The 134975-nt window shown below is 61.5% G+C and overlaps 8 protein-coding genes across 9 annotated transcripts; 4 read left to right on the forward strand and 4 right to left on the reverse strand.

Annotated features, from left to right (window-relative positions):
* The first annotated feature begins 23011 nt into the window (after positions 1-23011).
* On the forward strand, positions 23012-32474 carry NOS3 (nitric oxide synthase 3). The gene is made up of 22 exons (XM_054390238.1): positions 23012-23067; positions 23163-23304; positions 23446-23519; positions 23978-24152; positions 24243-24344; positions 24586-24780; positions 24930-25003; positions 25088-25232; positions 25419-25523; positions 25748-25815; positions 25913-26029; positions 26411-26585; positions 26678-26807; positions 27220-27298; positions 27845-28029; positions 28738-28907; positions 29287-29497; positions 30155-30242; positions 30731-30852; positions 31553-31701; positions 32072-32266; positions 32352-32474. Exons 1-22 carry the CDS (start codon positions 23012-23014, stop codon positions 32472-32474), a joined length of 2880 nt encoding a protein of 959 aa, XP_054246213.1.
* Positions 32475-32969: 495 nt separating this feature from the next.
* Positions 32970-38991, reverse strand: LOC128973687 (autophagy-related protein 9A-like). The gene is made up of 12 exons (XM_054390071.1): positions 38948-38991; positions 38251-38412; positions 37831-37972; positions 36711-37459; positions 35920-36073; positions 35673-35852; positions 34911-35156; positions 34631-34836; positions 34208-34298; positions 33752-33842; positions 33471-33607; positions 32970-33306 (listed from the first exon to the last, which is right to left on the reverse strand). Exons 1-11 carry the CDS (start codon positions 38974-38976, stop codon positions 33489-33491), a joined length of 2169 nt encoding a protein of 722 aa, XP_054246046.1. The 5' UTR covers positions 38977-38991; the 3' UTR covers positions 32970-33306; positions 33471-33488.
* A 1372-nt stretch (positions 38992-40363) lies between these two features.
* Positions 40364-47380, forward strand: ABCB8 (ATP binding cassette subfamily B member 8). The gene is made up of 16 exons (XM_054389970.1): positions 40364-40542; positions 42932-43244; positions 43594-43749; positions 43819-43913; positions 44012-44117; positions 44201-44362; positions 44483-44568; positions 44658-44755; positions 44931-45036; positions 45122-45155; positions 45260-45396; positions 45518-45612; positions 45839-45972; positions 46238-46385; positions 46693-46943; positions 47242-47380. Exons 1-16 carry the CDS (start codon positions 40364-40366, stop codon positions 47320-47322), a joined length of 2181 nt encoding a protein of 726 aa, XP_054245945.1. The 3' UTR covers positions 47323-47380.
* Positions 47381-48293: 913 nt separating this feature from the next.
* Positions 48294-56194, forward strand: LOC128973664 (acid-sensing ion channel 1C-like). The gene is made up of 10 exons (XM_054390034.1): positions 48294-48851; positions 51789-51939; positions 52020-52147; positions 53007-53157; positions 53249-53305; positions 53891-54044; positions 54900-54991; positions 55074-55153; positions 55248-55310; positions 56051-56194. Exons 1-10 carry the CDS (start codon positions 48294-48296, stop codon positions 56192-56194), a joined length of 1578 nt encoding a protein of 525 aa, XP_054246009.1.
* A 438-nt stretch (positions 56195-56632) lies between these two features.
* On the reverse strand, positions 56633-60564 carry CDK5 (cyclin dependent kinase 5). Of its 2 annotated transcripts, XM_054390268.1 has the most exons (12): positions 60528-60564; positions 60342-60430; positions 60159-60226; positions 59984-60044; positions 59802-59858; positions 59587-59682; positions 59101-59175; positions 58895-58991; positions 57645-57714; positions 57463-57523; positions 57283-57363; positions 56633-57190 (listed from the first exon to the last, which is right to left on the reverse strand). In XM_054390268.1, exons 1-12 carry the CDS (start codon positions 60562-60564, stop codon positions 57104-57106), a joined length of 879 nt encoding a protein of 292 aa, XP_054246243.1. In that variant the 3' UTR covers positions 56633-57103. The 2 variants fall into 2 exon arrangements, with proteins under 2 accessions (XP_054246243.1, XP_054246244.1); XM_054390269.1 differs by lacking the exon at positions 59587-59682.
* Positions 60565-67688: 7124 nt separating this feature from the next.
* Positions 67689-79497, forward strand: SLC4A2 (solute carrier family 4 member 2). Its single transcript, XM_054390081.1, is given in 22 exon segments — positions 67689-67712; positions 70405-70579; positions 70655-70884; positions 71006-71162; positions 71243-71464; positions 72138-72274; positions 72561-72741; positions 72830-72965; positions 73083-73266; positions 73366-73480; positions 73587-73771; positions 73865-74078; positions 74972-75196; positions 75422-75570; positions 76263-76457; positions 76541-76750; positions 76869-76958; positions 77201-77367; positions 77921-78174; positions 78360-78529; positions 78777-78950; positions 79417-79497. Coding segments are annotated over 22 exon segments (3675 nt in total).
* A 1086-nt stretch (positions 79498-80583) lies between these two features.
* Positions 80584-91270, reverse strand: FASTK (Fas activated serine/threonine kinase). The gene is made up of 10 exons (XM_054389971.1): positions 90703-91270; positions 87739-88209; positions 86900-87048; positions 86284-86500; positions 85964-86123; positions 85014-85105; positions 84109-84566; positions 83921-84048; positions 83488-83602; positions 80584-80682 (listed from the first exon to the last, which is right to left on the reverse strand). Exons 1-10 carry the CDS (start codon positions 91268-91270, stop codon positions 80596-80598), a joined length of 2445 nt encoding a protein of 814 aa, XP_054245946.1. The 3' UTR covers positions 80584-80595.
* A 1281-nt stretch (positions 91271-92551) lies between these two features.
* TMUB1 (transmembrane and ubiquitin like domain containing 1) lies at positions 92552-93676 on the reverse strand. The gene is made up of 2 exons (XM_054390207.1): positions 93264-93676; positions 92552-92920 (listed from the first exon to the last, which is right to left on the reverse strand). Exons 1-2 carry the CDS (start codon positions 93674-93676, stop codon positions 92566-92568), a joined length of 768 nt encoding a protein of 255 aa, XP_054246182.1. The 3' UTR covers positions 92552-92565.
* Between the last annotated feature and the right edge of the window lie 41299 nt (positions 93677-134975).

Raw genomic sequence — 134975 nt, forward strand, 5'->3', positions numbered from 1 at the left:
GCGTCATGGCAGATGGGGGTGTCGTTGGTAGGATGGGGAAATTTGGGGTGGTCTGGGGGTGCCAGGTGGGTCAGGAGATGTTGGGGGTAAAAGGGGTTTATGTGGGCACAGGGAAAAAGGGGGTGGTGCTCTGTGCTGACGAGCTGTGCCCACAGCCTGCTCCTCGAGCCGCTGCAGCACTGCTCTGCCAGAGTGGGCCTTTCGGCGGAGAAAGAGCCTCCACGCCAGCTACCTGCACGAGGGTGTGTGCCCTCAGCGCACGATGTCCCCAGTGTCCCCAGGCTACCTGATGTCCTCTCCCACCCCCGCCCTGCTTTTACCTGGGGACCCCAATGGTGCTACAGAGCCCCAGCTGTGTGGGATGTCACAGCCATAATCCCCATGTTTGGCCACCTCCCTCGAGGGCAAGGTTTGGTGGGGGGGGGTCCTGCATCTAGGAGTCCCCATCCCTGTGCCCCTTGGTGGGTTCAGACTTCCCATGTTGTGGCTCCTGCTGTAGTGGAGGGGCCAGGCCACCATTGGTGAGGCCAGGCCACCATAAAGGAGGCCTGTGGCCTGGGTAGTTGGGGGCTTCTGCTCTTCCTGATGGGCTCGAACCCCCACGGGGGGGATTCTTCTGCCCCCCTCCTGCCCCTCCAGCTCCCTCAGCTAGCTGCGGCAGGCCCTGGCCCCCAGGCCGTTTGGGTCTGGATGGCAGCGGGAGCTCCCATCATCCCCCCCAATGAACAGCAGGTTGGGCTGCGCACCGGGTCCGAGGGTCAACATCTGGTCCCAGAGATACCCCTGAATGGGTTTGCCCTGGGGATTTCCTGAGCTGGGGAACACCCTGCTTGGGATGTGTTCATGTGCACAGCAGTATCCTTCCCCTATTTGTCACTGTCAGCTGCCCGCTGACAAAGGATCTGATCAGGGAGTTGCCCCAGGGCGCTGGGATAGTGGAGAGGATGTTAGAGGTGAGATATGAAAAAAACAAGGTACAACGAGCTGCTGCAGCGCCTTGTGTAGTTAGCAAGGACTGTTACCCTCGCACGGATTTTAGTCCACCTTCTGGTATCTTCGTTCTGTCCTGGCTCTTGTCCAGGGTCCTTCTGCGTGTGGCCCCTCTCGCTGCACTGGCTAATCCACTAAATCTCCCTTGCCCCTGAGGCACTGGTATGCCTTGAGCTCCTGTCACAAAGGGTACGGTGAGCTCCGGGTATTCTGCCGGCACTAGCACTCCATGGGTACGTAAATTTCCATGCCCCGGGTCCATGATGTTGCGGTATCCCCGCTTGCCGTCCGTCCTGCACCCCACATGGCATGGCGCTTGCTGGTGGCCCCATCGTGGGAGCAGGTTCTTCTGGGGCCACCACCCCCACAAGTGCTGGAAATTTTGGGGGCATGGGCTGCGCTACTCACCTGTGCCACCTCAGTGCCTGACACTGGGCATTGGCTCTGCGGAGCTACTGTGGTCATGTGGAATAAGGTTTACTGGGGCTGTTCATGGTGACTGTTGCAGAGCTGGCCAAGGGGTGGATAAGGCTGTGCTTGGAAGCGCTGGGTGTGCCATGGGATCTATGGGGGGTTCCCATGCACTGTAACCAATGAAAGCTCTGTCTTTTGCGGTTATGCTTGGAATGTGCCCAGGCTATGGGGTGAGGTTTTGGAGGTGACAACGTAAACTGCTGTGGGGGGCAAACTTGGGTGCCACTCTCATTGGTGCTTGGTCCCATGCCCTTGTTCCTCCCTTCCCATCCACCCACCCGCTCCCCATACCCTGGCCACGGGTAACCCTCTCCCATTGTCTAACATTGCTTACCCACTGTTTACAGCATGGCATCCCTGGGATTGCTCTCAAGTTAACAATACTTTACTTGATCTGAAGTGCCGAATGCAGGGGAAACCACGGGTACCCCTTACATGGGCTCACCATCCTGCACTGCAGTGCCTTACTCAGCTTGTCTATGAGGCGGGCGCTGCTGGTGGGAGGTAATTGTCTGTCGATCGGATGGCAACCTACTGCTGGCAGAAGTGAGGCCAATGTTTCCTCGTGGTAGGGGTTCTTTTCTGCGCAGAGAGAGGCGGCCCCACATGGTGGCATTGCGGGCAGAGGGCAACAGGGCAATTGGTCACCGGGGCCCCCCCGCCCCCTGTCCCCTCACCCGCAGCTCGATATGATTCCCGCACCTGACATGCCCACGGCAGCCTCCTCTTTGGTCCAGATGTGATCTCTTCTGCACAATTCTCCAGGTGACCAGCCCACATCGTACATGTCCCCCTGCTCTCACTAGCACCCGTTGCACAGCTGCTCCAGGCTGAGTCCCGCTGAACATGCCTCACTATGTCGGGGACAAGCCGGGGGCATTGGGCCTCGATTATGGCTCCTCCATGTGCACCATGGCCCGTGCCCCGAGCCCTCGCACTGCCCCATCAAACAACTGCACCAGCACTCCCTTGCAACTGGTCCTGTCTCTGTACATAATCCCTTACCTTCCAGATCCTAGCACCCTATCACCTGGCCCCATACCCATACAGGTCCAACCCATTCTCACTCCCCATACCATCTCTGTCTTTGGTCCCCTTCCCCGCTGTGTCCCCATCCTCTCTCTGCCCACATTCTCATCCTTCTTCACTCTCCTTCTCTTTTTACCCACCCCACCCGTCCTGTTCCGTTCCTATCTTGTTCCCCATTCCCATTCCGGGGTCCCATATCCACCTTGTGGTTCCCCAGGTTGTCGCTGAGAAGCAGTGAAACTGACTGTAGGCCCTTCACCCTGTGCATCCTCCTGCTCCTCAATAGATGTGGTCCATGTGCGCGCGCACCCCAGATCAACCTACAGCCTCCCCGGGCACTGCATCCCAGCCTACCACACCTGCACCATGTTCCACCTGGACCATTCCCCAGGCCCCTCTCCCCCAACTCTTCCACTTTCCGGCTGGCACCTTGACCATTCTCCCATGACCAGACTCCAAAACCCCCATCCGACTATCCCCATGCCCTCCATATGACAACATGCCTCACTTCCATGGTCCACTTTCTCCCCACTACCACCCCCTCCTATTCTCCCATCCACATGCCCCACATCCCCATGTTCCATTCTCTAGTGGTCCCATGTACTCTGTCCACCCAAACCCCCATCTTAAAATCCTTTCCCAAGGTTGCTATTTCCCTTCACTGTTTCCCCTCTGCCCAATGTCACTTTTGGCTCAGCCCTCCACTGGATGATGGGTTCCCATCCACTTACTTCTCTGTCTCTCATCTTCCTTTCACCTGGCTCCATCCCTGTCTGCTGCCACCATATCCCAAATGTTGTGTCCTGTCCTTCTGTCGCTCCTCTCCCCCCTGTATAACCGTATAACCCTGACCCCCCTCAAATCCCATTTCCTCTGTCCCACTTCTGTCCCCTAGCGCCATGTGCCCCCCCTCTGCCCCTGTCCCTGACCTATATCCTCTTTTCCCTGCTCCGTTTCCACCCATTCCCTTCCCCTTGACTCCATCATGTCCACTCCTTCTGCCCCAAGCCCTGTGCCACCCCATGTCCCTCGCTGAGGCCACCCTTGCCCATGTGCCCAATTCCGTCCCGAACTGGTGCTACCGGGGCTGCCAGAAGCCCCGGAATGGCGACACCCGGTTCCAGTCACCCACCTGTTCTGGTCTTTCGCGCGCTGGCAGCCAAAAAGACCATAAACACCGGGTCACCGGGGGTATTCAGCACCGGCGGGAACCGCGACCGGGTCAGGGCACGGTTGGCAGGACACGGCATCGGACATACCAGATGCAGGGGACCGGCACCATGACATCCGAACGGCAAGGGACAAGATCAATTCACCATTGCCGGTCACCGGGACCGCAGTCACCGACAGCGCATCCCCCAGATCCATGACCGGCACTAAGGAAGGGACACACGGGATCCTCACGAACCAGGCCTAGGCGTGGGGCCCTGGGGACAGGGGTGGACCCCGTATTCCTCCCGGTAATGATCAGACAGTGTACAGGTGTGACCCAAGAGAGGTGGTGCACGGAACTGTTGGGGATGAACCCCGCGGCAGGCTGGTGTGCATCCGTTACTATGCTGTTGGAATCATGACGGGGGGAGCACTATCCGAGGGGGGTCTGGCAGGTCCTTGAAGTATGGTGGTCTCGTACCCTCGATTAGGAGACACGGTGGGACCCTATGTACCGTGTCCAGCCAGTATTCAACGCAACTGTAAATCTTTCCCACAGGCCCGTCTGCAGGGGAGCGGGGCACTGGCCATATGACCTCACCATCAGTAACCCACCCTGTCGTCAGCATTTCCCCCCAGGTTGGATCAGGGGTATTCCATAGACCGCGGGAACAGGGACCCTGAAGATATGGGTGGGACCCTGCCAGGATACTGGTTGCCAAGTGGGGCCCACTCCCTTGTTATTTTCATTGCTAGTGGCAGGGTGCCTGGCATGGCATTGGATGTCTGGGAGAGGGACACTGGAGGCCCTGGGTCATTAAGTGGACCTGTGACCTTTAGATCACCCTGGTTCACTTGTGATATTTGTTAGGGATGGATCCTAGATTATCTATGGACAGCCTGTGATCACCAGGGACCCCAAAGGGCCCTGATAGGTATTCAACTGGAAACCTGGGAGGACACGCTGGTCTTGGGGGTTTTTTGGGAAACCCTGGAGATTTCCATAAATCGTGGAGAGTAACACTGGATTTCATGGTTCATCTTAAAGATCTATGGACCTGATGATTTGCATTGGGGTCCCTGAGAAGCTCTTGGATACTGTGATTCAATGGACCCGATCTATGTTCGTCCCGCCCATAAAACTGTGCCAGGTTTCCTGTCAACGCCACTCACTACGCTGGTGCTAGGGGACGTCTACACATAAAGGAATGACGGGGCAAGCTGGGCACTGAGCGGGAGCGGATGTGTTCCGCTGGACTGAGGGTAAGCATGGTGAGAAAGGCAGATATGGGGGGCTCGGCACTGAGGGGGGAACTCCTCCAGTCTCCTCCACTGCCGGGGTGGGAAAGGTTACCTATTCCACTCCTCCATACATCGGAGCATTCCATTATGAACCTTCTGGGCACCAAACTTGGACAGGCACCCTCGTGGTCCCAGGCACATGTACCCTGGCCCCCAAGTCCCAGTGAACACCACTCCCCATTTATACCATAGCTTCTCCAGGAAGGCCCTAAATCCCAAGTTCCCCCTTGATCCCATATCCATGCAGGTAGTAACCATATTCCAGCTCCCACTTCCCGGTAACCATGCCAGGAGTTACCAGCATCTCTAATCTGTCCAGGAGGTGTTCACACCCATTAGCCCTCATCCAAGTATCCCTGTATCACCTGTATCCAACCAGAATCAACTACACAGTCAGGCCACAACCCACCCTGCCCTCTACCCGTTCTATGTCCTTTTTACCTTCCCAGTCTCTCCATTTTGCTGGCCGCTTGGCTGTGGCTCTGCTGCCTTGGGGCAAGAGCTGCGGGAACTGGCTCGGGGTGCTGCCACATCCTGATTTAAGTTGAGGGGACTGGCCAGCTGCAGGGGGTCCAGGCTGCTCTTGGCTGCCCTGGGGGGAGTCCGCCTCTGTGGTGAGGGGGCAGAGGCACGGCCCTGGGCCTTTGTGCACCTTCCTCCTTCTTCCACCTTCCCCATCCGTCCCTAATTCCAGGCCCTTCCCCTTTCCCGTCCCCTTCCCCCTCCCCTTGCCCCTTCCCCTTTTTCCCTCACCATTACTATCCCTGTCTTTCCCTTCCAGTCCCTCTCCAACTCCATTCCTTTACCGTTTCCTTTTCCTTTTCCTTTTCCTTTTTCCTTTTACCCGTTTCCGTTTTCCTGTTTCCTTGTACCTTGTTTCCCCTTTTCCTTTCCTTTTCCTTTGCCTTTTCCCTTTTCCTTTTCCCCATGTTCCCCTTTCTGATTCTCTTTTTCCCTTCCCCATCCCCTTCCCCCTGCTCCATCCCAGTCAACTCCGCCCCCCATCTCCTTCGCCTGGATTCCCTTTCCCCCTTCGTCACCTTCCACGTATCCCCCTTCCCGCATTCCCGTGCACCTTTACCTACACGTCCGTCCTTCCCTCCCTTACCCTTCCCGTCCCTAACCCTTCCCTGCCCGTCCCCTTCCCTGTCCCATTCCCGTTCCCTTCCCTTCCCTTCCCTTACCTGCCCCTTGGACCCTTACCCCGGACCCCGTCCCCTCCCGTGCCCTCTTCCTCCCACCACGCCGGTAACGGAGTCCCGTTGAGAGCTGAGGCCAAAACGGGCTGATCGGACGGGGTCCCTGCACCCTCCGCAGGCAAGTTACACCCCACTAGCTCGGGGTTGTTCGCCGGGAACACTCCGCGGTGGTTCCCTCGGGTGCGGTACCGCAACTTACCGGCCGCCCCTGCGTTGTCCCGAGCCGCAACCCAGGCAATTGGGGGTTCTGAGCGGGCTGGGGGAGGGGCACGACGACGAGGCGGAGAGTCAGCGGCGGGGTACCGGCGGTGAGGACGGGGGCTCAGGGGTTTGAGGGGCCGGTCTCGGGAGGTGGCGTCAGGATGGGGGTGCGCCCGCGATTGGACTGGGAGCTCTCGGGGGTCTGGGTATTGGTCCCGCGGAGGGTGCTGGGGGACGTGTCCTCGGGGTTCCCCAGGAACAGGAGGTCCGGGGAATGGGGGTGGAAAAGTTCAGTGGGTGGGGGGGTCGCCGAGTGGTGCTCAAGGGGTAACGGAAGCTGGGAAGCCCCTGGAATGGGGAATATGTCTCGGAGGTCTAGGGGGGCTCTCTGAGCGAGGAAGGTAAGGGTCCCCTTAGTGGCTGGGAGCATGGAGGGGTCCAAGGGGGGGTGGCTAGTCCCGGAGGCGGAGGGCTCTCCTGAGATGAGGGGAAGAGTGGGGGTCCCGGGGTATTCACCAGAGGTTATGGAGGGGTCCACAGGAGTGGGATGGCCCCACAGGTGGCGGGGGAGTCTTGAGGTTATGGCGGTGCCAGGGGGCGAGGATGGCGTCCAGGATTGGGCGGTCTCTGGTGTGGGGAGGTCCCGGGGACCAGGTGGAGGTTCAACCCTGGACCGGGGCTCCTGGAGATTCTCCAGGAAACGCAGTTGGTGCAGGGGAAACACAACGGTCGCATGTGTGCAGCTTGGGACAGGCCTGGGGAGGAGAATGGGGGAGGCCATGGGGGGGCCGAGGGAGTCATGGGGGGTGTTCATAGATGGGGATTGGGGGAGGTGGAATGTAGAGAGCTGGAAAGAGATGGAGATGTGACCAGGTGGTGCACTGAGGAAATCGACAGAGGCGGGTCATGGGGTGATCCTGGGGGGGGACTGCAAGGGATGTAGTGGGGCAGCGGCAGGGATGAGGAAGAGTGACACGGTATTGGGGGGCGAGCCAGACGGGGATCATGTGGAGGCGATGGAAAGGGTCATTGGGGGTTGTTGGGGATGTAGAGGGTGGGGGGTGTCCCTCGCGGGGCGGGGGAATAGGTGTGGGTGGGTGGTGTCCCAGGGAGGCATGGGGCAATACAGAGGGGTGGGGATCTACCCGGGTTGAGGGTCGAGCTGGGGAAAGTTGCCCAGAGGGGTGGGGATTGAGTCCTTACCGGATAGGGTGTCAGGTGCCCTGGGGCCCTGTAGGCACCAGCTGATGTTCTGGTGCTTTCCCAGTCCGATGGGGTGTGGGCAAAGAGCTCCTCGGCTCCCCCTGCAGCATCCCCACGCAGAAGGGCCCTCGCTGGCAGGCCGCTGGGGGAATACAGCGGGACGGGAGGGCGGGGAATGGGATGGTGCCTGCGGCTTCAGAGGGGAGTGCCTGGGGGTGTACGGGCATGCCCGTGAGCCCCCCCATACCTGGAAGGTACCTGGCAGTGCCCAGAGTGCGGGAAGGAGACTCCTCCTGGGCACAGAGGTCATCACCCTCCCCCCCAATCGGGCAGCAGCCGCTCTCCACACCCAGACTCTCCAGCCGAGCGTGTCCCCCCACGGCCGCGGGCGGAAGGCACATGAAGTATGGGGGTATGCCCGAACGCACCAGCTCCCGAACACTGCGGAACCTGAGGGTCGGAGGGGGCTCTGTCAAGGACCCCTCCCGGCACCCGCTGACCCGACACCGAAAGCAGGAGCACCCCCACAGCAGCCCCGTGATCCCGAGCTGAGAGCAGAGGACGCACCTGCCCAAAACACCCCTATGACCCGGGCTGAGGGCACAGGACCCCCCACACACAGCACGGCTTAACCCAGGGAGGGCACACAGGGGGTGTGGATCAGGAGTGAGGGGCTGAGACTTGAAGCTTTCAGGAGTCCTCTACATGGGGTGCAAGGCGCTTCTTTCACCCCCCACCCACCACCCCCAGGGCTCTAGCTATTGCCGTGCTCACCCATGTGCCCGGGACAGACGTGAGGGAGACCATGGGAGTGGCTGTGGCCACAGGGGTGGCCAATTGTGTAGGTGGGCGCTGGCTAGGTACCGCAGGCACCGCTCCCAGTGCTCCAGCTCAATGTCAGTGTATTGCAGACCAGCTGCCAGCCGGGATTCTTCTTCCAAGAAAGCCCACGAGCTGGTCAGACTGGGAGCACGCTGGTTGAACCTAAGCTTATAGCTCCTGGGAGGGGCAAGGACATGGGGTGAAGCATGGTGCTGGGCAGGCTTGGGAACTCCCCCTGCCGAGATGGGCACCCCTGGACCCGCCCGCGCGGCAGCACAAAGGTGGCTTCAGCCTGGGACGTTGCTGGTTGTAGGGAGAGGGTCATCTCCATCCGAGGCGACTTGGAGAAACACTGTGGGGGACAGCATGGCACATCGCCATCCCCATCCTCATCTCGCATCCACCATCTGCATTCCCATTCCCCATCCCCAATCTCCTATCTTCCGATCTCCATCTCCATCCTGCATCTAGTTTTGCATTTCTTCATCCTTTCATCCCGTCACTCAGTCCCATCTTCATCTCCCAGATCCTCACGATCCTCAACATCATTCCATCGATCTTTATGCCCACCTCCATTTCCCAGTCTCCCGATCAGCTTTCCCCACTCCTGCTCGACACACCGCACAACTCAGGGGAAATCCCCATTGCCATAAAGTGCTGGTCACCACCAGCACCAAGGTCTTCATGCGCCAGGGATAACCAGCTCGTACTCATCCATCTGCAGGGGAGCAACCGACAGAGGGGGTTGAGATTATGGGGAGGAGGCTTTAAACTGGCACTTCTGCCCCCCAGCAGGCTGTGTGCCAACCCAACACCAACTCAACATCCACATCCCAAACCTACTAGAAGGGTGGGACATACAGAGAGGGCTAGGGCTGCAAACAGTGTCTCCCACCCAACACAACCCCCCCATACCATTTTCGTCCTGTACCACCTTGGGAGTTCAAAGCGACGTTGGGATAGAAGGGACAAGTGTTCCAGGCATAGCTCGGGGATTTGTTCCGGTCTCAGTGGCATAGAGGATAGATGGCCTTGAACCCGCCGGGCCCATCATGTGTCCCAGCAGCTTGGCTGAAGTATCTTCACTGCACTGGAGGGAGATGGAGTAGAACATAATGTGTGGTGTACTCTCCATGGTCCCCACCATGGGTATGAGAGCTTCCACCCAAGGGTGGGCACCTACTTGTGCCCACTTCCTAGAAGGTTCTTTTCGGCCTGGTGATGGGTGGTGCCCTTGGAGGACATTAAATGGGAACCCCCTTCCAGGCATCAGGCTATGTGATGGCCCCCCCCGCAGGGAGTGCGCGTTGTGGGGTGGTGGACCAAAGTCCACACCATATCAACACCAACCCAACATACAAACCCCACACCAACCCAATATCAAGCCCAACACCAATTTCAAACATTCGGCCTAACACCAACCCAAGGACCAAACCCACCTGGGTAGCGGAAGGTGGGGGGAAGGGAGCAGTTGTAGTGGACCCAGCTCCAGGTGGGAAAGTACAGGGGTGAGGCTGCCCCGAGTAGGGGGGGCACGATCCCGAGACCCAGTCTAGCTCGGGCCCACCCTCCCCCGTGTCCGGACAGCTCATTTCTCCATTGTGGCGTTTATGAAGGACTCGGTGGCTGCATGGTGAATCCCCACAATTTGTCACGTTGGCCAGCTGTGGGAACAACTAGGCTTGAGAGGTAGACTTGTGGGTGCCCATGATAGCGTTGGTGGGGACTCAATGATAAGTGTTGGGGTCCGCCATAGTGGTGTTGGGAGTCACGTTATGGTTGGTGGGTCAAGGGTGCCATGGGTAGTTGTTCCCCATGGCAGGTGTGGGGTGCTCCATGGAAGGTAGCATGGTCACGTGTGGTGAGTGTGTGTTGAGGTTCCCCTGTGCAGTGGTGATGGTGCCACCTGTCATGGAGCCGCTTGTCCACCTTCGCGGGTCCCCACCTGGAAGCTGTGGTGAGCACAGCCACGTTCATCACTCCATCGGATGCCTTGTCCTTCCGAGTGATAGCGCTCGTTCCTGTGTCCAGCCCCATGTTGCTTCAGTCCACCCTCCTGCCGTGCAGTTGGAATGGGGTCTCAGTGCAGGGCCCAGGGTACAAGGAGGTTGCCCGGGAGGGAGAGTCAGAGACCCCCCACTTGGATGCTGACCGGCAGGCAGGGTGTTAGGGTGAAACGGTCCGAACAGAGGATTACCTGGTGCCAATCTCAGTGCCCATTGTAACCGCCACTTGAAGGGGGCGGCTGGAACTGGGCAGCCCCCCAATCTCCCAGGGGGGGGGGGGCAGCATGTGTGGACACAGCGGGCAGGCGCCGTAACCAGCGGAGCCCCAGCTCCTCAACCATGGCAGGCTAGGGGCAGGAACCACAGGGGACTCACACAGCCTCACAGTAATCCACACCACCCAAGAGCAACCCAACCTAACCAACCATAACTCAACACCCCAACCTAAAACCCCACACCAACCCAAAGCAAACCCAACATTCACCAACCCAACACTACCGATCACTAACCAAACCTAACTAGTATTCAACCCAAACCGAAAACAACCCTCACCGAAACCAAACCAACCCATCATCACCATCCCGGCATCAACACAACACCACCGCAAAACAAACCCCAAACCTCTTCCCAGCATTCCCTACACCAACTCAGCATCAGCTCACATCGAACTCAACATCAACACTATAATCTAAAACGGTTCGACATAGAGTGGCTCAACTGTTCCTCGCCCTCACTCATCTTGGTGATAGAGGCACTCAAGTGTCCCCCCCCATTTTTTTTCTCCCACTTCACGTGTGTGCTGGAGGTCACCTCGAGACTAGTTTCCGGGGGCAGTGGGAAGTATCTTCGGAGGTTCATCAGTACCACTGGCAGCAGCATGGGGAGACATCAAAGTCGAACCCCACCTGGGTCCATACCCATTCTGATTGCAGAGCGTATAGTAGGTGGAATAACACCATGATTTGTGATTAGGGTGGTCTTGGGTGCAGGCCGTAGGGTTGGAGGTGCCACACCCTCCAGTGTTGGTCCACATGGCTGGGTCCCCTTGTAATGGAGCCATCAGGTTGCCGGTACCCCTCAGCATGTCTTTTGCTGCTAGTTTCCAGATTGCGGAAATCACCCTACCCCGTGCCCGTGGGTTGGAAGATGGTGAGTGCTAGACCAGGGTGGTCAATATAAGGGGTTTGTCACCTCCCCTCCCCCACCACCCATGGGGTTTAAAATTAAGTGTTGGAGTACCTGCCCTCTGTGGGATCTCACCGAATGTGTATTTTTGATTGCCCCAGCGTGGTGCCTGTTATTGGATTTGGAGCACAAAATCTGACCATTTTTGCTGCGCAGCGTTGGCAAGTCCCGGGTCATCGAACACCTTGTGTAGAAGGTGGTTATGGGGGCAAGGGTGTCCATGTGGTGTGGTACATGAGTGGCTGTGTGGCCAGAGATGGGTGCTTGGGGGTGTATGTGTGGAGCAGAATTGGGCTGAGATCATGATCAGGTGCTGTGAGGTTCTGAGTGTGGGGCAGGCCAGGGGCTAACTGGCAGGCTTTTGGCGTAGTGGGTTGGCACATGTAGTGCAGGAACCAGCCTGTAGGTTTTCTGTGGGGCTTGCCACTGCCATCCCTCTCCTCCTGGAATATGTGCCTTCATTGCAACTTGCGTGGTCCGTGAGCCAAACATGGGGTCAGAGCTGTTGTCTTTGTGAGCTTGTGGTCAGTGGGGCAGCCTGTGAGGCGGAGCCTATTTTGCTCAGTGGGTTGTGGAGCTGTGGGCAGTGTGGGTCACCAAGGGAACCAAGGGGAAGGTCGCCACTCACCCTGCAGCTTTGTTCCTCTGTGCGTCCCACGCAGTACGGTGCAGCATTGCGCCGCTGCTTGTACTCAAAACACCAGCTCATGACTCCACATCTGTACTTGCCGTGGCAGGCAATCTGCTTCAACCTCCCCACCTCTGAACTGATCTTGGGGATTTTCTCCCTGTTGGTTCCCCCTGTCTCATAACGCCTCAGAAGAGCACCCCAAGAGCTCCTGGCTTGTGGGGTTTCCCGACGAGGGCTAGGCCAGTGGGGTGTTGCCTGGGTAGAGGCCATGAGGGTGAACGAGCTAAGGCTGGAAGGTTGTTTGTTGTGTGCATAGCGGGGATGTGTGGTTCCATGGGCCTGGCTGGGATCTGCAGGGCAGGGCTGTGGATTGGGAGCAGGGTTTGGGAATGTGTTGTTCCCCATGCATTGGTCCCAGATCTCTGGTATGCCCCAAAAAATGGGTTTGGGGGTGCTGCCTGGGACTGCTTGGTGCCGGTGGTGCAGTGCGGCCAGAGTCGGTGCCCGTTGGAGCAAACATGGCTGGGAGCCGTGGGAAGGGGTTTTAGGGGTCAGTAGATGCCCATGGGTGCAGTGGAGCAGGCGTGTAGCCGTGGCAGGTGTTTTTTGTGTGCAGTAGATTGCCATGGGGCATTGGATTCAGGCTGGGAGCCGTGGGGCAGGGTTAGGGTGCAGTGGGGCAGGCCCCCCCTCGTTCGACCGCCGCAGGACCCTGATAATGGTGGGACGAAGTTCCGTAGCCAGCGCCAATGAGCTCGCGGGGTCTCCAAACGCTCTGGTTTCGCTAAACTCCGTGACCGGGCTCCAGTCTGTGCCCGCGGCAGCACTAAGGACCCAGGCTTCGGGCGGCCGATAGCTCGGCTACTTGCCCTGGTGGGCACCGGGGATCACGTGTTCTGGCCACCCCCTCTGCCCCACAGCCTCCCCAGAATACTGTGTGTGCCCCCAGCTCTTGGCCTCTGATATGGCCCGCCAGTTCACAGTGTCTCTCAAACCTTCCTCCCATACCCGTCAACCATCCCAATACCCGCAACCGGCCTGCAACTACCCTATCTAGCAATGCACCTGCCAACTTGTGTCCCCCCGCGTTACACTCCCCTCACCCATACCCATGCACGTCCGAAATCCCTCAGCCCCAGTACCCCACAAATCATACACTACCTATCCAGATTCCATTGCCCACTCCAACCCGCTGTTGTGCCCCAACTGCATCAACCTTCACACATGGTACCGTATGCCGATGCTCCCAGTCTCCCAGTTTCTTCAGTCCGATCGAAGCGTGGGATCTTCCGCTTGGGTCCAGGGCTCCGGACCTGGGTAAGGTCCCCGCTCGGCACTGAGCCCCACCCTGTCACCGTGCGGTTTGGTGGGGTGGTCCCAGCCTTCATACGCCTGAATCCCCCATCGCACCCTGACACCCGGGACCGCTGCAGTCACCCACGGGATGGGTTCTGGACGGGGATGGCACGGTGGGGGGCACTGGTGCTGATGGAATCATGCGGGAAGGTGGGGGGTGTGACACAGAATGGGCGGGGATCATCCTGAATCAAAGCTCTCGCTCGCTACGTGTATGTATGGGTTGGGGGTGGCAGAAGTGGATGGGGTGCTGGGGCTGGGGGGTGGTTGGGGGCTGGCGCTGGGGGTGCATGGGCCTTGCTGTCGGTCGAACAATGGCTCATTGTCATGGCTGGCTCCGGCCTCCGTGAGGGTGGACCGACCTCAGATCCGATCCTGTCCACTGCGCTGCCCCCCCCCCCTCCACTGCACGAACCAACAACCACCGCACTAGATCCCATGCCCCCTACCCACTTACCGGAGCACTCCTAGGAATTTGCCCAGTAACATCCTCACTATTGCCCAACATGTCCCGATGCCTGTTGGGGTGGATAGTGGGACACTGCTGTGCAAGCCCTGGAGATATGCCTGGCATGCAAGGGACACCATTTGGGTGTTAGTCCAGTGGCACCATGGAAGAGCTCCCTGCCATAGGGATGCCCACGCCCGGCACAATGTCCCTTCCCATGGGACTCGACTCTGATGGAGACATTGTCTCCAAGCTCTGGCCATGCCAGATATTTCCTCCAAATCCATTTGTTGCCAGGCAAGTGCCTTCTAATTGTCCCCATTTGGGGCTCAGAGTCTGGCTTCCCTGTTGTGCCATGGGCACAATGGGTGCAGATGCCAAATCCATACCCAACCAAATGTCGACCACGAGACACACCTCGGTGCTTCATGGCTCGGGGTGTAGTGGTTGGTGTCCTCATCGTGCATGGCATTGATGCGGTGAGCAAGCCCATTCCGGCAGGAACGGGCAGTGCCCGGCAGCACGTGCCGGCTGGTTGACCATTCGCGTCGACCTGATAACTGGGTTCCGGAGAGCTGTTTCCTCCAGCCACGGCTAGGAAGTGGTGACCTCGGCCACCTGCCCTCCACCGACGGGGACTTTGGGCAGCTTCTGCTGCACTTCAGCCACAACCAGCACATAGATGGGCCCTGTTGCTATGCTGCCATGCCGTGAGGAAACCATACTGGGTCCACTGAAGATGTCGAGGAAGGTTGCCAAGGGCTTTGGCATCATGATGCTCACCCTGTGCTGGCAAATTTCTGCTAAGAGAATGGACTCTTGATGGTTCTCGGGTCTACAAGGCTGAACTGACATGGTCATGGGGACCCTCGTGGGCACGGGCCTGGCACTAGGCCATTGGCTCTGGCAATTACCAAGGACCCCCACCGTTGTACCCCCAAGGGGTTCAAGTTTAGAGTCAAACCCTGTGATAACATACAACTGGCACAGCCTGGGTTGCTGTTTTGGGCCTTGGACACCCGGGGTGGCCAATGGGTTGCCCCCACCTATGCTGGACAGTGATGAAGAGGGCGGTTCTTGGGGTCAGGCATCCCTCCCTGCCACACCCAAGCCTTGTGCGGTCCCCATGTCGCCTCTGGGCAGCTTGTCCACTCCGGTGTGTCCAGTCTGTGACAGGAGTTTTGAATGCCACGTGATGTCCCTAGCCCCACTCCACAACCGCCCCCCCCCTGCGCCCATCAAACTGAATGTGCCAGACACCACCGCGTAGGGCACCTCGGGTCCGGAGACTGCACACATAACCCTCGTGGGATTAATCCGGGGGGTATGGATGTGATACCGCGGGGGCGGCACCCCAGCTATGTGAGCGTCGTATGGGGGTTCCCACGGTGCCTCCGAGCCGAAGGTCCCCCAGGGAGGATGAGTGTCCGACCAGGCCTGCTATGGGGATCCATGTTCGGGGACCCAGGGAGTCCCGGGGCCCCGGCTCCCCCCCGCAGACGACGGAAACCGCGCCCTCGGGGCCGGCCCCGGCGGTTCCTTCCTTAGGGGTTATAGGGCGGGGAGCACCGAGGGCGGGGCCCGAGTGGGGACCGGGACGGGGCACGCCTGAGACTCTTGAAGACACCGAGGGTTCGTCTGTGCAGCGCCACTACCCTCCACGCGAGGGGTAATCCTGCTGCACCTGGTCTGGTGTCCTCGTCCCCGCAGGGGCCGGGATGCCCCTTCCCCGTGTTCCTCCTCCCCATTGAGCTGGGTTTAGCGGCCCAGGGTCTCGGTTAATGCCCGTTCGTACGGGTTGCTTGTGCTCCACCCAAAAACCGCCACGGTACTGGTTCGTTTCGTACACTTCCAGCTCGCCCGTTCGGCTGGGCTGATCCTGACCTGACCTGGCTGAACTGGTTTCCTAAGTGTGCTTGGGCTGAATCTGGACGGAAAACTGGATGAACTGGGCCGGCTCTTTAGGTCCATCCGAACAGCGGGGTCCTGCGCCAGATTCGAGCACCTGGAGACAGAGCCGGAGGGTCTGGGGACTGACTGGGTATTGGATTGATTGTTTGGATGGGATTGGATGGGATTGGATTGGATTTGGATTGGATTGGAATTGGAATTATACTGGACTGGGACAGTACTTGACTGGGACTGGAACTGGTCAGATTAACTGGTTCTGGTACGTGAATTTGACTTGGAAACTAGCACAGGAAGACCTGAACAGGGTTAGTTGAAGCATGATATAAACTGGATTGGACTAGGACTTGGACTGGGACTGGGACTGGACTTGTGGAGACTGTGAGTAATTTATAATGAACTGGACTGGACAGAAACATAAACGATATTCATCTGAATGGACTATGAACTGAACTATGGACAGAAGAGACTGGACTGAGACTGAAATTGAATTGAGGATGTTGACTGGTTATTGGAACCATGCTGGGATTAGAGTCGGACTGAGGACTGGGATGAAAGTGTCTAAACAGTCCCCTTGACTGCATAGTACTGGCCTGGGAGTGAGACTGGACCTGAGTGTGTCGGAGATTGTCTTGGACCAGTTCACTTAAACATGACTTGGGTCTTGAACTAAGACGGAACTGACACTGGACTGAGCAAAGCCTGGACCCAGCCACTATACTCCGCACATAAACTGGTGTGTATCACTCGGGGTGCAACGCAATGACGTTATTGCTGGGGGCGGTGGCTACTGAGGTGCCCCATGAAATCAGATGCTGGGCCGTGGCGGGGTGCACACTAGCCGGGGCATTCCCCCAAACGCGCCCCCGCCGTGCGTGGCGCCCCGCCCCCCACCCCGCATTCCCCGAGGCCATTGGCTTCGCAGGCTGCCCCGCCCCCCGCCCCGGCTGTCTACACGCAGCGGCCCGCCGCTCGTACGTGGTGACCGAGCCGGGCCGGCTGGCAGAACACGGATCCATCCCCTCCGAGCCGTAGCAGAGCCGAAGTCCGACTCCCTCCGTTCCCGCCGGTGCTGGAAGCTGAGCCCCGACGGGGCCTGAGCCCCCCTTCCAGCTTGAGCTGAATCCAGTGCCGAGCCCCTCTCGAGCTGGAGCCGAGCCGAGCCGAGGCCGACCCCGTTCGGCCGTGCCCGGGGCCGGCCGAAACAGGGCAAACACACCCGCACTCCGCTGGGATGTGAAGATATGTGGCCGCCGGGCAGGCCGGCAGGGCGGGGGCTGCCATCACCCTGGGTCCGCTCCCTGCCTAATATGGCGCGTTGGCTGCGCGGACAACGCACACCGCGTTGAGCCGGAGGTTTTCACCGCAACAGGTACTCGTCACTGTTGACCCAAACACCGCACCCCAGCACCGTTCTGGGCTCAGGGGCACGCCAAGCCTACTGCGGGGCGGGATGCGGGGCGGGCACGCAAGGGTTAAGGCTGGGCCCTTCCCCGCCCGCTGCCCGCCCGGTGGCCGCAGGTGCTTGGCCCGGCCGCTGCCCAGTACGGTGCGGGTGCGGTTTGGGTACCAGTGCGAGTACCTGTGCCGGTGTACCCCCCCCGGCTCTACCCGCCCGGTGTCCGCCGCAGCATCGGCCTTATTTAGGCACGGAGCGGCCCAGGGAGATGCAGCCCCCGCCCTGCCCGGCCCGGCCCGGCCCGGCCCAGCTCGGCACAGCCCAGCGGAGTGCGGCTGAGTTTGGCCCGGTTCGGCCCGGCCCGGCCCGGCCCGACGGGGCTCGGCTCGGCTCGGCTCGGCTCAGCGCGGAGGGGCTCGGAGGGATTCAGCTCAGCTCGGAGGGGCTCGGCCCGGCGGGGCTCAGCTCAGCCCGGCGGGACTCGGAGGGAGTCGACTCGGCTCGGCTCGGCTCGGAGGGGCTGGACTCGGCTCGGCCCAGCCCGGCCCGGCTCGGCTCGACTCGACAGGCGGCGGCCGCTGCGTGTTGACAGCCGGGGCCGGGGGGCGGGGCCAGCCCTGCCGCAGCCAATGGCCGCGGGGCGGGGGGGGGGGCGGGCGCCACGCCCGGCCCGGGGGCGCCGATTGGGGGAAGGCCCCGGTGGCCCCGCCCCGCGCCCCGCCCCTGATATCATGGGCCCCACCCCTCAGCTAGCCCCCCGCCCCCGGCAGTACCGTCACCCCAGTGCACCCCGGTGTTACTCTCAGTGTAGGTGCGGGTGCTAGGCCTGGGTCCAGCTTTGATCCTGATCCAGTGTCAGTTCAGTCTTAGTTCTAGCCCCAGTCCCTGTTAAGACCCTGGTCCCAGTCCAATCCCAGACCACCTCCAGTCCAGTCTCTCTCCCAGGCCAGTTTCTATGCCAGTCAAGACTGTTTAGTCTCTGTCCCAGTCCCAGTCCCAGCCCAGTCTCTATCCCAGCTTTGGTTCAATACCAGTCCAAATCCAATCCCAATTTCAGTTCCAGTCCAGTCTCTCTGTCCCAGTTCAGTCCTAGTCCACTTCCAGATGAATCTCAGTTTAGTTTCTGTCCCAGTCCAGTCTCAGTCTCAGTCTCAGTCCCAGTCCCAGTCCCAGTCCCAGTCCCAGTCCCAATCCAGTTTCTATCCCTGCCTCAACTCAACCCTGTTCCAGTCTCTTTCCCAGTGCTAGTTCAGTCCAAATTCAGTCCCAGTCCAGTGTCTCTGTCCCAGTTCCAGTCCCAGTCCAGTACCTGTCCCAGTCCAGTCTTATTCCCAATCCCAATCCAATCCAATCCAATCCAATCCAATCCAATCCCAGTCCAGTCCCAGTCCCCTCCGGGCTCTGTCCCAGGTGCTGAAACTGGCGCCGGACCCGCTGTGGGATGGACCTACTGAGCCCGGCCCAGTTCATCCCAGTTCCGTCCAGTTCAGCCCAGCACAGCTAGGCCAACCCAGTTCAGCCCAGGTCAGGTCAGGTCAGCCCAGCCGAACCGGGCCGAGCTGGACCGGACCGAAACGAACCAGACCGTGCCGGTGTGAGCCAAGCCAACCCGTACGGAACCGGGCTGAACCGAGCCCTGGGGCCCAGCGCTAAACCCCAGCTCCATGGGGTGGAGGAACCACGGGGAGGGGGCAATCCAGGCCCCTGCCGGGGACCGAGACCCAGCCCCAGGTGCAGCTGGATTCCCACGCGCTGGGGGTCGTGGCGCTGCAGCCGCCCCCTCGGTGCCTCTCAAGAGTCTCTGGCGTGCCCCGTCCGGTCCCCCACTCGGCCCCGCCCCCTCCGGTGCCTCCCCGGCCCCGCTTCCCCCTCAGGAAGGAACCGCCGGGGCCGGCCCCGGGCGCGGTTTCCCGTCGGCTGCGGGGGGGAGCACGGGCCGGGATCCCCCCGGGGTCCCCGCCCCTGGATCCCCAGAGCAGGGCCTGGGGGACCCTCACCCACCTCCCCTGGGACACCCTTCCCGGCTCGGAGGCACCGTGGGACCCCTTCCAGCGCCTCCAGTAGCTCGGGTGCCGCCCCCGCGTCTCACCTCCTACCCCCCCGGATTCCTCCCAAGAGGGTCTCTGGGTGCAGTCCCCGACCCCGAGGTGCCCAAGCGGGGGGTCCCTGGCACCTCAGTTGCAGGGCTGGGGGGGGGACGGTCTGAGGAGAGGGAGCCCTGGGACCTCCATGTGGCATTCAACTCCCTGGCACAGACATGGGACACCCCCGGAGGGGCACAAGTGCCCCAGAGCGCCCCTGGGGTCCCGCACCTAGCTTGGGGGTGGCAGGGGAGGGAGGCAGACCCCAACGCACCGCCCCTCTTCATCCCCCTGCTCCAGCCTGGTGGGGGCATCCCATGGGCCACCCCGGGGGTCCTGTGGCCATACCAGCACCCCATGGCTGTGCCAGTGCCCTATGGCTATCCCAGGGGTGCTAGGACCCCCTTGGGGGTCCCACTACCGAGCTGGGGGTCCTGTGGTCATGCCAGTGCCCTATGGCTGTGCCAGGCCCCGTGCCCCCTCGAGGGTCCCATGACCATGTCAGGTCCTGCCTGTAGCACCCCGCAGAACCATCAAGAGTCCATTCTCCTTGCAGACATGTGCCAGGCACAGGGTGAGCCTCATGATGCCAAAGCCCCTTGGCAACCTCCTGACATCTTCAGTGGCCCAGTATGGTTGGCATCACGGCATGGCAGCAGTGCCACAGGGCCCATCGTTGTGCCTGGTGTGGCTGTGCCGCAGAAGCTGCCATTGTCCCCGTCGGGTGGAGGCGGTGGCCGAGGTCACCACTTCCCTGCCGTGGCTGGAGGAAACAGCCTCTCCCGGAACCAGCAGCTCAGTGTCGACGCGATGGGCAACCTGCCGGCCGTGCTGCCGGGCACTGCCCGTTCCTGCGGTCTGGGCCTCTGCTCCCGCCATCTTGGCACTGCCACCGATGAGGCCACCATCACCACCACCCCCAGTGCCACTGAGCACCGCAGGTGGGTCTGTGGGGACAATGGGGTGGGATGGATGTGGCATCTGCACCCATTGTGCCATGGCACACCAGGGCTGCCAGACTCTGTGCCCCATTGGGGACCTTCTGCTTGGCACCTCCTGCCTGGCACCACTGGGATTTGAGGAATATCCTGGCATGGCCAGAGCCTCTGGAGACATGTCTCCATCAGAGATGTGTCCCACTGGGACAGGACATGGTGCGGCCGTGGGCACCCTTTGGCAGTGGAGCTCCATGCCCATAGTGCCCCCTGGCATCACACTGGTGTCCCCTGCCCTGCAGCATATCCCAGGCGTTGCCACAGCAGTGTCCCTATCCACCCAACAGCCACGGGACATGTTGGGCCATAGTGAGGTGTTCTGGGCCATACTAGGGTGTGCCCGGCTATGTGGGGAGGGGGCATGGGATCTGTGGGTGGCTAGGGTCGTGCAGGGCGTGGGGGGGGGGGGCAGCGCAGGGACCAGGATCGGACCTGAGGTCGGTCCCCCCCACCCGGTGGCCCGGAGCCCGCTGTGACTCATGGCCATTGTTCGACAGCCAGCAACGCCCCATGCCCCCCCAGCGCAGCCCCCCACCCCCCCCCAGCCCAGCACCCCCATCCTCTGCCACCCCCACCCCAGCCCCATCGAGCCGAGCCGAGAGCTTGGTTTCAGGGATGTCCCCGCCCATTCCTGTGTCCCCCCCCCCCCCCTCCCGCACTGATCCCATCGCCCCAGTGCCCCCTGTGCCCTCCCCGTCAGATCCCAGCCCCCGTGGGGTGCTGCAGGGTCCCGGTGTCAGGGTGCGATGGGGGGATTCCAGGCGTATGACAGGCTGGGGACCCACCCCTCCAAACCGCGGTGCCAGGGTGGGGCTCAGTGCCGTGCACCTTCCCCCCAGCTCGGTGCCCTGTCACCCTGCGGAGCCCCCCCGCTTCGCTCGGCTGAAGAACTGGGAGACTGGGAGCATCGGCTACGACACCCTGTGTGCCCAGGGGCTGCAGGTGGGCACAGCGGGTTGGGGGGGCACTGGAATTGGTGGGGGTGTAGGACTGAGGGGTACCTGGGGCTGAGGGATTCGGAGGCAGGGGTATGGGGAGGGGGAGTGTAACCGGGGGGACACAAGGTTGGAGGGCATGAAGTTTGGGGTGCAGAGATGGCGGGTATAGGACTGGGGGGCACGGGACTGGGAGGCACTGGATTGGGAGACACTGGACTGGGGGGCCACTAGCCAGAGGCCACAGAGCTGGGGGCACACAGTTCTGGGGAGGCTGTGGGGCCAAGGCGGGGTGGCAGCTCCCCGGTGATCCCCGGTGCCCCCCAGGAAGTGCCGTGCTCTGGCCGCCGCTGCCTGGGCTCCTTAGTGCTGCCGCGGGCACTGCCGGCGCCGGTCCCGGAGGGCGAACGGGACGCCGCCGAGCTCCTGGCGCTGGCTCGGAACTTCGTCACCCAGTACTACGGGTCCCTGCGGCGGTGAGCGCTGGGGGGCTGCCCCACTGCACCCTAACCCTGCCCCACGGCTCCCAGCCCTGCTCCACTGCACCCCATGGCACTCTACTGCACCCTAACCCTGCCCCACGGCTCCCAGCCCTGCTCCACTGCACCCCATGGCACTCTACTGCACCCTAACCCTGCCCCACGGCTCCCAGCCCTGCTCCACTGCACCCCATGGCACTCTACTGCACCCTAACCCTGCCCCACGGCTCCCAGCCATGCTCCACGGCACCCCGACTGCCGCACAGCACCCACGGCCCCAGCTGTACCCCCAGGCAGCATCCCAAACCCATTTTGGGGCATCCCAGAGCCTGGACCTGCCATGGGGCACCCCACATCCCCAACCCTGCTCCACATCCACAGCCCTGCCCTGCAGCATCCCAGCCATGCCCCATGGCACCACACATCCCCAGCTCTGACCCACAACAACCTTCCAGCCTCAGCTGTGCCCCTCATGGCTCTACCCCAGCACACCCACTGCCCCTAGCCCTGCTCAGGGCACCCCACAGCCAGGAGCTCTTGGGGTGCTCTCTCTGGGGGTCTCTGAGTCTGGGGTCCCACAGGGAGAACTCCCCAGCACACGTCCAGAGGCTGCGGGAGGTTGAAGCCTCGATTGCTGCCACCGGCACGTACCAGCTGCTGGAGCCTGAGCTGGTGTTTGGTGCCAAGCAGGCCTGGCGCAATGCTGCCCGCTGCGTGGGACGCATCCAGTGGAACAAGCTGCAGGTGAGGGGCGACCTTCCCCATGGCTGCCCCATGGTGACCCACACTGCCCCTCAGCTCACCCACAACCCCTGAGCCAATGGCTCTGCCTCACAGCTGCCCCACACTGACCCACAGCCCTCACAAGCCAACAGCTCTGCCCCATGGTTGCTCCACGGCCAGCAAGTTGCCCTGAGGCACATATTCCATGGAGGAGAGGGATGGCAGTGGCAGCCCCACAGACACCCCTCAGCCTTGTTCCTGCCCTACATGGACACCCCGCAGCCCCATGCCTGCCCCGTAGCCCCATGCCTGCCCCACACAGACACCTCACAGACCTGTTCCTGACTCTCAGCCCCATTCCTGCTCCACACATACACCCCCAGCCCCATCTCTGCCCCACAGCCACCTCCCTGTCCCACACACAGACACCCTTGCCCATCCCCCACATACCCCTCAGGTGTTCGATGCCCGGGACTGTGCCAACGCAGCGCAGATGTTCAGCTTCTTGTGCTCCCACATCCAATACGCCACCAACCGCGGCAACATTCGGTGAGATCCCACTGAGGGCAGGACTCCCACACTTCCTTTTAACCCCATGGGTGGTGGGGGAGGGGCAGGTGACACCCCCTTAATGCCCACCCCAGGTCTGCCATCACCATCTTCCCACCACGGGCACCGGGTCGGGGTGATTTCCGCATCTGGAACTCGCAGCTAATCCGTTATGCTGGGTACCGGCAACCTGATGGCTCCATACAAGGGGACCCAGCCAATGTGGACATCACTGAGGTGGGGACACCCCCAAACCCTACGCCTGCACCCCCAGACCCTCACCATCCTGACGTTATTCCACCTACCCTATAGCTCTGCATCCAGCATGGTTGGACCCCAGGTGGGGGTCGCTTTGATGTCCTCCCACTGCTGCTGCAGGGTCCTGATGAACCTCCCGAGCTCTTCCCACTGCCCCCTGAACTAGTCCTCGAGGTGCCCCTCCAGCACCCAACGTGAGTGGGGAAAAAAATGGGGGGGACACATGAGTGCCTCTCCTCACCCAAGATGAGTGAGGGGAGGAACCAGTTGCAGCCCCCTCCTCATGTCCGAACCCCGTGTAGATTTTGGGTTGATGTTGAGTTGATGTTGAGCTGATGCTGGATTGGTGTTGGGTCATGCTGGGTTGGTGTGGGGTTTGTTTTGGGTTGGTGTTGGGTTGATGCTGGGTTGGTGATGTTGGGTTGGTTTGGGTTGGTGTGGGGTTTGTTTTAGGTTGGGTTGATACTAGGTTAGGTTTAGGTTAGTGTTGGGTTGATGTTGGGTTGGTGATGTTGGGTTGATTTGGGTTGGTGTGGGGTTTGTTTTAGGTTGGGCTGATGCTGAGTTAGGGTTGGGTTAGTGTTGGGTTGCTCTTGGGTTGCTGTGGATTACTGTGAGGCAGTGTGAGTCCCTGTGGGTTCCTGCCCCACAGCCTGCCATGGTTTGAGGAGCTGGGGCTCCGCTGGTACGCGCTGCCCGCTGTGTCCAACATGCTGCTGGAGATTGGGGGGCTGCAGTTCCCAGCCGCCCCCTTCAATGGCTGGTACATGGGCACTGAGATTGGCACCAGGAACCTCTGCGACCGTCACCGCTACAACCTGCTGCCGGTCAGCACCAAGTGGGGGGTCCTGACTCTCCCTCCCTGGGCACCTCCTTGTACCCTGGGACCTGCCTGAGACCCCATCAACTGCCTGCAGGAGGTGGCTGAGCACATGGGGCTGGACACAGGAACGAGCTCATCACTCTGGAAGGACAAGGCAGCCGTGGAGGTGAACGTGGCTGTGCTCCACAGCTTCCAGGTGGGACCCCAATACCTTCATGACATGGGCACCTCAACACTGCCAGGGGAACCTCAACACCACCACAGTGACCATGATACCTCCATGGAGACCCCAACACTGCCATGGGAACACTACCATGGGCACCTTGACACCACCATAGTGACCCCAACACCACTATGGGGACCCCAACACTATCATGAGACCCCAACGCTATCATGGGACCCACCAAGTCTACCTCTCAAGCCTATTGTCCCCACAGCTGGCCAAAGTGACAATTGTGGATCACCATGCAGCCACCGAGTCCTTCATAAAGCACATGGAGAATGAGCTGCGGACACGGGGAGGGTGCCCAGCTGACTGGGTCTGGATCGTGCCCCCCCTCTCGGGCAGCCTCACCCCTGTCTTCCACCAGGAGATGGTCAACTACCAGCTCTACCCCACCTTCCGCTACCAGGTGGGTTTGGTCCTTGGGTTGGTGTTAGGCCGATGTTGGATTGGTGTTGGGTTGATATTGGGTTGGTGTGGGGTTGATGTTGGGTTGGTGTTAGATTGGTGTGGACTTTGGTCCACCACCCCACAACTGACTCCCTGCCATCACCATAGCCTGATGCCTGGAAGGTCTATGTCTCCAAGGGCACCACCATCACCAGGCGAAAGACCTTCAAGGAAGTGGCCAAGTAGGTGCCCACCCTTGGGTGAAGCTCTCATACCATGGTGGGGACCATGGAGACCCCACATTATGTTCTCTCCATCTCCTCCAGTGCAGTGAAGATCTCAGCCAAGCTGATGGGACACATGATGGCCCGGCGGGTCAAGGCCACTATCCTCTATGCCACTGAGACCGGCAAATCCCAGAGCTATGCCTGGAACCTTTGTCAGCTCTTCCAACGTGCCTTTGACCCCAAGGTGGACAGGAGAAAATGGATGGGGGGGTTGTGTTGGTGGGAGACACTGATTGCAGCCCCCTCCTTATGTCCCAACCTTCTGTAGGTGTTGGACTGGTGTTGAGTTGGTGTTGGGTTGGCCAAAAGGCCCTGCTGGGGGGCAGAAGTGCCAGTTAAAGCCTCCTCCCCATATCTCAACCCCTTGTAGGTGCTCTGCATGGATGAGTACGACGTGGTATCCCTGGAGCATGAGACCTTGGTGCTGGTGGTGACCAGCACTTTTGGCAATGGGGATCCCCCTGAGTGTGCGGAGGTGAGAGGAGGGGGAAAGATGATGGAGATGGGATGGAGGTGGGATAAAGATGATGGAATGAGGGTAGTGAGGATGGAGATGAAGATGGGACTGAGGACGGGGATGGAGATGAAATGAAAATGATGAGGATGGAGATGGAGATGGAGATATGGAGATGGGGATGGGAATGCAGATGGGGATGGAGATGAGGATGGGATGGAGATGTGCCATGCTGTCCCCCACAGAGTTTCTCCAAGGCACTGATGGAGATGACCTCTCCCTACACCAGCACGTCCCAGGCTGAGCCACCTTTGTGAGCAGCGCGGGCGGGTCCAGGGGTGCCCATCTGGGCAGGGGGAGTTCCAAGCCTGCCCTCACCATGCCTTCACCCCATGTCTTGCCCCTCCCAGGAGCTATAAGCTAAGGTTCAACAGCGTCTCCCAGTCTGACCAGCTCGTGGCTTCTTGGAAGAAGAAGCGGCGGCAGCTGAGCAACACTGACAGTGCTGGAGCCCTGGGAGCGCTGCGGTACCACCAGAGCCACCAACACTATGGCCACCCCTGTGGCCACAGCCACTCCCATGGTCTCCCTCACTCTGTCCCAGGGCCATGGGGAGCTGGCAAGAGCTGCCCTGGGGGTGGGGGTGGGGGGGAAAGCAGCCCTGACTCCCCTTGTAAGGACTCTGAAAGCTTCAAGTCACAGCCCCCACCCTGATCCACACCCCCTGGGTGCCCTCCCTGGGTTAAGCAGTGCTGTGGTGGGGGGGTCCTTGCCCTCAGCCCGGGTCAGGGGGTGTTGGGAGGGGGTCCTGCTCTCAGCTCGGGTCACGGGGTGCTGGGGGGGTGGTCCTGCTTTCGGGTCGGGTCAGCGGGTGCCGGGAGGGGTCCTTGACAGCCTCCCTCCCACAGGTTCGCAGTGTTCGGGCTGGGGTCGCGGGCATACCCCCACTTCTGTGCCTTCGCCCGGGCCGTGGACACTCGGCTGGAGGAGCTGGGTGGGGAGCGGCTGCTGCCCATGGGGGAGGGTGATGAGCTCTGTGCCCAGGAGGAGACCTTCCGCACCTGGGCACGCCACGTCTTCCAGGTATGGGGGGGATCACGGGCATGCCCGACACCCCCTGGCACCCCTCTGAAGCCCAGCACCCTCCCCTTCCCTCCCTCCCGCTGTATCCCCAGGCTGCCTGCGAGACCTTCTGCGTGGGGGATGCTGCAGGGGGAGCCGAGGAGCTCTTTGCCCCACCCCAAGACTGGAAGCACCAGAAGCATCAGCTGGTGCCACAGCCCCAGGCCACTGACACCCTATCCGGTAAGGACTAATCCCCACCACTGGCAACTTCCCCAGAGACCCTCAACCCGGGGAGATCCCCACCCCTCTGTATTGCCCCATGCCTCCCTGGGACACACACACCCACACCATGTCCCCCCCGCGAGGGACACCCACCCCTCACATCCCCACAACCCCCAATGACCCTTCCACTCCCTCCATGATCCCCTCTTGGCACGCCCCCCAAATACCGTGTCACTCTCTCATCCCTGCCCTGCCCCACTACATCCCTTGCAGTCCCCCCAGGATCACCCCAAGACCCCTCTGTGATATCCTCAGGACCCACTGTCACATCTCCATCTCTTTCCAGCTCCTACATTCCCCACCCCCATCCCCTCTATGACCCCCCCATGACTCCCTCAGCCCCCCCATGGCCTCCCCCATCCCTCCCCAGGCCTGTCCCAGCTGCACAAGCGCCGTGTGTTCCCCTGCACACTGCTTTCCGTGGAGAATCTGCAGAGCCCCGAGTCCAGGTGAGACCTCCACTGTCCCGGGACCTCCCCACACCAGAGACCGCCCAATCCTGGGACGCCACCGCCCCTGGCACCCCATATCCTCAAGACTCCCCCGCACCTGTGACCATCCACTCCTGGGACCCCTCCATACCTCTGGGAATCCCCGGGACCCCCACTTTCCCTCATCTCAGGAGCTCCCTCGCCTCGGGACTAGCCACCCCTTGGACCCTCCAAGCTCCCAGCACTAAGGGGACCCCTCCTAGCTCAGAGAGCCCCCCTAGACCTCCGAGACATTTCCCCATTCCTGGGGCTTCCCAGCTCCGATACCCCTGAGCACCTCCGGGACCCCCCACCCCTGAACTTTCTCCCCCATCCCCGGACCTCCATGTTCCTGGGAACCCCGAGACACTCCCCAGCCGCGGGACAATACCCAGACCCCCGAGACTCCCTCCATTCGTGGGGCACCCCCATCCTGCGCACTCCCGAGACCCGCCTCACCCCTGAGCCCCCGTCCTCACCGCCGGTACCCCGCCGCTGACTCCGCCTCGTCGTGCCCCTCCCCAGCCGCTCGACATTGCTGGTGCGGCTGGACACGCAGGGGCGGCCGGAGTTGCGGTACCAGCCCGGGGACCACCTCGGGGTGTTCCCGGCGAACAACCCCGAGCTAGTGGGGGAACTGCTGCGGAGGGTGCAGGGACCTCCCGGCCCCGAGCAGCCCGTGTTGGCCCTCAGCGCCCAACGGGACTCCGGTACCGGCGGTGGGGGGAGGAAGAGGGGCACCGGGAGGAGACAGGGGCCAAGGGGAAGGGGCCAAGGGGAAGGGGCCAAGGGGAAGGGAAGAAAGGAAGGGAAGGGAAGGAAGGGAAGGGAAGGGAAGGGAAGGGAAGGGAAGGGAAGGGAAGGGAAGGGAAGGAAGGGAAGGGAAGGGAAGGGAAGGGAAGGGAAGGGAGGGAAGGGAAGGGAAGGGAAGGGAAGGGAAGGAAGGGAAGGGAAGGGAAGGGAAGGGAAGGGAAGGGAAGGGAAGGGGACAGGGAGAAGGGGACAGGGAGAAGGGGACAGGGAGAAGGGGACAGGGAGAAGGGGCAGGGACTGGGGCTGGAGCAGGGGGAAGGGGCTGGGGAAAGGGAAAAAAGAGAATCAGAAAAGGGGAATGGGGAAAAGGAAAAGGAAAAGGAAAAGGAAAAGGAAAAGGAAAAGGAAAAGGAAAAGGAAAAGGAAAAGGAAAAGGAAAAGGAAAAGGAAAAGGAAAAGGAAAAGGAAAAGGCTGGAGTTGGGGAAGGGACCAGGAAAGGGGAAAGACGGGGGAAGAGAATGGAGAAGGGAAAAAGGGAAGGGGCCAAGGGGAAGAGGGAAAAGGGGAAGGGAAAGGGGAAGGCGCTGGATTTAGGGAACGGCCTGGGGAAGGGGAAAGAGGAAGGGGAAAAGCAAGGGCCTGAGCCTCTGCCCCCTCCCCACAGACGCAGACTCCCCTGGGCAGCCACAGAGCCGCCTGCCCCCCTGCAGCTTGGCCCAGGCCCTCACCTTCTTCCTGGACGTGGCAGCACCCCCGAGCCCCCAGTTCCTGCAGCTCTTGGCCACACTGGCAGCTGAGCCTCAGCAGCGGCAGCAACTGGAGAGACTGGGACAGGTACAAGGACATAGAACGGGAGAGGGGCTGGGGGGGTTGTGGCACTGGAATGCTGTGTGCCTGCTGGTTGGGATACTGGGATACTGGGATACTGGGATGCTGGGATACTGGGCTGCTGAACTCCTCCCTGGCACAGATACTGAGATGCTGGTATCCTCCCTGGCCAGGATACAGGGATGCTGGGGTGCTGGAATACTGGTCTCCTCCCTGCCATGGATACTGGGTTCCTGGGACACTGGGATGTTGGCCCCCTTCCTGGAAGAGATACTGGGATACTGGGGTGCTGGGACACTGGGACATTGGGGCCCTGGGACACTGGGGCACTGGGACACCGGGGTGCTGTGCCCCTTGGTGGCCCTGCCCAGCAGGTCTCTCGTAGGATGCGCGGTTGTATGAGGAGTGGAAGTGGTTCCGCTGCCCCACGCTGCTGGAGGTGCTGGAGGAGTTCCCATCAGTGCAGCTGCCCCCAGTGCTGCTTCTCACCCAGCTACCGCTGCTCCAGCCCCGGTACTACTCCATCAGCTCCGCGCCGGGCCCCAGCCCTGGCCAGATCCATCTTACTGTGGCCGTAGTCACCTACCGCAGCGAGAGTGAGTGGGGACAGGAACAGGGCCACCAGGGTCATGGGCAGGGTGTCTCCAGAGCATCCCAGGGTTCCCAGGGAATCTCCAGGTTCCCTAGAGCGTCTCCAGGGTCCCCAAGGCCATCTCCAGGTCCCCAGTGCATCTTTAGTGCATCTCCTGGATTCCCCAGGGTTATCTCCAGAGTTCCCTGGAACATCTCCAGGGTTCCCCAGAATCATCTCCATGTCCCCAGCGCGTCTCCAAGGTGTCCCCAGAGGATCTCCAACTCCCTCAGGGCCATCTCTGGGGTCCCCCAGGGCATCTCCAGGCTGTCCCCATAGTATCTCTAGGGTCTTCACAATGTCTCCAGTGTCCCCCAGGGTGTCTCTAGGTCCCCAGGGCCATCTCTAAGGACCCCAGGGCCCCTCCAGTGTCCCTCTCCAGCCCCATCATGCCATGCCCAGCCAATGCCACTGCACATGTAAAGCTCCTCAGGGACGTGGGCCCCCTCCTTGGCACCAGTCATCCCTCGCCCAGGTCCCCCACATATCTTCCCAGGGCCCCTGTCCTCAGCCGTTCCTAGGGATTACGATCCCCAACCCCTGGGGGGAACTGCCTGTAGAATGGGGGGGTACTGCTGGGGGAGTCTCCTGCCGCAGTGCCCCCCCGCCCCCCTCCCTGCAGACGGGCAGGGGCCTCTGCATTTCGGCGTCTGTTCTACCTGGCTGGCACGGCTACAGCCCGGGGACACCGTGCCCGCCTTCATCCGAGGGTAAGAGACACCCAGACCTTCCCCAGCACCTGCCTGAACCCCCTCGACTGTGCCTCCCCAGTCCCTGATTCCCACCGCCCCTAGTCTCGGTGCCCAGCACCCTGCCCACGCCGGGGTTCATCCCATCCTGTTCCGTGCACCCACCTCTCATGGGTCCCCACCTGTCCCACTGTCCTGATAATTCCGGTGTCCACCCCTGTCCCAGGGCACCCCCTCCGCCAGCCCTGGTGCGCTGCTGATCCCGTGTGTCCCCCTGTCCTAGTGCCCGGTTCATCGCTGATCCTGGTGACCTGGTGTCCGGTGCCTCGCCGGTCCCGGTGACCCGGCACCTGGTGCCTTCTTGGTCCCGTGTCCCTGCCCGTTCCGGTGTCCTGGTGCCCGTGTCCCTGCCCATCCTGGTGTCCCGATGCTCGTGTCCCTTCCCATCCCTGTGCCCTGACGGTCGCGGGTCCCCGCCGGTGCTGATGACCCGGTGTCGGTGCCTGTAGGGCTCCGTCTTTCCGGCTGCCAGCCGCGCCCGAAGCCCCCTGCATCCTGGTGGGACCTGGCACCGGTGTCGCCCCATTCCGGAGCTTCTGGCAGCACCGGCTGCACCAGCTGCGGGACGGAAGTGGGCACAGGGGACACTGGGGGACACCAGGAGGACATGGGGGGGACACTGGGCTTGGGGCAGATGGAGGGACAGGAGGAGACAAGGACAGGGATGGGGGGATACGGAGCAGGGAAAAGAGGTAGAGGACACGGGACAGGGGCTGAGGGGGGGCACATGGGCCTAGGGACAGAAGGGGACAGAGACATCGGGATATGAGGGGACAGGGTGATACAGGGTGAGAGAGCGACAGAATGGGACATGGACACACAGAGGGATATGGGGCAGCAGACAGGGAGGGAAGACAGGAGGAAAGGAGCATGTGAGACAGAGAGGTATGGGGTTGGGAACAGCATCCCAGTGGCACTGGGATGTGCAACAAGGGACATGGGGCAGAGGGACAGAGGGATATGGCAACCTGGGGACAGGAAGTTGGGGTTGGGGGGCACAGAGACATGGGGACACAGAGCATGGAACCATGGGGATGTGGGGCATGGGGATGGAGACATAGGAGGGGGTGGAGCTGGGGACATGTGGACACAGGGATAGGGCGGCATGGGGATGGAGGGACATGGGGATACGTGGCATGGGGGTGTGGGGAGGTGGCACTGGGGAGCCTTGGGGCCATGGGTGCCTGCAGGATGTGGAAGAGTGGGGAGACAGGGCCTGGGGACATGGTCCCAGGGGGACATGGTGCCAGGTGTGGTGGCTGTGACTGCAGGTGGCCCGCTGGGCAGCATGGTGCTGGTGTTCGGGTGCCGCGCAGCCACACTGGACCACATCTACCGTGAGGAGATGGAGGAGGCCCAGGAGCAAGGGGCCCTCAGCCAGGTCTTCACTGCCTTCTCACGCCAACCTGGGACACCCAAGGTGGGATGGGACCAGGATGGGGATGGGGACAAGTATAGGGATAGGAACAGGACGGTGGGGATGGGAACAGAGATGGAGGTGAAGGCCAGGATGAGATGGGGGCAGAGATGAGGATGGGGACCAGATGGGGATGGGGACAAAGACAGAGATGGCTATGGGGCAGGGACCAGATAGGGCTGGGGACAGGAATGGGGATGGGGACAGGGATAGGGACAAGGACCTGACAGGGACAGGGATGGGGACACAGAGACAGGAACAGTGGCAAGGGTGGGCTGGGGACAGGGTTGGAAGGGGCAGTGCAGGGCTGGGGCCACAGGGCCATGGTGCCACATGGCAGGTGCCAAGCCCGTGGCCACTGCGGTGTCCCCAGACATACGTGCAGGATGTCCTGCGGACGCAGCTGGCAGCAGAGGTGCACCGGGTGCTGTGCCAGAGCAGGGGGCACATGTACGTCTGCGGGGATGTCACCATGGCCACTGAAGTGCTGCAGACTGTGCAGCACATCCTGGCACAAGAGGCTGGCATGACGCTGGGCCAGGCTGGCGACTTCATCAGCGAGCTGCGGGTGAGGGACAGGGGCGGGGCCGGGCGGTGACACTGGCACTGTGCCTGGCACCGCATCCTGACACCCAGGCGCTCTCTCTGCGCAGGACAAGAACCACTACCACGAGGACATCTTTGGCCTCACCTTCCGCACGCAGGAGGTTGCTTTCCGCATCCGCAGCCAATCCTTCTCCACCCAGCAGCGCCCGCAGCCAGAGCCCATGCCCTGAGCTTGGCACTGCCAGGGCTGGAGGGGTGCCCATGGACAGAGGGGTCCCCGTGGCCTTGCCCCCTGCCCCACTGCCGGCACCACTGCTGTAAAGCTTTAGTTTTGATAACCCTGGCCTGGTGCTTCTCCAGGGATGCACTGCCAGGAACAGTGGGGTATGCACTGGTAGGCATGGGAGTGGGTTACCTGGCCAGGGATGGGAAAGGGTGGGTGGATGGGATGGGAGGACACAGGGGCATGGTCCCCACAGCTCCAAACTGAGAGTGGCACCAAGTTGGCACCACCACTGCAGTGTACCAGTGTCACCCTCAAACCTCCACAGCATTGCCTGGCACAGTCCCAAGGCATCACCCCCCCAAATGTCCAGAGCATCCCTTGGTACAGTGCCATGGCATCCCCCCAAAGTCCCATGGCACACCCCAGCAGCCTGCCACAGCACAGCCTTTCACCCCTTGCCAGCTCTGGCACACAGTCACCACTGGCACAGCCCCTCTGTAAACCTTTATTCCACACTGCTGTAGCTCGATGTGGCCAATGCCCAGTGTCAGGCACTGTGGTGGGCACAGGGAGAGCAGCAGTCCCATGTCCCCCATAAGTACAGCACCTTGTGGGGGGTGGCTGCCCCCAGAAGCACCCCCAGCCCCTCACCAAGATGGGGCCACCAGCAAGGCCTCATGCCAAGTGGGGTGCCCAGGAAGGCACGGCCAGCGGGACAGCCCCACATCATGACCCCCGGGCACTGGCGAGTCCCCCTGGCAGTGCCTAGTGCCGGCCAGCACCTCCCAGCAGCTCTCCCGGAACTGTGACCAGGAGCTCTTGGCACATCCAGGGCCCTACAGGGGAAAGGGGTCTGTCAGTGGAGTAGCAGTGCCAGCAGCAGTGGGGCCACTAGCAGCAGGCACCCTGGCACATGTGCCAGACAGACATTGCCATACCCCAGCACTGGTGGTCATCAAACCTCCCAGGCAGTGGGTACATGGCCATGCCATACCCTCACCCATGGCAGCTGCAGCTGCTAGCCTGTCCTTTGTTCTTCCTTCTCTTCTTCCTCCTCCTCCTCTTCTTCCTCCTCCTCTGCCCAGCCGCCCAGGGGCATCTCTCGGAGCTGAGCCTGTGATGCCCGGGCAGCTGAGCCTGGGGAAAATGGGGTAGATCAGAGCTGCTCCTGACTCACAGCCCCTGCCAGGGGGTCCCAGCACTCAGGATCCCCCCAGCTACCCCATTTCTGGGGTATCTCTGGGACCAGATGTGTCCCTAGGACCCCGGTGCGCTGCCCACCTGCTGTCATGGAGGGGGGTTTGGGTGCTCCCGAGGACATCCAGACCCCAACGGCCTGGGGGCCAGGGCCCTGCTGCTGCTGCTGGTGGAGCTGGAGGGGCAGGAGGGGGGCAGAGATCCCCCACCGTGGGGGTTAGAGCCCCATCAGGGTGATCAGAGCCCCCCCCTCCCAGCACAGCCCTCCCATTATGGTGACCTGGCCCCTCCACTCCAGCAGGAGCCCCCACCATGGTGAGCTGCCCCCACAAGGGGCACTGGGATGGGGACCTCCTAGTGCAGGACCCCCCCCACCAAACCTTTCCCTCGAGGGAGTGGCCAAAATGGGGATATGGCTGTGACACCCCCACAGCTGGGGCTGTAGCAGCCATGGGGTCCCCAGGTAAAAGCAGGGGTGGGGGTGGGGAGGACATCAGGGAGCATGGGGACACTGGGGGACATGTGGCTGAGGGCACACACCTCGTGCAGGTAGATGGCGTGGAGGCTCATCTCCGCCGAGGCCACCTCGGAGAGCAGTGCTGAGCGGCTCAGGAGCAGGCTGTGGGCACAGCTGTCAGCACCCAGCAGGCACCACAACATCCTGTGCCCACCATAATACCCCGTACCCACAACATCTCCTGCCCACCATGGCACCCCCAGACCACCACAACATCCCCATCCTACCAACGACACCCCCATCCTGCCATGACGCCCCCTCCCCAACACATCAACCCCTTTCCCTTCATGACATCCCCTTTGTGCCACAACATCCCGTGCCACAACATCTCATGCCGCCATGCCACCCCCACCCTGCCACCACACCACCTCTCCTGCCAGGACACCCTCTTTGTGTCATGCCACCCCACTCCCCACACCCCTCCATCACCACACCATCTCCAGGACCTCTCCTCAGGATGCAGCGGGTGGCCGGTGGGGCTGTCACCAGCATTGCCCCTCACCCAGCCGGGCAGGGGGGATGCCAGGGACAGCAGGACACTGGCAGCGGCACTGGCAGTGCTGCAGGGCAGGGACAAGCGTCGCTCCCGTGTCACCAGTCCGCTGGCAGAGAGGATGGGCCGTGACAAGACGCTGGCCACCAGCCCATCCGGCTGCAGGGACAGGAGGTCAGGATGGGCAAAGACACCCCCTTGGCACCCCCTGTCCCACCATGTGCCACACTTACTGTGACAGTCGAGTCGTCGGAGAGCAGCGAGGTGGCTAGAGGCCCCTCAGACAGGAGGTGGCGGGCTGGCGGCACGGTGCCAGCGTCCCGCTGGACCTGCTCCTTGAGGTGGCTCAGGAAGAGCTCACTGGGCCGTGGTGGCTGCCAGCGCGGGTGGGTGATGGCGAAGCGCATCAGTGACAGCTCTGTCTTGCCATCCTCTGCCTGCCGGTATGCTGAGGCCTCTGTGTGCCCTGCCGACAGCCACTGCGGGCACAGTGTCAGCACCCGCTGCAGGGTGGGCACACCGTGGCACCCACTTCTTGCCACATCACCCCAATCCTGCCACAACACCTGCTCTGTGCCACAACACCTGCTCTGTGCCATGACACCCCAATCCTGCCATAACTCTCCCTTTGTGCCATGACATCCCAATCCCACCCTGGTACCTCCTCCGTGTCACGACACTCCCAGCCCACCATGACATCCCTTTTGTTCCACCCCATGACTGAACACCCTCCCCCAAGCCCTGCCATGACACCACCTACACAATATCCCCTGCCCCCATGACATGCCCTCTATGCCATGACACCCCCTGCTCACCATGACACACATTTTGTGCCACCACATCCCCGCCCTGCCACAACTCCCCCTCTCTGCACCATCACACCCCCCCAGCACACCACCCACTTTGTGCCCTGAAAACCCCTCCCCACCACGACACCCCACAGCAGAGAGGGGAGCAGGACTAGGGTCCCCCCCAACCCCTGGCACCCCCCCAACCTGGGGGTTGCCGTGGCTGCGGACATCAAGCTGGGCAAAGGAGCAGATGTCCCCCACCCCCACCACCTCCACCGTGAAGTTGCGGAAGAAGTCGATGATGTCGAGGGCGCGGGGGGGCAGCGCGAAGATGAGGATGAGGGGGGTGATGATGGGGCTCAGCAGCTCCTCCAGGATGAAGACCTGTGGATGATGAGTGGGTCAGGGGGTGTCTGGTGTGTGTGGGGAGGTCCCATCACCCAGTGCTCACCGCCTTGTACTGGAAGAGCTGAGCCATCTCACTGCGCGTCTCTGCCCGGCTGGCATTGCCCTGCCAGTGGTCAGGCATGTAGTGGACATGGGCCAGGACCCGCTGCAGGAGCTGCTCTGGGCACCATACCGTGTGCTCGTCAGGGATGAAGGACCTGCAGGAGATGAAGGACAGGTGTCCTACCTCTGCTTAGCCACCCTGCCACCCGCCATGGCCACTGACAGCATGGCACAGCATGGATCAGAGTCCAACCATGAACCCAGCACTGCCAGGTCACTGCATCTTCATGGCTTTGAAACTTCTCCAGAGATGGGGACTCTACCACTGCCCTGGGCAGCCTGGGCCAGGCCTTGATAATATCCAATCTTGATGTGTCCAATGTCTTTGGCATGTCCAACCTAAACCTCCCCTGGGGCAACCTGAGGCTGCTTCTTCTTGTCCAGTCACTTGTTCCATGTGAGAAGAGACTGACCTCCACCTCAAAACCTCATCCAATTTGACCTTGTGCCCCGGAATAGGGGACCTCCCACCTCTCTGGGCAACCTGGGCCAGGGTCTTAGCATCCTCAGTGTCAAAAAGTTGATCCTTCTGAAGCAGGGATCTGGACCTCCCATCACCCACTACAGTCACAACTGGCCCATCCTGGCAGTGCTGGGTCAAAGATCGGACTGGACAATCTTGAAGGTCTCTTCCCACCAAAGATACGATTCTGTGACTTCTGTGACCCCGGCACAGCCACATCTGGCCCACCACCCACCACAACCACACCTGCCCCACCTTTGCAGACCCACCTGGCCACGGTGACCACCAGCCCCAGCAGGGTGAGGGCAGTCAGGATGTGCTGCACCGTCAGCACATCCTCATCATAGACGGTGAGGGCAATGAGGACGGCCAGGATGGAGCCGGCGAAGAAGCCGACGTTCTTGGCCAGCACGGCCAGCAGAGGGCTGCTGAAGGAGTTCATGTAGTTGGTGGCCGGTTTATAGCCGCGGCTCAGCCGCGCCCGCAGCTCGTGGCTGAGTTCGTTGAAGTGCCGCAGGTAGTGGCGGCCGTAGAGCGACCAGCGGCGAGCCCCCAGGCTGCCCGGCTCCCGCTTGATGCCCTCGGCGTAGCTGAAGAAGGCGTAGAGCAGCTGCCAGAGCAGCACGCAGGGGCACAGAAGCAGGTTGGCCACCCCCAGCAGCACCATGTCCCGTGCCAAGCGCTGTGCCAGCTCCCGCCGGGCACCCGCCCGCTTGCACTGAGGGCGCAGGCTCCAGGCGTTCTGGAAGAGGGCACCGGGGCCACGGAACAACAGCAGCTCCAGGTTGTACTGCAGGCCCTGTGTGAGGAAGACCACGGTGCCCAGCAGCGGCAGGTGGAAGCGGATGGGCAGCAGGGACTTGTTGACCATGGCCACGGTGTAGTTCTGGAAGCGCAGGATGCGGTGGTGGATGTCCAGCTCCGTCAACTCCTTCTTGTGCACGCACAGCTGCTGCCGGCGCTGCAGGGCCATCAGCCGTGCCTGCACCTCCTGCCAGCTCTGGTTACACAGCGCATCCTGTGCCAACCAGGTGCCCATCAGCACAGGCATGGTACGCATGGCACCACCAGCCCCACCAGCTCTGGTTACACAGCGCATCCTGTGCCAACCAGGTGCCCATCAGCACAGGCATGGTACGCATGGCACCACCAGCCCCACCAGCTCTGGTTACACAGTGCATCCTGTGCCAACCAGGTGCCCATCAGCACAGGCATGGTACGCATGGCACCACCAGCCCCACCAGCTCTGGTTGCACAGCGTATCCTGTGCCAACCATGCACCATCAGCTCTGGCATGGCACCACTAGCCCTATCAGCTGTGATTACAGAGGACATCCTGTGTCAACCATGTGCCCATCAGCACAGCCCCCTCCTCATGTGGCCACTGACCGAGGGGATGTTGAGGGCCTTGATGTAGAAGCTGCGGATCTCCCAGTAGCCCAGCACACTGCAGAGGACCTTCACCAGCCGGTACAGCCAGAAGACTGCTGCCATCACCAGCAGGAAGATGATCCAGCCGCTGGCACGGATCCTGACAGGGCACAGACAGCTGGCACTGTGCCAGTGGCACCCAGCCCCACTCCTCTGGGTCCCCATCATGGCTGTTCTAGTGGCTCTGGGCTCCTCATCATGGCTGTGCTGGTGGCCCCCAGCCCCACACTTCTAGGATCCTTTTGTGGCCATGCCAGTGGCCTCCAGACCCACTTTGTGGCCAGGCCAGTGGCCCCTCAGCCCTGCTCCTCTGGGACCCCCGTCATGGCCATGCTGGTGACACCCCACCACAGCTTTGCCCCTGAGCCCTCTGCTCACCTCTGGGCACACTGTGGGGCAGGCAGGACAGCGTCGGGTAGTGTCACCTTGGCACGGTCGGTGCCCGCCTGGCTGTGGTTGAGCGGACGGTTGGCGAAGAGGACATCGTAGTCCACACAGCAGAGCAGGAAGGTGGTGAAGGTGACCACAAAGAGAAACTGCCTGAGGGGACAGGGGGCTCAGCATCCAACCTCACACTGCAGTCAGGGCCTTGCAGGCAGGATGGGACCTCAAACCCTCATGACAGGACCCTCAGGTGACACAGGACCCCAGATCCTCTGGAGCAGCATGAGGCCCCCACCCCACCTGGGGAAGGGCAGCACCCCCAGACCCTGGGGCAGGACAGGGCCCCTTGCGGGAGGACAGGGCCCCTTGGGGGAGGATGAGGCCTCTCAGCCCCACAGGGAAGGATGGCACCCTCAGCCCTTTGGGAAAGCACAGGACCCCTACCCCTTGAGACAGGATGGGACCCCCATCCCTCCTGGGGAAAGACAAGTGGCACAGCACCATATGGCACAGCACCACATGGCACCACACAGCACCATGCAGTGTAGGACCACATGACACCACATGGCACAGCTCCACATGGCACAACACTGCATGGCACCATACAACACCATATGGCACAGCATTGCATGGCACACCACCACATGGCGGCACACCACGCTGGCACCATGTGGCACCACAGGGCCCTCACCCCAGCTCAAAGAGGTCAGCCAGCATCATGCAGGCGAAGCCGTTGCGTTGGTGGAACTGGTAGATGTGAGGGGGTTAAGGAGCAGTGGTAGCCCTACTGGACCCCTGCCGTGTCCCTGGTCCCCCACCCCAGTGTGCCCCTGTGCCCCCCTGCCACAGGCAAGACTGGGCAGATGCCAAGGATATCTTGGTGAAGAAATGATCCAGGTTCTTGATGTGGTGCCAAGAGTCTGGAGAGGAGAAAAAAACAGGGGGGGGGGGGGGGGGGGGGGCGGGGCTGCAGAGCAGGGCCATGCAGATTCCCCTGTGCCCAGCATCTGTGGGGCACTTCAGCCTGGCACCCACTAACCACCACCAGGGGCCAGCTGGAGTGTCCAATATGGGGGCCCATGACTGCCAGACCAGACCACCCACTGTGACCCAGGGCAGCATTTGCCCCACCAGTAGCCTGGGCCGTGCTGCCAGCAGGGTCTAGAACCCTTCCCAGAAGGGTTTGAACTCCCCTGGCAGGGTCTGATTCCCCCTCGGCAGCATTTAGACCTGCCCACAGCAGGGTCCAGACCCCTCCAAGCGGTCTGAACATCCCTGGTAGGACCTGGACCCCCCTGGCAGAATCTGGACCCACTATGGCAGGGTTTGAACCCCCCCAAGCAGTGTCTGGACTCCACCAGCATGATCTGCTGGCCCCCTTCCCCGGCAGGACCCCCCACCTTGCAGCCCCTCAGTGACATGCAGCAGCTCCTCCTCCTCCTCCTCGCCAGGGGGCAAATCCTGCTCCACGTCATCCAGTCGCTGATACTCGCCCTGGGCTGCCATTGCCATGCCCACTGTGCCACCTGCCAGGAACACACCTTGGCACTGCCACCTCCACCACCACCCAGGACCCCCACCCAGGCTGCCCAGAGCCCCCACCCAGCCCCATGAGCTATGGGGCAGCCAAAGCCCAGCTGTGGGATATGGGGCAGGTTGGGGCAAGCTGGGACGTGCTAGATGAACCGCAGTGATCTGGAGTGAGCCATCGCCCCACCACCGGAAATGCCACCAAGACCACGCAGAGCCACCTGCGTGCCATGAATTGAGGTGACCTGAGCTGGCCGCTGCCACTGCCGCTGCCACAGGCACTGCCACCGCCACTGTGGCCAGGGCCACCCCTATGGGCATGGCCCTGAGCATGGCCACGTGACCTATCCTGCCCTGTCCCATTCTGTCCCATTAGCTGGGCCACCACCAGCACCTGCCTGTGACCCCCTGACACTTGTGGGGCTGGGCTCTCACCTGGCCTGGCAGAGACTCCCCACGTCACCCCAAGGCCAACCTTCAGGCCAGGCTGCAATGGACACCCCCCAGTCTGAAGGCAGAGGACCCCTTCCTCATGGACTCCCAATCCAAACACCCCTACCCCACAGACCACCACCCTATGGACACTGAGCCCATAGACCCCAAAGCCGAGAACCCTAGTCCCCACAGACCCCACCCCATGGACCTCATTCCCACAGACCCTGCCCCATGGATTCGCACCCACACAGACCCCCACCCCGCAGAGCCATGGGGCAACAAGCAGTCTCCCAATGCCCTGGGGATTCCCAGCCTGGGGCAGGACCAAACTCCAGGACCCTCAAGGTAGGATGGGACCCCAGTTCCCTTGGAGTAGTTTGGGACCTCCCAACCCCTTGGGGCAGTATGGGACCCCCCCACCCCTCCTGGAAAAGAGCAACATCCTCAGCCCCTTGGGAAAGAGGGGACCCCAGGACCCTCGGGGCAGGATGGGACTCCTGAACTCTCAGAGCAGAGCAGAATCCCCCTTGCCTGGGGCAGGATGGGACCCCCCGAGTCCAGCCCCTTTGCCCTCCCCTTACCGCCGCTGTCCCGCACGTCACCCAGTGTCAGTTGCAGTGCCCGGCCAGGCCAGTGGCCGCAGGTGACACTGCCCAGCCCCACCCCACAGCCGAGCTGTGACTCAACGGCACCGGAGCCGCCGCGGTGGAGCCGCGGGCACGAGACAGCTGCTGACCCAGCCACGGCAGCCCTGGCACCACCGGGCACCCCGTCACCGCCCTGACCCCCCAGCCTTGTGCAACATCCCGTTGGGGATAGAGCCACCACGTCCCCCGGGATCGAGTGTCCCGGCGGGTGACACCGGCACGGCCCTGCCCCACGTGCCCCGCACTAGGTGGCCAAAAATACTCACGAGGCCCCAAAATAGCCCCGTAAACAGCCGCGGGGGACAGGGGACCCCCGCAATGGGCACGGGCAGCCTCGGCACAGAGATCCCACGGCACGGCACCCACCGGGACTCCTGGGGACAGAACAGCCACACGGGCATGCAGCACTGGTGACGGCCCCGGTGACCCTGGGGAGGACACGTGTGCCCCGGTGACCCTGCGGTGGCACACCAGCACCCCTGTGACCCCGCAGGGACACTCGGTGGGGACACGGGGAGCCTGACAGCCTCACAGTGACACACACTCCCTGGGAACATTCCATGGGGACACAGAGGGACACCGCACACGGAGAAACACCAACCCCACAGAGTCAACGGGACCCACCGGGCCCACTCCAGGGGTCAAGGACACCCCCATGACCACGCGGGCACACGTCTGCCCTGTCCCCCTGCCCCCACCGAGGACACTTGGGCGTCCCCGGTGCAGCATCCCCGCAGCGGAATCCCGGGAAAGAACGAATCAGGAGTTCCGGGGCATCCGCGTCTCCCGGTAACTCCTGTCCCCGGCACCCAGGGTCCCCTCCCCGGTTCCCCCTAGCCCACCTGTACCTGCTCACCTGGGGGCTCGGCGCGGCTCGGTCTCCCCGGGGCTGGTGTCCCCGGTACTGGGTTCTCAGCAGCCCCCGCACCAGCTCCGAGACCTCGTCCCACCACCGGCCATGGCCGCACCGGCACTGGGGAGTGCGGAGGGAGTCCCCGCCGTGGGGAGCGGGGTCCGGCTGCGCGGCCCCGGGTCCCGGTGCCAGTCGGAGGTGCGGGTCCGGGGGGGTCCCGGTGCGAGTCCGCGGGGCCGTAGGTGCGGGGTTCTGCGGGGGTCCCGGTGCGGATCTGTGAGTCCGGAGGTGCGGGGTCCGGGGGGGCCCCGGTGCAGGGCCCGGGCTCCCGGACTGGGTCCCGTGGGGGAAGTGAGGGCTCTGGTGGGCCAAGAGGAGGTTCCAGGGAGGGTCTGGGATGCGGGACCGGGGGTAGGGGGTTGTCGGGGTGCGGATCCCGGAGTGGAACCGATTCCGGGCCGGTTAGGGGTCGGGAACGGCGCAGGGCCCGGGCCGCAGTGCTAGGGCTCCGCCCGCCCCGGTACCGCCCCGGTGCCTCCCCCGGTACCGCCCCGGTACTGCCTCCAAGGCCTCCCCTTGTCCCGCCCCGGTACCTCCCCCGGCACCTCCCCCGGTTCCGCCCCTTCCCGCCCGGTGTCCCCGGGGCCGGGGCCGCCATGCCGCTACCGCTGCTTCTACTGCGGGCGGTCGGTGCCCGGGGCGGGCTCCGCTCGGTCCTTGCCGTGCTCCGGCCGCCCACAGCCCCGGGGAGAAGGTACCGGTAGTCTCGGGATGGGGCTAGGGGTAGGGGCCGAACTCGGGGGACCTTCAGCGGAGGGAGTCCCGGGCCCGGGGTTTCCGGGGGGTCGGGGGTAGGTGCGGGGGGGCTGAGGGAACCGGAGGGGCGCAGGGGAATGGGGACGTCTCAGAGCAGTGGGGCTACGGGTTCCCAAACACTGATACGGGGGGCCGGGGGTTGCAGGGGCTTTGGGACACCCCAGGGCAGAGGGGCTGGGGGGTCCCAAGCTCAAGTTGCTGGGGGGGAGCGGAGGGGTCTGGGCGCACAGCTTGGGTATGGGAGTCCATGAACGGGGATACTGGGAGTGCTGAAGCTGGGGGGCGAGGGTGCCCTCTGCCCTTGGACAGCCCGGGTGGCACGGGGAGGCTGGCCGTGCCCAGGGCGGGTGACCATGTCCCCAGTATGTCCCCGGGGCTGCCCCCCAATTCACTGCCCCACGTTCCCCCTTCTTCCCAGTTTCAGGTATACGGAGTGGCATCCGTGGCTGGCCAGGGCCCCTCCCCCGCACCCCAGGCTCCCACCACCAGCCCCCCACTGCCTGCTCCTGGTGGGCCCCGCTGTGGGCTGTGTGGCACTGGGCTTGCTGGGCACAGCCGCACGCTGCCAGGAGGACACTACCACCATCCCTACTGTGCCCTCTGAGCCCCCTGAGCCTGCGCAGCCCCGGCAGGAGCCCACCTTCGACTGGCCAAGGTTCTGGACCTTCCTGCGCCCACAGATGCTGGCACTCTCGGCTGCCGTCATGGTGAGCGGGCACAGGCGGGTGGCTGGAGGTACCTTGCTGTCCTTGTGCCATGGAGTGGTATACACTGTCCCCATGGCATGACCTCTGCCATCCCTGTGCCATGGTGGTGACACCCATCACCACTGAGCAGTGCCATGATGCTCACTGTCCCCATGCCATGCTGTGGCACTCCCCATCACCATGGCATGACACCTCCTGCTCACATGCCACAGCAGTGACACCTGCCATCCTCATGCCACAACCCTTGCCATCTCTGTGCTATGGTGGACATTGTTCCTGTGCTGTGGTGTGTCACCTCCTGTCCCTGTGCCATTGCTATGCCATGGCATGACTCCTGCTGTCCCTGCAGCTGGCGCTGGGGGCTGCCCTGCTCAACGTCCGCATCCCAGTGCTGCTGGGCCAGCTGGTGAACGTCGTTGCCCGCTGTGCCCGCGGCCAGGTCAGTGCCTACCTGCGGGATGTCCAGCGGCCGGCCCTGCGCCTGCTTGCCGTCTATTGCCTGCAGGTGAGTACTGGTGCCCTGGGGGACTGGGGGTTCCCAGGGCTGCCCCCAGGTCTGACTTGCTGTGCTTAGGGGCTGCTGACCTTCGGGTACCTGGCACTGCTGTCACGCGTCGGGGAGCAGGTGGCTGGCAGCATGCGCAAGGAGCTCTTCTTGTCCCTGCTCCGGTAAAACCTGCAGGGGGTTGGCATGGTGTGGGGCAGCTGAGATGCTCAGGGGACACCCCTCTAGATCCCTGCCCTGGCTCGCTCTGCTCCTGTGGCAGGCAGGACATCATGTTCTTCGATGCCAACCGCACGGGGCAGCTTGTGAGCCGTCTGACATCTGACATCCAGGAGTTCAAGTCCTCTTTTAAGCTGGCAATCTCCCAGGTGAGATCCTCACCCAGCAGCACTGGGGACCCCCCTGGTACCCCTCTGGCACTCCCCCACCCACCGGTCCCTGCTGCCCCCAGGGCCTGCGCAGTGGCACACAGACAGCTGGCTGCTTTGTCTCGCTCTACCTGCTCTCCCCCAAGCTCACCCTGTTGCTGGTCCTGGCACTGCCTGCACTGGTAGGCACCGGGGCACTCATTGGAGCTGCCCTCCGCAGCCTCTCCCGACAGGCTCAGGAGCAGGTAAGATTCCCCCCTTGACCTTTACCCAGCCCTGGCACCCCCACAGGGGATCCCAGATCCCCCTGGGGCTGGCTCAGGGGGTGTCTCACCTGTGGCCCCTGTCTGTGCCCATCCCTGCAGGTGGCCAAAGCCACTGGTGTGGCTGATGAGGTGCTGGGCAACGTCCGAACAGTGCGCGCCTTTGCCATGGAGGAGCAGCAGGCAGGGTGAGGAGTGAAGGGCACTGTCTGGAGGGGTTTGGAAGGAGGAGAGGGGCTGGGAAGGGTCCTGGGTGTTACCTTGTCACTGCCCACAGGCTGTACTGCACCGAGGTGGAGAGTGCCAGCCGCCTGAGCCAGCGCCTGGGGCTGGGCATTGCTGCTTTCCAGGGGCTCTCCAACCTGGCACTCAATGGTGAGTGGGGCCTTGGGGCAGCATCTGACAGTGCTATGGGGTAGGATTTGGTGGTACCATGGGGCAGGGATCTGTCAGGGCTATGGGGCAGAACCTGGTGCCACCATGGGGCAGGATTTGGCAGTACCATGGGGAAGACCCCCACCCAGGTCACATGTCCTCCGCATTCCTGCAGGCATCATCCTGGGCACCATCTTCGTTGGTGGCTCCTTGATGGCTGGGGATGAGCTGTCTCCAGGTGACCTCATGTCCTTCCTGGTGGCCTCACAGACAGTGCAAAGGTCAGGGCAGCCCCTGGCATCCCCCAGTGTGCCGCAGCCTGCCCAGGCACAGCCCTGAGCTTAGCCCTCCCCCTTGTGCACCCAGGTCCTTGGCCAACATCTCCATCCTGCTGGGCCAGGTAAGGTGATGGGGGACCCCCACCAGACCCCATGGGGCTGTGGGACAGGGATTGGGGGTCCAGGGAGGGGTCTGAGGGTGTTCCCAGCACCGTCCCCCACACAGGTGGTGCGAGGTCTGAGTGCCGGTGCCCGTGTCTTCGAGCTGCTGGCGCTGGAGCCCAGCGTGGGGCTACAGGGAGGGGGCACCATCCCCTACCACTCCCTGCTTGGCCGCATCCAGTTCCACCGTGTCTGCTTCAGGTGAGATCCCCGGGACCACCACCCAGACCCCACCGAGGCACTCAGCAGGCTGGGAGCTGGCACCGTGCTCCTGCAGCCCCCCTGGTCGTCTCCTCACAGCCCCCCACTCTTCTCTCCACAGCTACCCCACACGTCCTGGCTACCCTGTCCTGCAGGACTTCAGCCTCACCCTGCCCCCCTGCCGCACTGTGGCCATTGTGGGACCCTCTGGAGGAGGTACCCCATCCCAGAACCCCTTGGCCCCCCCTCCAGACCCCCAGCCTCCCCACAGCACAAGGGCAGGGGGCTGGTGTCACCCTCACCAAACCCTACATGTAACCTCTTGTACCCCAGTCCTCTGCCCAGTAGGCAGCAGGAACTGGGAATTGAGCCCCCACCTTTCCATAATGCCAGGGATCACAGGGGTGGGCAGTGGGGGGGTGCTGATGTTACTGCTTGGCAGGGAAGTCGACAGTAGCAGCACTGCTGGAGCGGTTCTATGAGCCCACCCAGGGCACCATCACCCTGGACGGGTATGACATTGCCACCCTGGACCCCTCCTGGCTGCGGGGCCATGTCATCGGCTTCATCAGCCAGGTGGGGGCTGCCGTGGGGCAGGGGCATGCCATGGCACAGGGGGTGCCATGGGGCAGGGGACTACCATGAGGCTGCCATGGGGCTGTCAGAGGGCAGGGGCTGCCATGGGGCAGGGGAACGCCATGAGGTTGCCATGGGGCTGGCATATGGCAGGGGGTACCATGGGGTAGGGGAATACCATGGGGCTGCCATGGGGTGCTTGCCCTGGGCACTGCAGCAGGAACCCAACCAGGGCTCAGTGCCAAGTGCCTGCGTGCTGTGGCAGGAGCCGGTGCTGTTCGGCACAACCATCCTGGAGAACATTCGCTTCGGTAAGCCGGGAGCCTCCGATGCCGAGGTCTATGCTGCCGCCCAGCTTGCCAACGCCGACGGCTTCATCCGCAGCTTCCCTGATGGCTACCACACCGTGGTGGGTAGGTGCCAGGCTGTGTGCCACGGTGTGGGCACGGTGGGGGTGAGAGGCAACTGGGGACCACCAAAACGGCCCCATGGGATGGACAGATGAGCACCAGAGCCTGGCCAGGGTGGCCCAAGTGCCCTTAGGGACACCTCCTGATGGTCATCGCCAGCACAGAGCTGTGCCAGGAGGAGCAGTGGTGGCACCAGGCACACAGGGGATGGAGGCCGCTGGGTGCTGGTGTCCCTGGGGGTTCTGGTGTCAGAACAAGGGATTGTCCCCAAGCTGTGGTGTCACCAGCACCTCGTGGTGGTCCTGGGCAGGCGAACGTGGCATGGCACTCTCAGGAGGGCAGAAGCAGCGCATTGCCATCGCCCGGGCACTGCTGAAGGACCCCCCGGTGCTGATCCTGGATGAGGCCACCAGCGCCCTGGATGCCCAGTCAGAGCAGGTGGTGCAGGAGGCCCTGGACCGCGCTGCTGCAGGCCGCACCGTGCTGCTCATCGCCCACCGCCTCAGCACCATCCGCGGCGCCGACCTCATTGTGGTGCTGGCACAGGGACGGGTGGTTGAGGTGAGCAGCACCAGGGAGGGGTTGTGGGTGGTGGGGGCTGGCTTGGGCAGCTGCATTAGTGACACCACTTCCACCATCCCTGTGGGTGTCACTGTCTCCATCATTCCCATGAGTGCCACCATCTCTGCCTTCCGCACGGATGACCTCCATCACCCCTATGGTGCCACCATCTCCACATCCCTATGGTGTCACTGTCTCCACCATCCCCGTGACACTACCACCCCTATGGTGTCTCCATCTCCACCACACCCATGGGTCACAGGGTCTCTGTAACCCCCATGGTGCCACCTCTCTGCAGGCCGGGACTCATGAGGAGCTGCTGCGCCGAGGGGGCCTCTACGCTGAGCTCATCCGGCGCCAGACCAAGGACGGGTCCTGAGTGTGGCAGAGGGGGGGACACTCTTGCTCCCAGGGTGCCCCCCAGCTGCTCCCCAATAAAGCAGGGCTGGAAGGTGACTGGGGGGACTCTGTTGTGTACTGATGCTGTCGGGAGGACCCGAGGCTTGGACGAGGAGAGGGCTGGTGAGGCTGACCCTGCCTCTCCCTGCCTGCAGCCCAGGAGAGTTACAATGTCATGCATGGACGGAGAGATTGTGTCACCCTCTGGGGCAAGGAGCTCTATGACCTCTGTGTCACCCTCTGGGGTGGTGGGTCCTCTGCGTCTTCCTCTGGCACAGGGGTGGTCACTCAGGGGTGCAACCCTCTCAGGTGGGGGACTCCTCTGTCAGTCCTGGGGTAGGGGGACTTTTGTGCGACCCTCTGAGTTTCTCTGCCCACCCTGACCCTGCCGCTGCCTCAAGGAGGGCTCTGGGGTGGCCCCGGGTCCACAGCCGCCGGTGCCGGGGGAGGTGTGGGCAATCGAGGGGCAGTGGTAGACACTCCCTAGAGTCCTGCCCGGCTCCTGCCCCCCTCCCCCACCTCCCCCATCTCCGGTCGGTCGCCGGGGGGCGGAGGCGGGTGGAGCCGCGGCGGGAGGGGCGGGGGCGGGACCGGCAGCGGCTGCGCCGCTGCACCGGCACCGGGGCTGCGACCGAAGCAGGACCAGCACCGGGGCTGCGACCAGCACCGAGAGCGGGGTTGGGACCGAGGCTGGGTCTGAGGTTACAGCCGGCACCAGGAGCAGAGCCAGGACCTGCACCGGCATCGGGGCTGAGGCTGGGACTGGTGGCAGAAGGCGGGCGGCACCGGTAGCGGAGGGGGGGGGTTCAGTGCAACCAGTCCTGCCCTTGCCCACGGTGCCCCCGGTGCCCACCCGCAGCCCCTCGGGCGCGGCGATGGGCCGGGGGCTGTGGGGAGCGGGCTGAGGGCGGGGGTCAGCGCTCCGGAGGGGGTGGTACCGGGGCAGTCAGGATGAGGGGCGTGGGCTCGGGGGGCAGCGGGGGGGGCTCTGCCCGGTCCAGCCTGCGGGCCTTCGCCCACAGCTCCTCGCTGCATGGCATCAGCCACGTCTTTGCCTACGGGGCTGCGTCGCTGCGGCGGGGGCTCTGGGGGGGCTTTTTCCTGGGCTCTCTGGGGCTGCTGCTGCTCGTCTGCGCCGAGCGTGTCGCCTACTTTCTCACCTACCCCCACGTCACCAAGCTGGACGAGGTGGCAGCTGCCAACCTGACCTTCCCTGCCATCACCATCTGCAACCTGAACGAGTTCCGCTTCTCCAAGATCACCCGCAATGACCTGTACCACGTCGGGGAGCTGCTGGCGCTGCTCGACCACCGCTTCGAGATCAGCCGCCCGCAGCTGGCAGAGCCTCACGTCCTGGCAGCGCTGCGGGACAAGGCCAACTTCAGGAACTTCAAGGCCAAGCCCTTCAGCATGGCTGAGTTCTACAACCGCACGGGCCACGACCTGGCCGAGATGCTGCTCCAGTGCTCCTTCCGTGGTGCTGGCTGCACCGCACACAACTTCACCGTGGTGAGTGCCCGCACCGCGGAGATGCCACTTCAACATGGGGATAACAGGCCCCAGGACCATGAATGGGCACAAGTGGCCTGGCACCAGGGATCTGCCAGGGAATGGGGTGACTGAGAACCCCCAGGAATCATGAATGGACAGGGGTGTCCTGCCACCAGTATGTGGGGACTGTGGAACCCCTTCCCCCATCCTACCACCACATCCTACCACCTGCAGCACACCACAGCTGCCAGCCTGGGGTGGCCCTAGCCTGAACTACAGGGGTGCCAGGAAGATGGGAACAGTGCCCAGGCTGAAGCTGTGCTGTGCCTGCTTGGGCACAGGATGCTGGTGGCTGTAGGATGCTCATTGGTACAGCCCGTAGTGCTGCTCCTCCCGCATCAGCCCCAGATGCCACCTGGGCATCAGCAGCAGCCAGCACTTCCCCTGGGCTGTGTTTGCACACAGGCTCCCACGCCCGCAGCTCCCCCATGCAGCCGGCTCCAGCGTGGGCACAAGGTTCCCTGTGCCAGAGCTGTACCCCCACAGCCCATAGGCACCTGGCCCCAGTGCTACTCCCAGCCACCCCTGGGGCTGCACCCACTTTGCTCATGACCCAGGGAATCGCTGGTGCCCACATGCTCCCACCACACCTGCCATGGCCCAGTAGTGTGTCAACAGGGCTGTGTGGGACTGAGCTGTGTTCCCAGGCTGCTGGCAGGGATAGGATGGGCAGGGGCAATGATATGGGCAGGGACAGGGCTGGTGGTAAGGAGTAGGACATAAGCAGGGGTGATGGCAATGGTGGCATGGGCAGGATGGGTAGAGGTATGAGAAGGGCTGGTGGCATGGGTAGGTTGGGCACATCCCTCATGCTGTGGCTGCACCAGCGTGCTGTGGGATCTGGGCAGCCTGTGCCCACCTTGTGTGACTCTGCTTAGTGCCCTCTGTCACCACTGTCTTGGGCACAATATCACCACAGCTGAAGACCTTCAGTGTGTGGCATGAACATTCCTGGGGAGCTGAGAGTGAAATCGTCCCATTGGCAGCTCCCTGGCCCCTGTGCCCTTTGCTGGAGCAGATGTTGGAGCCACATGTCCTGGTGGCACCTCCTGCAGGCAAGGGCTGGGCTATGTGGCTGTAGGGCTGAGAGTCTCCAGGACAGGACCCTGGGACTGTGGCTGAGCCACCATGACCTCAGGGAGCCACTGACATATGAGGCTGGTGCCTGCTCTGGGGGTCCCCATCTCCATTTCCATTCCAAGGGTCTTGGGGGGCACAGTCTGAGTTTCTCCCACTGCCCTTCATGCCCACAGGTGCCACTGGGAGTGTCAGAATGTGCCCACATGTGCCACACAACTGTCTGCCTATGAGCAGCCCCTCTGCTGCCTCATCTGTTGTGGGCAGCGAGAAAGTTCCACCACAGCCCTGGTAGTGGCAGCCTGGCACCAGCTGCACCCACTACAGCTTCACCAGCTAAAAATACCCAGCTAATGCCAGGGCTTAGCTGCAGGTCACCATCCTCTGTCCCCAGCCTGGGTACTGGGCTGGCAGCTCCTGGTGCCAGGGCAGGCTCTGGGGCTTCCATCCTGTGCCTGGGTTGAGAACCTCCCCAGCCCTGTCCCCAAGGTCCTTTAGGTCCCCATGGCAAATGGCTGAAGCAAGTGAGACCCATCTGGGCTGGGACTGTGCCCCCTCAGTTGCCACTCCTGGGGCTGGCACAGGTGAAGCAATGTGGGGGTGCAGGGATGGGAGCTAGTGGGGATCAGGAGGGTCCTTGGTGTGGGGACAGGGCTTCAGCAGGGATAGCAGGTCCCCAGGGTGCAGGGCTGAGGGGTCCTGACTCTGTGTCACCTGGAGTGTAGAGACTCAGAGTGCTGGCAGCACGGGGTCTCTGTCACCTTCCCTGTCCCCATCCCAGTCGTCCCCCCAGTCCCGGGCCCCAGCACATCCCAATGCCGGGCAGCCGTTGCCATGGCAGCCACCCCCCCTTCCTCCTTGGGCAGCACGTTGTCATGGTGATGGGTCCCCTCTTTGGGAGCAGCTGTTGCCATGGCAGCGCCCCCCACCCCCACCCTGCAGTGGGGCAGGACGGGAGTGGGACACATCCCATAACCGGGCAGGGGGGCAGTTGACCCCATGGGGCAGTTATGGCCCCCGTGACACCCTACAGGGTCATGGGACAGTGATGGAACTGGGAGGAACCATGGCCTCATTCTGAGAGGTTCTGGGGCCACTTGGGTCCCTGGCTGTGGGTGCTGGTCCCAGGGGGCTCTGGGGACATTGGAGTCCCTGGCTGTGGGTGCTGGTCCGGGGGGCTGCCAGCTTCTGGTGGCCTCTGCCAGAATGGCTAAGCCAAACCCCGACGTCCGTCGCCATCCTGGCTGGTGCCCTCCCTGTGTCCCTGCATCCCCTCGCAGCCTGCGGAAACCCAATCCCCCTGCAGAGCCGCTGCAGAGCCGGGCACCCCGTCCCCGGGATGCTGCGGGGCTGCCACCCTGAGTGCCACCGTCACCACGGCTGTGGCTGGCTCTGCCCCAGGCAGGAATCCGACCGGACCCTCCCCGGGCTGAGCAGGCTTTGGGGCCGTGGGGACGCGCAGGGTGCGGCGCGGGGGGGGCGGTCCTTGGCGGGGGACTGCGTGGCTGTGGGGTTGTGCAGGCTGTGGGGCAGTGATGGGGTCGGGGCACTGTGCTCCTTAAACTGGGATCCTGCCCTGGGGGGCATCGGAATCCTGCACTGGTTCTCTGCGGGGCACAGAGATCCTGTACTAGCGGCACTGGGATCCTGCACTGGGGAGATGAGGATCCGACCAGTCCCTGCAGATCTTCACCTGCATAGGAAAATGCTGGGATCCTGTACTGGGAGCACTGGGATCCTGCCCTGGAATTTCTTCCCAGGAGCACTGGGATCCCATACTGGGAGCACTGGGAGGGGCTGATGGTGCTGTGCCCGCAGATCTTCACCCGCCTGGGCAAGTGCTACACGTTCAACGGCGGGGGCCCGGGCCGGGAGGTGCTGACTACGCTGCGGGGTGGCGCGGGCAACGGGCTGGAGCTGATGCTGAACGTGCAGCAGGAGGAGTACCTGCCCGTCTGGGGGGACACGGGTGAGGACCCCCGCCCCAACCGGCCCCACTCTATCCCACCCGGCCCCGCCTGTCCCCGCCCTGATGCCCCCTCCCCGCAGATGAGACCTCGTTCGAGGCGGGGGTGAAGGTGCAGATCCACAGCCAGGACGAGCCCCCCTTCATCGACCAGCTCGGCTTCGGCGTTGCCCCCGGCTTCCAGACCTTTGTCTCCTGCCAGCAGCAGCGGGTATCCAGCCATGCCAGGGGGCACGGCCCACCCCACTGCTTGGGCAGGCCTGGCACAGCCATGGCCACCCCTGTGTGTAAAGCTCCGCAGAGCTGTGCCACATGGCAGGAAGCACACTGCAGGTGCAGCAGCTCTGCCCCCGTGAAACAGTGTGGAGCAGCCCCATACCAAGATATCTTGGTCTCACCATAGGCACCAGCTCCCAGCAGTGACGCCCCCAGTGTGCCAAGCTGTGCCATCCTGTGCCACACAGCCAGTACCACACCACTTCCAGCTGCTATAAGAGCTGCGCTGTGGGGCAGCCCCATGCGAGGATGTCTTGGTTCCACCATGGGCACCATCTCCTGGCAGTGCCCTGAAGCTCCTGCTGAACAGCCTGTGGCAGGGGCGGCTGCGCCCCCACAGCCAGACACCTAAAATTAGGTGCCTCGAGTGGGTGTCTCCATGTGTGCTGGCACTGGTAGCGTGGGTGGCACAGAGCACAGCGGCAGTAGGAGCATGGCACTCAGTGCCCTGCTGAACTCCCTCACCAAACACAGTTGCACCAGCTGTCACACAGCCTGGCACAGCCCCACCAGCCACCTCAGAGTTCCGTGCCAACCCTCTGGCACATCTGGCTTTGGGTGCTGCCATGTGCTAGCCCTCACCCATCCCCTTCCTGCCTGCTGTTATGCCAGGTGCTGGTGACACCATCCCTGGTGAGGAGGGGCCAGGGTGGCAGCATGGGGGCCAGTGTGCCATGATCCCCCAGGACTGAGTGTTCCAGGGACAGGGTGCCACAGCGAGCTGGGCTGCTGGTTGCATGGTGGGCACAATGGGCACATGGGCAGAGGGCACTTTCCTTAGCCACGGGGGGCAGCTGGTGTACTTGCCCCCACCGTGGGGGGACTGCAAGGCCACCCCCATCGAGTCCGACTTCTTCAGCGCCTACAGCCTGACCGCCTGCCGCCTGGACTGCGAGACACGCTACCTGCAGGAGAACTGCAACTGCCGCATGGTCCACATGCCAGGTGAGCCTGACACGGGCACAGGGGCTGACCCCCACAGTGCTGGGGGAACGGTGAGGCCCCTGTGACTTCGCCGCTGCCATCCCCATCACAGGCAACGCCAATGTCTGCACCCCAGAGCAGTACAAGGAGTGTGCTGACCCTGCACTGGGTATGTATGGCTGGCACTGTGCCCATCATGGAGCTTCCCATGGGGTTCTTGCCATCCCTGCATACCCCTGGACTTGCCCCCCCAGGAGCCCTGAATGCCTTGATATGGCACTAATGTCCTCACTGGGGAGGTGGTCACTTCTGTCCCTGTCTGCCAAGACCCCAGACATGCAGCTCTGGGCTCCCCACCATGTATCACTGGCAAGGCTAATGGCACACTTGTGCCATGCCATTCGCACCTGCCACCATGTGCCATTGGCAGGGCTCATGGCACTCTTGTTCCATGCCACCAGCACCCACCAGCACCCGGGCTCTGGGCCAAGGCCTTGGCTCCATCCTGGGAGCAGCCCAGCACCAGACATGGGCAGGAATCCTGGCCATGATGACCACAGGGTCCCAGTGGTCCTGTCCACAGCATCCCAGGTCCTGGTCATGGTGTCCTAGTGGTTCTGGCCATGGTGTTCTGGTTGTCTCAGACATGGCGTCCCAGTGGTCCCAGCTGTGGTGTCCCAGGAGTCCTGGCCACAGTGTCCCAGGTCCTGGCCACAGAGTGCTGGTGTGCCCAGTGCCACCCCCGTGCCTACAGACTTCCTGGTGCAGAAGGACAGTGAGTACTGTGCGTGCCGCACGCCCTGCGCCATGGTGCGCTACGGCAAAGAGCTCTCCATGGTGAAGATCCCCAGCAAGGCCTCCGCCAGGTACCTGGCCAAGAAGTTCAACAAGACTGAGCAGTACATCGCGTGAGTGCCAATGCCAGTGCCAATGCCAATTCCAGCCTCCGGCCCTGCCACTGCACAGCCTTGCACAGCCACACTGCTTCTCCTGGCATGGCACGGTGTGACAGTGATGTGACCCACAGCCACAAAACATCCCCCAGCTGGCACAGCATGGCACCAGCACACAGGAACTGGCACAGCACAGCATGGTATGACATGGTACAGCACAGTCACATGGGACCTGTTTGCATATGTGATCCGACGTGGCAGAGTGTGACATGGCATGGCACAGCCACATGGTCTGCCCCAGCACACAGGAACTGACACAGCATGCTACCAACATAGATGAACTGGCATGGCACAGCATGATGTGACATGGTATGGCATGTCCACATGGCATCTCTCAGCATACACAAACTGTCACAGGGTGGCATGGGCACAGCCTCCTGTGTACAAATCTGCACCAGGACAGGCTAAACCATGTGGTGTGGCATAGCACAGCACAGCATGGAATGGCATGGCACAGGACAGCATGGCAACACATGGCACAGCACAGCATGGAATGGCATGGTACATGTCAGAGTGGCACAGGATGGCATGGCACAGCACAGTATGGCACAGCATGGCCTAACACAGCACCTCCTTGTGCTGCCCAGCCCAGGACAGACCACTGTGCCCTGTTCCCTGAAGCTTGGCACGGCCTGGTATGGCATGATAAGTCACAGTATGGCACAGCACAGCCTGGTGCAGCACAGCACCTCCTTATGCTCCCCAGCCCAGGACAGATCCCTCCACCCTATTCCCCTGCTCATGGCACAGCCTCCCCCCAGACGTGCCATCTGACATGGTCCCCGTGCCCCTGCCCGCCTATGCCCACAGGGAGAACGTGCTGGTCTTGGACATATTCTTCGAGGCACTCAACTATGAGATGATCGAGCAGAAGAAGGCCTATGAGGTGGCAGGGCTGCTGGGTGAGGGTCCCGGAGAGGTCCTGGGGGGTCCTTGAAGGGTCTTAGGGGCACAGCCCCACTGTGACACCACCCTCCTGCCCAGGTGACATCGGGGGGCAAATGGGGCTCTTTATCGGTGCCAGCCTGCTCACCATCCTGGAGATCTTCGATTACCTGTACGAGGTGAGGCCCCCCGAATGCCCCCGCCCCCCCAGTGCTGCCCCACTGGCGGGGGGTGCCAGGCGGTGACTCTGAGCCGACAGTGTGCCCTCCCCAGGTGTTCCGGGACAAGCTCCTCAGCTTCTACAGGGAGAGGAAGAGGAACGGCGGCAGCGCCCTGGTAACCCCCCCAAACCCCTCACCCCCAGACCCCCTTCCCTGGCGCAGCCGGCGCGGGGGGGGCCCGCACCTCATCCCACCCCCATCTGCTGCCGCCGGTACCGGCTCATCCCCGTCGCTCGCCGCCACGCCAGGAGCATCCCGCGGGCACCCCCCCGGGTACCCCCCCAGGCACCCCGCCGGGGCCGCTCCAGCCGGGGCCCAGGTAGAGACCCCGGGGTGGGGGCAGCACCCCCAGATCCCAACCCCAGAGTGGCACAGAGAGCCGGGGTGGGGGGGCGGGAAAGAGGTGGTGCTACGCCCCCGATGGGCAAGGAAAAGGCGACCCCCCCCCCCGCCAAGGGCAGGGACCCCCTCTCCATCCCAGGCTTTTCTCAGCATCATCCCCCCCACCGTTCCCATCCTCATGCATCGCTCCCCCTGCACTCCTACCCCAGGGACCCCTCGGCCCACATCCCTTCATATACACCCTCCCGGCCTGGCCTGGACGCGGGATCAGGGACGGCGTGAGGCGGGGGGGATCCCGGTGCTGGGATGGCTGCTTGGGGACTGGAGGGGAGACAGGGGGAGTCGGAGGATGCTGGGAGAAGGGGGGTCGGTGAGAGTCAGGGGATGATAACGGGGGTCAGGGGACGATGGTGGGGTGGCCAGATGATGGGGGAATCGGAGGGCTCCCGGGGCAGCCCGAGGGGCACAGCGCGGGGGGCATGGGGTGGACCCCCCCAGCACGGCCAGGCGCAGGAGGCTGCAAGCCGGCCGGGGCGGGGGGAGCTCCGGTGCCCCGCCCCCGACGCCCCATGTCCCCGCAGAGCCCCCTGCCCCCCCTGCGCTGCCCGGACGGTCTCGGCCTCCCCCCGAACCTGCTACCTCGTCACCCGCCTCTAGGCACCTCCTGCTGAGGGGCCCGCGACCCCCGGCCGGGCCGGGAAGGGGACTGGGGTTTGGGGGAGGCGCTGGTGCAGCCCCCACCCCCGCGCTGCCCCGGGGCACCCAAACTGCGGCTGTGGGGCTGGCACCGGGCACCGAGCACCGAGGTGCCCCGGTCTCTCTCCCCCCAAGCAAATGCCCTGCTCTCGGGGACCCCCTGGAGGTGTGGCAGGGGGGTGGGGCGCTGGGGGTGGCAGGACCCCCCCCCGGCACTGTTCCGTGTCCCTGCATGTGCTGCTTTGTGCCCAAGACACCCCCAAGCTGCGCTGTGTGTGTGTCTGTGTCCCTCCCTGATCCCCCCCATTAAAAATCTGCCCCGGACCTCGAGCTCTTGTGCTGCTGGGGCTGTCCTGGGGTTCCCCAGGAAGGAGGAGGTCAGCACTGCAGGGTAGGAAGCACTTTATGGAGGTAACAAACAGGGACTCACATACAGCAGAGTGGTACAAAAGGGGGTGTCCCCCTCCCCAGGGAGCTGGCACCCAGGACCCCCATGGAAGGGAAGAGGCCAGGGAGAAGTGGGGAAAGGGAAGGGGTCCCACTGAAGGGGGAGTCTCATCCACCCCATGTCTGGTCCCAGAGGATCCTTTCCCTCCACCAGCACCGTGACCTCAGGACTTGGTGGGCTCCTGGCACTGCCTCCAGCAGCCCCATGGGTCTGAGGCAGTCAGGTCACACCAGCACCCCGCAGCCAGGGTGGCAATGGGTTAAAAACCTAATAAATAGGGGGACAGGGGCTGGCTGCAGATTTGGGGTGCTGGCACCTCACCTCCGACCAACCCCTGTGCTGCCATGGCAGGGCCGTGTCCCTCCATGCTGCCAGGAGTGTGCCAGGAGCTGCCCCGGGGGGTGCCCAGTGCTGGGGGATGCCTATGGCGGGCAGAAGTCCGTGAAGTAGGGGTGCTGCAAGGCCTCCTCTGCAGAGATCCGCTGCACTGGGTTGCACTTCAACAGGTTCTGGGGGGGCAGGGGGAGCTGGGAGTGACACACAGCCCACAGCCACCCCACAGCCCCCCAGAAAGGGCTCCCGGGGCGGGGGCAGCACTCACCTGCAGCAGGTCCCGGCCGGTGGCATTCAGCTTGGGCACCACGTTGACCAGGGAGGTGGTGGCTGGGTACATGGGGTAGGGCTAGGGACAGAGGGGTCAGCCCTGGCCACCACACCCCCAAACCCACTTCCAACAGGCTCAAAGCTGTCCTGGACCTCCCCAGCTTGCCCCCCACCTCACCTTGTAGTCTGGCAGCTTGGCCATGGCTGGCCACTGCTCCTCTGTGGGTGTTCCCAGCAGCGTAGGGACAGCAGTGGTCAAGGGCCACCACTGCAGCCAGCACCCAGCCACCCACCTGCCACCCCGCTGGCACCCACCAGCAGCACAGGGCAACCCCCCCAGACCCAGCACCCAAAGGATATCGGAAGATCCTCTTGAGCTGGTCGTCCACATCATTCCCCGGGAACAGTGGCCGGCCTGCATTGGCCAGCTCTGGGGGGACAGCGGGTGGGACAGAGGCCATGGGGCTGTGGTGCCCATAGACCCCCCCTGTGCCCACAGCCCCCCCAGGCACTGCAGTATCCCTCGATCCCAGAATAGCAGGGTTGAAAAAAGACCATTGGAGAACACCCAGTCCAACCCCCTGCTAAAGCAGGGCACCCACAGCAGCTTCCCAGGATCACAATGGCCAAAGGGGTTTGGAAGCTCTCCAGAAGACATTTTGCAACCTCTCTGGGCAGCCTGTTCCAGGGCTCCACCCTCACACCAAACAAGTTTCTCCTCCTGTTCAGATGGAACCTCCTGGATTCCACTTTGTGCCCCTTGCCCCTTGTCCTGTCACTGGGCACCAGACAAGAGTCTGGCTCCATCCTCTTGTCCCCCTATCCTTTATCTCTTGCTGAGCATTGATCAGACCCCCTCTCAGGCTGATCTTCTCCAGGCTCAGCAGCCCTAGGGCTCTCAGCCTTTCCTCCTCACAGAGATGCTGCAGGCCCCTCAGCAGCTTCCTAGCCTCCCCTGGACTCTCTCCAGTATTTCCTGGTTTCTCTTGAACTGGTGAGCCCAGAACTGGACCCAGGACTCCAGATGTGGCCTCATTAGGGCAGAGTAAAGGAGGAGGAAAGCCTCTCTTAACCTGCTGGCCACATTCTTCCTCATGCACCCCAGGAGACCATTGGCCTTCTTGGCCATGTGGGCACATTGCTCACTCATGGGCAACTTGTTCCCCAGCACTCTCAGGTCCTTCTCCATGGAGCTGCTTCCCAGCAGGTCACCCCCTCAACCTGTACTGGTGCATGAAGTTGTTCCTCTCAGGGGCAGCACCCTACAGTTGCCCTGGTTGAACTTCATGAGTTTCCTCTCATCCAGCTCTCCAGCCTGGCCAGGTCTCTGAGATAAGGTTGTAGGTGAGGGAAGAGTCCAGGTCCCTCTGAATGGCAGCACAACCTTCTGCTGTGACAGCCACTGCCCCCACTTTGGACAATGAGGGTCCACTCTGTCCCTTCATCCAGGTCATTGATGAAGATGTTAAACAAGACTGGACCCAGTCCTGATCCCTGGGGAGCACCGCAAGCTCCAGGCCTCCAACCAGACCCAGCAGACCTGACCACAAGCCTCTGAGCTCACTCCTTCACCCAGTTCTCTCCATCCCACACCTCCCATGCTTCCCTACCTGCAAAGATGCACCCAGCCGACCACATGTCGATGGAAGTGGAGTAGAGCTTGGCACCGAAGAGCACGTCTGGGGGCCGGTACCACAGTGTCACCACCTGTGAAGGGCACAGGCGGGGACCCACTCAGGTGACCGGGGCCATGCCAAGCAGTGGCCCTGGGCAGCAGAGGCCCTGGGCAGGAGTCAGGGCAGCTGCCCCTGCTCACCTCGGCTGAGTAGCAGCGCACAGGGATGCCAAAGGCGCGGGCGAGGCCAAAGTCAGCCAGCTTGAGCTCCCCGTTCTGCAGGGAAAGTGGCAGCATCACTGGCACAGCACAGGGCATGTGGCAGGGGGCACAGCAGGAGACACCCTGTCCTGCTGCCCAGTCTACACCACAGGGCCATTGGCCACCACCCCCTGGGCCCATTGACCAGGAAGGTGACAGGGAGACTGAGCCACCGCTGGGGATAGTTGTGACCCAGTCCCCACCTGTGACTCTGCTGCTACCTCACTCCAGGTGTGACCCCCTCCACGGCTCTTCACACTGTCACCCACTCACTGGTGGCACCTACTCCATGTCCCCCACCCCATGTCACTCCATCCATGGTGTCAACCCTTCCCATGTCCCCTAATCCCATCATCCATTCTCAGCCATGACCTGCTGCCCAGTGCCACCCTTGAAGCGTTCCCTCCTGCAGTGCCCATGCCTCACCCGGTTGATGAGCAGGTTCTGGGGCTTGAGGTCCCGGTGCAGGACGTTGCGGCTGTGGCAGAAGGCCAGGCCCTTCAGCAGCTGGTACATGAAAGACTGTGGGGGGAGTGAGCACGGGCCAGACCATCAGCCCCCCGGTGCCACAGGGTGCTTCCACAGCTGGGGCAGGACAGGCACCAGGCACCCCTGGGGCTGTTGCAGCCCCCAAAACACACCTTGACAATCTCGGGGTCCAGGTCCCCATTGCAGCTATCAAAGTACTTCTTCAGGTCCTGGGGGGAGGAGCAGGGCCAGCTCAGGGGGGCAGCCGCGATGAATCTGTCCCCGGTGTGGCCCCAGTGCAGCCCCGGTGCTGGCACTGCCCCGGTGCTGGCACTGCCCCAGTGCTGGCACTCACCTGGTCACAGAACTCGAAGACCAGGGTCAGCTTCTTGTCGCTGTGCAGGACGTCGTGGAGCCTGCGAAGGGAAAGGGCGCCCTGAGGTCCCCCCGAAGAGGGGGACAGGGCTCCCTCCTGTACCGGGAACACCCCGGGGAGGGAGCAGCCTGCAGCGGCCCCACACCCGCCTTGCCTGACGATGTTCTTGTGCTTCAGCTCCTTCAGAAGGCAGATCTCCCGCAGCGCCGAGCTGGGCACGCCCTGCGAAAGACGGGCACGCTCGGGGACAATGACACCGCCACCGGCAATGGCACCGGCTCCCAGCCCCGAACCTAGCCCCGGGTCCCGGGCCCGGCCCGGCCCCGCCTCCCCTCACCTCATCATCATCGTCCAGCCGCACCCGCTTCAGTGCCACGATCTCGTGCGTCTCCCGGTTCTTGGCCTTGAACACGGTCCCGTAGGTGCCTGTGGGCAGCCGGGTCACCGCCGCACCGTGCACCGGCACCGCCCCCGCCCTCGGTGCCCCCCGCCCGGTCCCGGCCTGTCCCGGCCTCCCCCGCACCTTCCCCGATCTTCTCCAGCTTCTCATATTTCTGCATCGCGCCGCGATCCGCTCCGGCCCCGGCCCCTGTACCGGCCCCGGCCCCGGCCCCTGCCCCTCCACCGCCGCCGCCGCCGCCGCCGCCGCCGCCGCCGCCACAGCCGCCACACTTCCCGGCAGGCCCCGCGCAGCGCGGCCCCACCCCGCCACATCTCCCACCAGGCCCCACGAAACGCGACCCCCCCCTCCGCCCCCCCCCCCCCTCCACCCCTGCCACACCTCCCGGCAGGCCCCGCGCGGCCTCTCCCCGTCACTCCTCCGACGCTGATCACGCCCCCGGCCACGCCTTCCCCGCCCTCTGGGTTCCGGGTTCGAGTCCCGAGGCCGCCCGCTCCGCCCTGCGGCTCGGCAGCAAGGAGACCGGCCACGGCAGGGTCTCCTGAGGGGGCAGCGAGGGGACAGTGACCAAGGCTGCCCGGGACGCTGCCGGGTGCCGTCTGGACTCTCCCGGTACCGCCCCACCCCGCTCCGCCCCAGCGCGCTCCCGCTGCCGCCGCCGCTCCGCCCCGCGGGACCGCGCAGACCCGCCCGGCTCGGCGGGACTCTCCGGTAAGCGGTCGGGACTCTCCGCTGACGGGGCGTGGCAGGACTCGGCCGGTGCCAATCCGGTCCGGTCCTGGTGCTGTCCCCCAGTTCCCTCCCCGCTGTCCCCCCATTCCCTCCCTGCTGTCTCCCTTCCTTCTCCGCCGTGCCCTACCCGCTGATCCCGGTGCCCGCTTCGATCCCCCTGCCAGCGCTCTCGTTGTTCCTGTCTCGTCCCGTCCGTTCAAGGCAGCGTCGATCCCGGCCCCACCCCACCCCCGCTGGGGGATGGCACCCACTCGGGGCGCTGCACCGGCCCTGAGGCTCCTGCCGGGTCACCGGCTCCTAGAGCGGCCCCGCTTCTCCGTTCTGCAACCTCGGGGCCTCGCCACGGGACAGGGGGAGCCCGGCCTGGGTCCCAGGCGTCCTGGGCAGGGATCCATGGGGCTCCAGAAGAGACTCCGGCGCCCCCCGCTCCTTCGCCGGCAGTGGGAGTAGCACACCCGGCTGCTGGCACCCCCCTTTGCCCCCCTCTCGCCCACCCATCCCCGATTGTGCCCACCGGGACTTGATACCTCGGCGTTTCCTGGGGCCGGATCCGGTGTGATGGTGCCCCGGGCGGCCCTGGCATCGTTCCCAGCTCCGGGGATGTCGGTTGCTGCCGGTGGGCTTCACCCCTCGGTGTGGTTTTGTCCCCCAGCAACTCGAAGCCAATCCATGCGCTGCCTGCCCGGCTCCTGAGCCCACCCGCGACCCTCGGCAGGTGAGAAATGGGACACTGGGTGACAGCACTGGAGACTGGCACTGGGGCACAGCGCCGGTGTGTGCCACCATGTCAGTGCACACAACCATCCCATTCCCACCGGCTCAGTAGCCAGGGCAGAGGGAGCGTCATGGGGCTCTGCCCCATCCCAACGTGTCCCTGCCGGTGCCTTGTGGTTGGTGCTCCCCTGGTACCGTATGCCTACCAACAGCCGCCATGTGCTGTGCTGGGTGGTGAGCGGCTCTGCCCGCTTGCGAAACGCTGCCAAGGCGTTGAGCAACCCCGGGCACGGCTCCAGCCCCTGCCGCTCTCCCACTCGCCTGCTGGTGTGGGCTCCCACGGCCCTGGGGGTGGGTCCCTGCGGAGGGATCTGTGCCCCCCCTCTCTGTGTGGCAGCTATGGGCATGGGCTGCGGGACCCTTCACGGTCACTGCTCTACTTCAAGGGCTGCCACGAGTGCCAGATTGATCGGCCTAACAACTCTTCTGGCACTGATGGCTATGGCTCCCCGTGGGCACTGCTTCCGTCCTGCGGGCAGGGGCGTTGCAGGGGACAAGGAGGGGGCAGGAGGGGCCCCCGTCCCATTCATCTGAGATTCTTCTGCCCCCCGCCTCTCACCATCCCCTGCAGTGTCCTGTCGGGTGGGGGACTCTGACTGCCATCCCCAGCATGTCCCCTACAAGCTCAACCCTGTCATTAGAGGGGACCCGGTGGCCACAGGGACTGGGCTGACTGCCTTGGGACTTGACGGTGGCGCCACAGCCGTCAGTGGCAGAGTTCCTCCTCACAGCACAGTTCCCTGCCCCACAGTACCCCACAAAATGTCCCTCTGCCTCTCTGCCATGTCCCCTCTCGGCTCCATGTGACCTTTCTGTTGGCATTTGCCAGTCTCTGGCTGCCCCTGTGCCCAGCAGGAGCCACAGGGCAGAGGTGGGGCTGCCCACAGAGTTGCTCTGGGACTTGGCACCGTGGCCGTGTTTGGATGAAGTGCCCGGTGCCGGCTCACCCAAACAAAGCCTTGCGCTGCCGCTGCCGAGATTTTTCCTTCTGCGCCACTATAAAAGCTCTGCCCGGCGGCCGGCCAGCAGCAGCGCGTGGCACAGAGGGGCAGAGAGCAGCTGCCTGCTACCCCTGGCTACACTCTGGCCCTGCGTCGTTGCCCATCAGGGCAAGGTGCCACCCAGAGGACACGTGCCAGCCATTGGGTGCCCAGCAGCCTCCGTGGGAAGCTGTGGCTTCACTGGGTCGGTGGGTGATGGGGTGAGTGGGGCAGAGCTGTGTACTGGCCATGGGGAATGGCACTGCTGGGTTCACACATCCTTGTTGTGGGTGGGGGTTGGGTGGCTGGCTCCCAACCCTGCTGTGGGTGAGTTGGGGGAGGTGGGGGGGGGGCTATGCCCACAGCCATGACCCCCCTATGGCAGCTGTCAGGGGTTAGTGCTGGTGCATGTCACTGGCATGGCATGTGGTTCCTGGCATCATGGCACTGGGGCAGTGGGTTACTGGGGGAGGCATCTGTGCCAGCACCCATGCCAGGACTAGGCTGGGGACAGCAGCAGGGAGTGCCAGTTGAGGTGAGGATCCTGTGCCACATGGGGGGTTGCCAGTGCGGTATGGGGACTCCAGTGCCACACGAGGTCTGGTGCTGCACAGAGGGTGCTGGCCCCTCCAAGGCTGGGCTGAGGTGGCTGTGGTGGTGGATGGCAGGTACCTGGCAAACATGGCAGTGGGTGATGGGGGTGACAGTGGATGGCAGCGACCCAGCAGCAATGGCAGGAGGGATCACACTGCCGGGTCACAGGCTGGGCAGCCCCTGCCCGCTGCCCCCCTGCCCCAAGGACACCACCGGACGCGGTGGTGGCGCTGGCACAGCCACAAGCACGGGCGTGGGGGCGGGTGATTCATGCCCCGGATCCGGTGGTTCCGAGGCAGCGAGGGGGGGGCACATTTTCTGTAGCTTCTCAAGTTGCAGCGTCGGGAAAAGTTCTGCCGGGGTGGGGGGGGGCCTTGTCCGGCCGCGGCCATGGGGGCGCTGCGGGACTCCTTCTGCCAGGGAGGGCTTAGGGCGGCCGCAGCTTGCAGGGGGTCCCGGAGGAACAAGGTGAGCCGGGCCGTGGGCCTTCGGGGATGGGCAGGACACGGGAGCATGAGTCCCCCTTGGCACCGTCTCCCTTTTGGGGCGCGGGGGCTCCTGGTGCCGGCGCGTTCCCGAGCTGCCCGGTGTTGTGGCGTGGCCCGGGCACAGGGGGGCGGGAGCGGCTCTGCCCCCGGTGCTGCCCGCGGGCAGCGGTGCCAGGGCAGCCCCAGGACACTACCGGGGCCAAGGCGGCTCTACCGGGGCCGGTTCGTGGCTCCCATGCAGTCCTCGGTGCTCCCCATGACCGGTGCCCATTCTCCCCGTGATTCGTGGTGCCCAGGTCAACTCTGTGTTATATCACCCTCTCCTCGCCGCTGGCTGGACAGTGCCCGCAGAAGCCATCCCGGGGTTCCAGGCTGTCCCTGCTGCGGCGAGGCCCCTGTGGCAAGTGGGGACAGGGCTCTGCTTCCCTCTGCCCTGGTACTATGGGTCTGGGGGAGCTGGGTGAGGAGGTAGTGGGTCTGGGCAGCATCTGTAGCTGGGCTCCCGATGGTGGCTGGTGGCAGCTGGGGGAGCCCATCATGCCCAGGGCAATGGGCACAGCCTGACCTGTGGCAGGCTAACCCTGCTCTGGTTTCACCTGGCACAAGGGGTTCCCAGTGGCATGGTGAGGGACATGGTGCCCTTTCCATCACTACTGTGTCAGCAGGCACCAGGGCTGCAAATGTGGCTCCAACCCCTGCACAGCAATGGCACAGTGGTCACTATCAGTGGTATGGGCACAAATATGGCACGTGTGCATGTGTGTGTGATGCCACATCAAGAACGTGCTCCCAGCACTGTTCTCATCCTGGGTGACGTGGTGTGAGGAGGTACAATGCTGCCACTGGCACTGGCACAGGGCAGAGGAGTGGCTCCGGGTAGCCCCAGGGCTGCCCATCTTGTCCTTGTTGTGGGGTCCTGCGTCTGTGCTGCAGGCAGGGGTACTCTAGTGTAGACTGGGGACATCTCAGTGTGGACAAGCTGCTCCGGCCGAGAATTGCCTTGCTTCCCCACCTTGCCCAACCATGTGGTGCCCGTGGGTGTTGGTGGTGGTTCTGGGGGCACGGGGCCCTGTGGGCAGCCCCATGGCACGGGGCGTGGGCGCGGGCTCTCTAATCCCCCGGTGGATCAGGCGGGCAGGCCGGGACCCGTCCCAGGAATGCGAGCGGGCAGCCGCCGAGCCGGCTGGCGCGGATCGGAGCCAGCCGGTAATTATCGGCGCGGCGCTGGCAGCCCCTGCCCGTATCGGCGGCCCTGCCCCGCTTATCGCGGCTGCCTCCTCCCCTGTACAAGGGGCCATTGTGCTTCACCCGCCAGCCGGCACAGCGGGGCTGGCATTGGCACTGCCACCACCCCAGCCCACCTGCTGGCGTGGTCCCCGTGGCATGGCCCGAGCACGTGGCCCTGCCCCTCTTGCCCTGTGTCTGGGCATGGTGGTGGCACCACAGCCAGAGCCCTGCTTGGCCGAGGTGGCGACACTACGACTGTGCCAGTGCCTGGAGCCATGTGGTGTTCGTGATACAGTGCTGAGCACTGGCAGAGCTGCAGGGGGGCAGCCCCCGCTGCACGTCCACGGGAGCATCCTGGCTCCAGTGTCAGAGCTTCCCCGGGAAAGTATCAGCCGTGGGCAGGCAGGCACTGACTCAGTGCAGTGCCCAGTCCTGGCATGGGCTGGCTCTGGGCTCCGCTGCAGGGCTGGCATGAGCCACTGAGCCGTTCCTGGTCATGCCTGCCTGCTGACTCAGCCACCACCACGGAAAGCAGAAGTGTCCCCCCCGGCCCCGGCTGCACATCACCCTTTCCATGGGGTCAGGCCACTGGCACCCACGTGTTGCCTGTCCCCTGCATGGCCAGGCCTGGCACTGTTGGCTCACCCACCCTGGCATCATGTTGCCAGGTCCCCGTGGTCTCTCAGGGAGAGCTGGTGAGAGCCTGGCACTTCTTGAGAACAATTCTTGATGTGTTCCCAGCTCTAATCCCGGGATTAAGCCCCAAAAGCGGCTTAGTGCCCGGAGCAGCAGGCGCCATCCCACACTGGAGCCCTGGCACCCATGACTGTGGTAGCCCAGGGCCATGTCCCTGCCATGGGTGGGAGTGGGACACCATCCTGTGTGACATAAGCAGGCACTAGCATGGTGCTGGCTGTGCCCAATTGGTCACTCAAGACTATCCCAGTGGGCTCTGCCCAGTGCCCCAGTGCCCACCACTCCTAGCAGCAGCTCTGACTCACGTTGGGGACCCTCCACACCTCACGTACTTGTCCCAGTTCTCAGGGTTGAGGGAGATGCAGCCATGGGGACCCCTCAGCATCCAGCTTGTCACCCAGTTTGGGGGTCCCAGCTCCATTTGGGGGTCTTGGATCCATCTGGGGGGTCCTGGCACCATTCGGGGTGTGGGAGCAGAGTAACCAGCTTCTTCCCGCTCCCCCAATTCCCACCCCAGTGTCTTGCACTGGTGAGGCTGGAGCTGTGCCAGCCCCCTTCTTATGGCACTATGGGTTGGGAAGTTAGAGGGGCAGATTTGGCTTGGTGGGCACTGCGGGAGAGCCAGCTAATCCGTGGCTGGAATGTGGATGTGCCGGATGGCAGCAGGGATTAGGGAGCAGCTGGAGTTGGGGAGTGCCAAGGGTCAACCCGGTGGCCCTGGTGGGGCACGAGAAGCCACAGCTTTGGCATCTGCTGGGGCTGCAGCTCCTCATGCCCCACCAAGGCCCATGGTAGGTGATGATGACGATGCCGGCGGTGGTGTGGCACCCATGTGAGACCCAGTCATCTGTCACCACCCTCCTCTCGGTCCCCACTGTCACGTGGAGCCACATCCTGTGGCAATAAACACAGCACACTGGTGCCGGAGGGGTCATCTGGGTGCCTGCAGAGCTGCTGAGGGGCAAGTGTGGAGTGGAAATAGCGAGTGGGCAAGTTTGGGGCATTGGGACGGAGGTTTGGTGCCATTGGTCACCGGGGGTCGCATCTGGGGGTCACTCAGTGCCACAGCGCTGCAGGGTTTGGCTCTTGGCTGTGGGGTTGGGCACCATGCCCGGGGTCCCGGTGGGGGGTCTGGGCCCCCTCCCGCCATCCCGGCTCCGCTCCCCTCCTGGCGTTTGTCTTGGCCGTGGCTGTCCCGTGCGCTCTGGCTGCCAAGACAAACCAGCCTGGAGCCGGCTGAGGAGGGGCAGACGCAGTGGCACCCTGTGGACAGGGACAGCCGGTGGCAACAGGGCCATGCCCCTAAGCCCCCCACCCCTCTCTCCCCCCAACAGGTTATGCAGCCCCGAGAGCGTCCCCTGAGCCCCCGCGAGAAGGAGAAGGGCTAAGGCAGCCGTGCCTGCACATCGTGCCAGTGCCAGTACCATGGCTCGCTGCCCGGTGTCCTCTGAGATCCACCACATTGTCTCCTCGGCTTTCCAGAGCGTAAGTGCCACAACAGCGGTGGGCATGGCCCCATGGCAGCCAGGGGGGGCATGGTTGGGTTGCCCGTGCCACCCACCTGGGCAAGGGCTGCTGTGGCACAGCTGTCTCGCTGTGCAGCACTGGGGCTTGTTGAGCTGGGGCTGCCAGCTCTGCCAATGCCACTCATGGTGGGTGCCAGCAGTGCCAGCCCACGGTGGGTCCCAGGAGCAGTTAATGATTAACCCTTTGTGCTGTGCGGTTGCCCAGTGCCGTTGGGCAAGCTGCTATGGCACGTGACCAGGGCGTGTGGCCTGGTAGCTTTGTGAGCCATGGATTTCCTTTTGGACAGCCGGGTGAGCTGTGGGGTGGCAGGTCCCTCATGCCAGGGACACAGTACCCACTGGGGCCAGAGCTATGCCCAGTGGTGCCACGGGAACGTGCCAGGGCATGTTGGGACACGGGGACATTGCTCAGGGATGGTGCTGGGAATAGCTCAGCCCTGCTGACCCTTGGCAGGGTGCTCCAGGCCCTGGCACACGTGGGGATGTGGGCACTTGGTTACACTGGGCTGGGGATGAGGGTTCAGGGAGCGGGTCCTAGGCATCACCGCAGACAGGGTCAGTGTGTGGGTACCAGAGGAGTAGGGCAGGGACATGTGGCATGGGGATGATGTGGGCTGCAGGTGTGGGGTCCAAGGTCATTTTGGGGCTGCAAGGATCCTGGGGTCAGGACAGGGATGTTGGCAGCTGCTGGGTGCTGCCTCACTGGGCACTGCCAGGGCTGGATGGAGCCTTGTGGTTTATGATCTATGGGGACTCTGGAGGGGGCAAGGGGTGTCTGATGGGGATCCCGAGCCAATGGAGGGGCCATGGTGGAGGACTGCAGGCAGAAGCTGTGGCATGATGCTGCCATTGCGGGTTTGATGACAGGGCAGTGGGTGTGATGGGCACAATTGCACAGCAAATCTCTGCTGTCCCCTGTTCTCCTCATCTCAGGCATGGCCCAGGGGCTCTGGGGTCACCACAATGGGGACAGGGGACCATGGCTCTGCCTAGAACATGCCAGTTGGGCTGGGATGTGCCAGGCTGGGAGGACTGCAGAGTTGGCACTCTGCACAACCCTGGCTGGTCACTAACTCAGAGTGCCAGGCTATCCCCAGTGGGTTGGCAGCACCCATCACCACTGCCTGGGGGTGTTCCGGCAGGCAGAACCTGGCACCCCTATGTCCAGGGTGCCTCTTTCCCCCGTCTAGGTCCCCCCACCTACATCTGGCACCATCATTCAAGTGCCCCACGCCAGGGGTCGTCAACCTGCTTGGTCTAGGGGGTGACTGCTGGTGTCTGAGGCAGGGCAGGGACTGTCCCCGCTGGGGCTGAGTGCTTCGAGGGGATCTGGGGGGGCTCTGACGGGGCCGGGCAAAGTTCTCCACTTGAGGCGGTAGGGGGGGGGAGGATGCACTTTACCAGGGGAGGGCCGCACGTTACCGGGGAGGTTGGAACATTACCGGGAGGGGAATGTGGGGGGGGTGGTGACCCGACCTGACCCGTGCAGCACCGGGGGAGGAGGGACTGTCGGTGCATTCCCGGTGCGTCGTCGAGCCCGGGGGGCAAAGTGTTTGCTGGGGGGTTCTGCAGCACGAGAGGGTCCGTGCGTTGCCGGGGGGACGGTCGGGGAGCTCGGCCGGGGAGGGGTCGGTGCATTCCTGGGGATTCGGTGCATTGCCGGGGGGCCGGTGCGTTACCGGGGTCGGTGCATTCCTGGGGAGGTCGGTGCATTCCTGGAGGCGGTGCGGTGCCGGGGATGGGGGGCGGGGGGGAACCATGCATTGCTGGGGGGCTCGGGGCAGGGGGGTTGTCGGTGATGGGGGAGGGTTCGGTGCATTCCCAGAGGCGGTGCGTTACCAGCGCGGGGGGAGGGGGGACGAAGTGGGGGGCGTGCATTGCCGGGAGAGGTCGGTGCGTTCCCAGAGTCCGTGCATTACCGGGGTGGGGGGTGGGGGTGTCCGTGCATTACCTGCGGGTCGGTCCGTTCCGTTCCCGGGGGGTCAGAGCTCGGCGAGATTGAAGGGGGGGTGGGGTGCAACATCCCGGTGCCCGCAGCCGGTGCCCGCAGCCGGTGCCCTCTGCGGCCGCTGTCACCTTGAGGCGGGCGCGGGGCGGCTCCGTCAATATTTGGCGAGGCCGGGAATGAGCCGCCGCCCCCCGCCACCCCCCCCCCCCCAGCCCCCCCAGCCCAGCCGGGCCGATAAAGCGCCGCCGGAGCTGCGGCGGGAGCGCGGCTCCGCCATGACTCAGGTAGGGCCGGGGCGGGGACGCGCACCCCGCACCCCCCCGACCCCCGGACCTCGGCACCCCTCGGACCCCCTCAGCCACCCCTCACCCCTTGCCCTCACCTCCCCTGGACCCCCCCAGCCCCGCACCCCTGTAGCTGCCCCGCACCCGCAGCACCCCCTCTCCACCTCTCCTTATCCCAGCATTCCCCCAGTACCCACCAGCAGCACTGGGACGGGGGCAGGGCTGGGGGTGTGTGGTGGGGTCACAGCACCCAGGCATGGCACTGGGAGCGCTGGGGCTTGGCTGGCTGGGGAGAGGAGCTCAGGGGTGCTAGGGGTATATAGGAGGACAGGGCACCAGGGTATGGCACTGCAAGTGCTAGGGGAACACAAGAGGACATAACATCGAGGCACTGGGAACACTGGGGGTGCACAGCAGGGCATAGTACTGGGGTGCTGGGTGTACACAGGGCAAGCATGGTACCAAGACACAGCAGTGGGGGTTCCAAGTCTGGGCTGCTCTCGAAGTGGACACAGGGGTGCCCGTGTCCATGCGGGAGGAGCTGAGGGCACAGGGTGCTCTGGATGGGCACCATCCCGGGGGGTGCAGTGAGGTGGGCACATCCCCTGGGTGTGGGGCAGTTGGTGACCCCACAAAGCTACCATCCTGGGCACCCATCATGTGGGGCTGTGCGCTGGGGGGCCAGTGGCATGGTGGTGCTAGTGGTACCAGTGGTGCCAGCTGCCTGGTCAGCCACACTGCCATCCCACAGCCTGAGCAGGAGGCACTGGGTGCTGTCTCACCCACGTTCGGGGAGGAAGAGGAGGAGAAGGACCTGAACAAGGCTTTGGGCGTGGAGCGGTTCGAGGAGATCCTGAGCGACACACACCCCCGCAACCGCAATGCCGAGGAGGCCGGGCGCAGCTATGGCGAGGAGGACTTTGAGTGTGAGCCGGGCACTGGGCACCAGGCTGGCACCAGGCAGGTGCCACCAGGGTGCCAACTTGCCCTGTCCCCTGCAGACCACCGCCAGTCATCCCACCACATCCACCACCCGCTGTCCACCCACCTGCCCCCTGATGCCCGCCGCAAGAAGGGAGGAGTGCCAAAGAAGGGCAAGAAGAAGCCACGTTGTGCTTCGGTGCCCGGTGAGACCCCCACCATCGAGGAGGCTGAAGAGGATGAGGATGAGGCTGGTGACACTGAGCCTGAGCCCTCGGCTGAGGAGCTGCGGCCGCCTGAGGCAGTGCAGGTGAGGGCAGGGCTGGGCTTTGTTGTGCCCCCTGCTCTGGGTGTGTCTGTGGTACTGTAACCAGTGGCACCTCGTCGAAGGGCACACAGCAGCAGCCAGTGCCAACCGTTTCCTGCTGCAGTTCTTTCTGCAGGAGGACGAGGTGCCTGAGCGGCGGCCCGAGGAGCCGGCGACAGCCCCGGCACTGCCCGTGTGCCCCCCAGATCCCCGGGAGTCCACATCTCCCCGGGCAGGCAGGTGAGTGAGCCCTGGGCAATGCCTGGGCTCAGCTGAGGCTGGCACAGGTCTGGGGGGCTGGGACTCCCTCCACAGGTGCTTGGATCTGAGGAGGCCTTTCGCCCCTCTAGCCCCGATGCAGAGGAGGGGTCCTTGGCGGGGCGAGCAGGTGCCGCTGGCGATGCTGGATCCCCCAGCCGGCCTATGCCCAAGGCATCGCAGCCAGGGCACCGCAGCTACAACCTGCATGAGCGGCGGCGCATCGGCAGCATGACTGGTGCGGAGCAGGAGCGCTACCAGAAGATGCCAACGGATGAGTCAGAGGCGCAGACACTGGCATCGGCTGACCTGGACTACATGAAGAGTGAGTGGGGGACACCCTGTGCCTGCCTGCCATTTTGTCAGCAGCTGAGCCATGTATCAGGGCCAGTGGGTCTGGCAGTGCTGGATAGCTTTGTGGGTTGGGCGCGGGGTCCAGCCTTGCTGCAGGCACTGGGTATGGCACAGCGGACCTGTTACTGGGGTGCCAGGGATGAGCTGTGCCCACATGGAGCACAGCCAGGAGGCGATGCCAGAGTGACAGGAGCTGGCATTAGCAGTCGTGCATCCCCTGGGTGCTGGCAGTTGCAGGCTCAGGGACTCCCAGGGCAGTGGGGGAAGATTTTGCCTCCTGGCTCCACAGGGAGCTGCCCACAGCAGAGTCTGGGTGCCAATGGGCAGACACAGCCGGGGCATTGGGCACTCAGGTGGCCCCAGTTTGAGGAGCCACCATCCTAAGGAGTCATGCCAGCTTCTGCTCATCACTGTTGGCAATAGAAAAGCTGCAACTGGGTAACCCCCTGGTGCCACAGATCCCATCCTCTACCAAATGCCACCATGCTTATGGGCTCCAGGGCTGTGATGGTCCTTGCCAAGCCCCAGCTTGAGTCCCTTGTCTCCCAAGTGTCCTGGGCAGGCTGCCAGCCCATGGCTGCCAAGTGTCCAGACTTGGTGGTCACCTACACACCTCCATTGCTGTCCCCTCTGTCTCTTGTCAGGTCACCGCTTCGAGGATGTGCCAGGGGTGCGCCGGCACCTCGTCCGGAAGAGTGCCAAGGCACAGGTGGTGCACGGCAGCAAGGACCACAAGGAGCCCAGCACCCGGCAGCGCAAGCAGGACCGACAGCCCCATGAGGTGGGGAGGTTGGCACTGGGGGTGGCAGGGCTGGGAGTCCTGGTGCCAGGCAGGAGCTGGGCAGGACTGGAGGTTCTGACATAGATTGGGTGGTAGACCTGGTGTACCAGAGGAGCTGGAGTGTGGCAGAGGACCAGGGTGAGTGGCTGGGTGGTCATCATGGAGGGTGGCCGCCTGTGTCTGGCTCCATCATACTAGAGGGGGTCCCTGTCATGGCAATGCTGACCATGCCATGTCAGTGCCAACCATGCTGTGCCAGTGCTGATCATGCTGTACCATGCCACAGGTGTTTGTGGAGCTGAATGAGCTGGTGGTGGACAAGAACCAGGAGCTGCAGTGGAAGGAGACTGCGCGCTGGATCAAGTTTGAGGAGGACGTGGAAGAGGAGACGGACCGGTGGGGGAAGCCACACGTGGCCTCCTTGTCCTTCCGTAGCCTCCTGGAGCTGCGCAAGACCCTGGCCCATGGTAGGGAGGCAGGGCTGGCACCGTGGGGTGTGGGTCAGCATGGAGAGTGCCTGTCCCCTCTCACCTCATCCCTCCATCCCACCCCCAGGGGCTGTGCTCCTCGACCTGGACCAGAAGACGCTGCCAGGGGTGGCCCATCAGGTGGTGGAGCAGATGGTCATCACCGACCAGATCCGGGCCGAGGACCGTGCCAACGTGCTGCGAGCACTGCTACTCAAGCACAGGTCAGCACGGGGGGCAGTGGCCACAGCACCCCTCAGCTGGGACCCGCTCCCCATCCCCGGGCCCACCAGCATGCAGGGACATGGGGCCGGCACAGACTGCTTGGCTTTGTCCTACAGCCACCCGAGCGACGAGAAAGACTTCTCCTTCCCCCGCAACATCTCGGCGGGCAGCCTGGGCTCCCTTCTTGGCCACCACCACAGCACCAACCACATAGGCGAGGGCAGTGAGCCGGCCGTCACTGAGCCCCTCATTGCCGGCCAAGCCGCTGAGCACGAGGTGCGGGTGGATGTGGAGCGGGAGGTAAGCTCAATGTCCCTGCCTCCCTGTTCCTGCATTCCTTGCAGCCTGGCACCCTCCTCGTCCTCAGGAGGGGCCCTGGCCGAGCCTCTGTGCCCGCAGAGGGAGGTCATCACCCCCACACCCCCGGCTGGCATCACCCGCTCCAAATCTAAGCATGAGCTGAAGCTGCTGGAGAAGATCCCGGACAATGCCGAGGCCACCGTGGTGCTTGTGGGTATGGAGGGTGGCAAGGGGTGGGAATATTGGGCACTACATGCTGAGCTCCTGCAGTGTCCCCTTGCACACCGTGGTGACCCCTGTCCTCCACGGTACCCACCCAGGCTGCGTGGAGTTCCTGGACCAGCCCACCATGGCCTTCGTGCGACTGCGGGAGGCAGTGGAGCTGGAGTCAGTGCTGGAGGTGCCGGTGCCGGTGCGGTTCCTCTTCGTGCTGCTGGGCCCCAGCAGCACCCACATGGACTACCATGAGATTGGGCGCTCCATCTCCACCCTCATGTCTGATAAGGTCAGCTTTGTGCCCCCGCTGTGCCTGTGCCCCCACTGCAGCCAGGCTGGGTGCCTCCAGCTGCATGCCCTGACCCCACCCTCACCCAACCAGCAATTCCATGAGGCTGCCTACCTGGCCGATGACCGCCACGACCTCCTGACGGCCATCAATGAGTTCCTGGACTGCAGCGTGGTGCTGCCGCCCTCTGAGGTGCAGGGTGAGGAGCTGCTGCGCAGCGTCGCCCACTTCCAGCGTGAGATGCTGAAGAAGAGGGAGGAGCAGGAGCGGAGGCTGCTGCTGGAGCCCAAGTCCCCTGAAGAGAAAGGTGCTGGTGGGGCAGGGGCTGGCTGGTGGTGTGGTCTTGCTGTGCAGAGCCTCATCCCCTCCCGTAGTGATTCCCCGTGGGGTTGCCGTGAGGGATGTGCCAACCTCTTTGGAGTATGGGGGTCTGACACCCCAGCCATGCCAGGACAGTGGCCTGTGGCCTGAGCTCTGGTTTTGCCATGCACAAAACAGTCTTTGTTGCCCCCTGATTGGGCTGGGCTGGGAGCAGTTCGTAGATTCACAGAATGGTTTGGGTTGGAAGGGACCTTAAAGATCATCCCATTCCAACCTGCGTGTCATGGGCAGGGACACCTTCCACTAGCCCAAGTTGCTCAAGGTTTCATCTAACCTGGCCTTGAAGACCATCAGGGAGGGGGCATCCACAACTTCCCTGGGCAATCTGTTCCTGTGTCTCACCACCCTCACTGTAAATTTGGCTGGGCTGGGTAAAGTTCTGAAAAGACTCACAAGCTGGAGGGCAGCACCTTCTCAGGGTCACCAAGGGCTCACAGAGCAAAGTGGTCAATTCATTTTGCTGCATCAGGTGAAGCCCTTCGGTCTGATCACGAACTAGAAATATATCCTCGAGTCACAGACTGGTTTGGGTGACCTTCAAAGCTCCTCCAGTCCAACCCCTTGCAGTCAGCAGGGATATCTGCAACTAGGGCAGGTTGCTCAGAGCCCCAAATAACCTGACCAAGGATGGTTCCAGGCATGGGCCATCTCCCACCTCTCTGTGCAGCCTGGGCTGGGCTCTCACCACCCTCAGTGTCAAACATTTCTCCCCTCTCTCCAACCTGAGTCTCCCTCTTTGAGTTTAAGCCATCGCCCCTTGCCCTGGCACGTGCCACACGTGCTGCTGTCACCTCACTGACTGTTGCGTGCTGGTCGCAGCGCTGCTGAAGCTGAAGGTGGTGGAGGGCGAGGGCGAGGAGGACGCTGATGACCCCCTGCGGCGCACGGGGCGCCCCTTCGGGGGGCTGATCCGCGACGTGCGCCGGCGCTACCCACACTACCTGAGCGACTTCAGGGACGCGCTGGACCCCCAGTGCATCGCCGCCGTCATCTTCATCTACTTCGCTGCCCTCTCACCAGCCATCACCTTCGGAGGGCTGCTGGGTGAGTGTTGGGGAGCAAAGGGCTACTGCCAGGGCTGGGCACTGCGGGGGGGCAGGGGTGCTGCCAGGGCCAGGCATTGCCGAGGGGCACGGCAGACATGGGTGCTGGGCACCACCCTGCACCCGCATCCTAGGAGGGAGTGGTTGAGAGCTGCCAGCACGTGGTGCCATCTGTGCTGATGAGGGGTGATGCTGCCGGCTGTGCCTGAGCCTGTCCTGCCTGCAGGGGAGAAGACGCAGGACCTGATTGGGGTGTCAGAGCTGATCATCTCCACCTCGCTGCAGGGCGTCATCTTCTGCCTGCTGGGTGCACAGCCCCTGCTGGTCATCGGCTTCTCAGGGCCCCTGCTGGTCTTTGAGGAAGCCTTCTTTACGGTGAGAGCCTGGGGGGCTGTAGGGCAGATGGATGAGCCCGCCGTGTGCCCAGGAGGCCAAGAAGGCCACCAGCATCCTGGCTTGGATCACGTTGGTGGGACCAGCAAGAGTAGAGAGGTGATTGTCCCCTTGTACTGGGCACTGGTTAGACCACACCTCGAGTACTGGAGTCAGAAGGACATTGAGGAGCTGGAGCAGGTCCAGAGAAGGGCAACAAAGCTGATGAAGGGTTTGGAGAACAGGGCTGGTGAGGAGCAGCTGAGGGACCTGGGGTTGTTGAGCCTGGAGAAAAGGAGTCTGAGGAGAGACCTTCTGGCTTTCTGCAACTCCCTTGAAGAAGGTTGGAGCCAGGTTGGGTCAGTGACAGGACAAGAGGAAATGGCCCAGGGGAGGTTTAGGTTGGACATGAGGAACAATTTCTGCCCTTTGAGGGTTGTCCAGGCCTGGCCCAAGGCAGCAGAGGAGTCCTCATCCCTGGATCCTCCAGGCTGTGGAGATGTAGTGCTGAGGGCTATGGTTTGGTGGTGCCTTAGCAGTGCTGGTTCATGGTTGGACTCCATGATCTTAAAGGTCTCATCCAACCCAAATGATTCCATGATCTGCCAGGGCTCTGCCTTAGCCCTGCAGCCACCCCACTGCTGACTCCTGTCTGTCTCCCTCCATCTGTCCATCTGTCTGCATGGCCCTGACAGTTCTGCATGTCCAACGAGTTGGAGTACCTGGTGGGACGCGTCTGGATCGGCTTCTGGCTCATCCTCATCGTGCTGGTCATGGTAGCCTTTGAGGGCAGCTTCCTGGTGCGCTTTGTCTCCCGCTTCACCCAGGAGATCTTCGCCTTCCTCATCTCCCTCATCTTCATCTATGAGACATTCTCCAAGCTGGCCAAGGTGAGCAGGCAGGGCTGGGTCTGTGGTGTCATGGTGGGGTGGGAGGGCACAGGTGGGACCCAGCTGAGGCTGGTGCTGCTCAGATCTTCCAGGAGCACCCCCTGCACGGCTGCTTGCGGGACAACAGCACGGGGCCCGCGGCGTGGCGCAACAGCAGCACGGTGGAGGGTGGCGCTGCCAAGGTGACCGGGCAGCCCAACACGGCACTGCTGTCCCTGGTGCTCATGGCTGGCACCTTCTTCATTGCCTTCTTCCTGCGCAAGTTCAAGAACAGTCGCTTCTTCCCTGGAAGGGTGCGTGGGGCAGGAGGGACGGGACGGCGACGTGGGGCCCGGGGTGAGCCCTGTTTGGGGTGGAGGGGTTTGGGTGGTGGTGGGGCTGGGGCTGGGCTGAACCCTCTCGTCCCCCCAGATCCGGCGGCTGATCGGTGACTTTGGAGTGCCCATTGCCATCCTGGTCATGGTGCTGGTGGACTACGGCATCCAGGACACCTACACACAGGTGGGTAGCACCCAACCAGCCCCCTACTGGCAGGAGCCCCCCAGCCCAGCACCCTCCTGCCAGTGTCTCAGTCCCCTGTGGCACCATCTGTGCCCGCCATGGATGCCACCATATTGGCCACCTCCAGCTTCTGGTCTCTCAGCCCACCTTGAGCCTAGCTGTGGTGGGTCCTGGTGCCCCACCTCACCCCATGGGGCCAGAGCTGGTGCCCCCTCTGCAGCGTTTCTGGCCCTGTCCTGCAGAAGCTGAGCGTGCCCAGTGGGTTCTCAGTAACAGCCCCGGAGAAGCGGGGCTGGGTCATCAACCCCCTGGGTGAGCAGAGCCCCTTCCCCGTCTGGATGATGGTGGCCAGCGGGCTCCCGGCTATCCTCGTCTTCATCCTCATCTTCATGGAGACGCAGATCACCACGTGAGTACAGTGGGGGGCAGAGGGGTCTGTGCCAAGTTGTGCCATGCCATGTCATGCTGAGCCGTGCCAGGTTGTGTGGTGCCAGGCTGTGCCAGGCTGAGCCATACCAAGCTTTGCTTTAACATGCTAATCTGTGCCATGCCCAGCCAGGCCATGTCATGCTGTGCCATGCTACATCAGGCTGAGCCATGCCGTACAGCTGTGCCATGCTGAACTGTGCTGCACTGAGTCATGACATGATGTGCCAAGCAATGCTGCACCATGTGGAGCAGTGCCATGCTGTGCTGTGCCATGTTGAGCTATGCTATGCTGACCATGCTCTGCCAAGCTGTGCCATGCATTCCTGTGTGAGCTGCCTTAGGTAATTCTGCTTCGGCAGGGGAGGTTGGACTTAATGATCTCCAGAGGTCCCTCCCAACCCCTGCCTTTCTGGATTCTCTGATTCTATGTCATGCTGTGCTATGCCCAGCTTTGCCATGCCATGCTAAGCTATGCCAAGCTTTACCATGCCATACTGAGCTGTGCCAAGCTGACAGTCTGCCCTCGTGGCCAGGCTCATCATCAGCAAGAAGGAGCGGATGCTGCAGAAGGGCTCCGGCTTCCACCTCGACCTGCTGATCATCGTGGCCATGGGTGGCTTCTTTGCACTCTTTGGGCTACCATGGCTGGCAGCAGCCACAGTGCGCTCTGTCACCCATGCCAACGCCCTCACCGTCATGAGCAAGGCTGTGGCACCCGGGGACAAGCCCAAGATCCAGGAGGTGAAGGAGCAGAGGGTCACTGGGCTACTAGTGGCCATACTGGTTGGTAAGTCCAGCCCTGGGGAGCTGCAGTGGTGGCATCTGGGGTGCTCTGAGCCCTGGACAGACTGGTGTGACCTGGCCCATGTGGGCACCAATGGCTCAGGATGTGGGGGATCGACTGGGCAGAGAGGAGCGGGTCCAGGGAGGTGCCCCCTCCCCAGGCAGCATGGCTGACTGTGCTCTGTCCAGGGCTGTCCATCGTCATCGGGGACCTGCTGCGGCAGATCCCTCTGGCCGTGCTCTTCGGCATTTTCCTCTACATGGGCGTCACCTCCCTCAATGGCATCCAGTTCTACGAGCGCCTGCAGCTGCTGCTGATGCCCCCCAAGCACCACCCCGATGTCTCCTACGTCAAAAAGGTCAAAAAGGGGAGTCCTGGGGGAGAGCTGTGGGACCCTCATGTGGGGTAGCAGTCAGCCTAGGGCACCCTGGGGTTTTGGGCACTTGGGCATCTGAAGGACAGGCTCTGTCAAAGCTATTATGGGGGTCATGGGGACACAGGGCAGCTCCCCTGGGGCAGGCAGACCCTGGGCATGGGCAGCCACGTCCTGGAGGAGGCACTGCTCTGTGAGGGGACGCAGGGCACTGACAGCGTTGCCCGTGCAGGTCCGCACGCTGCGCATGCACCTCTTCACCGGGCTACAGCTGGGCTGCCTGGCCGTGCTCTGGGCTGTCATGTCCACCGTAGCCTCGCTGGCCTTCCCCTTCATTCTCATCCTCACGGTGCCACTCCGCATGTGCCTGCTCAGCCGCATCTTCACTGACCGTGAGATGAAGTGTGTAAGTGCCCTCGGGTCCCTTCGTCCCTGTGTGCCCCGCAGCCTGGTCTGTCCCTTGTCCTGTGGGTCTCTATGAGAGCATCCCAGTGGGTCCCTGGTCCTGTTGGCCTCTTATCCTAGTGGACGACTCATCGTCATGGGCCCTTTGTCCCAGTGGGTCCTTCATCCTGTTGATCCTTCATCTCTGTGGGTCCCTTGGCCCAGTGGGTCACTCATCATGGGTCCCTTACCCTGGTGGGTCCCTTGGCCCAGTGGATCAGTCATCATGGGTCCCTTACCCTGGCGGGTCCCTTGGCCCAGTGGATCACTCATCACGCGTCCCTTGTTATGGTGGTTCACTCATCACTGTGGGTCCCTTGGCCTGCAGGTCCCTTGTCCCTTTGTCCCCCCAATCCCAGTGGATCCCTGCTGCCTTGGGTGGGTGGGTGGGTGCTGGGGGTCCCTTGCTGCCCGCCCTCTCCCCACAGCTGGACGCAGCCGAGGCTGAGCCCATCCTGGACGAGCGGGAGGGGGTGGATGAGTACAACGAGATGCCAATGCCGGTGTGAGCGGCTGCCAGCGCCCTGCATCCCGGGCTGAGCCCCCACACTGCCACCCGCATGGGAATGGGCTCCCCCGTGCCTTTAGCAGGCAGGGGGGGTCACACCTGCCAAAGAGTTGCTGGTCACAGCCTTGCTCTGCCAGGGACCCCCCTGCACCCCTCCAGCTGCACAGGGTCTGGCCGAGCCTTCAGGTGCCGCTCAGGCACATTGTGCCCATGCCACAGGGCAGAGGCCCTTCCCTGGCCACCCTGCAGGAGAGCTGCGGGTCCTGCCCCAGCCCCGCTGCACCCCTGGGCCCAGGACCCACCCGGGCACCTCCAGCCATCAGGTCTTTTATTTAACAGAGCAATTCCAGTGGCAATAATCAGCTTCAGAACCAGCACCCTGGGTGGGGGGGTGGGGGGCCCGTGCACCCTGCCCCTGGGCAGCAGCACCCCTGCACCCACTGCCAGGGCTGGGTGCTGGCCCGGTTGGGGGGACTGTGGGCAAGGTTGGGGGACTAGGGGAGGGTCCCTCTGTGCTGGGCCCAGCTGCTGCCTCGTCCCAATAAAGAGACTGGACTTTGCACACTTTTCACCAGTTTTATTGTAAAGGTCACCCCCCACCCCCAGCACCCCCTTGTCCCAGCACAGGGAGCACGCCCCAGTGCAAACAGCTCCCCTCCCCCCACCCAGGACCCTGCATGTGTGGGCCAGGCTCAGCCCCATCCCTCCCAGCGGCAGGGCTGGGGGCACAGGAATGCCCCCACTACCAGCCGGCTGTCAGGCCAGGCCCCCTGCCGCCAATGCTGGGGAGGCAGGGCTAGGGCAAGGGGGGGGCCAGTGAGGGACCTTCCCCCCCCCTCTCCCAGCACCCAAATCTCCCCCTCTAACCCCTCAAGTCGTTCCCCCAACTAACAGCAATAAATAACCTTGCTCCCCGGCCCTGCGTCACGGAGCAGGTGCCCACCGCCCAGCCCCACATCCCCATTGCCCCCTGGGATTGGGGGGGGGCAGCTCCCTGTGTCACCCCCCCACCCAGGGGAAAGGGGCTGGCAGCACCCACCTGAGCCCACCCCACTGTGCCCCCCCTCCCTGCCCGCCACTCAGGCTGTCTGTCTGTCCCTCAGAAGCGCAGCTCCCTCAGCTTCTGCCGCAGGTAGTGCTTGGCCTCCTCGATGCCACTCACCTTCTCCAGCTCCGTGTAGGGCAGCTGGAAGGGCACAGAGACAAGGCTTCAGGGAGCTCCACAAGCACCACCCCCAGCAGCACCACTTTCACCACCACTAGCACCGTCATCACCAGTTCCACCACTGCCCTTAGCACCACCAGTCCCCAGCCCAACGCTGCCCACCCATCCATGGCAGTGGTGGGGAAGAACCAGAGCTCAGGACCCTTCTCAGGGTGGGCTTAGGAGGAGCAGACAAGCCCCACCTTGGCATCCCACTGACCCCTGAACCACCCCAAACACAAGACAGACCACCCACGTGGATGTTCCCATGTCTTGTCCTGCCCCTTCCTGCCAGCCCATCTGGGCACAACCCAGGAGGTGCTTCTCCAAGGCCACCCCATCTCCAAGAACATTTATCCAGTTCCAGGCCCTCCTGCCCCTGAGCTGGTCCCCAGTGACAGCTCCAGCACAGCCCCATGCTAGGACTGGAGCTAGGAAGGGATCCACAGGGATGAGGCAGAAGGCTCCAACTTCACCCTGCCCTGCAGGGAGGGGACCTGGCAGTAATCCCACTGTGGCCTAGCCCCAGGCACATTTTGGAGCTCAGGCATAAGGGGAGTCCTGACCCAGCCCTCCTGGGAATGAGGAAGAACAAGAAAAGCTCCTTCAGGCTTGGAATGAGGAATCCCAGAGTCACTTGGGTTGGAAGAGCCCTTTGGGATCCCAGAGTCCAACCCTTAGACCAACACTGCCAAGTCACCCCCAAACCATGTTCCTCAGCATCACATCTTCACGGCTTTGAAGCCCCTCCAGGGATGGGACTGAGCCCAGCCACCTGAAAGCCAGCAGGACCCACAGGCATGGGCGGTGCCCACAGGGCTGCACTTGGCTCCCTGGCAGTGCCAGCACTGGCAGTGGGGTCAGAACAAACAAAGCAGCGTTGCCTGGCACCTGCTGGCACCAGGCACTGCAGGGCTGCCAGGAAGGACAGGCCCAGAAAGGAGAAAACCTGCTGCCGTTGGAGGGCTTTCAAAGCCATGGAGGTTCTGGGATTCCCTTGTTTTCCTGCACCAAAAGGGACCTGACCATGGCCCTGCTCCAGAGACCTCACTGCCCAGTGGCCTCAGCCCCCCAGAGCAGCCTTGAACCACAGCAGGTGCCCAGAGCAGTGATCGGCACCGGAGATGGTTGGAGATGGGGACCAGACCTCAGAGCTGTGCCCTGCACAGGGGGAGCACCATCCCTGGCTGGGGGACAGGCAGGGGCAGGCAGCCTCAGCTCTGCAACATGGTGATATAAAGCCACAGCCAAGTGGCTGTGCCAAGTGTCCTCCTCTATCAAGGACACCCCAGAGCCCACAGGCAGCTGGAGTCTGTGGCACTGGGCGCCCTTCTCCATGTGCCAAAGTTGCTGGGCTCCGCTGCTGCCCAGCGGCAGAGTCTGTCCCCAGTAGCAGCTGCATGGCCCTGATCCATGGCCACCAGACGGTCACAGGACCACTGGAGCTCTGCACCAACAGGAGACACAAGGAGGAGCTTGGTGCTGGCACCAAGGGGCAGTGATGGGGCTGTGGCAGATCTGTGACAGGCATTCAAGTTACCTCCAAGTGGGAAAGTAAGCAGGGACAAGAGGCTGGTGTTTTGGATGGGTTCTCAAAGATCCAGCCTCAGGCTAAACATCACCTCCCTGTGATGGTGCCCTGAAAAGCCCTGAAGGAGCTGCAGAGCTTCAACCAGCACCTCCACTCCCCCAGGAGATGTGAGAACAACTGCGAATGGCTGGTGAGGTACCAGGGGCTCCTCCACCTGCAGTTCTCACCATGGACCAGCCAGAGGCTGCACCTGAGGAGGTCAGGGCTCCAAAACCAGCACTGCAGGAGCTTCATCTCACCTTGCCCTCAGCCACAGGCAGGACCCTGCTGTGGAACATCAGGCCCAGCTCTGTCCCCAGATTATTTCCACACTGAGGCCCTGCAGCCCCACAGCCACTCCTCCCCTCCCTGCCCAGCATGGCCAGGTCAAAGCTCCAGACCTGCAGGACAAGATTCCTGCAGGAACAGCGCCACGAGGGGCTGTCCCATCACCCACCCCCTCACCTGAGTGCCCCACCACAGACAAGCCTCACCTGGACAGTCTGGGGTGGGGGAGGTCAAAAAGGAGTCATGTGGAGAAGGACCTGGGAGTGCTGGTGGACAACAGGGTCCATGGCCCAGCAACGTACCCTTTTGGCCAAGAAAGCAAATGGTCTCCAGGGGTGCAAGAAGGTGGCCAACAGGATGAGGGAGGTTCTTGTCTCCCTCTCCTCTGCTCTGGTGGGGCCACATCTGGAGTCCTGGGTCCCGTTCTGGGCTCCCCAGTTCAAGAGAGAGAGGGAACTACTGAAGAGTCCAGGGAAAGCTGGGAAGCTGCTGAGGGGCCTGGAGCATCTCTGTGAGGAGGAAAGGCTGAGAGCCCTGGGGCTGCTGAGCCTGGAAAGAGAATCTGAGAGGGGATCTGATCAATGCTCAGCAAAAGATAAATGGTGGGGGGCAAGAGGATGATTCCATCTGAATGAAGATGAGAAACTTGTTTAGTGTGAGGGTGCTGGAGACCTGGAGCAAGTTGCCCAGAGAGGTTGTGGAGTCTCCTTGTCTGGAGAGCTTCCAAACCCTCCTGGCCACTGTGATCCTGGGCAAGCTGCTGTGGCTGCCTCTGCTTTAGCAGGGGGGTTGGACTGGGTGATCTCCAGAAGTCCCCAGGCCCATCCCAGTGGGGACACTGTTCTCCAGCCCAGTCCCTCACCCATCTCACCACAGCCCTGGGCATGTCCTGCTGGAGTGGTGGGAGGAAAGGGGCAGCCCCCGCTCACCTGCACCAAGCAGTAGCCCAGCAGCCGCAGGTGCCTGTCCCTCATGGCCCGTGAGCCCACCAGGATGTCCGAGTTCTGGCAGTAGTGCCACTTGTCATTGACCGACAGCACCACCCTGCAAGCAACAGCGCAGGCAGCATCACCCCCCTGGCACTGCCCGGGCAGCAGTACCACCCAGGCCCCACAGCAGCAGGAGGTGAAGGGCAGCACTCCGCACCCTGCCTGTGCCTAGTTGCTGCCAGGGGCTCCCCTGGGCTGGGGGACTAGGGGCAGTGAAGACCCCACGCTGGACCCCAAGGACTGGGGACACGTTGTGGCCTGAGGTCTGGGGACAGGGGTTTGAGCGGACACAGGCAGGGCAGGAGGTGTCCTGCTGAAGGGCAGGGACAGGGTGCACCCCGCTGTGTGGGGACAGGGAGGGCTCCCCACGTACCTCTGGATCTCCTCGGCTCCCTGCACCCCCTCGCCCAGTGCTCGCTTGGGGCTGGGTCGGTGTGGCGAGGGTGGGTGCCCGGTGTCCTCGCTGGGTGGGGGACTCCGGCCCTCGGCTTCCTCCTGGCTCTGCTCCCCTGGGAAGCAGCTGTGATTGTGCCCCGGGCAGCTGCTGGGAGCCGACACTGCCTCCTCCTCCTCTTCCTCCAGGATCTTGCTGATGGGGAACTGGAAGAGGGTGGCTGCGGAGGTGCCCCCCGGGGAGCAGTTGGGGGTGCCGGGGGTCTGTGCCGAGAGACACTCGGAGGGGCTGCTGAGCGAGGAGCTGCCCTGGCTCTCCAGCGAGGCCTCCTTGCTCAGCCCACAGAAATAGTCCGAGGGGGGCTGGTAGCAGGGCCCCCCTGGAGCCGGGCAGAGCGTGGGCAGGAAGCGCCCGGCCAGGCTCTCCCGGGGAGGTGGGGGGCTGCTGGGACCCTCTGCTGCAAACGGAGCAAAGTCCTGCAAGTCCGAGGTGAGGGCCAGGACGCTGGAGCGCAGTGAGAGGGCGGCGGCAGCCGCGGCGCTGAGGGCAGGCGGGGCCTTGGATGCAGCCGGGATGCGGGAGAGTGGCAGGACCGTGCCCGAGCGGTTCACCCACAGCAGGAAGTCTGGGGAGAGCTGGGGTCAGCTGGGCATAGACCCTGCTGGTGGGCACCCTGTGAGACCCCCCTGCTGATGGGACACGGGCTTGGGGACCCTGTGAAACCCCCCTGCTGATGGGACACAGGCTTGGGGACCCTGTGAAACCCCCCTGCTGATGGGACATGGGCTTGGGGACCCCAAATGCCAGACAGCCCAGTAGCCAGAAGCACCAAGGGACCTCCTACGTGGGCCTTCCCACACTGGGGGTGCTCAGGGAGCTTCAACCCACAGCACCAGGGGAAGGTGGTGATAAGATGCCCAAATCTGGGTGTGCCCTGAACAATTCCCCACCCTCAAGCATCCTGTGAGCTCCGTGGCAGCTGCAGGGGTTCTGCTGCCCCTACCGCACCCACAAACCCCACCTGCAGCCCCCTCCCCAGCCCCAGGGCCCTGCCCCACTGTGGGGGCTGTACCTGTGCAGTATCCAGGAGGCAACACTTCGTCCTGCCGGTAGCACTCCTCCCCCACCAGCTGCCGCAGTGCCTCAGCCACCAGCCCCTTGTAACTGGGGGAGAGAAGAGTCAGGGGGGCAGGGAGGGACCCCCAGTCCTGAGGAGAGCCCACCTGTGTCCTGTTCTGAATCAAGGAATCAGAGACCTTGGGGTTGAGAAAGGCTACTAAGTCCAACCATTAACTGCCAGGGCACCACCACACCATGGCCCTCAGCACCACATCTCCACGACTCTGAAACCCCTCCACTGTCCTCAGCCTCCTTTTCTCCACGCTCAACAACCCCAGTTTCCCCAGCTGCTCCTCACCAGATCTCTTCTCCAGACCCTTCACCAGCTTTGTTGCCCTTCTCTGGACCTGCTTTAACCCCTCAAGGTCCTTGGAGTGAGGGGCCCAAAACTGACCCCAGGATTCAAAGTGTGACCTCACCAGAGCCCAGTTCAGGGGACTATTCCTGCCCTGGTCCTGCTGGCCACACCATTGCTGATTTCTGAGCACATCTGCACAGAGATATGAGGGCCCCTGAGAGTGAGAAACGAGAGCTTTGATTTCTGCTGCTCCTGGACAAGAAAGGAATATGCTTCAACTTTCTCTCTCCAGAAGTATCCTTCAACTCTAACCATGCTGGGATTCTGGGAAGGGGTTGTCATGGCCTGGCCCAGGCCGGTGGTAGAGTCCCCATCCCCGGAGGGGTTTCAAAGCCATGGAGATGTGGTGCCGAGGGCCACGGTTTGGTGGTAACCTAGCAGTGCCAGGATCACAGTTGGACTCCACAACCCAAAAGGTCTTTTCCAAATCAGGAGATCCCATGCTGCTTTTCTCCAAGCCCCAGAGCTCACGTCCCAGCATCGCTTTTAGCTGGCATCCTACCCCAGTGCCCAGCAGCTGTCCTGCCCTGCCTGGCGGCACCCACCTGTACTTCCTGTTGGCCTCATCAGCGGTCAGGGCGTGCTCAAACATGAGGACGCGGTAGCGGGGGTCGAGGCGGGGGCCGCGGTACTGACGGAACTCCAGCTCCACCGCTGCGTCCAGCAGCGAGAGGTAGCGGCGCACGATCAGCGCGTAGGGGCTGCCTGCGGGCACAGCAGGCACGGGCAGATGGCTGCGGGCACCCCTGCATGGCACACACCTAGCCCGGGGCTGCCTGGCCCTCCCGCAGCAGGGGGGTCTTCTCCCCACGCCTTCAACCCCCACCCGGCCCCGAGGCGCTGTGGCTGCGCTGGCTCCACGTACTCATGACGTTGGTGATGAAGGCCGGGGAGAAGACCTGGTGCAGGACACTCTGGGGGAAGTGGCTGAGCTGGAACATGGACATGAGGATGTTGACGGTGGCCAGGGGCGAGCTGCCAGCCTTCTGCTCCAGGATGGCCTCCAGCTTGGGGAAGAGCTCGCTGTGGTTGGACGGGCGGTAATTCATGCGGCTGAAGGGAAAGACCAGCTTCTGGATCACCTGCAGGCCAGCAGAGTCAGAGGATCAGGAAACAGGTTTGGGTGGGAAGGACCATTCAGCTCATGGAGCCCAGCCCTTAACCCAGCACTACTAGGTCACTGCCAAACCATGGCCCTCAGCACCACACCTCCATGGCTTTGAAACCCCTCCAGGGATGGGGACTCTACTACCAGCCTGGGCCAGGCCTGGACAACCCTCAAGGGGAAGAAATTGTTCTTCATGTCCAACCTAAAACTCCCCTGGGGCTGGGCTGGGCCGGGCCAGGCCAGGCCAAGGCCGGCCCAAGAGCTAGGCAAACACCTCTCATAAGACAGAGGGATCAGGGCATGTCCCATTTGGTGCCCAGTGAGATGCCCCAGCCTGAGGATAGAGAAGGGATGTGGTAGCCCCAGGACCCACCTTGCTGTCAAGCTGCTCTCCACGCTTCAGGAGGAAGTTTGCGATGGTGTCAAGCAGCCGTGGCTCGCGCAGCCGGTGCCGGGCCACGTACTTGGCGATGAGGGCCATGGTGTAGGGGGTGAGGTTCTCTGCCTTCCTGGGCAACCACTCTGCAGAGCAGACCACAGAGTAGGGGCTGTCAGGGGGACCTGTAGCTTTCCCAGAGCCACTACAGCTGGGCAGGGAAGGCCACACAGGCAGGTAGGGACAAGAGGACCTGGGCAGTGAGGCCACCTCTGCTGAACGCCAGAAGGCTCACAGGAGCTTGGAAGAGGCTGGGGCAGGTTCCCAGCTCATGCACCCAGATGGCACAGCTGGAATGTGCAGAGAGTAGGGGGCTTCCTGTAGGAACCCCACCAAATCCATGCTGCTCCTGGCCTTGAGGAAAGCTGGGTTCACCCCTTGGAAGGGCTGGGCTGGTCATAACCACAGAATGGGCTGGGTGGGGAGGGACCTTCAAAGCTCATCCAGTCCAAATCCCTTGCAGTCAGCAGGGACATCTGCAACTAGAGCAGGGTGCTCAGAGTCCCAGACAGCCTGAGCTGGGATGGTTCTCCCACCTCTCTGGACAACCTGGGCCAGGCTCTCACCACCCTCCGTGTCAAACATTTCGTCCTTAGACCTAGTCTAACTTAGAGCTTTTCCTGCTCGTCTCACGCTGCAGGCGTGGCAGAGCTATCCTGGCTCAGCAAGGCCTTGGTGGCGCCATCCCAAACGCCAGTGTCCTCTGGGGACAAGCAACGAGGCTCCAATGCAAGTGGCCAGCACCTGGCTCAGCCAGGGGCAGTCCCTGCCCTTACCTGCCATGCTGCGGATGAATCGCTCTTGCCGGTTCTCGTAGAAGAGCTGCGAGCTGAAGATGGCCTCCAAGGCCTTGTTGTTGGCCTCCTGGGCACACAGGGCCAGCATCTCATCCAGGAGGGCCAGCTCGTGCTCCCGCATGGCGCTGACCTGCCCCAGCGTGTGCCGCACCAGCCGCAGGATCTTGCGGTTGTTGATGAGCTGCTGGTCGGACGCTGGGTGGCCCTGCAACGCCTGTGCCCGCAGCCGGTAGTAGGAGAGCAGCAGGAAGAGGGTCTGGGGGTGCCGCTCCTTCTCCAGGTGCCGCTCCAAGCTGCTGAGGCAGGACTCGACCAGGGGATGGGGGCTGGAGGGGTGCAGCCTCATCACGCTGCTGAAGACCATGGAGACGTCCTTCTGGTTGAAGCGGCCCAAGCGGCTCCGTGACTCCTCCTCCAGCACTCGCACCAGCGGCGACTCTCCCGGCAGGCCTGGGGCAGGGATGGGGTTAAGGACAGGCACATCCCCTCCTCCTCACTGGGAACAACCTCCCCACTCCACACCAAGAGGACCTTCCCCACAGAGCCCGATCCCCCTCAGGCAGGAGCCTGCAGCCAGAGCAGGCCAGATCTGCCATGTGGGTGACCAAACCCAAGGCGGAGGAAAGAGGAACAGCATGGCAAAGCCTGATCAGAAGATCAGCACTACAGCAAAGGTGAACCCTGTGCTAGATTGTCCTCACCTCTTCCAGCAATAGGATTCCATCAGGCTGGGGGCAGTGGCTGGAAACTGCCTGAAGGAAAATGCACTGGGGGTCAACAGGAGCTGGATGAATGAGTCAGTGTTTGACCAGGTGGCCAAAAAGGCCACAAGCATCCTGGTCTGGAACAGCAATAGTATGGCCAGCAAGAACAGGGCAGGAATCGACCCCCCTGACTGGGCACTGGTGAGGCCACACCTCAAATCCTGGGGTCAGTTTTGGGCCCCTCACTCCATGAAGCACATTGAGGTGCTGGAGCAGGTCCAGAGAAGGGCAATGGAGCAATGGAAGGGTCTGGAGAACAGGGCTGGTGAGGAGCAGCTGAGGGACCTGGGGTTGCTGAGCCTGGAGGAAAGGAGGCTGGGGCTGGGTGGGGGTTGCTCTCTAATCCCAAGGAGAAAGAGACAGGACAAAAGAAATGGCCTTGAGTTACCCAAGGGGTTTAGGTCTGACATGAGGAACAATTTCTTCCCTTGAGGGTTGTCCAGGTCTAGCTCAGGCTACCCAAGGCAGTGGAGTCCCCACCCCTGAAAGGAGTTCAAAAAGTCATGTAGACGTGGTGCTGAGGGCCATGACTTGGTGGTGACCTGGCAGTGCTGGGTTCATGGTTGGATGCCATCAGCTTAAGGATCTTTCCAACCTAAATTACTCTGTGACAGTGGAGCAAAGCAGCTCACCCACAGAAGGTTCAGCTCTTAAACCTCAAACTTCCTGCAGATAAATAATGGGCCTCAAAAATATGTGAAGAGAAGTTTTGGTTGGAAAACAACTCAGAGAGCAGCACAGTGCCAAAGCCAGCGCCAAGCATTCATCCGGTCACATTGCTTCTCCCATTCCCCAGCTCAGCTGTGGCCTCCCACCCTCCCAGGGAAGGGCTCCAGCTCTGGAGGAGCTCCTCAGCCACGGAAAGTCAAGAGGTCTGACCACAGCACTGTGAAGAGAGGCCAAGGCCACCCCTGGCATGTCAGGAGCGATGACTTCAGGCAGCAGATCAAGCGTTGTGTGCCCTGCAGGGCCCTGGCAGCCACAGGGGCAGCGGCTCAGCACTAATGGGAGGTGAGTGGAAGGTGGGGAGTGGAGGATGGTGCCCAGCGGCTGCCCCTCAGCCAGGCCCCCAGAGGTGGGTTGGTGTCACTAAAGAGTGGAGCCTGGGGAGCAGCAGATGTGGAACACAAAGTGTGGGTGAAGCCTCCACAGGCAGGGGGCAGTGGGGCCCAGGTACCTGGCAGCCCCACCCTGGTGCTAACAATCAGCAGGTGCTGAGAGACTGAGAAGGGAGAGCAGAGCCCAAAGAACCAGCCAGGAGCCCCTTCCTTGCAGGAGGGGGAGCTTCGAGGATCACAGATGCCCTAGACAAGCAAAGGGGGAGCCCCCAAGGACATAGCCCTCACCTGGCCTGAAACTTTTCTGCTTGACATCAAACACCTGAGAACAGAAGGCTCGAGGCTTACCAGTGGCTCAGTCAAGATCTTGTGTCTCACACTTTAACACTTGGATGCTTGTGGATTTTCAGAGCCAAAACTCAACACCAGAATCCCCCAATCCCAGCATGGTCAAGTTGGAAAGGGGCCTCTGGAGAGCACCTAGTTCAACCCCCCTGCTAAAGCAGGGCACCCACAGCAGCTTGCCCAGAATCACAATGGCCAGAGGGGTTTGGAATCTCTCCAGACAAGGAGACTCCACAGCCTCTCTGGACAGCCTGCTCCAGGACACCAGCACCCCCACACCAAACAAGTTTCTCTTCCTGTTCAGATGGAACTTCCTGGGGTCCAGTTTGTGTCCCTTGCTCCTTGTCCTGTCACTGGACACCACTGACAAGAGTCTGACCCCATTCTCTTGTCCCCATCTTTTAGCTCTTCCTGAGCACTGAGAAGATTTCCTTTCAGGCTGCTCTTCTGCAGGCTCAACCGTCCCAGGGCTCTCAGCCCTTTCTCCTCACAGAGATGTTCCCAGGAGTTGTCAGATGGCCTGCCCACTGTGTACCTCAAGGAGAGTCTCCTCCTCAAAGGATAAAGGATAGAGTTCCTTCTGTCCCAAGGCCACCCTTAAAGATAAAGCCCTACACACACTCAGACACTGGTTCCTGTATTGCCCACTCCTTCCTCACTCCAGGGCAGCCAGAGCAGGCAGCTGCCCCTTCCCCTGGATGTTGGGCACAGACCGGCGCATGGCTGTGCCCTCCCGACAGCCTGTTGGCAAGGCAGGCACAGGCCCCAGCACTCACCCAGCGCAGCAGCAGCATACAGGCAGTTGACGATGCTGAAGTTATCGAACTTGGAGCAGCCACTGATGATGGCCTGGCACAGAGTTTGGAACTCCGGCTGCTCCAGCATGGGGCCAGCCCCGCGGCTTTCCCCATTCAGCGCGGCCTGGCCCTGCTGCTGCTGAAGGAGCTGGCCCAGCTTGTGGAGGGCGATGGGGTAGTGGCTGGCGGACACCTTGCTGGGGTTCTGCGTCACCCACCGCAGCACTTCGCCCACGCTGCGCGAGCGCTCAATCAGCCGCTTCATGGTGAAGAAGGTGTCGTAGCTCATCTTCTCGTGGATGAAGTTCCAGCTTTTCCTCTTGCCGTGGCCCCGCGGCCTGCAGGCATCCGGGGGGAATGCGGGCAGCAGTCCATGGCCGTAGGGTTCCAGGGGCAGCAGCACTGCCCGCTGCTTGCCTTTGCCCGCGCAGTAGCAGGCGGGATACATCCCGGCCCCGCTCCGTTCACCGGCAGCCAGGCCCGTCCGGACTCCGGGCCGCGCGCTCTCCCGGGTCAGAGCACGGAGCCATGGCAGCAGGCGCAGCATGGCGAGGGCTGGGCGGCTCGGCAAGCTTCCGAGAATCGGGAGACCCTGGGGACACAGAGGGGTGACAGCGTTCAGCTCCTGGCTCTGGGGCTGCTAAAGCCTAGGATGGGAGTCTCCTGCAGGGCTCCACCCCACCGCAGAGCTACTTTCCCCACAGAGCCCCGGGTTCTGAGACCCCCACCCTACACAGCTCTCCCAGCCCACACAAGCCCCGTTGTACCGGGACCCCGCCCTATACAGACGTCCTCACCCTGATGTCTCTTGGCCCACAAAATTCCCTCCACGTTCCCGGGGCCCCCAGCTCGCAGATCCCCCTTGCCCCAGGACCCCCCCAAGCACGGATACCAGACCGGTACCGAGCACCCGGGACAACACTGAGCGCACCTCCCCTAGTACCAGGATCCCTGCTCCCCTTGATCTTCCCCTCTTCCGGCAGCGGGAACCTCAGACCGCCTCGATCTTCCCCCTTTCCCGGTACCATGATCCCTGGGCCGCACTGAGCTTTCTCCCCCGGTACCGGGACCCCAGAACCGGGCAGCACCGGGTTCGCGACAACTGGCCCACCCAGACCCCCATCACCTGGTGCCCTATTCCCACCCGTCTTCCCGCTGTCCCCCGCCCAGCCCTACATGGCGCTCGCGGCCGCGCTGGGACTCGCCGCCGCCGCCCCGGCCGCTCAGCGCCGCCCGGAGCCCGGGTCCGCCATCTTCCCGACAGCCCCTAGGCGCTAAGGGAGGCCGTGGCCCCGCCCCACGCGAGGACCACGCTTCCGGGGGCGGGACCGGGCACGCGAGATCCAGCAGCCTGCGTAGTGGCGTATGGGGAACGCTTCCAATGAGCAAGTGCCTGCACACGGGGGCGGGGCGAGCCCGCAGCGCATGCGCACGGCCAGCACTGGGCCACGCGTGGCACGACGCCCTACCCCCTGCCCGCCGGCCCCAGCGCCGCAGCGGAGCCCTGAGCCGTTGGTACCGTTCACAGTCTTTAATCAGAACAGGGTGGAGGGAGCGCGTTCCCGCCCGCAACACGACCCCGGCCGCAGTCCCCGGCCGCAGGGGAGCGGGGACTGGACAGAGGTTCCGTGCAGGGCTGGGAGGACACCGGAACTCCTCCCCGAGGTAGCACAGTGCTGGCTCCCGCAGCGGCTCCGGTGGCAGCGCTGGCCGGTCCCGAAGCACGGCACGTGGCGTGCGGGCAGGCTGCCAGTCCCCTGCCCGAGCACTGGCTCCCTCGTCGTCGTCCCCCCGGTTCAAGTGCGGCGGGCAGCTCCCGCCGGGAGCGGGCGCGGTGCCGTGCTATCTGCGGTACATGGTGAAGGCCATGAAGCTGAAGAGGAGAGTGAGGCCGGCCAAGAAAGTGGTGGCGGTGGCGGTGAAGACGTGGCGGTATTGGAGCTGGAAGTACCAGAGCACAGCCAGCAGCAGCACGAAGAGTGGCAGCATCAGGCTGCCCACGTTGAGGGCGGCGTGCACGGGGTCAGCGGAGGCGCGGGGACCCGGAGGCGCGGGGCCCGGACTGTGCGGGGAGATGTGGCAGTGCAGGACGCTGTTTGGGGCGAGGTGAAGTGCGGCCAGGCTCTGGCTGTCGTCGCGCAGCAGCTGGCCCTGGTAGATAAGTCGCACCTGCTGCTCCTGCCCCGGGAAATGGGCCCTGCAGCGGGGAACGGGGTGGGAGACGTCACCGGGACAGCAACTGTTCCGGCCACGATTCCCCAACCCCGAGAGCTGCCAGTGTGCCCACCCTGACCACCCACGCGCGCCGCGCCACCAACTGCTCCGGGCGCTACCAGAAGAGAAGGTGCCTGCCAGGACAGGCTGTGCGGGGGCCCCATCGAGGACGGGCACAAGCACTAGCACCACGGCAGGAGCGGCAGCTCCCAGCCGCTATATGGAGAAGGAGCAACGGTCGGGGCTCGGGGCCGCCCCCAGCCCCGCCCCCAGCCGGGAGAGCCCCGCCCGGTGCCACGGGAGAACCGGCTTGCTCTGCCCCTCACCTCTTCAGGGCCCCGACGGTGTCACTGGGGCGCACACGGGCCAGCCGCTCCGTGTCGTTGAGGAACTTCAGCCGCAGCACCATGGTGGGCTCGGCGGGGTCACCGTCCCCCTCCCCGAGGGGGCCCTGCGCCGGTGCGGGACCGGCCCTGGACCGTAGCCCCGCCGCCAGCCCGCTCGCCTCATCGGGGGCTGCTCCGGCTGCAGATGCGGCCGCCGGCGCCGGCGAGGCTTTATGCTCTGCGGGTGCCGGTGCAGTGCTCGGTCCCTCCTCGGGTAGCGCAGCGGCGTCGCGGGGCGTGGCGGTGGGCTCGGGGGCGCGGGTGGAGGCCCAGGCCAGCCCCAGTACCACGGCGACCAGCAGCAAAGCGAAGACCACGGTCACCTCATCGCCAACGCCCTCGATCAGCGCCATGGCGGCAGCGCTATCAACTGGCGGGCGTAGAGCGGGGCCCATCAACCCGCCGGACCGGAGCCGGCCAGTGCGGGCCCCTCACCTGCCGCCATCGCGCTGCTTCCGCCTCGCCGTGGGGTACGCCGGGAGCTGTAGTCCCGCCCTGCGCGCCCTCGCCGCGGGGCACGACGGGACTACCGGTCTCGCCTTGCGCGCGTGTGCCGGTGCCGCGCGGGACACGCCGGGAGTTGTAGTTCCGGCCCCGCGCGGTGTCTCCCTGCAGCTTGCTGCTCCCCAAGATGAACAACCCCAACTCTCTCAGCCTGGCCTCACAGCAGAGGGCTTCCAGCCCTCCCAGCACTGCTGTGGCCTCCTCTGGCCCTGCTCCAACAGGTCCATGTCTGTGCTGTGCTGAGCACTCCAGAGCTGGACCCAGCACTGCAGGTGGGGTCTCAGCAGAGCTCAGAGGGGCAGAATCCCCTCCCTGCACCTGCTGCCCACGATGCTGGGCATCAGCTCAGGACACGGCTGGCTTTAGGTGATGTCACCTCATGGTGGATTTTTCTGACCAGGTTCTGGGTGATGGGCTGCAGGTGATGCTGTTGGGGCTTTGCTAACCCAACCAAATCTTCCAGGACAATAATAGGTGCTATAGGACAAGGAATGAAGATTCCCCTCACTTCTTTGCTGTGAGACACTAGCAGCAGAAAACCAAGTGCAGTCTTTGTGCTGGAAAATGTTTACTAGGATTGATTAGCTTGCGCAGCTGTGCCACCTCAGCAATTTAAGCCCATCCTTGTTAACTGTAACTAACAAAGAGTCTTTGCATCCTTAGCACTGAAGTCTCCACACGTATCTTTCCTTAAGTAATAAAATATCCTTCAAAACCAGCAAAAAACAATGCGTGTGGTCCAGGACCTGACAAACCAGGTGATGCTCCCAGCACCCAGGCTTGTGCAGCTCTGTGATGAAGCAAAGCCTGCTCATTAGTGCCAAACCCAGTGGGAAGAGGTTGGATTCCAGAGTGGGGTGAAATCTGGGGAGAGGGGAGCAATAGGGGGTGAGCCCAACCCTGGCACGGGGTGTTTGGGAGAGTCTCTGAGACCTGGAAGCTTTCCCACTTGGCGGACATGTCAGGGAAGGATTTATCAGTGGTGACTGAGATGAAAGCCCAAGGTAAAGAAGGCAGCTTTGGAGACCCACTGAGGGAAAGCAAAGTGCAGCAAGCTCCTGAATCTGGAGAAGAGGCTTCTGCAGCAATGGGCAAAGAGAGAATGATGACATCCCAGGATGTCAGAGTGCTGGGTCAGGATGCCAAAGACGCAGCAGATTTAAATCCCTTGGCTGTGTGGGAAACAGGGTCAGGATTTGTGAATTCCAGGCCTTGGGCTGGAGGAAGCTGTGGTGGGGGCAGCTGTAGCTGTGTTTTACCCAGCAGTTAATCACCCCCAGCCACCAAATCCTGGGCCTCAGTTCAGCCTGTATGTGCCTGATGCCAGCTGCCAGAGATTGAGTCTTTTTATTATCTCTCTTGGCTCGATTCAAGAGCTGTTGAATATTTCCCTCTGTGCCCTTGCACAGTGTGATCCTCACCCCTCAACCTGGGGTAAACTGAGCAGATTGTGTTCTGTATGTCTGCACAGGGCTGCAGAGCCTCTGGGTCTGCAATGTTCTCCTGGAACAGCACAACCATGGCTAGCTCTGGGGTACTGCTGCTCCAGCCAGATCAGGCCAACTGGATGACATTCAGCAAGGCCAAGTGCAGTTCCTCCCCTTGGGTCCCACCAACCACATGAGGGCTATAGGCTGGGGTCAGAGTGGCAGGAAACTGCCCAGAGGAAAATGCACTGAGGGTGTTGGTCAACAGGGGCTGGATGAATGAGCCAATGTATGTCCAGGTGGTTGAAGACCATCAGCATCCTGGCTTGGATCAGTAGTGGAACAGGGCAGGGATTGTCCCCCCCAGACTGGGCACTGGTGAGGCCACACCTCAAATCCTGCAGTCAGTTTTGGGTCCCTCACTCCAAGACGGACATTAAGGTGCAAGAGCAGGTCCAGAGAAGAGCAACAAAGCTGGCGAAGGGTCTGGAGAACAGAACTGGTGAGGAGCAGCTGAGAGACCTGGGGGAGAAAAGGAGGCTGAGGGCAGTGGTGGAGTCCCCATCCTTGGAGGAGTTTCAAAGGAGTGGAGATACGGTGCTGAGGACCATGGGTTGGTGGTGACCTGGCAGTGCTGGGATAACAGTCAGACTCCATGAGCTTAAAGATGTTTTCCACCCAAAGCATGAGCTTCAGGCAGCAGAGGGAAAGCAAAGCAGTCCGAGGGGATCCTGGATCCCTGACAGCCATCCTGACAGGGACAGGATTAATGCACTGCCACCTCCCAGCTCCAGAGCAGGATTAAAGAGCTGCAGAGAAGCTGCTGGCCTGATCCACAGCTTGAGGAGCATGGTGGCTGTGACTGGGAGCTGACAGCTCTTTCCTAAACATCTTCTTCCCCAGCAAGCTACTGCCAGGAGCTGCAGCTTGGCAGCAGAAGCTACAGCAAGGGAGAGTCCTGGGGGTTGGGAGGAGGAGCTGCTGACCCCACCGAGTGGGCCATGAGGGAAGAGCAATGTGGGGCCACCCAGGGCTGTGCCCATGGGGAGGGAACGGGAGATCATCAACTCCAACCATGTAGCACTGGTTCTGAGGCTTTTCTTCTCTTAGAGGTGCTGGATGAGGCCACTTCTCCTGGGTGATAGGGACCATGCCCTTGACTTTGTCCTGGGATGCCACAGTGCAGCAAGGCAGGAAGAAAAGGAGGGATGTGGTGAGGGGAGACAGGCAGAGCCCTGGGCAGACCATGGTGGCCACGGGGAGGTGGTGAAGGTTGGAGGGGCATCAAGGCCTGGAGAGCATAGCCAGGTCCATCCTGGCACTAAAGTGAAGTTTCTGGTTGTGATTTGTCCACCACAGCAGTGCTCAGCTTGGGTTTTGTGCGTGCTGAGGATGTTCTGACAGCACACCTGCCCAAACCTCCTCTGGAAACACCTCTGGCTGCTGGGTTTGCGCAGCAGCAAGCAGCTCTGCTTCTCCTGCTGGCAGGAGGAGCCCTCACATCACAGCATTTCCCCCTGAACACAGCTGGCTGCTGTAGCTGCCACCTTTGGAGCCTTTCCAATGTGCTGCGCAGGCTCCGATCGCTTCCGTCACAAGCTGACAATCCCTGGATGCAGTTCCTCCCTCCCTCCCTCAGTGTCTTCACCAGAGCTAGAGGTGCTGGATCAGCACATCTCTGCGGTGCCACGGCTGGAGGAAGGATCTGTCATCTGCAGCCAAACCTCCTCATTAAGCCCTGCTTTGAGTCCTCAGCAGTGCCCTGGCCCCACTCAAGGCAGGTTTGCCCCGTCGGTGACTGTGTCACCCCTGAGGTCCTTCTCAAGGGGTTCCCATACAGAGCAAAGGCCTCGCGTCACCAGTGGGTGGCACATCTCTGCTGGCTGTGTCTTTACACCCCAGGAGAGGTTACCAATAGACATGTGGAGACAACCTGGTCCCTGCTGGGGCTCTCACCTGCCCTGGGCTCAGCTGCATTTCACTGCCTCTGAACAGCATGGGCTGTGGATGCTCTGTGCTGGGCCACCACGCCAGGGGCTTGGCAGGGTGGAACAGAAAGAAGAACTGAAATGTCAGTGGTGCTCCTTGGGGTGCTCAGCCTGGAGAAAGGGGATGAGGGCAGACCTTCTGGCTCTGCAACCCCCTGAGAAGAGGTGGAAACTGGTGCTGGGGAGGGAGGGTGATGATTCTGTGATTCCAGAAGTTTCTCCCTGTTGTGGGTCTGCTCTGACCAGTGGCTGTGGGAAGCAGAGCCTGAGTATGGATGGGAATGGATGTGCTGGAGCCATGTCACTGCCTGCACAGTAGCTGCTTCCATGCATTCTTCGTGCCACCCTGGCTGTGCCAGTCTGGGCATGGCTCATGGTCCTGGCATGGCTCAGGGGAATTGATAGCAGGGGATTGATGACTCGATGGGCACAGAGGATGTGAGTCTTGGAAAGACTCAGATGCAAGTGAGAGAGCACTGGGGCTGTTGAATCTGGAGAAGAGAAGCCTGAGAGGGGTTCTTAATGCTCATCAAGAACTAAAGGTGTGGGGAAGAAGGGCAAGAGGACCACCCTTGTCAGTGGTGCCCAGGGACAGGGCAAGGGGCAATGGGCACAAGCTGGAACTCAAGAGGTTCCATCTGAACAGGAGGAGAAACTTCTTTGGTGTGAGGCTGCCCAGAGAGGTTGTGGAGTCTCCTTCTCTGAAGAGATTCCAAAGCCACCTGGCCATTGTGATCCTGGGCAAGCTGCTGTGGGTGCCTCTGCTTTAGCAGGAGGGTCGGACTGGGTGATCTCCAGAGGTCCCTTCCAAGCCCACCATGCTGGGATTTGGGGATCCTGTGACTGGGCAAGGGATGTTCTGCTGAGCTCCTGGCCACCACCAAGCAGCCCTGTTGATGCTGCAGGAGCAGAGGGAATGCAGCCTGGGACCAGGCTCTGATGCCTTCAAGGGAGATTCTCGTGTCCCTTTTCTTGGTCATCCAGGAAATTCTGCTGGGGGGTGCATTTCAGCTCCTGATTTTTTTCCCCAATCTTCCCCTTTTAGTGATTTTACTGGACTTTGTCCAGTGAAGCTTCCTGAAGTGATGTGGAACCATGCCAGGGGTTGGCAGTGCCACCTCTGTGTGCGGGCTGTGATCATTGCCTGGGGGCCAGCCACTCATGGGTCTACCAGCTCCCATCCCACCCACAGCATCCATGGCAGGGCTCATGCAGGGTCCTGACCTCGGGAGCCCAGCCATAGTGAATCTGCCCCAGCTCTGGCAGCATCAGCTGAGCAGCTCCCGTGGGCTTCCACAACCCCACTGGTGTCTGCAGGCTGCAGGATGGATGTGGCTGCTCAGAGGGGCTTTCCAGGTTCCATTTCTCACCCAGGTTTGGGCAGAGCTGCAGCATGAGGACAAGGAGAGCAGACAGCAAGGGGTTGATTTCCTCCTTCTCTTGTTTCTCCTGCCAGAGAGGAAGGGGAAACATGTTGTCAGCCTCATGTCTGTCTGTCTTTGTGCACTCACAGCCATTACAGAAAGGGTCCACCCCAGCAGGAGGACATGCCCAGACCTTGCAGTCCAGGGATCTTCCCATGGAGCTCTGGCAGCTCCCCAGGGGACACAGGTCCTCTGCTGACTCAGTGAAAGTGCAGCTGTTTGCCTGGGACCCCACATGGGTGGTGGAGCAGAACCACAGCTGGGTTCCAGAGATGTATCAGAACTGCAGCCCCTTGGTGTCCCTGCCCTCCCAGGAGACAGCAGAGCGAGAAGAAAGCCCCAAGACAGCTGTTTTGGGCAGATAAACCATCAAAGATGTTTCCTCACTGGGAGATGACGAAATCAATGTTCTAACACTGGGAGATGCCCCTAGGGCACCCTTGGCACATTGCTCTGTCTCTTCTCACTGAGGTGCGACTGGAAAACCCTCTGCAGGTGACACCAAAGGAAGTGAACCAAACCACTTTGGTGGCACTGGGCATAGAGACGTCTGCTGCCTGAGGTGGTCAGCATGCCTGAGAGGACATCTCAGACTGAAGCGTGGTGGAAGGGGACACAGAGCTGAGACCCTCTACTCTGGGACAGGCTTGTGGGGCAGAGGGGTTTGGACTGGGCACCTTTAGAGGGGTTTGGACTGGGCACCCTTGCACTTCTCAGTGTTGGCTACAGCCAGAGGTTTCAGGAACAGAGACACACAAATGGAGAGGAACCTTCAGAATCAGGGTGGAAGGTGGCAGGATGAGGTACAATGGCTTTAGACTGATCAAGGGGAGACTCAGATCAGATGTAAGGAAGAAGCTCTTCACCATGAGGGTGGTGAGACACAGGAACAGGTTGTCCAGAGAGATTTTGTGTGCCCCATCCCTTTGGGTGTTGAAGGCCAGCTTGGATGGGGCCTTGAGCAACCTGGTCTAGTGGAAGGTGTCCCTGCCCATGGCATGGGAGTTGTAACGGGATGATTTTTAAGGTCCCTTCCAGCCCATCCCATCCTGTGATTCCATGATTCCATGGAGAAAGGCTCTGGGCATGGCCCAAGTGCTGCATCTCAGGATGTGAGACTTGTGTGCCCGCTGTCTCTGCTCCTCCTTCTCCAACTTTTCCCACCATCACCTCTGAGAAAGGCAGCAGGTGGAAACCAGTCCCCAGCCAGCCCCCAAGTCCTGCTGGCCACTTGGCCACTGTCACCCCACAAGACTGGTCCCAGCAGGACTGAGGAAGGAGCTCATTAGGACCTTGTTTTCTCAGCTGGTGCTCCTCTCATCTCCTTATCTCATTTCAGCTGCCAGTGCTTCCGATCCCCATTCCTCCATCTCTCAGCTCTTTGGAAGATGCTCCCTGAGTGCCTGCCAGGGAATGCCATGGCTGGGCAGCCAGCTCAGCTGTGGCAGGCCAGGAGGTGCCTACCAGGATGCTGCGGCTTATGATGCTACCAGCATGGTGGCTGCTTGGAGCCTCTCGATTCTTGTGGCTACCCCTCCCAGGCTGGTTTCAGGGATGGGCAGTCAAGATGGTCTTCACTGGCCTCTGCCCAACAAGAGTGACAGGGCTGTCAGTGTGACAGTCATGCCTGTGGAAAACCTGATCACAATTGCCTGTGGCTTCATTAGATGGACCCATCAATGGCTCTTTGTGTCTTGCCCCATGGCATCTGAGCAGATGCCAACATTTGGGGTGACAGATAAATGACACTGTCATGGTGGGGCAATGGCTGGTGACTACCCAGAAACCACTTGGGACCGGCCATGTTCCACAGCTTGATTAATCATGGAATCCCAGACTGGTTTAGATGAGAAGGGACCTGAGCTGCTCCAGTCCAACCCCTGCAGTCAGCAAGCACATGTAGAGCAGGTTGCTCAGAACACCGAACAACTTGACACGGGATGGTTCCAGGGATGGGGCATCTCCCACCTCTCTGGGTGACATGGGCCAGGCTCTCACCACCCTCAGCATTACAAATCTCTTTCTACTCTCCCGGTCCCATTAATGACCATAGCCTGAGTGGCTTACAGCAGAGTCACCCCCGACGTGCAATCGAGAGGCAGCGCTGGAGGAAGGAGGGCTAGGGGTGCACACAGAGGGGTCCCCAGGCCAGGCTAGGGGGTATGCCTGGGGCTCTGCGGGGGTCTGTGTGTGGGGCACGGGGCTGGCACAGCCCTGGCGGCTTCCCGTGAGTGGGGACAGTTGGGGTGCCTTCAGGCCATTAGGCACCCCAGCGAAGGGGGACAGCCGGGACTCTCGGCGAGCGCGGCGCGGTGGAGTGGCGGGGAGCGACCCCAACATCCTCCCCGCGCTGACCCGAGCCGTTCGGCCAGTCCCGCTCCCGCCGCTGTGACGCAGAGAGGGGCGGTCCCGGGGCGGGCGGCGCTGCCGGCGGCGCGGGGCGGGCGTTCAGCGGGGCGGGGGCGGCAGAGCCCGCAGAGCGGCGGAGCCCCGGAGCGCGGCCATGCAGCGGCAGCTGCCGGCCCCGCGCCGCTGACCGCCGGCCCCACCGCCATGAACTTCCAGGGCGGGCCCGGCCAGAGCCCGCAGCAGCAGAGCCTGGCGGCGCCGGGCGGGCCGGTGCCGGTACCGGTGCCCGGCCCCTCGGGCCCGCAGCCCGGCGGGCCGCCGCCGCCGCAGTTCGGGCTGTCCAACTCGGCGGCGATCCGGGCGGAGATCGGCCGCTTCGAGTCGGTGCACCCCAACATCTACGCCATCTACGACCTCATCGAACGCGTGGAGGACCTGGCGCTGCAGAGCCAGATCCGCGAGCATGTCATCTCCATTGAGGGTGAGCGGAGCCGAACCGGGCCGAGCCGGGCTGAACCGGGCCCACCGGAGCCGGGCCGAACCGGGCTCTCCCGTGCCGAACCGGGCCGGGGCCCATCAAGCCCAATCGCGCTCAACTGGGCCGGGCCAAGCGGGGCCTCGCCTCCCCCACCCTCCCCGAACCGAACCGGGCCGCCGCCGCTGCCCATTGTCCTCGCCGGGCACTCTGCACCTGCACCCGGTGCTTGCTGGGGCGGCGGCCGCGCCCGCTGCCTGCCCGCGGGGCCCGGCTGGAGCCCTGCCCGTGGGGCCCCGCCGCCGCAGCGGGAAGAGAACGGCGGGCCGGGGCCTGTGGGAGCTCTGCTGGGGGGGCGGCGGGGCGCGGGGACCGCAGCGCTGTGCGGGAGGCAGCGGGTGGGGGGTGGTGTCTCTCCGCAGCCGCCCCCGCCGCGAGGCCTGCAGCGCCGGTGGTCGCGGCCCGGCAGCCCCGTCTGTCCGTCCGTCCTTCCCCTCCGCGGCGAGGGGCGGCGAGCCCTGGGAGCGGGGAGCGGGCTGGGAGCGGGCAGGCAGCGGAACCAGGGGACGATGAGCTGGGGCCTGGACAACGAGCGGTGCAGCAAGCGGCAGTGGGGTGGGCAGGAGCCGCGGCTCCGTGTCGGGGTTCTTGCGAGGCCGGGAGGCGGCTCGGCACCGGACGGCCCCTCTGGCTCTGGTGACCCTAAACCTTCGGCCCTTGCAGCTGGGGTTGCCCTTCAGCGCGGGGCCGCGGCCGGGGCTATGCCGGGAATTGCGTCTCGGTTCGGGGCTCCTAGAGCGGCCGCTCCCGCCCCGACGGTTCTGTGGGCTCGGTCCTGGCAGCGTGCGCGGGTCTGGTCGCGGTACCGGCCCGGTACCGGCCCGGTACCGGCGCTGCGGCTCTGGGGGGGGCGGCGGGAGTAGCGCTGCGGGGGTGCGGGTATGGGGGAGGGGGGCGCCGGCAGCGATGCAGCAGGGGCAGGCAGGGAGCAGCGTGGGGGTCCCGCTGGGGTGGGTGTGGGCAGGGAGCAGCCTGGTGAGTGCAGGCAGGCAGTGTGTGGGTGCAGGGGGTGGGTGCAGGCAGGCAGTGTGTGGGTGCAGGGGGTGAGTGCAGGCAGGCAGTGGGTGGGTGCAGGCAGCAGACACAGGCTGGTGACGCTGCGCGGGGGTGGCAGCCTGGGCCACACTTCTTCCCTGAGCTCTTCTGGAGATGCCCGCATCCCACGTCAGTCCTTGGGATGGTTCCTTTGGGAAGCAGAGAGGCACGAGGGTCTGACACAAGCCTGATGGATTTCATGGCTGAGGGGATGTCAATCCAGGGATTTGGTTCATCTGTCTCGCTGTGCAGGGACAAAGGACGTGCTGGGATCAGAATAGGGCAAACATAAAACCAGCACAAGGAGGGGGTTTCTCTCCACCTCTGAGTGTTCCACAAGGTCCCTTGCCACAGAAAGCCCCTGATTAACAGAGCTGAACAAGGTGGAAAAGGCAGGGATTTGTCCTGCAGATGGTGGGAAGGCCAGAGGGCTGGCACAGGCCATGGCACTACTATGCCCTGTCACTGGAACTCCAGCCACATGCCACCTGTGGAGGTCAGGTGGTCCTGGTCGAGGAAGACCATCTCTTGTCTGTTCTCAGGAGGGTCCTCAGCTCTCTTTTGTTTGTGCCTCTGGTGCTGATTGCAGCGAAGACCTAAGGGCCATAGAGCTGTGCTGATGTGATCTTATCCTGACTGTGATTCTCTGTGGGACAGAGAAGCCACCTCTGAAACTGCATGAGGCTGGGCTGCTGCTCAGGGGACATCTCCACAGAGTGTGGGTGGCCAACCCCCTCCATGCTCCCTGCTCCTTGTCTGCTGCCTGTGTGGATGTGGGGTACCAGGTGTATGTGTGTCCCCTGAGTCGTCCTGTCTTCATCTGCACCCTGCCCTGCACTGTGTGGATGGCTTGGGCTGGTGGTGGGCACGTTGGTGTTGAGGTGCGTCTCTTAGCAACTCCTCTGGTGGTGCTTTTTCTGCTGCTGCTGAGAGGAAGGTGTGAAAGCAGCGTTCCTTCAGCATGGCTGGGAGCTGATGCAGCTCCCTAGAGCTGGACTGGAGCTTCTCCTGTAATCCCATGGTGAGGTGTGAGGAGGAACTGGTACAGGAGTGTGGTCCTGCCCTCCTCCCTCTGTGTTTCCCAGCTGTGGAGTGGGAATCCCACAGATTCCCTTTCCTTGGCTGCATTCCCTGCTGGGCACCAGGTCAGATCCTGGTCCTGGTGAATGTTGTGCTCTGATGGTGCAGCTGTTGCAGCAGATCCCAAGTGTCTGAGAGGCTTCAGCAGTGGTGTGGTGATTAGCATTGGGCTAATTAGTGGCTGGAAGAGCTTTGCTGGAGGTGTGAGGATCCTTCTGAACTGCATGGTTTGGGCTGGGTGCGGGTTGCTGGGAGGGGGTTTTACTGGTGTTTTTGTTGATGTTCTTGATCCAAAGCTCAGACTCTGTGACCGCAGAGACTGCTGCTGATCCTCAAATCCGTTGTGGAAGCTACCAGTGAAATCCCAAATCCCACTTCCTGACAGCGAGTTTGGGGCACTGTGAGGCTGCTCCTGTCCTCCTCCCAGATTCTCCTTCTCTTTGTTTTTAGCAGGGAAAAGGGCTGGAGCCGGTTCCTTTCTGCCGTGGTAGCCATATGCCTGAGGCAAAGCCAGGGAGGCCATCAGTTCCCTGGGCTCCTCACCCGCAAGAGTATTAGCAGGAGGGGGAGACATTAGCAGAAGGTATCTTCTGCAGAAGCTTCCTGGTTTGTGGCTCAGGCTGCAGAGGCATTGCCAAGGAGGAGATGGAGCAGGTGCTGGGGAGCCTTGGGAGCTCAGCCCTAGAGTCAGGGATGGTGTGAAAACCATGTGAGACTGGTGCCTGAGGCTGCTCCCAGGCCTGCATGGAGATGTTCAGAGTCACTGTAGGAGGAAGGGGAAATCAGCTTCATTTTGATCTCCTTCATATCTCCGGAGCTTCATTGAGAGGCCCTGGTGGAAGGGAAGGCTTCTGGGAAGCCAGGGCTGGGCATGGTGGTGGGTTTGGGCAGTTGCCAGCCTCAGCTGAATCAGAGGCAGGACCCGGGGGCTTCAGTAGTTTCTAACCACCAAATTTGGACAGATTTTCAGGGGGCTAGTGGAAAACGCTTCCCTCATCCCAGGCATGTGTCTCTGCCAAATCCCAGAGCCTGCTGCAAGCTGCTGAGCTCCAGAGAAGGTTCTGTATGCATGGAGCAAGATGATGTGGAGCTGCAGGTCTGAGCGATCTGGTTCAGTGGTGGCCTGCTAGTGCTGGGTTAATGGTCAGGCTTGATCTTAAAAGTCTCTTCGGACCACAATGATTGGGTGGCACAAGCCCAGGTTGTCATAAATGTAACCTCTAACTGTGTGGCTCTGGAGCAGCCTGTAGCCAGAGCTGTATTAATAGAATCTGTAATGAGCACAGGAATTGCACAGCACTTTGTTCCTGTTGGAAAGGAGCATCTCCAGAGGTGACCAAAACACAGCTTCCAGGTGGGGAGTGATGTGGCAGAGCAGAGGATTCCTGCAGAGATGTGCAGGATGGGGACTTGTGAGCTGCAGAGACAGCAGGAGCCAACAGGGATCCACTGAGAGCAGGAGAGAAGAGCCAGGAAGGTGGGGAAGCAGGAGGAGGATCATGGTGTGGGGCTGAGGAGGTGGTTACATAGAGGTCTTCTGCATGTGGAAAGTCACCAAGGCCAGGAGGGAGGAGGTGGATGAGGAGAGGTAGGTGAGATCCCTCAGCAGAGCTGTTGTGAAATGCGTTCATTGCTGTGCGCATGTCTGCAGCCCACCCAAAGGCTCAGCTCTTGGGAAGAGCCAGGAGAAATCTGGCAGCCCTGTGGGAGGACTTTGGTGGCCAGGTAGAAGGAATCTTTGAGTGAGGGCAGGCAGAGCTTTACCTGGAGTGGTGGCAGTCCCTTTATTGTCCTCTTACACCCCTCCAACACCCTTCCAAACTCGGTTTGATTCCTTCCTGCATTTTAGGAAGCAGGACTAGTTTGGAAGACCTTCTTCAGGGTTTCAGCTGTGGTGTCTCTAGCAGAGACAGAGCAAAGCCCTGGAGAAGGATCTGCTGGTAGCAGGATGGTGGAGAGCTTTGCAGGAGTACTCTCTGAGTCCTGTGTCTGTGGCACTCTGAGTTGGAGTTGGAGACCAGGGTGGGCTTGGGTCACTTGGTGTGCATGCTCCCATCCCAGCACTGGAGCCTTTTCCCAGTTGGCCAAGTCTAAGGGATCTATTTGAGGCACATCTTGGAGAGGCAGGCCAGGCCCTTGCTGCCTTAGGAGTTTGTGTCCATTACTGGCCATTCTGTTGTTACTTAGTGTATTTTTTTTTTTTTTTGTATAAGCATTGCCCAACCCCTGGATGTTCTTTTTCTTGTGCATGTCTCTCTAAGCAGTCCTTTGGTACCAGGGGTTTCTGTGTTCCCAGTTGCTGAGGTGACTTTCCTGTCTCTTTCTGATGGGTTGAACTGGCTGTACCTTGTCATTTCCTTGGGTTCCAGCCCAGGTTGTCCAGCTCTGCTCTGCATCCTTTCCCAGTGGCTTTTAAAGTTGGTTGCTCTGATTCACCAAGCAGAACCCGAGGCAGGTGCTGCTGTGGGTGCTGCATCTGCCTGGGGGATGGTGAGAGGAGGCTGGGGGGGCTCTGGCCCTGTTGTGGGCAGCCCACGGCCATGTGCCTGGCGTTAGCTGGGTCGGCCTGAAGGAGATGACAGCTCTGGGCAGCAGCATTCTGCTCTGCCGGCGTGTCCCTGCCATCCCACCTCTGCACAGCTGCCCAGGGACAGCTGTCCCAAGGGAAGCCACTGGGAGTGATGGCAGGAGCCATGCTCTGTCTCCTCTGGGAGCAGCAAACCTCTGAGCAACCAGCACATCCCTGCTCCTGGGGCTGGAGCCGGGCATCCCGGCACTGCTCTGTCTCCTTGGGCTGGAGCTTTGCTGGGAGTGAGGTGCAAAGGTGATGAACACAAAAATAGAGGATGGGGCAAATGTTTTCTTGTTTGGGTGGGGGGTGCTGGGATTTCGGGGCAGAGACTCCCAGGAGAGATTCCTGAGGGAACATGGACTTGCTTCTTGGTGGCTAAAGAGAGGCCCTCTGTTCTTGCCTGGCAGAGGGGCCATCAGGGCTGGCACTGCTCCACATCTCCATTTCAGTGGCACAAGCAGAAGGATCTGTGTGGGGAGAGTCCTGGAGCAGGTCCTGTTGTGAGGGGAAAACTTCAGCCCCATGGGAGTGTTGGATGAAGCAGAAGCAGGGCTGGAGGAGGCCTGTGGCTGCTGGGACAGACACAGCCATTGCATTCAAGAGGCTTGGTATCATGGCCCCAGTCATCTGAAGCTACCTCTGCCAGATGAAGTTCTCACCTTGTAGAAATTCCACCTCAAGAACAGGATCTCGTGAAAGAGTCAGGAAATCAGAGAAAGAAATGAGTGCTGTGATTGACAGGAATTGGGAGAGATGATGAAGCTTAAGCAGAAAGGCTGGAGGATGATCTTGATCACTGAAGAATGAGTAGGATGAAGTTGCAGGTGCCATGGTGAGAGGTTTCTGGTGCTGCGGGGGCAGGAACTCTGCTGTGGCTAAAGAGGAAAAGATGGGAGGGACATGGAGGAGTGCTGGAGGGAAAGGATGGGATCTGAATGTGGCCTCGGTTGGAGCACTGGAGATTCTGTGACTGTGGTTTCACAGTTACCTCAACCCATCACAAGTGTGGCTGCTGCTCAAAGAGACTGGGGAGCTCTTCCCACCTGGTTGCCGTGTGGTGAGCAGGCTCCAGGAGTTGCTCTGGTAGAAGCTGAGCTCTGCCTGGGTTTGCTGGGATGGGTTTTGAGCTGCTTGCTGGGCTCTGTCAGGACATGTTCCAGGGATGGTTCCTCCAAGTCTCTGATGGACATTGGCTGGTCTCCTGAGCTTGATGTGGTTTCTCTGTGGTGTTCAGTCCTGGTGGCTTCTCTTTCCTGAGCTTGTTCAGTCTCCCTTGACCCGAGGGAAGCTCACAGCTCTCCCCATCTATCAGCAGGGAGGTTCACGCTTGGTTGCACAGAGTCTTTTGCTTCTCTAGGGACCATTCTGCACCTGACCAATATCCTGCTGACCAGCAGCTGTCCAGGCCTCTATTGGAACAGGGACAGTGGTGGTGACTCTGTGTTCAGGAGCTGCCCCCGCGTTTGGTGCAGGGTGAAATCTGCTTCTGTTGGAGTGGCTGAGGCTCTGCCCTGTGAGGACGCACCAGGAGAAGCTGGAGCATGGTTGTTTTTTGCTGACTGGTCTGTGAGATCTTGCCACCTGCTTCCAGGAGGTTTCCCCAAGCTGCTGATGGAGCAGGTCTGGTTTCCCTCCACGCATGTTTGAGTCTTGGGCAGTGCGGGTCTCTTGCCTGCATGAAGAAGGTATCTGTGGTCTGATGTCCTCCTGCCAGGTGCTGGCATCATGAGCAGAGCTGAAGCTGGGGTCTTTCCAAGTGGGCTTCCTGAGATGATGTGGAGAAAGTGAGGAGTCTTCTGGGGCAGGAAGGCTAGAACTGGATGTCATTGGGGCTGCTTCTCTATTGGAAAGAGTTTTGTCCTATCAAGGTGTGTCCTTTGGTGTCTTCTTGCCTCTCTTGCCCCAGTAACTTTCAGACCTGTGTCCAGCGTCAGCCAGGCCTGGCCAATCCCTGCTGTGGCCAAATTCCTGCAAATCCCAACAAAAGAGCACAGAGTGACCCAGCTGGAGGCACAGGAGGGAAGGGGATGTTTGCCTCCACCCTCAACAGCTCACTGCCGTGGGGCTGCAACTCAGCACTGGGACCTCTTCTTCATGTGAGTCACTGGGGAAGTTCTTGCCCGGGGTGATGGGTGAGATCCTGTCCCTGCCCTGTCATCTGTGGTGATGAAACCTGCTGTCATCCCAGCACCTTGCCTCAGCTCCTGGGAGCCACCAGCTCCAAGTCCATCACCTCCTGTCCCAGCTCACTATCCTGGGTGACATGGGACTTGTCCCCAGTGAGGTGGGGGCTGGCTGATGGCCTGGGCTGGTGCTGCCCCAGGTGGGCAATGAATGGATGCAGCAGAGCTGAATGCTGCACACTTCTGTTGGGGAGCAGTTGGGTGTGAGTTTGCTGCTTCTGCCACTGCAAGTCACACCTGGGGCCTTGGCTGGTGGGGTTCCTCCTGCAGAAGATGTTCTGGAGGCACAGGACAAGGACAGTCCTGCCTCAGGGGTCAGGTGGTTTATGTCAAGATGAGGTGGATGAGCACGTGGGGAGCACTCAGAGATGTTGGGACAGCATGGGCTGTGTCATGGAGATGAGCTTTCCATGGCAGTCACTCGACCTGCATTGGTTTTGGCATCTCTCGTGAGCACAGAGGCCCAGGAGAGCTTCAAGGAGCAGTCTGAAGGAGGATAACAAAGCAGATTTTGGGTTGTCTATGGAGAGCTCTTTGCAAACCCCAAGTACAAAGGGGTGACAGCAGAGAGGAGCTTGGAGCTGTGGTAGCTGAGAAGGGGAGAGGCTGTGGCGGGTCGAGAGGAGGCGGTGGGCTTGGCACAGGGAGGAGGTAGAGCTGCAGAGTGTGAGGAGTTTGGGAGGGTGAAAATGAGCAGCATGCAGTTGACGTGACAGAAGAGGAGGACCTGGAGGGGGTGCGAAAGGAGGATTGGCTGCTGGAGAGGGAGAGGCTGGGAAGGCAGCTTCAGCAGCAGCTCTGCCTGCGTAGGAATGGGCATCGTTCTGTGCTTTTTGGGTGACCATGGGGACAGGGACAGGGGCTGAGAGGGGCTGGAGGCCCAGGGCAGGTGGCTGGGTGGTGGAGGCTGTGTCTCAGCCCTGAGGGTCGTGGGGACAGCCAGGCTGTGGAGAGGAGAGGTGGGTCCATGACCTCTCCTCTTTGTCTGAGTCGTGTCCTCAGCTCAAAGGCAGGATCTGAGCGATGTCCTCAGGCACCATGCAGCCAGGGCTTGGGGGAAGAGGGGCCAGAGCTGGGATCAGCAGCAGCTCCCTGTAATCATGCTGAGCTGAGGCTTGTGGGTGCACACTTGAAATGCTGGAGGGGAAAAGAAGCTGAGACTTCATTTTGGACAGGAGACAGTCCAGGAATAGAAAGGCAGAGTCATGAATCATCAGCATGGAGCTCAGAGCTGGGACTAAATGGAAACAGAAGGCTTGCTGGAGGCAGCGTGAAGGGAGAGGAGAAGGTGCCATGGGCAGAGCCATGTGAGACACCTGGAAACCAGCAGAACTGGAGGTGGGCCACCAGCACCATGTTTTTGTCCCCAAAAGATGGAGGATTTATGGGACACCTTATTATAGCCTTTTGATACTTCAGGAGATACTTAAAGATGGAGAGAGGCTTCCTACGAAGGCCTGGAGGGAAGACAAGGGGCTTTCAGTTGTAAGAGGTGCAGGGTTAGGTCAGATGTTAGAAGAAGGTCCTCATTGTGAGGGTGAGGAGGCACTGGAACAGGTTGTCCAGAGAGGTTGTGGATGCGGTATCCTTGAAAATGTTCAAGATCAGCTTGAATGAGGGTTTGAGCTACCCAGTTTTGTGTAAGGTGTCTCTGCCCGTGGCATGGGGGTTGAAATGGGTGATCCCTGAAGGTCCTTCCAGCTCAAAGCATTCTGCATTCATGGATCTCTTCCAACCTTTAGCTGTCCATTTGCTTGGAGAGTTCAGACGGAATCATTTTTGCTCCCAGTTTCAGCCACACGCCCAGGAGCAGATCATTCCCTGCCTTCCTGCAGCAGCTTCTCTCCATACTTGAGGGCTGTATCAGAATCCTCTTCTCTAGAACTTCCCATCCTCGTCTGTGGCATCATCCTCTGCTCATCTTCATGCTCTTCTGAACACTGTCTCCTTGATCAAAACCCTCTTGAAAAGTAGATGGATGCAGCAACTGGCTGGAGAGTGCAGCAACTAATGCTGGAGAGACTCAAAGCAGGACTTCTCCTGCAGGCCTGTCTCTGTTGGTACTGCACAGTGGTTCCCTGTCCTCAGCGTTGTGGCACAGCTGGCTCCTGGATGTGACCTGCTCTGACCCCCCAGGTCCTTTTCTGAAGAATTGGTAGCTGTCTGACGTGGTGAATGCTGTGTCAGTGTCAACCCTCACCCACGGCCTGGGGAATTTCATCCTGTGTAGACACTTTCTCCACTTGGAACGCAGCCATGGAGGACTCTGTGCCTTGCTGTCACTCATGGTTCCATGCCACCTGCCATTTTTGTGTCCTTCCCCTCTCCCATGGCCTGGTGGTTGACAGGAGTGTTGGTCCTTGTTGTTCTCAGTGCGTTGACCTGGAGCAATCCATGAGTTCTTGGCTTCTCTGTTCGGTTCTGAAGGGGGGTGCAACTGCCTTCCATCAGCCCAAAGCTCTTGGGGCTTGAGCTCCTCAAAGTTCCTCCAGACAATTAAACATTCCAGGGCCAAGTTCATCAAAGTCTGACACTGCATTTCTTTACTGAGAGCTTGCGGAGGTTCTTTGGCCGCTGCTTTCCGTGCTGGACACCGCTGCGGAGGGCAAAGAGACACCACCTGCTTTGTCCTTGGTGTCATTCCTCAGCTGCTTTTTCCACCTGCTGAGGAACAGACTGATCTTCACTTTGGTGGTCACTGATGTACCCGAGGAGTCCTTCTTTGCACTTTGTTGCCTCTTTCTCCTTGCATGGTTTGAGCTCAGGCTGTGGTGCTGATGCCACTCATTGGTGTCTGTCCTTCTCTATCTGACCTAATTTCCCTGCTCCATGAGCACCTTCCTGTGCCTGACACCCAGGAGGAGCTCAGGAGGGTTGGCTGGGCTGGTCTTCTGCCACACATGTTGTTCCTTCACACTGGGATGACTCCTGTTGGTGCCATTATCACCTTTGCTTTGAGGACCTGCCAGCTTTATGTTATCTCTTGGTTTTTTTTTTTTTTTTTTTTTTTCCTCTGGTGGATTTACTTCCAGGAGGATCTTGCCCATGATGTTTGGTAACATCTGCTGTGGTGGGTGGAATCTCTTGTTTGTAGTCCTTCCTCCCATGCATCACAACAATTTGTGGACAGTCTTTTCTGCTGCTTTTGCCTCTTCCTAACAGCTTTTTCCATAGGGTTTGGTGAAGGATGTTTTGGTAGAGGGTTAGAGGTGGAAACTGAGTTGGAGAGAGCCTAAGATAAAATCAGAGGACAGAATGGCACCTGGCCTGCTGCAAGAAATGGGTGTGGGTGGATCTGCCCAAGCCCTTCTGCTTGGGAGCCCAAACTTGGAAGTGGGTTGTTGGAGAGAGACTGTGCAACATGGCTATGGTGAGATGTTTGTGATGGAAGAGCAAGAGGAAGCTGTGGTGTTGAGACATCTTTGTAGATTTCCAGCCCAGCCCTGCTCAAAGTTGGACTCTCATCAACATTAGGTCAGGCTGGCTGCTGCTTCCTCTAGAATAGTCTTCAGAATGGAGCTCATGCCATGTCTCCACAGGTGCTGTTTCTGTAGTGGATAAGTTTTTCCTAATACTCTGTCTCTGTGGTCCAAAGCCACGCATGGCCGTGGTCCCTTGTTGCATTGTTTGTGATTGCTGTGAAGGGTTCAGCTACACCTTCATGGAGCTGAAGACCACTCTTGGATTTACCCTTTGCCTCCTCTTTGCACACTGAGGGAGGAGGCCCATCTCCTCAGGGTCACTATATACATCCTCACCCCTTGGTAGCCATCTGTTGGACCCTCACCAGGTTTTCAGCATCCCTTTTGAACTGGGAAGCCCTGAGCTGGTGCACTCTCACCAGTGTTGAGGGACATGGCAGACTCCCTCAATCCACTGACCACGCTTCTCCTGCCATGACCTGGGATGCAGTCTGCCTTCCTTGCCATCAGCATGTGCTGCTGGCTCTCACCCAGCCTGGCATCTGCCTTGACCCTAAGATCTTCTTGGCAGGCTTCTTCCAGCCCAGCACTACCACATGCGAGTCCTTCTGCCCCAAACATGGATGCCTGCATGTCTCCATAGTGAGCTTCATGAGGTTTCCCATCACACAGCCCACTGTTATCATGGTCCTTGTGCATTAAAGCTCTGTGGCAGAATGTGTCCACCTACATTCCCCCCCCCCCCCCATTCTCTGCAGATTTCTGGGCGTGCACTCTGTCATCTCAGGGTGGTCAATGAAGGTGTCATGATCTCAGCCAGCACTGACCCACAGGCTGCTCTGCTCATCACTGGCTAATGGCTGGTTGTTGAGCCATTGATTTCAGCCCCCAGCCTGGTGCTATGGGCAGCTCCTGCCCATCCTTGCTGCCTCCAGCTCAGTTCCCTGGAGCCAGCCATTTCTGTCGGGTCCGTGGTGGATGATCTGCCCTGGTGGGTCCATACTGATGGGTGCTGGTTCCTCGCCTGCTAGGAAATGGCCTCCAAGAGGATGTTCTGCATGGTGCTTGCAGGGGCTGGGGTGCAGATGGAGCTGTCCTGCCATGGGCACCTTGTGTATCTTGATGATGGACGCAGCAGGAGCCTTTCCTGTTGCCTGGAGCTTCCTCTCATGGCTGGGCTGGCTCTGAAGTGCCACTAGATACCCTCTGACCTGTTGACCTGACATTGCCTGGGCTGTTTGATGAGACTGATCATTAGCCAGTTCTTACTGCATCGATCATTAATGACTCTGCATAATTAATGGTCATTAGTGACTCTGCATTTGTACTGCGTCAGTCGTTAATGTCTCTGCACAGCGCTGATGAAAGAGGAGTTGTGTAAAATCAGAGTGGCACAGGCTGGGGGGGGACAGCCCTGTGCCAGGACAGCTGAGGGGTGACCTGCTGGGAGGCAGCTCTGCAGACAAGGCCCTGGGAGTGCTGGGGCACCACAAGTTGCCCATGAGCCAGCAATGTGTTCTGGTGGTGAAGAAGGCCAGTGGTCCCCGGGGTGCATGAAGAAGTGTGTGGCCAGCAGGCCAAGTGATATTTTCCTCCCTCTCTACTATGCCCTAGTGAGGTCACATCTGGAGTCCTGGGTCCAGTTCTGGGCTTCAAGAGTGTCCAGCAGAGGCTCTGAAGCTGCTGAGGGGCCTGGAGCAAGGATGAAAGGCTGAGAGCCCTGGGGCTGCTGAGCCTGGAGAAGAGCAGCCTGAAAGGGGATCTGACCAATGCTCAGCAAGAGCTGAAGGATGAGGGGCAAGAGGATGGAGCCAGACTCTTGTCAGTGGTTGTGGAGTCTTCTTGTCTGGAGAGCTTCCAAAGCCACCTGGACATTGTGATCCTGGGCAAGCTGCTGTGGGTACCCTGCTTGAGGAGGGGGTTGGGCTGGGTGATCTCCAGAGGTCTCTTCCATCTCACCACACAGGCATTCAGGGATGCTGGGTGACCGCCAGAGCTCCCTGCTCTGGTCCCAGCTGTGTCTGAGTGTCTGTCCTGTGGGTGACACTGGTGTGGGGACAGCTGGAGCCCCCTGCTCCGGTGCCAGCTGTGGTGACTTTGGTGTCTCGCTCTGGTGGGAGCCATGTCCAGGTGCCACATCTTGCAGAGCTGCTTCCTGTTGTACTTGAGCATTGTTGGGAAGGTGTTTTCCTGAGGGCTTCCAGCTTCCTATCCCCATTCTGGATGCTTCCTGTGTTCAAGGTCCCATTGACAGCTGCTTCCTGCTCTTTTTTCCCACTTCTTGTCCGTTTTGGGGTATTTTGGGTGTTCCTGGCCTCTGAGGTGGTTTAGATCTTTGAGTCAAATTCTCTTTATTTTGGGTATGGGTGTTTTGGAGGCTACTGGAGTGTGACCAGAGATCTCCAGGCTCCCCTTTCGTCCCAGCATGGTGAAGGCAGCTGTGGCTGGAGTCCTGCTAGAGAGGTGCCAGCAGGACTGAGGAGCAGCTCCCTCCTGTCCTGCTCTGGTCATTGGGGAGGGTCTGGAGGAGACCCCAGCTGGGCTTGGGCTCTAGCAGGCCATGTGAAGGTTCAGTGGGTTCTGAATTTGCAGCTGGAGCTGATGGGCTCCAGTTCCAGCAGCCCCTGGCCAGGGCCATGTCAGTGTGTGAAGCCCCCACCACTGCACCCTGTGGCAGTGCTGCTGCTCTCCCCATGCTCTCAGGGTGTCCCCAGCCCCTGTTCCCTCCTCTCCTTGAGCTAATTCTGCCAGTCCCGAGCGGCGGTGGCTGGTGCCCAATTTAGGTGGCACACTAAAATAAATGCCCAGGTCATGAGATTTTGGGTCACTTCAGAGCTGAAGGAGGTGCTCTGCAGTTACTACTACAACAGCGGTCAGTAGCACTGGGCAGGGGAGGTCCCCTTGGTCCCCCTGCATCAAGGGGCTCCTCCTGGTGTCCTGGCACTGCCAGCCCACCCTGGCTGGGGAAGGGGCTGTGGACAGGCCACACTTCTGGCACAGTCTGGCATTGGGCTGCCCCATGCCTGGGGCAAGAGGTGTTGGGGGCTAGTGGGGTGGCACAGGGTGGGTGGCTGCAGTGGCATGCCCTGGGCCGTGGCACTGTACCCTGGGCTGTGGCACTGGGAGCCAGCAGCAGGGTGGCTGCTGTGGGCAAGCCCAGAGCTAATCTGCCCCACGGCTCTGCTCCTGCAGTGGAGCAGATGATGGGCACCGCAGCCAGGACTCTAGACACCCCTGGAACACTGCTGGTGGCCCACATGACCTCCTGTGTGTGCCGTTGCCAGGTTGGCACTCTGCCTGGCACCGGGGCCCTCGGAGAGCTGTTGGCAGCAGAATGGCACAGCACAGCGAGGAGGAAACCTGCACCAGGAGCTGCCACAGCAGCACTGCCCTTGGTGGCAGCAGCTGTCTGTCTGCCCACCCTGCTCTGTCTGTCCAGCCTGTGCCCATCCCCAGCGTGGTGCCCAGGCTGACTCAGCCCAGCTGGGCCTGGCACTGCCTGACTCACTGCAGACTCCCCCGTGCCACTGCTTGTGCCTGACTCAGCAGCACTGCCAGGCAGAGGCCCCCACCGCAGTGCCTACCTCTGAGGACTGTCAGCCTGGCAGGCAGGCAGGCACGGGGCACAGAGCAGGGACAGTGGCAGGGGGCAGGGTATGGAGCGAGGCAGCCCCAGGGCTTGGCAGCTGAGCTGTGGGGTGGGAGGAGGTGACCTTCACAGCAGGGGACCCCGGGGGTAGCTCTGTCCCCGTGCGGTGCCCTGGTGCCATGGCTTCTCCATCCCAGCCCCACTGGAGGAGCTTTCTGGAGAAGCAAGGGAGCTTGGCACAGGGGCTCAGGGTGCCTGTGGGGAGCACAGGCTTGGGCCAGGGGTCAGAGAGGCTCTGCCCTGCCTGTGCCACTGCAGCCTGAGGAGTCCTCTCCAGAGGCTGGGGCAGAGGTTGACCTCCAGCACGCAGGGTTCTCGTGGTGGAGCAGCTGCAGCTGTGGTTTCAGCCGTGCTGCCATGTCCTGGTCTGGAGCTTTGCCAGCAGCAGAGTGGAGCTTGCTCTGGGGGAGCTCTTGCTGGAGCAGGGTGGGCTTGCTGTGCTCCACAGACTCGCACAGAAGGTGACCTGCCTTCATCCTCTCCTGTTCTCAGCTCTGTGTTGGAGCAGGGTTAGGGTCTATGTGGGTGAGAAGCTGCTCTCCCAGACTGGGACATGGCAGGAAGGACCTGAGGAGCATGGTTCTCACTGCAGCAGGAATTGGGCTCCTGGCCAGGTTTCCAGTGCCCTCCAGGTGCTGGGAAGGCAGCAGATAGTTTGTGCTGTGGAAAATGGCTCTTCGTTGGCATTGGCACCTGTTGATCTATGGTGGTATGTCATCTGTGGTGGCATGTCACTGGAGCTGGCCTGAGCAGCTGTGCTCCTTGGACGTGGCTGCAATGGCCAAGAGGAGAGAGGCTCCTTGTGCAAGGTTCTGGTTAGCTCATGGTGGTGCTGACCACAGCCATGCCAAGACATCTAAGCACCCAGAGGGAGTTTGGGGTGGTGACCCCTCGAAATGGACCCTGGCTGGGCAGAAGGCAGCTCTGCTATCTCTTGGGAGATGGCTCCGGGTTGCTTGATTGCTCTGGGTTGTAGGGAGCTCCCCTGGTCCACCCCAGTAGCTTTGATGGTGTTGCCAGGATCGTGGCAGACGCTGTTGTGTTGTGCAAGCCCAAGACTCTTGTTTGGAAGGCTTGTGGTGCTACCTGGGTTCTCCTCAGCTTTGTTTTCATTGAAGGCTTGTGGCTGTGAGGTGGAGTGAGACAGCAGGGCTGGACAGGGCAGCCTCTGCTAGCGATGGTAATTAGAGCCTTGGCTCTGTGCCGCTGCTCCTTAGTGCTGACCAGAACATCTGCAGGGCTTTGCTGTGTCAGGTGGAGGAGGAGAAAGCCTCTTGGCCTCTTCTCGGGCTGGCTGGTTCTCATGTTAGTGCCTGAAGCCACCCAGTAACTCAGTGATGAGTCACCAGTAGAAAGCTGAAGCATCAGGGAAGCTGTGGTCAGCAGCACTGCTGCACAGCGGCCAGCATCAGCTGCTGATGTACAACCAAGGGCTGGTTTCAACCACCATCAGGAACCTAGGATCGTAGCACCATGGAATGGGTTGGGTGGGAAGGGACCTTTCAAGGTCCTTTAGTTCCAACCCCCCTGCAGTCAGCAGGGACATGTGCAACTAGAGCAGGTTGCAGAGTGCCATACAACCTGACCTGGAATGGTTCCAGGGAATGGGGCATTCCCACCTCTCTGGGCAACATGGGCCAGGGTCTCAATGCCCCCAGCATAACAAAGCTCTGAATCTCCCTCTTTTATTTAGTTCAAACCATCACCCCTTGTCCTGTCACAACGGGCCCTGCTCCAAAGTCTTGTCCCCAGCTTCCTGGTCGGCCCCCAGGTCTCCTTGTAGCCTTTTCTTCTCCAGGCTGAACAACCTCAACTCTCTCAGCCTGGACTCACAGCAGAGGCCTTCCAGCTCTCCCATCATTGCTGTGGCCTCCTCTGGCCCTGCTCCAACAGGTCCATGTCTCTGCCGTGCTGAGGACTCCAGAGCTGGCCCCATCACTGCAAGTGAGGTCTCAGCAGAGTGGAGCAGAGGAGCAGAGTCCCCTCCCTTGAGCTGCTCTGGATGCAGCCCAGAAGATGTTTGTCCTTTCCTCTCCTGATGTGCTGACACAGGCTGAGCTCTCTGGAAGCTGCACTCTCTGATAGGTGAAGCAAGTGGAGCTGCCTCAGCATGGCTGGACATGGTGTTGGGGCTGGAGAGCATCTCAGCCTTGTTGCTAGCATGGCCCCTTGGTCAGGGCAGCCATGGGAGGGTGGTGTGGAGTGTGGTGTCCTCTGCTGGCACTGGAGACAGGAGTGCTGGCACTGAGCAGTGAGATCCCCAGGGCTGGTGATTGTCTGTAGCCAGAGTCTGGAATTCTGCTGTTTCCATGGCAATGGAAGGATCTTGTGATGGAGATGTGGCTTGTGGCATCTCATCAAGATCTTGTGATGAGGCTGGGGTGGCGATGCTCCGTCCTTGGAGCCACAGGCCCACGTGTGGCTGCCAGAATTGCTGCTCCAAGGAGCAGTGTGGGGACACAGCCCTCTCCTTGTGCCCTCAGAAAGCTACTCCAGAGAGCTCTGCCTGTCCCTAAGGACCTTGACAGGAACGTCTGCAGGCCCTTAAGGGATGGGGATGCTGCTGTCACCAAAGGGAGGTGTGGGAGCCAGGAGCTGGGGGAGTCCAGCACAGTGTGAGGTGGCTGTGCTGGAGGTGCTACCCCTGAGTTGTGGCCTCCAGGGTCCTCCATGCTCAAGCAGGGATGTGAAGTAGGTTGATGACTTGTGCACTAAAAGTGCTTCTTTTTCTCTGCTGACTCTGGGAGGGCTGAGGGTGACAGGAGCAGATGTAGGCACTTGAACCACAGGTGGCTTTGAGTTCAGCTTGAAAAGGTGGAGAAGACGTGGTGGGACCCACTTACTTGGTGATGGCCTCCTGGGCATGGTGTTGGTGCAGAAGGCCATCTGGGGCTGATGGATTCAGCAGAGCATCTCCCTGGATGCCCCGTGGAAGCCAGAACCTCCAGAGTGGATCCATTCTCAGGTGGCTTGAAGAGTGTTGGTACCTTCATCCCCCACCTCTCCTGGGTCCTTCAGCCTTGCCCAGTGCTCCAGCCTTGGTCTTTCTCCTGTTTCTGTGTCTGAGGCAATGCTTAGAGCTGACCTGGAGTGAAACCTTGCAGCCACCATGGTCTGCTCTGCCTGGAGGTGGTTGAGTCCCATCCGACACAAATCACAGTCCAGCAGAAGACACGTTTGAGTTTGGCCATGTTTAGATGGTGCAACATCTTGGTGGTTGTGTTGGTTTGGAGGATCCCTCTGTGATACCCTGCTATACTGTTCCTCCTCCCAGCCTGGCACCATCTGTGTGTCATGGATCTCCCCATCCCAAAGCAGCATCTCTGTGGTTCTGTAGCCCTCTGTGGAGCCTTCGTCTTTAAATTTGTCTCATCCTCTTCTGAGTGATGTTAGCTCAGCCCCTGCTGTGTCCCCTGACGAGGGCCAGGCTGTGGTTTATCTACGAGATCTCCTTCTCTTTGGAACCTGCTCCTGATTAATTGGATCTGATGTCCTCTGCTTGGTGTTTGGGAAGGAACAGTGAGCAAATTGTTCCCTGGTGGCCTTTCCCTGCCATTGAAGCTTTCATTCCGCCTCTGCCATCTTCCCTTCCAGGCTTCTGGTACAGCAGCTGCTCTGTTTGATCATCCCCTGCCCCTCTCAGCACCTTTTCTAGGCCTGTGAGGTTTGGGTCAGGACTTGCTGGGCAGCTGAGGGATGCTGGAGCTGCACAGCTTTTGGCCCACAGCTCTTGGTGAGAGCATGGGGGTGGTCCCTCTTTGTGCCTTATCCTTCTCCCAGTGACTGCCAGTCCCTCTTTGTGCCTCATCCTTCTCCCAGTGACTGCCAGGCCCCTGTCTGCTCTTCAGTGCCACTGAGCAGCGTGCTGGTGTCTGTGTGGAGCTGTTTGGGACAACCTCAGCTCCATGTGAGTGGTGAGGAGGAGCTGGAGCTGTTGTTGTGGATGTGACACAGGAATTGTGTGCTCCCATGCACACCATGCTCATCACCCACGGCTCTGGCCCTGCTTACTCACGGTGCTGAGCTCCTTCCCAGCATCCTGCCTTTGTTCCTGCTCTCCTGACTCATGCCTGGAGCTGAGCTGATGTTGTTGTGCTTTTTGTGCTGCCTGCAAACGCCGCACGTGTGCTGGCACCGTCCCCTCCTGGGCTCTGGGCTGCAGCGGAACGAGGATGTTGCCCGCCGAGAGCCTCACTGCACCGGGCTGAGCAGAGCTCAGCTCCATGGTTTGTTCTTCCTCTGGAGCTTCTTTCCAGTGGGGCTATTCTCTGTGTGTCCCCATGGTCCCAGTGAGCAAGCCATAGTCTCTGGTGCCTGAAGTGAGTGGCACAGCAAGGTTTCTGTGACAGAGGCACCAGCAGAGATGGGCAGTGCTGGCTCTTGGCTCCCTGCAGAACATCTCCCCAGCCTTCTGGTGTCCCCAGCATGCTCTAGCACCTGCGGTGTGCCTGGAGAGCTGGGAGGGCAGATGCAGATGTGGAGGAGATTTGGCTTTCGAAGCTGGGCTTGTTGTGGCCCTGGAGCAGCCCAGCAATGTTCAATGTGATCCCAGCCCTTGCCACTTGCCTCTGCTGGTCTGAATGCTGCTCAGAGAGGGGCCAGGGCTTGGTCCACCTCAAGGACCATGGCAGGTGATGGGGGGGTGCAGAAGCAGCTCTTCTGCAGGCTGAGCAAGAAGAGTTGCCCTCAGCCTTGCCTCCAGGACAAGTGCCCAGCCCTGGGCATCCTCATTCCCTCAATAAAACCTCCCCGTGTGCTGTCTAGATATGTTCCCTTCATGGGGTGATGGCTGCCCTCACTCCCTGCTAGTACTCTGCTGTCCCTCCAGCCTCAGTGGGTCCATGCTGCTTATCCCATCTTGTCCCCAGCACAGCATCAACCCCATCCAGAGTCACAGAAGGAGATCAAGTGGAGGTTTGACCCTCAGCTGCACTGCTTGGGGCTCTGGTGCTCTGACCACACCAACTGCAGACATGAGTGATGCCAAGGCTTTCAGGTCTGGTGTTGTAGTGTAACCAGTGGTACCAGTCTGGTTCCTGCTACACCTCCTCCAAAGTGGTCTCTCAGGAGCCACTCTAGCCCCTTTCTCAGTACTAGACCATCTGCAGGTAGGGAGGGGAGGGCAGTAGGTTCCCTTTCCCCTGCAGCTCCCTCTAGACCCACAAGGGTTGGTGGCAATGTGGTGATCTCTCTGCCAGGGGAGTTTGGGTGGCACTGGCCCAGCACTGTCTGGTTTAGAAGGTTTGGTGTCACAAAGCCACAAACACAAGGGTGGCTCTGAGCCGAAGTGCTCTGCAGCAAGAACATTGACAGCAAACACTGTCAGTGATTGCAGGCTGCTGGGGGATGCCCTGTGTGTGCCCAGGGCACCCAGCCCCCCCCAGTTCATGGGGAAGGCTGTGCTGAGCCAAGCTCAGCTGGGTGTGCAGGAGCACGTGGGGACAGCCAGGCTGTGCTGTCAGTAATGGTTAGCAGAGGAGAAGCTGATGTTGTGGAGCACAAAGCAAGACTGAAGGTGAGCAAACTGAGGGGCTGAGGTGGGAGCAGTGGGCCTGGGTGGTGTCAGTGAGGAGGGTGGCTGGGCACAGGGGTGGGTTTGACCATGGCTGGCTGAGATGCTCAGGGTGTTGGTAGCCTTTTCATCTCATATTTGGGGAGGTGGACAACCTTCCCTGGAATGGTTGTTCAGTGTTGAACAATAGCCTCCAAACTGGGGTATTTCAACTGTGGGTTGCTTGCAGGCAGGAGCTGGGGGAGCTGACTGAGGGAGCTCTCTGGTCACCAGTTCCTTGGTGTCTTCTGAAGGAGAGGATGGCCAAGGCTGGAGCAGGTAGCGCAGTGCCAGCATGGTACAGGACACGTGGGGTGACCCAGGTATGTGTGACATGGGCACAACACCTGACATGGATCCCTGGAGAGCACTATCCCAGCTCATGGAGAGTTAGAGGAGGAGAAGTGATGCTAAATGGCATAGCTGGATGGGATCAGCTGTCCATGTGGCTGAGAGCTGGATAGAGCCATCCAGTGCAGGTATTAACTATTAAAAGCCATCTGGACCTCATCATGATGTTTGGGTAGGACAGAGTGATCCTAAGGGGAAGGGACTGGCAGAGCCTGTGGTCGGCATGGAAGCTGTGAGGTGGGCTTCAGGACCTTGAAGTGTAGCTGTGAACAGAAGTTGTGTTGGAGCAGTGGGGTTCTCATGGGGCTGTGGGGTCTGCTCTTCACCTCCTGGCATTTAGAGTTTGTGTGCAGGGCTGGGAGAAAGAACGGAGCGTGGGGATGGAGTTAGTGAAGGTTATGTGGGGTGATGGAGCTGAGGGGGGAGCCCAAGCGTGAGGTTGGCAAGGATCTGGTGGAGGAGAGCCAGGGGCTGTGTCCAGAGAGCCAAGGGCTGAGGGAACTCTGGGGACTCTGCTTCATTCTTAGGGGAAAAGGGGTTTCAGTGCAGTGCTGGGGGCAGCATGGGTCTGGAGGGGGTTATCTAGAGGGAACACAGTGGGAGGGGAGGTTTGGCAGTGGGATGATCCCTGCTGGGATGGTGCCTGGCTCTGCCCCGTTCCAGCAGAAATGTGTTGGAAAATGGACGAGCCTTTGAGCCCTCCCCAGCTAATGGCCAGGCTGTAGGATGTGCCCATGGAAAGGGGACCAGAGGAGCCCTGCTGTGTCTTGGGGACCACTAGGAGGTTGTTGGAGCAGACACATCCAGGCATGAGGCACCCAAAACTCCTCTGGACAACCTGTTCAGTGCCTCACTGCCCTCACAGTGAAGAACTTCTGCCTTGCATCTGATCTAAACCTCCCCTCTCTGTGTGAAACCCTTACCCCTTGTTTCCCTCCAAAGCTCTTCTTGCTGTCCCAAAGCATGGTTTGGCAGGGTTGGGCACCCCGCTGCCCCCCAGGTCCCCTGGCAGCTTTGCTCTGGAGACGTCTGCCTGGTCCTGCTGAGGTTCAGCCACTTAGAGGATGATGAGAGGCACCCAAAACTGTCACCTCTTGCCCCAACCGCAGGGGAAGTTCACTTCCTGCTGCTGTGGTTGGTGTCTTCCTCCGCATGTCTCTGCGGGCAGGCACTGGGGGCACCTTGGGCTCTGTGGGACCTTGTGTCAGCAGGCAGGATAATGCCAGCAGCCAGGGGCAGTGTGGCAGAGTGGGGTGGACAGAGCAGGTGATGTGGAGGCTGCACAGCCTCCCTCTTGGGGACAGGCATCTGTGGGCTGAGGTGTTGGTGGCTGCTGCAGGAGCCTTTGGGGACTGTAAGACCATGAGAGCACAGGTGTGAGGCTGTCACCTTCCCTCCTCTGGGGTTTGGGGCTCTCTTGGGGCTTGCACCCCAAGCAATGTCTCATGCCTCAAGTCTGAGACCCTGGAGTTGAGGGGGTTGGTGAATGTTTGGCCAGTGGTCAGGGTTGTGGAGTGTTGTTTCTTGAGAACAGGGTGGTTGGGGTGACCAGCAAGGGCTCTCCTGGCAGAGCTGGTGTGATCTGCAGGCCCTGGCTGTGCCCAGAGCCTGGCTACGGCTGGACTGTGTAAGGACCAGTGTCTCTCCCTCTACCGAGGGCTGGGGCAAGCGGCTCCATCTGCTCTGCCCTCCCCTCTTTTGGGCAGAGGATGCTCTGTCCCTGCCCCATGGGGCCAGCAGGCAGGGCCTGGTCTCCGTCAGCACCTGGCGGGTGACGGGCGGTGACGTGCTGGCAGCGTGTGCTGTGACGCGGGGCTGCGGCACTGCGCCCCCCACGCTGGGCAGGACGGATGCTGCTGCTTGGGCAAGAGCCTCATCAGTATTCCTCCTGCGTGGCTGAGCCGGCTGGAGCTGCTCTGTGGAGCCTGGCAGCTCCTGACACAGCATTTGGGGTCCTCCTGCAGCTGTGGGTGGGCTCAGTTCCTGGCTCTGGCAGTGCTGGGAGCCCACTGCTCTGCCGCCGCTGCCCCGTGCCATTCTGTGTGCTAGGCTGGAGGGCATGTGCCAGGGTCCTGGGCATCACAGAACCGTGGGGTGGGCTGGAAGGGACCTTAAAGATCATAGAGTTCCAACCCCCCTGCCATGGGCAGGGATGCCTCCCACTAGATCAGGTTGCTCAAGGCCCCATCCAAGAAACTGGCTTTGAACGCTGCTGGAGAGGGGGCACCCAAAACCTCTCTGGACAACCTGTTCCAGTGTCTCACCACCCTCACGGTGAGGAGCTTCTCCTTCAGATCTCATCTAAATCTCAATTCAGTCCTTTTGCTGGATGCTGCAGTGGCTCTCCCAAGCTCAGGCCCCTCTGCAGAGCCGCAGCACCTTCAGACATGGGTGGGCTGGTGAATGCAAGATGAACGTCCCCTTGCAGCAAACCCTTCACATGTGTGGGCAGCTGGAGCAGAAATCCTAGTGCCAGTGAGGTCTGGAGAGCATTTCAGCAGTCACAGTTCAGGCTTCTCCGTTTCAGGGCTCCACCCTGCACTTGGGGCTGGGGACCAGCCAGCAGTGGAAAGTTCCCTGCCTCTCAAGGCCTTCCCATGCAGCTGTTGTTCAGCCTCTCATGGCTTTTGGTTAATCTAAGCCAGATGTTGTTCATCACTATCATATTTGTAACATGAGTGTGACTCATGGAAGTGGTGGTAGGAGCCTGACTTGGTCCTGTCTCCAGGCACCTGCCCCAGGTGATGGTTGGGAAAGTCCCATCTGCTGCTAGATGCCAACCTGGGAGCTCCTCTGCCCCAGTGCTCCTGTGGCACTGGGGACTCCAGCAGCAGCCACCAGCCTGCTGTGTGGGTGCAGTGCCACTTTTCCACTGCTGTACGCACTGCACCAGTCAAACCCAGTATCACATGGGGTAAGCTGCCTAAGAAGAGGATCTTAAAAGGTATTTGGGGCATATTCCAGTGGCAGCCATTTCTAAGACACTGGTGGCTTCTGGTTTTGCAGACTCATTCCCAGAACAATTCTTCCATCAGTTGCCATTTTTAAGGAGGGGCAATAAAAGTGGGGAAGGGTCTGGAAAACAGGGCTGGTGAGGAGCAGCTGAGGGATGTGGGGTTGTTGAGCCTGGAGAAAAGGAGGCTGAGGAGATACCTTCTGGCTCTCCCCAGCTCCCTGAAAGAAGCTTGGAGGCATATGGGGGTTGGTCTCTTCTCCCAAGGAACAAGTGATAGGATGAGAGAAAATGGCCTCAAGTTGCTGCAGGGGAGGTTTAGGTTGCCTTGAGTGTTGTCCTGGCCCAGGCTGCCTAGGATAGTGGTAGTGTCTCCATCCCTGGAAGGGTTTCAAGGTTGTGGAATTGTGGTGCTGATGGACATGGTTTGGTGGTGACCTGGCAGTGCTGGGTTAAGAGTTGGACTCCATGATCCCAAAGGTCATTCCAATCTAAATGATTCTGTGATTCATCAGTGGTGGCTAAGGAGGCACAAGAGCTGATGTGCTGCTGAGAACTGGTGGTGTCTGAGCCCTTCCTTGGGGCAGGTGTCAGCAGGGACATCTGCAACTGGAGCAGGTGGTTCAGAATCCCAAACAACCTGACCTGGAATGGTTCCAGGGATGGGGCATCTTCCACCTCTCTGGGCAACCTGGGACAGGCTCTCACCACCCTCAGCATAACAAATCTCTTCCTTCTCTCCCATCTGAATCTCCTTTTAGTTCAAACCACCACCCTTTGTGCTGTCACAACAGGCCCTGCTTAAAAGTCTGTCCCCAGCTTTCTGATCAGCTACTCAAAGTACTGAAAGGCCACCTGATGGTCTCCGTGGAGTCCTCTCCAGGCTGAACAACCCCAACTCTCTAGCCTGGCCTCACAGCAGAAGGCTTCCAGCCCTCCCAGTATTGCTGTGGCCCCCTCTGGCCAAGCTCTTATAGGTCCATGTCCATCCTGTGCTGAGAAGCTCATGAAGTTCCTAGGCTGGTTCCCTGTGTCTGGGTTGCTCCTGACATGTGTGCCATCAGTTCTGACATCTCTGGTGGTGGAGGCACCATGATCTCCTCAGCCAGCCTGGTCTGGTCCTCAGTGCTTTTTGGGAGATGCTCCCTGCTCCTGGCTGCAGTGTGGCTGCTCTGGGAGGTGGGACACCAGACGATGTGGCTGAGGGCTGGATCCAGTCTAGCAGCTCATGTGTTCCCGTGACCTTGGCACAGATGGCAGAGCTTTGGCAGGTTGTCAGACGCCTTCTGCTCGGTTCCAGGCACTGGCACCCATTGGCTTGAGAGAGAGCTGGATGAGTCCCATCTTCTGCCTCAGAAGCTCTGTGGTGGAGTGGAAAGGGACCTTTTTCAGCTGCTCCGCGCTGTGGGTGGCTGCTCCACGTGCTCCTCAGTGTGTAGCTGGCAGGGTGTGCTCCTGAGATGGTGATGCCACTGTTGGAAAAGGCAAGGAGAGGCTTCTAGATGCATGAGGAGGCTGCTGGGTCATAGCTCTGCTTTGGCAGTGTGGTGGTGGTCAGTCACATGTGTGGTGGTGTACAAGAGGTGGGTGGTGGAACCCATGGCCTTGGGAAAGGATGGAGAAGGGAGAGAAGGAACTTGTCTGAGTTGTTGGCAGTGCTATGGAGATGGGGAAAGGCTGGACTTAAGTGGTGCTTCATGGTGAAGTGGGGTTTAGGCCATCTCTTGCGGCTGTGGGCAATGCCCGGGTTGGGCTCCTTCCGTGGAGGACAGGAGCTGAGGAGCTGCTCCAGAGCATGGTGAGGACATGCAGTGAAGGGGGTGAGGAATGGTAGAGAGGCCAAGGTCCAAAAGCTGGTGGAATTTTGGAAGAATGGTGGCAGTGAAGTCGGGCTCTTGGACAAGGAGGACGAGAAGGAGGTGCTGCTGTTGAGATTTCCCCTGGAGAGGCCTTGAGGGGCAGGAGCAGCCCCTGGCCGCCTGTGTAGCCAGAGCCTGCAGCAGGGGAACGCAGCCCTGAGGCATCGAGCTGCCGGTGTCTGTGCTGGGATCGGAGAGCGCAGGGGCAGCACCGGGATCCCGCGGGCAGTGGGGCCCGGGGCGAGACACAGAGCGTCCCTGCAGAGCGAGGTCAGCGCCGCAGCTCCCGAGGCGACCGGGGAGCACGGCGGCAGCGATGGGGCGGGCGGGGCTGTGAGGGTCTAGGTGCCAGCCCCGGGGGCTGGGGCGTGTTTGCCAGTGCTGCTTCACCAGCGCCGCTAGAGGGCGCTCCAAGGCAGGGACGGCAAGCGGCAGAGCCGGCAAGCGGCAGCGCCTCCTGGCGGGCAGTGGCGGCACCCGCGCCCAGACCCCAGAGCCTGGTCCCAGCTCAGCCGGGCAGTGCGGACGGCCCCGCAGTGCTTTGCCCAGCGCTCGGTGATGACTCGCGGGGCCCAGGTCGGACCAGGCAGCGAGCACTCCGACGGGGCGGGTACGGGTACGCCATCGAAGGCGGCCGGGCGGTGACAGAGCCCGGCTCAGCCCCGGGGCTCGGTGCTACGGCGGCGCCGGGGGGGGCGCGGCCGCGCAGGGCGGCCCCGTCGGGCGGCCCCAGCCCCGGCCTCGGCCCCGTTCCGGGGCGGGCCCTGCCTCGCGCTGGCGGCGCGCCGGTGCGCGGCCCAGGCATGCCGGCGCGGCGTGGGAGCCGTCAGGCAGCGGTCGGTGTGCGGGGTCCCGCTGCGCCGTCTTCCCGGGGCCGGCCGCCGGCAGCGGCGCAGAGCGGCGGGCGGCCCGGGGCCATGGGGCATCCCCTCAGCTGACGGCCGATGGCGGAGGGCTGGCGCTGGAGCCAGGCGGGCCGGGGCCCCCCACGGCAGAGCCCCCGCCGTGCCGTCAGCGTCTGCGAGTCGCTGGACCTGCAGGGCGTCCCCGCCGTCCAGGCCGCGCTCCGTGCCGCGCAGCACCAGCGCCGGCGCCCCAAGAGCTTCTGCGCGGCAGGGAACGGACTGGCGGCCGCCGCACTGCTGCCCCCGCCGCCCCCCGCCCGCGGCAGCCTCCTAGACTTCTTCCGGCGGCGCTCGCCGCGCAGGCCGGGCCCGGAGCCCGAGCCCGAGCCCGAATCCGACCCTGAGCAGCCAGCTGGGCCCGACGGGACGCAGCGCCCGCGCCCCGGCAGTGTCACCTTCCTGCCCCCGGGCCACCCGTCGCAGCCCTCCGACAGCCCCGGCTTTCTACGGGGGGGCTCCCTGTGGGGCAGCCGCCGCTGGAACTTCTTCGGAGGCAGTGGCCGGAGCAGCCCCGGCCCCCGGAGGAACTTCAGCTCCCTTCGGAAAAGTTTCAGCTTCCGCCTGCGCCGGGGCCACGACCTGCGGCGCTCGGACTCGGGGGGTCTGCTGCGCCCCCCGCGCCTCCGCACCAAGAGCGAGGGTGATGCCAGCTCCCTGCACACCTGCCCCAGCAAGCGGGATCTGCTCTATCCGGAGTTAGCCCGGGCCGGGGGCAGGCTTCACGCTGACCCCGGGCAAGCAGGGGGACTCTGGAAGCTCCTCACCAGCCGCTTCCGAAGGCGAGAGCGCGGCAGCACCGGTGGCCCATGCCCTAAGGACCTCCACGGAGTTCTGCTGGGCAGCGGCCCGCTGCAGGCTCTGGGTAAGTGGGTGCAGGGTCAGTGCTGGCCCAGCTGGGCTCCTGGGCTGGGATCAGGCACCCCATCGTGACCCAGTGCCCTGTGGGGTTGGCACTCAGGAAGGCCGAGCTGTGGCAAGGCAGTGTGCGTATTTGGGGGGGCTCTTTGATACCCGGCAGCTATGGGCACCACTGTGACCATCCATCCTGACAGAGTTGGGAGCAGATGCTGGGGGAGTTCGCTGCCTGGCTGGACAGCCAAGAATATGCCTCCCATATCCTTCTGCCCTGCCAATGTCCCAGCAACGGCAGGGAGAGCTGAGGCTTGTGCAGCAAGGTTGTGGGAGCACAGAAGAGGAGTCCCTTCTTCATGTGCTGAACAGAGGTGCGGAGGTTCGAGGAGCTCAGAAATGCACTCACACTTCCCTGGTGCCCAGCTGTGTTGGGCAATGCTCTGCTGGGGGCTGCCCTGAGGCAAATCAGAGCTCACCAGGCCTGGGGCAGCCTGTGGAGAGTGGTGGTGGTGGCATCTTGAGTGACAGGACAGAGGGCAGGAAGGGCATGGGGGTTGGGCATGTGATGGCTATGTGGGTGCTTGACTTTGATGTTTGGCTTCAGTGCCCTGGGCACTTCTGTGCTGGGCTGCCCAAGTGTGTGGAGGCATCTGCCCATGCCCCTGTGCCCAGTCCTGCTCCTCTTCAGCCCTGAAGCAAGCGTGCAGGTGGTTGCGCTGCCTGGCAGGGCTGGGCAGCCACGGCAGCACACAGAGGCTGTGCAAGGTGCTGAGCATAGAACTGGGAGCTAGGCTGGGTCCTGCTGCCTTGGAGAGGCAGTGTGGCCACTTCCTGCCCTCTGTGGGCTCCCATCACTGTTCTGATGTCCAGGGGCTGCAGAGGCACTGGCCAGCTTGGCTTCTGTGCCAGGGCTGTAGGTTGGAGCTGGGAGCTCCCCAGGCAGTGGCTGCCTGGAGGAGGAGGAGAACAGCCAAGGACCAGTGCAGGGAGCCCAGGGACTCGCTCCTGCCCCTCCCGTTGTCCCTGGGCTCTGCTCCAGGGCAGGTCAGGGAGGCCCCGAGTGGGTGGCCGAGGTTCCCCAGGGGCCGCGCCGCGGCTGGGTGCCGGGAGGCTCCCAGGCAAGGGGAGGCTGCGCTCATGGCTGGGGAATGTTGGGTGTTACCCGGGCAGGGAGCGGCGGGGGCCTGCTGCTGCTTGCCCGCGGCTGCCCGTGGGAGCGGGGCCAGCAACGGCCCGGCTGCCTCCTTCCCAGGGGAGCAGCTGAGGCTAAGCCCTTCTCTTGGTGTGCTCAGCCCTCACCTGGCTGCACAGGGTCCTTCTGCTGGAGACCACCTGAGGCTTCCCTGGGAAGGGCTCAGAGTTCCTTGCAGCAGTGCCCAGCACCTAACTGGGACCACTGCTTCTCATGGTGCCTGGCATCTGCTTCTGTGGCTCTTACTGGAGCACAGGCTTGGGGATGACCTTTCTGGACTCTCTGGGACCATGGCTCGTTGCAGCAGAGCAAGCCCTGATTGCTGGAGCTGCGAAGTTCACAACTGGGTTGGTGGTGGCTTAGGACACTGTTTTGGCCATTCCCTGCCAGGTTTCCAGGACAGGACACTGTACACAGTTGATCCCTGTCCTCCTGGGGTCAGCAAGATGTGAAGCGGCAGCAGTGGGACCTGCAGACTAAAGCTGCTCTAGGTTCTCCTGTCTCGTGTGCTGTCTCCCTGTTGTCTCCCAGTATGTTGGTCTGCAGCTTGCTTTGGTGGGAGCTGTGACCCCTAAGCTGGGACACCCTAGGCTGGAGCTGCACATCAGTCCTGCTCAGCATGGACTTGCTGGATGTGGCAGCTCAGGAGGTCTCTGCCCCATTCCTTTTTCAGACACACAGGCCAGGAGTGTTTCTAATACCCTCCCAACATCTCAGGAGCTTTGGTGGTTGATGCACTGCCCACCTTAGCCCCAGGAGAGCTGTGGAACAGTCCCAACATGCCCTCCTGAGGGGGTGCAGCTGCTGCTGTGGTTATCAGCTCCTTGGAAAAGCTGGATACGGGAATCCCAGCAGAGATGGAGCAAGCACTGCCCTGGTGCCAGGGCCCAGAGTGGCTTGTTTACAGCAGGCTCTGCTGTGAGATGTACCCAGGGGCCACCAGTGAGCCAGAAGGGTGGTCTTGGTGCTGCTCCCCCAGCTCTGCTGATGGGGGGCTTCAGCTGGGACCAAGCACGGGGCAGGGTGGGCCAGAGAACGCAGTTTTACCCAACAAGGACTTGCAGAGCAGCCTGTGTGCAGCAGGATGGCAGTGCCAGGGGGTGCAATGTTCTGTTGATGCACCGGGGAGCACAGGAGCCCTTGGAGCTGGAGAACAGTCAGGGCAGAGTCCAGTCAGCTTGGACCGATCACAGATAACGGTGGTGAGGGCTTCAGGGGAACATTTCTGGTTGTTGAGGTCTTGGCTGGGGCACTTCTGCAGGAGCTGCTGACAGGCGCAGGCTTGGCAACGCTGGGTGGGTTTGGGGCTGGAGTTCTGCCAGTGTGTGTAGGCACTGTGGTGGGTGCAGCGTCTCTGAAAGCTCAGGGAGTGCTCCTCACAACCATTTTCCTCTCCCAGAGAGGTGCCCTGCTCTTTGAAGAGCTTTAAGGGTTTAGGTACCTACTTTACTCTGCTGTTTGGTTTTTGGCCACAAAGAGGGCTAAGGTGTGGGGCCCGTGTGAGACTGCTGGGGGGAGAGGGGGGTGTTTTTACATCAGTGGGGTGAAGTTTGCATAAATGGAGAAGATAATGATAGGTATCATCTCTTGTTGGTACCTGCCTTGGCTCAGCTGGGAGGGGCAGTGAGGAGCAGGGATGTCTTGATGAGTTTAGAGACCGTGCCTCAGATGCCGAATCCAGTCTGGTGCCCATTCTGCGGAGAAACTTCAGGAGTCTGGAAGGTGTTGGGAAGGAGTTGATGGGACACTGGTCTTCAGGTCTAGTTCTCAGGACAAGCTTGGAGGAGATGTGAGCAGTTGGTGCGGCAAACTCTGGTTCCAGTCTGCAGGCACCTACAGGAAGAGGGAACTTCAAAACCCAACACCTTTCTAATCTCTGCCTGTCTTTGCTTGTGGGCTTAAACAGCCAGAGCTGTGGTCAGGCCAGTCCAGAGCAGGTTTGTATGGTGACTCCACAGAGCCCTTGGTGGGTTATCTGTCTCTCCATGTCATCAGCTCTGGGGGCTTGTCTCTGTCCAGATGGCAGTGCACAAAGAATTCGGTGCAGTTCTTTGGTCTGTGTGTGACTGGCCCCAGTCTGTGAAGAAGAAGTGCCAAGAGGCTTGGAGCACATGGCTCCTCTGCAGCCTGTGCCTTACACAGTGTACATGGCATGGTGGCACCTGCCACTGTCATGAGTGATGGACCTGAGGAGCCAGGGCAGCAGCTCCTGCTAATCAGTGTTTCTCAGATATCCACCAGACCCTCTCCTTTCACTGCTGCCAAGCCCTTAAAGCTCTGGTAGGTAATCCCTACTGAGCTTGTGTCCTGCACAGGTGTCTGCTGGCTGAGCCCTCTGCCAGCAGTGCTGGCCTTGTCTGTGCCCTGACCTGGAGAACCTCTTCCTTACTGCTAGAGTTGAGCCTTTATCAGCCTGGTCTGAGAAAGGTGGCTGTGCCCAGGCATGTTGCTCCTCACTGCCCTTTCATCTGCCTGCACTGGCAGGTGGGACTTTGGGACGTGGTTTGTGTGGGCACTGCTGTTTGCTCAGCCTTTGACCCGCGTCCAGGGCTGGTTTTGGTGCCCAGGCTCTCAGTGCCAAGGTGAGTCCCACAGTGGCTTGGATAATGAGTCGGTTAATTATTAGTTGCTGTGTGTGGCGACCAAAAGTATCTGGCACCAGTGCTTCTGAAGCACAAGGTAGATGAACCTGCTGTGCTTCACCCCAGGTGGGAGTTGTGCCTGGCCAACCCCTTCCTCCAGCTCTGTGGAAGTCTGCAGGTGTTGGCAGCAGGTCTCTCTGGCCATGGCCCAGCTCCCATCTGTAGGGCAGAGAGGGGATGCTGGGTCCAGCCTTTGAGGTGGAAGGGTTCTGGTCTTGGCTCCTTCATGTGTGACACTGCCTGTCCCACAAATGTGGTCTGGTCTGTAGGTCACTGGCAGCATCCAGGATAGCTGACCAAGAGACACCAACCATGTAGAGTGCTTTATGGTTTGTGTCCATATCTGCTCTTCTCATGACTGGGACTGTCTAGCATAACTTCCATATGGGTTTCCACCTTCTGCAGTAGGGTGCCTGGAAATTCTGTGAGCAGAAGCTTCTGGGCAGTAACAGAACTGAATCTTCTTGAATCTCCTCATTCTAGGAGAGGTCAGACTGATGGCCTCTTGTCTGGTTTCTTGTGTCTTGAAGCAAGGCCACCTCTATGCTGTACTCAGGCTCTTGGTGTGCCAGTGATGCAAGAGTCAACTGCTTCTGCTTCTGAGGTCAGATGTGGTTGGGGAAGGGCACACATAAGGGTTGGGGAAGGGCCCTGGCAGCCTGGTCCTGCCTGTGTTGTTAAATGAGGAAGAGCAGAGAAAGGAAGAGTGGCTGGGTGTGTTTGAGTGTGAGATGCCAAGGGGTACAGCATCCAGCAGTGAGGCTGACTGGGCAGATGGCTGCTCCCCAGTGTGTCCATGAACCCTGGTGATGAGCAGGTGACAGCTCATTAAGGTGCTGCCCTGCTGGAGGCAATCTCTGCTGAATGGGCTCTGCCCACAGCTCAGCACTGCCTGGAGCTGCTGCAGACCTGCCTGGACCTCGGTGAGGTCAGGTCGGGGCACTGGTGGCTTGCTCTCTGCTTCCACCTGGTCGTTGTTTCTCCCCAGGAGGTGTTTGGGATCTCCTGCCCCTTCAGTGGGTCACAGCAGCAGTATTTCTGTGGATGGAGTGCAGGGAACCTCCGTGTGCTGCCCTGGGGCTGGCCCAAGCTGAAAGCAGCGTTTCTGCCAGCCAGGTACTTGGCCTGTGGCTCTCTTGGGTGGTTGGGAAACAGCTCTTGAGGTGCTTTTCTGAGAGCTCTGTGGGCAGAGTGCCCATCTCCCTCTGGTGCCTGGGTGAGGTGGGGAGACAAGATGGGGCCTTGACCTGGAGATGGAGGAGTGTGGCAGCTGTGTTGTGCCCAACCTTCTTCTCTTGGGAGTTAATGTGGGCAGGAACATGAGCTGGGGTGAAGATGGTCATTGACTGGCAGGGCTGAAGAGCCTGGCACTGCACTCTGATCCCACCCATCTCAGGAGCATCCCAGGCACTGCTGTGGTTCCAGCCTGTGGTGCTTGGCACAGCCCCATGGAACTCCCACGCGGCAGAGCCGTGCTGCAGCCAGCTCGCCCAGCCGGTTTGGGCAGTGCTGGTGCCCGCGCCGAGAGTGGGGCTTGTGGGAGTGTGGTGGTGGGCTTGGGGCTGCAGGGAGAAGCTGCTGGGTGGGGAAGGAGAGGGCAGCCAGGTAGGTCTCGAGCCATCCTCCCTTCAGCCTGGCATCCCACTGCAGTCTCAGGTGGCATCAGAGCAGCAGCAGAACGATAGAATGGTAGAATTGTTTGGTTGGAGTTGATCTTAAAGCTCATGGAGTCCCAGCACTGCCAGGTCACCACCAACCCATGTCTCTCAGCACTGCATCTCCATGGCCTGGAAAACCTTCCAGGGATGGGGACTCCACCACTGCCCTGGGCAGCCTGAGCCAGGCTGGGACTACCTTTTCAGGGAAAAAATTGTTCCTCATGTCCAACCTAAACCTCCCCTGGCACGACTTGAGGCTGTTTCCTGTCATGTTGTCATTTGTTTCTTGGGAGAAAGACCAACCAAGACCATCACGTTCAATCCTGGCCCACAGCTGGGTCTCACAGATTCACCTCTTCCCCTTTTGAACTGATCTGAAATGCCACAACAGTCCACGACAGCAAATTTGTCAGGTTCGTTCCAGGTTCCTGCAGAAGCTCCTGCAGGTTTCCTCTCCAGAACCCCTTGATTACCTTGATCCCATTCACATGCAAGTGCTGCTCTTTTGTTTGGGCCCTGATGGCAGCCACCTGCCTTTGGGTGGAGGATGTCCCTCCTGATCCCAGGCAAATGAAGGGTTCTTCCAGGCCCTTTAGGAGTGGCTCCTGGCTACTCCTGATACTGGAGGTGTTCTCCAGGCTCTCATTCCTTCTCCAGTGAGTCTGGTTGGTTTGAGGGAGTCCTGTTTGGCCAGCTGCTGGAGGTGGTTTGGCTGTCAGCAGGGTGTTTGTGATCTCCGTGGCAGGAGGAGGTGTTCCCCTGTGCCGCTCAAAGCTGTGCCTGATGGTTACAACCTTGGAGCCCATAACCATGTTGTGCAGGTTGCCCAGTGTGCCCATGATGAGTTGTGCTCCCTTTTGTTCATGAATGGAGGCCACGGTTGTGTGCCCTCAGTTCTTTTCGCTGCTGCAGCCTTCGCTGTAACCTGCCTTGGTCCTGGGGTCCTTCACAGGCTGTGCCCCACAAAAGGGCTTTGGGTCTGTGATGGTTTGAAACTGTCTTTCTAATTTTTCCTTGCAAAGTTCAGAACAGAGAAAGTGAAAGAGTGTAAATAAGTCACTATTGGGTGTAAGAAAGCAAAATACTGATTGTTCTAAACACTTCCATTGGATAGATAGAAATGTTTAAGAACTATTACCCAAAACAAAGTAGGCACTCTGCACATTCTGCATTCTGCAGTGGGGGCAGTTGCTGGGCTGTCTGGCTGCTGTTTCTTCTTCTCTTCTGGCTGAAGATAACACACTGACCTTGGCAGCTAAGTTAACAACTTTCTCCTTAACTAACTCTGCTTCTCTGTCCAGGGGAGCCTGGGGGGGAAGCTCCTGGGAGAGGGAGGCCCCTTTGGGAGGGTCCCTTTTGGAGGGAAGCAAAGGGAGATTGGTTGTGATTTTCTGTTGATTGTATATATTTGTAAGTGTTGTGAATTTTGTATATTTGTACATATTCATTGCATTTCATCATAGATTGTAGATTCTGCTTTGTAAATACAGCTTTCATTTGCTTCCAGACTGGGCTAGCCTG

This window comes from Indicator indicator, chromosome 20 (assembly GCF_027791375.1).
Source record: "Indicator indicator isolate 239-I01 chromosome 20, UM_Iind_1.1, whole genome shotgun sequence".
In the NCBI taxonomy this organism is placed as follows: domain Eukaryota; kingdom Metazoa; phylum Chordata; class Aves; order Piciformes; family Indicatoridae; genus Indicator; species Indicator indicator.

What these genes read in the sequence shown, in the direction of transcription:
- LOC128973664 (XM_054390034.1), top strand. Translation starts at nt 48,294, where the DNA reads ATGAGGGGCGTGGGCTCGGGGGGCAGCGGGGGGGGCTCTGCCCGGTCC. An exon ending in AAGACTGAGCAGTACATCGC is followed by an intron (nt 54,045 to 54,899) that starts GTGAGTGCCAAT and finishes CTATGCCCACAG; the next exon opens with GGAGAACGTGCTGGTCTTGG. An exon ending in TCTTCGATTACCTGTACGAG is followed by an intron (nt 55,154 to 55,247) that starts GTGAGGCCCCCC and finishes TGCCCTCCCCAG; the next exon opens with GTGTTCCGGGACAAGCTCCT.
- FASTK (XM_054389971.1), bottom strand. Translation starts at nt 91,270, where the DNA reads ATGCTGCGCCTGCTGCCATGGCTCCGTGCTCTGACCCGGGAGAGCGCG. An exon ending in GAGAGCAGCTTGACAGCAAG is followed by an intron (nt 86,501 to 86,899) that starts GTGGGTCCTGGG and finishes GCTGGCCTGCAG; the next exon opens with GTGATCCAGAAGCTGGTCTT. An exon ending in CTTCATCACCAACGTCATGA is followed by an intron (nt 86,124 to 86,283) that starts GTACGTGGAGCC and finishes CTGTGCCCGCAG; the next exon opens with GCAGCCCCTACGCGCTGATC.
- TMUB1 (XM_054390207.1), bottom strand. Translation starts at nt 93,676, where the DNA reads ATGGCGCTGATCGAGGGCGTTGGCGATGAGGTGACCGTGGTCTTCGCT. An exon ending in ACCGTCGGGGCCCTGAAGAG is followed by an intron (nt 92,921 to 93,263) that starts GTGAGGGGCAGA and finishes TCCCCGCTGCAG; the next exon opens with GGCCCATTTCCCGGGGCAGG.
- ABCB8 (XM_054389970.1), top strand. Translation starts at nt 40,364, where the DNA reads ATGGACACTGAGCCCATAGACCCCAAAGCCGAGAACCCTAGTCCCCAC. An exon ending in GGGATTCCCAGCCTGGGGCA is followed by an intron (nt 40,543 to 42,931) that starts GGACCAAACTCC and finishes CCCAATTCACTG; the next exon opens with CCCCACGTTCCCCCTTCTTC. An exon ending in CACAGGGACGGGTGGTTGAG is followed by an intron (nt 46,944 to 47,241) that starts GTGAGCAGCACC and finishes ACCTCTCTGCAG; the next exon opens with GCCGGGACTCATGAGGAGCT.
- CDK5 (XM_054390268.1), bottom strand. Translation starts at nt 60,564, where the DNA reads ATGCAGAAATATGAGAAGCTGGAGAAGATCGGGGAAG. An exon ending in TGGACCCCGAGATTGTCAAG is followed by an intron (nt 59,683 to 59,801) that starts GTGTGTTTTGGG and finishes CTCCCCCCACAG; the next exon opens with TCTTTCATGTACCAGCTGCT. An exon ending in GGCTGGGTGCATCTTTGCAG is followed by an intron (nt 57,715 to 58,894) that starts GTAGGGAAGCAT and finishes CTGTCCCCCCAG; the next exon opens with AGCTGGCCAATGCAGGCCGG.
- LOC128973687 (XM_054390071.1), bottom strand. Translation starts at nt 38,976, where the DNA reads ATGATGCTGGCTGACCTCTTTGAGCTGGG. An exon ending in AGCTCTTCCAGTACAAGGCG is followed by an intron (nt 35,853 to 35,919) that starts GTGAGCACTGGG and finishes CATCATCCACAG; the next exon opens with GTCTTCATCCTGGAGGAGCT. An exon ending in ACGCCATCTACCTGCACGAG is followed by an intron (nt 33,843 to 34,207) that starts GTGTGTGCCCTC and finishes CTGCCCCTCCAG; the next exon opens with CTCCACCAGCAGCAGCAGCA.
- NOS3 (XM_054390238.1), top strand. Translation starts at nt 23,012, where the DNA reads ATGTTCAGCTTCTTGTGCTCCCACATCCAATACGCCACCAACCGCGGC. An exon ending in ACCAACCGCGGCAACATTCG is followed by an intron (nt 23,068 to 23,162) that starts GTGAGATCCCAC and finishes TGCCCACCCCAG; the next exon opens with GTCTGCCATCACCATCTTCC. An exon ending in CTGCAGAGCCCCGAGTCCAG is followed by an intron (nt 27,299 to 27,844) that starts GTGAGACCTCCA and finishes GCCCCTCCCCAG; the next exon opens with CCGCTCGACATTGCTGGTGC.